Below are 144,179 nucleotides of genomic sequence, written 5' to 3'. Positions count from 1 at the left end.
ATGATTAGGCATCATCTATATCTTCATACGCTCTGCCAAGTATAGTATTAAATGTAGAATTCCCTTCCAAATCCATCCACTGCAGTTGTTAGTGTTTAATAAACTTTTACATCTAGTGTATTTGTATCTTGGGTATTTGAGGTTTACAGTAATAGAGGAAAACATTTATATATCTGTATATAAAAAGCAGAAGCTGGCTTTCCAAAGACTGAAGAGGTAAACACGCACACTCGCAAACACTTTCACACAAACACACACAAATAAAAAGGAGTAAAAGGTGTGAGCTGTGAAGGTACCACGCTGAGCCAAAAACACTTTCAATTTCCATGGAGCACACATATGAAGAGAAAAAATTACATCTCAGTCTGACGAGTGACTAATCAAGGCGAGCGAAATGGTGCTGCAATAAATTACTCCACTGTGAAATAAACCACACAAACAGACTGATGATAATAAATGTAAATTATTTCTGGGGAGAAATTTTCCTGGTACATGAGTAATATGAACCATCAGGAAGGAGTCTTCCTTAACATTAATTACAGAAAATGACAAGTGAGCTGACAAGCAGGAAGGCTCATTATCTGAAAACATATTCACAACTTCGCAATTTGCGCAAGATGGACTCCAGCTAAATTAATCTCCTTTCTTTGCATGAGCCCCTTCTAATTTTCATGTTATTAACAGGTTTGCAGTATCACTCAGTGCTTGTCACCCTAATCAGGTTTTTCGGCGTGTTCGGGAAACCGTGGTGTCATTTGAAAAGGATCAGGCCTCATAATGTGCTCTCCATCACGCGTCTGAATCTACAAGGTTGCTTTTAATAAGGTTCCTTAATCATTTCTCCTTTTTGCTCAACTTTTGGCCTGGTTGGCTTCTATTATCACTCTCTCTATGGAGAGGCACCATTAAAGGAAGAGCTGGCTAATCTAAGAACAGGAAGCATGGAAAAAGAAATTCATTGGGTCATTATGTGATAGACGACCTCCCGTTACTACATGCAAATGTGATCACGCATTGTTTTCTATTTTAAACTGTCACAAACACACGTGAATGACTCTTATTTTCCAATCAAAAACATTCATTTCTGCTTTTACCTCTGAACGAACAGCTGCAAATCTTAATGTGTCTTTGTGTCCTCACATAATGTGGCAAGAAAATGTACATCCACTATAAAAATTAAATACAAATTACCACTAAACACTCAACAAACATGGGGCAAATTTGGCTTAAACCCAGATTGCAGCAGTTGTTAGCCAAATAAAATGTCCAACAAGTATATATTATATAGTATAGTATAAGAGATATTAAAGCTTTTAAACCAGGATAAGGAGACTAACAAATCCCCAATGAAGCACTCATACTGCGTGTTTCTAACTCAGATGCATTGCAAGGACACAGCACCATCAACCCATTTCCAAAATGACATTTATATACTACTATTTTGCATTGGTGGCAGAATTACTAATCATTTAACTAGTAACATCATAGTCTAAATGCTCTATTACTTGCAGAATTGTAATTAAGTAAATGTACAGAAGTATTATTAGCTAATATGTACTTATAGTATCAAAGTAAACTTACTTATTATGAATGCATGTCCTCAGCGTTGTAGCATACTGTATCACATTCAGATGTTCTCACACATCCATGTAAGAGCTTTCTACTGTTGTAGTTTGCCAATGTGGAGTCAATATACTTGGTATACTATAAGATAGATTGATACTATTATATTTTCTTAGTACATCATATTTACAAATTTGAATATTTCCCTCTGAAATAGTGGAGTAGAAGCGAAGTAGCCAAACATTACTTTAATGTATTTAAGAACAGTATTTGAGTTTTATACCCAGCGCTTACAAAAGCAATGACATTCTTTTCATTTGACTGTAGTTGTCCTTATATAGACCTGTCAATCTAATACAAATGGAAGCTTCAGGTTAAAACATTACGTTTTAAAGAAATTCATATTTATTTTCATTGTTTCTAAATTCCCTTATGAAGCATTCTGTGTATCTTCATTACAACACTTCCACTTCTCTATCCATCTCATCTCTTACATATCAGCACGAAGAGAGCAGCAATAACAGTTGTAAATAATGTAAATATGAGATATCTGCATGTCCAAAATGTAATCTGGAAATTTGCTGTATCGCAAACCCAGTTTAATTCACAGGTAGCCTCATGATAGCTGAAGCAGAAATGCAATATGTCATGCAAAATTAGTTCAGAGAGAATAAGTTTCACGGGGAGGCAAAATGTTATGAGGGAGTCCATAATGGCAGAGGCAGCTTTATCTGTGCTGCTCTCTCACACACACTCTAATTACATTTCACAGATTGTACTACAATAGCTGCTGGTAACCTTTAGTGGATGGGCTTTTCAATAATGCAAAGTACACATTTTCATATCTATTTTTCCCACTGTGCTTCTCATTTATTAATTTGCTGAACACAATAAAACAAAGACTCGATGTAATGTGCTCCTTTGCTCAAAAGGCACCCAACAAGATAGAAACACAAAGCCATCGCTGTAATGAAGAATGTGCTGGCATGCAAACCAGCAGCGTAATGTCTGACGTTTCCACTTTAAAAGGCCAGTTGATTAGTAACTGTAAAATGGGTGAAGCGTTATTTTGTTTGTATTTGTCTCCCTGTTCAAAATAATTCATATCCTTTGCCACAATTTAACCCAATATGAAATACTGCATCATGCACAGATAACAATCCAACATACATCATAGAGATATTTTAAAATAAATCCATTGCTCACTTAGGCCACTGGACACATCTAGCTATTCAATAAAGTTCTGCAGGAATGAGTCCTTAAACACAGAAATAAGTCACCATGTTGTTGCCCTTCTGGTTCCATCATCTCAGAGTCATATGGGTATTTTAAATAGGCTTTTTGAATGCCTGAATTAAGGTCTTTGGTAAGCACAAGCTAGGATATTTCACATTTCTTTCTTCTGTATTGCTCACACACACAAATATATATTATTATATTATATGACAATTTTGGATTTCGTTTTCCTTTAAAAAAAAAATTAAATAGCAAGTACTGACCAAGTGCAGTTTGAGTCTGTGTTATAGTAGATTCAGTACATTTAGATCGTTATTTCCGTAATTGAAGCTCTCCCATATATTTTATAACCAGTACTACATTCTACAAAGTCTTTAATGCAATTATTGGCATAAATATAGAAGTACAGAACCTCCTGTAGAATGTAATCACAGTGACAAATGATGCAGTCTGCAGGTACAATTCTCCCTGCAGAAAGACCAGATTGTGGCCCTTGGTTAAACAGTTTGCCTCATACCACAAATAACATGTTCCTTTGATCCAAATCAACTATGGCAGCTGCTACACGGGATTTTTAATTGAATGATTATTGTATTAAATAGTTGCTTTTAATGGAGCGTGCACCTCTGCAATTATTTCCGCTTTAAGAAGCTGAACCCTGGGCAGGTCTTTACAGCCACGGGCATTTGGTTTGCTTCCAAATGAGTGGTCACTGTTGGTGTGAAGTCAGCCTTTCAATCTGCAACAGCCGACCAGACTAATAAGTACACATTAGTGTAAAGATGTATATATACTGTATACCACATTTAACAAACACAGTTTGTCCACAAAAGCTTGGCTGTCACTTGGGCCTGGCAACAACACCACTGAACAGATTCACAGCACAGAAGGCTTTCAAGTGTTATTTCTCATCTTATCCTTTTTACAAGTATAAAAAAAGAAGTCTGATAACTACTAATAGAACAAATCTGAGTTACTTCCTTAATTCCCCCTGATAAGATCAATATTTGCCAGAACGGTCCTCCTTATCTACGCAGCATGATGAAATATTGAATGAATGAACGAGGCGATATTGTAAGCCACAGTCTTTTCTAAAGCCAAGCACGATCCCAGATTATGGGATCATTTATGAAAGATTCTGCTGTTGTCTGAGGTGATATTTCCCTGACATCAGAAAGATGGACAGCCCACATGATCAAACAGAAAGAGAGCCTCATTCAGCAGCATGAGCCAAATCCTATCTTTCCACAAGTTCAAAAGGTATTGCTAATGAAAATACAACACATTTAACTAAATGTAAGGGCTACGTGGCTCACATCCTGTTTCGCAATAAGAGAGAACATATCTTTAGATACCTCGGATCAATGTGGACAGCTGAAAAATGTGTATGTTTGCAAAGGTCAGAAATTGTAGGCACATTTTTAGGGGAATTTCGATAAATGTTAAATATTGTTAAGATTATTCACAGCTTCTTATTTGTGGCATTTATGGCTGCCAATACCCAAATGATCTGACTAACAAAAAAACTTGGACAGGGGTGAATGACAACACTTGGGTCCAGTGCTTGGCTTGAGAATAAGCTGTCAAAAGAACAATTTAACACCTATCAAAGTGAGCATTTTTAAAATAAGGGAAATTTACAATTGTGCTGTGTAAAATAATTGTCTCAGATTCCGCTTTTTCAAACCGCTCTGAGGGGAGATTCACACCAAGGAAACACTAAGGAAACTAAGGAAATATGACAGAATTGATGATGTTTTTCCTTCTGTGTTCGGGGTGCAATGGCAGACGCAGTAGTTTTAAAAAACATGTTGTCCAAATATTAATGATGCAAAATAAACCATAATCAGCATCAAACACATCCCTCAAAGACTGAGTCATATGTTAACATTAGTCACAGTTGTAAGTGGCAGGGACCAAGCAGGAAGGCAACAGGACAAAGGAGTTGTTTAAATAAACTGGGTTTTTTTTATTTACCCAAAAATCCAAAGAAACCAAGAATCTCTAATAACTAGGCTTAACAGGTGTTAACTCAACAAACTGACCTGCTACAATGACAAACCAAGGAACCTATATAGGGGTAATTAAGATGAACAGAATACAAACAGGACACTGACAAACCCAAATCCTCCTTTTGACATGGAAGCAGGTGGTTTGTCCCAATTGGCTGCTTGCAGTATTTCTGAGTCCTCGGCACTCAGCCACGCCTTTAGCTGAACCAGGAAGTAACCTTCTCCAATGGCCACGGTAACTCAAATCAATCAATCAATCAATGTTTATTTATATAGCCCAATATCACAAATGTTACATTTGTCTCAGTGGACTTCACAGTTTGTACAGAATATCAGTATGATAATATGACACCCTCTATCCTTGGACCCTCACATCGTACAAGGAAAAACTTCCAGAGAAACCCCACAGTTTAAAGGGGAAAATGGGAGAAACCTCAGGGAGAGCAACAGAGGAGGGATCCCTCTCCCAGGACGGACAGACGTGCAATAGATGCCGTGTGTAAACTCAAAGACAAAGAAAGTAATTAATACAAACAAATACTTGTGTTAGCTGTGTTAGAATGTTTGAAAATAAACTAAATCATGTCAGATTACAAGCAAATAAAGAGTTTTCTATCTAGATCAAATGTGTGGTGTTAACAATGGGCATGTTTTACTGCAGCTGAACTGACGCAAAACTACTGAAGGTGAGTGTGCAGTGTAATTGTTTTACCCTGTGTGGCTGTGGCCATAACAGTGACTAATTATCAGTTTGCGAGTGAAAACAGGTTAAAATCCTTTGTGTTACAATTTGAATTGTGGTCCTTTTTTGTACAGTTTTTTGTTTTTTGCTTTGAAGTTAAATTATGTTAATTATCTGTTGCAACATACTGGAATTTCCTATCTAGCTCTTAAATCTGAAGATACAATATTTCCATTGAAGTCTTATTCATTTCTCTTTTATTGAATGCAGTGATATGTAATCCTTGCTCAGTAAAGGAACTGTATTTTCATTCCGGTTGATTTTTGGGCTATGCTACTGATTTTGGTTGCACAGTCTTGGACCAGACTCTGGCTGTTTGTTTGGCAAACATCTCTGTTAGGAGACATTCACTGAATAGTTTTCATATACACACAATGGCCGTCTCACAGATTACAATTTATTTAATTTAGGTATTGCCAGGAGACAGCCTGTACACTTTCAATTGGCAAACTGTTATGTTAAGCACAGCCAAAGAGGTCATATCTCACTTTTTTCAAAGAGTTTACACCAGACAACCACCAAGTGTTGCCAGTTTGAAACAAAAGAGAAACACAGGTCTACAAAGGGGAATGAATGGGCTTCACATTCCACAGATCTGCCTAGCAAAAAGCTCTCTACTGAGAGAAATACTTCCTGACTGACTTCATGTATGCGACAAAGCAAAAGGTATTTACAATGTATATGTGTCTCACACTTCTTATATATAATGTCACTATTCTTGTTCAGTAGAGTGCAGTAGAATTCATTTTTAAGAAAACAATTGATGCAATTGTTGTATCGCAAATTAAAAACCATCTATATTGGGATATTGCCAGTGTTTTTCCACATGCCTGCAGGACATTACACATCTGCAAGAAAACACAAATAATAGGAAACACATTGCCATGGCTGCAGGGCACAGGAATCTAAGGGTGGTGGGCAGAGGCTATAGGGCATCAGTTGTCAGCTTTTTAACCGTTCATATGATATGCTTTGCATGCTACACGGGACCATGAGACCACAAACAGGGCAAGATAAAGACCTTGGGGGGGTTATGATGTCAAGAAGAAATAAAGTCAACAAAACCCATTCATTACGGTCAATGGAAATAATTAATGCTCAAGATGTTAACATGGTGAAACAATTAAGTTTAAAAGATAAATGCTTCAAATATTACAATTATATTTATACAATTGAACAAAGTTTGACATTTTTACAGAAAGACAAACATTACTGATGGAGGTAATGGGAGAACATTTTGATTGTTAACATATGTAAGGAAATGGAATGCATGTGATCATGAACATTTAAAATGGTATCCAGCCTATAAAATGTCATACAAATGTGATTTAATTCTTTTTTTTTGTAGATTTTTTTTATGTGTATATTTGACTTGATACAGTATGTGTATGTGCAAGTTGAAACTAATATATAACCCATTGTTATGTTTCACTGGTTATCGCAAAGTTGTATTTTTGATACATTAAACCTTATAAGTAGTGCAACCCCTTCTAACGCAAACGTCTAAGAATACTCCTTAATGTAACATTTTGAAAAATAACTAAATAAAGGATAAGTATTCAGCGGAAGAAAACTATAATGTTCAGTTATTAAAGGGAGAGATCCATCATTATATTTAAATCTAGTGTCCAAGTGGCCATATTGGCTGACATTAGATTGAGCACAGTCAATATTATTACCTTCCTACATATCTAAGGGTCAGACAGGACACATTTCTCATTCCACTGTCTTTGATTTAATAACGCACCCATACTCTGGAAAATGAGGAACACGACTGATCGCTTTTTTACTTTTAACTGAAGTTAGCTTGTCACCGCCCTCTCCCCTCTTTAACAGCCTTACCAAACCTCAAGTCCACCCTCTTCCCCCAGCCACTCTAAAATCCATCACCACACATCTCTGTCAGTGCCGGAGAGACTCGGAGTCGGGTGCACTGAGTTGTCCACGCTCACCCAAGCACCATTGGACCTCCGATGGGGGAAATGCTTGGCTGCAGAGAAACCTGCACGAAATTAAATTCTCCACTTGGCTGACTAGGGTGACTCGTCCTGGTCTGCCGGCCTGTTCCTTCATTATTCCTGGGCTGATAACTGACTGAACGGGATGTCTTGTCTGTTTAATGCCAGCTCAGCTGCTTCATGGGAGGAACGGGCTTGTCACTCTCCACTATAACACACTGTATTACCATCTCCACTTCATTTATTTTGCTCAGATTTCGTACGCCCGTCAAGCCGCCCTCGTCCCCCTGAAGACACTTGCAATTCACCACTGCTCAACCTTCTGCATCTTTTAGGAAACTATTCAAAATAACCTGTCTAAAATTTTCATTAAAATGTCATTTAGATGTCACACCGGCGATTTCCGGATTGGAAACAATAAAGGTGAACTTAATTGTAGTTTTTCATACCCCATGAAGTGCATGTGGATAGCATTGCTTGTCTGTTTTTTTCTGCAATGTGCAACTTTAATCGCGTTAAGCACAAAAACAAAACAATGACAAATACCCACTGACCACAACAAACGCTTCCACATAGGTTGCTGGTGCTGGAGCAGACAGTAAGCCTTGCTCCCCTGCATTTATGAGCATTGTGTTAAAGGTTTCTGCATGAGGGCACTGCATGATTGAACGTTGTGATATGGAAACACAGGCAGGCAGCCACTGTCAAAGACACGGCTTGCACTTGACCCCGCAAGCACTCAGCCACTGGCCCCCACCCACTTTAGCGGCTCTAGAAATGTCTTTCTTTTCTCAGCTTGCTTTGTGGCATTTGCAGAATTAGAATGAATATATCCTTTCTAATGCACTGGTATGTAGTATACTTATCATAATTCATAGCCTTAATGCAGGCTTTTAAGTGCACTTGGTGGTGTTGAGCCTTCGGTGCTCATTAAGGCGAATCAATGGCAAATGCTATTGTCTTATTGGCACACAGTCGCTCAACATAGAGCATCTAACGTAATCGAAAGCTCACTGTAGAGCAAAACCATCTCAGAGTGAATAGTAATAAGTGTTTGAAAAAAAAGAAGAGAGGAATCAGTATTTGGAAGTCATTAAACATCCAGTGCCCACTCCTTCTGTGTAACCACAAAGCCAATAGCATCGTGGGACAAAATGCTTTCCAATGTGACAATTGATTGCTTTTTGAGGTAGTTGTTGGTTGATTTCATAATTGGTATAATTTTTCACAAGTACATGAGTGTCATGCCATGATGGACTTTGGAATCCTGGTAATGCAGTGGCCCGTAGTTCAACCTTAAGATCAATAATGTATTAAAACCAAGAGCTTATTGAAATAATAGAAAAGGGTTTTCGCCATGGTAGAAAGGCAAGGAAGAGAAAAATGCACAAAGGAGAAGCATTTGATTCTACGCCAAGCCTTGACTGTGAAGTGCATTGTTTTCATGCCAGTGCTTTTACTCTTTTACAGAAAGAGTCTCGTGACGTGAAAACTCTGGACTCCGTGTTATTGAAGTACAGAACAATGTGTGAGAAGAATAAAGCAGCACTTGATAACTCAGAGTCCAAATGAAGTGTGAAACTGTGAACACAAACTGTTCCATTTTTTTCTTATGTGGATAGCAGTCAGCGAGTTGATGAAGTAAATTATCCCGGACTGTTTTTGCCTACGCAGGTCATTATTTGCCGCGCCTGATCAGTGTACAACATTTGGCAATCTGTGGCTCCCTGCTGCTATCTCTTCCTGTTGGATCTCCCTGTTTTGACAGTGTTTGAGAGAGGAGCACTCTGTGAGGTGTCAGGTGAAGACTATATGTGACAGATTTGGAGGGGAAATCAAGAGAAGACAAACAGGCAGCTAAATGCCTGGGAAATGTCTCAGCGCTCAGACAGAAGGCGATAAGTGCTGTTGACGCGGACATGACAAGCTAGCAACAGTAAACCTCAGGACACGTAGTCCCACCGGAGGCCCGGCAGTGGACACAATTCTCCACGACTGCTGAATGTGCTTAACAGCTCTTATGAAGAGAATTAACAAGGAGTGGGAAGCCCCCCCCACCAACACCACGCACACACACACACACAACTTCAACCACCCCTGCCTTTCTACTGTAAGCTCTTTGATGTTTCCCTGTTTCTCCTCAACAGTCAGCTTTTGTTTTGATCAAGGTTTGATTTCCTGTGACATATCTGATACATATTATGAAAGCAATACAAGCCCTCATAGAGAGGCAGGGTGTCTCTTAACTTTAACTGTTGCAGAGCGGTATGCCGAACAATGACAGAAGTACATCTCCTTTTGACACTGGCTCCAAAAATAATAAAAAATAAAATCTGTGCCAAGGAAGTCATACAAGTAAAATCAATGTGTAAAGTTTCCTCACACATTTCTTTTCAAAGCGCTTATGGCTGTACACTGTCATGAGAGTCTGACAGAGGAAAGAGAATATGGTGCTTTCATTTCAAGAACATCAGAAGACCTGGCTTTTCTTTTCAAAACACGAAGGAGCACAATGCAGATAACATAAAGGATATAAAAATACGCCTTTGTTAAGTAGCCTACAGTAATGTAATATTCATAAAAAGTGAACAAGGTCATGAATATACATGTTATTAAGGAATATTTCCTTTAATATGCCTAGTGTCCAGTGGTGGAAAGTAACTACCTTTACAGTACTTGTGTATAATAATAATATGTTGATGTATTCCACATAATATTTCAAAAGTATATTTATACTGATCCATTACAGTATATTGGTCCTTTTTACTGACAGTTCTGGGACAGTTGTCAATACAAATTACTTTGCTATACTAATAGATATTTGCCTACTCCAGTCAGTAAATGCTGTCAGTGTACAGTTGGTTTTTGGAGATGTCTGTATCTGAAAATGATGCTGTGAAAGCATTGAAAGAAAAAAGAAATATTCAAGATGTTGTACAGAAAACCAAAAGAAATTCAAATAGTCATTCCAGCCATTTTAATAAAATTATGGTAATACTTTCTCCACCACGATAACTTTCTGTGATAAACCAATAATACTGTATTTGGCTGATGGTAGCCCTAGCTTCCATTATATATGGGCATACCGGTGCATCCCAATGTATACTGTAATGTCTAAAAAAACAGATGCACACCCTGGTTGTAAATGTCTCCCCAGAATTGTATGCGGTATCAAAATTGGGATAAAACATTTGAATTACAGAACACAACTGTGATGTCTGGCCCCCTGGACTGCCAGATCATGAATATATATTGCATTATGAAGATGTGATGACATTTAGAGCAATCACATTTAACCCTCTCCTCTTGTGCCTCTGTTTCTCCTCTCTCCACTAATGCATTTTGCAGCAAGGGATGCATCTTAAAAGATTCAGGGAGAAATGTCAGCCAGAGTAGACACTGCTTGATAGCTGGGGTCATTTCAGACTGGTTTCTGAATTCTGGAGAGCATACAAACACAAGGGTGCTCTATCCTTCACTCCCCCCCCCCCCCCCCCCCCCCCACCCCTTTTTTCCTATTCCATTCTGTCTCAGCCCCCTTTCCATTCAAACATTTTCTGTTGGTTTACCCTTGTCCATGTGACTGCGTTGGAGGTAGCAAAGACGCACTACAGCGCGAGAGAGAGGCCTGACCAGTTGGGCGCTGTCTCCCACCTCATTACCAGATGCAAATGAAACGGGTACACATGTTTAATATTTAGTGGCAGCAGAAATGTCAGGCTGGCACAAGATGGAATTAAACAGCACTGTCAGCACAAGTGAACTCAAGGCTTTCTCAGCTATTTCACTTCATATTGAGTTACTGTCACAATTTATTTCACAGCGGTAGGACGACTAGTGTGAAAATGTTCTGTGATGCCTTTAAGGACGGAAGGGGAATCAAGGAAGAAGTGTGAAGGGTATTGTTCAGATGAGGCTTTGTATTTATTTCTGAGCTCTGTGACAAAGCTTTATTGTCTTAACAAAGACCTACCCTTTCATCAGGAGTTTTTTTGTTTTGATTATAGCTCTGTTTTATTGGATGGTGCATACTGATAAAACAGAACACAAGCGAGAGCTGGCTCACAATGTTGTTCAGTACAGTGATGTTATGCACATTGGACTACTGAGCCACAGACCTCCCAAGAGAAGGCTTTGGTTGAACTAATCCTGATGATCCATACTCGTATCAAATGTGTCATCCAGGCCACGGCAAGAAGGCATGACGGATTTAAAGCAATGAGGCTCTGCTTCTAGCATGAAAGTTATATTTTTTAATAGCTCAAAGACATATTTTATGCTCAGAAACAGTGGAATATGTTGTTTGCAAAAATATGTCCATTTGGATTTTGCACTCTTGTCACCACACACGGATGTATATTATCAGATTCAAGACTAAAGCAAGTTAATGTTCATTCTAATCAGCATGGCAGATAGCACCGGGACCCACAGGGACCTAATTAAACATACTGTATATGAGAGGTTTATCTTCACAGCTCTGGAGAAAGAACCCGCATTAGTTTATCCTTGCAAAGGGGCAGGAAGTAGGTTTTAGTGTATGTTTTGTTGTTAGGGAAAAATGAATTGAGTGATGCGTTTTTGGGCAACTTTTCTTTCATCATGTCATATTTAAAGGGCTCGATGAGAGGTGAGCTGGAGGTAGTTACGGTCATAATCAAAAAGAAAGGGGACCTTGGAAATAGGGAAAAGAAAGTTGTATTTAAATTAATTGAAAGCATTATCATACAATATTGAATGAGTGAATAGAAAATGAAAAAGTTTTGCTGTGGACAGGCAGTTAGTGAACTCCCACTGCCTTCTGAAAAAACAGAAGTGTTTCATTATTCCAAGGTGAGGGCTTTAAAACAGCATTTTAAATGTTACCCCGCTGTTCAAGATCATGAAAACCTTTAATTTCATGCAAATGAACCGCAAGGAGCATGGAGCTTAATGTAAACGAATGCTTCTTTTGTACTGCTGTAGGAGTGAGCTGGAGAGAGAGGCCAGGATGAAAACTCCCAAGGATTCTTTAATTGCTATCTGAAATTATGTAAATCCCTCTGCTAGGCTGAGTGCAATTATCCAGCGCCTCTCGCTGCCAGCTTTACTAATGTCTAACAAAATATCGGTGGCTGACATTTAGACGTGGTAATGCAAATGAGAATTAATTTTTCTTCCAAGACAAAGGGCAGTGGAAAGATCACACCATTTTATACAATAAAGGCTGGAAAAAGTGGGGTTTGCAAGATGACAAAAAATGTTGATCAAGAAATGAGCCAAGCATTGAAGCCCATTTTCTATCAACGCAGTAGCAAATACGAATATTTTCCCCATTCTGCACTATTAATCTATTTCTATTGCCACAAAGAGGAATGCTGCAAGCAGTAGACATTCATTTAGGGTTAGAATTAATTGCAGAGTGTGTCTCATTTCTTAATAATGATATGGGAAACCCGCCCCGCTCCCCATTGTTAGAACACGTCCCTGCCATGGGGATGGTGTTGGACTGTTTGGGTCACACTTTTCCATTTATCTCCCCAGGTACAGAGATGGATGTAGGCCATGCACTGCAGCCTGGTGAGGCCGCTCCCCTGTGTGCTGCTCAGAACACCTGTCCCGCTGTGAGTCGGCACCCCCAATCTTTACCAGGCCAAGGAGGAGCGCCATCTCTCTCCAACACTTTCCCCAAGCCGTTGTCTCACGGGACACCAAAAGGAGCAAGATGAGGAGGAACCAGGGACCGACGTTCACTGGGAGATCTGCAGCCCGAAACGGCTTTTCTTAAGCCAGAATTCAAATTACCACCTGCTGACATAGGGGAAAAAATGGATATTAATATTTAAGTATGGATACTGTGTGCAAGACGCCCCCCAGCTGTTAGAGCATTCTCGGATGAAGGATAAAAACGCCAACAAGTGCATGTCTAAAGTTCTTTTACCCTACCAGCAAAATGCAACAATGCTACTAATGTCATATAGCAAACGCTGTTGAAGCAGAAACAGATAACTCCCCCCCCCCCCCATCATAAGGTACAAATAAAACTACAAAACTGCCCGACAGACATGGTTACATATTTGTTTGTCTTTTGAGTTTTATAAGAACAAGTAGATTGATCTTGTGGTTCATAGACGTTTGCAAGATGGTTACCATAGCAGCATGTTGTTCAAATCACTAAGAAAAACATGAACAACCCCATGAAAGTAAAAAACATGATCTGAGACCTATACTTAAGAAAGTGAATACCTGTAGTATTACCAAGGCATGAGTTTTTACTTACTGATCTAGCTAAGTATAATTATTTTTATAATTGGTTGTATCACTCTCACTTTGCATCGTTTGCCTCCTCTCTCAATGGGTTAGGTAGAGTTTAACAGTTGGCGTTCTCTTTTTGTTCTGCCACCTGGGAATATATTATTTTTGTCAAGTTGCTTAATCATTAAATGCTCTCTGTAGGCAGTGATCCAATGTATATGTCCAGGGCTTCTATTGTGAAAGGGAGATTATGACCCAAAAGCAGCCAAAATGTATTCTGTATAAATGGAAACAATCTACAGTAAATTCCCACGGTGTAATTATTATTATTACAGCCATGGCATTCTGCAAAAAAATATTTACTTCATGATTAAAGGGAAACAAATATATATTGCTAATGTAAAACATGTGTAGTGAATACAAACAAATATAGTAACACTATTGATATACTTTTTTCCCACTTCCTTCCCCAAAATCACCATTATCATTAAATTGTGTAATAAACATTAAATCCATGATTATAGGCAACAATTATTTTTGACTTGTTTTGCTAATCAAACATCTAAAAAAATATTGGTAAACACATACGTTGCAGGCAAACACAAGATGATGCCACGATTGGTATCTTTTATAATTCAGAACCATCTTAGCTGACAGTTGTACATAATTATGTTAGTTTCCTATGATGTCTATAATCTATATGGCATTGCATAATGTGTGAAGCCTTAATGTACAGATATGATGATTTCCATAATAATATTCAAACGGCTGTTATCATCGGTCGGTTTTATATAGAGAACAAATCATTACCGGTCACAAGGAATAGGCTTTGAAAATTCACCACACAGGGCCTTTATTTTGTATCGGAGATGGCCTGTCCAATTGAAAGCTTTATCGTGCATGCTAATGTTATCTGGGGTTCTGCACCTACTGCTAATGCGCTGCATTTGTAGGTATTTACTATTGTATATAACCCCCACAGCACCTCATATCACCCTCCTTCTTCGCCTCATCCCCAGCTTTCTAACCTCCATCTTCCCCTGCCCCTCCACCGCCTGTACATCCATCAGAGGGCTGTCATGGTAGAGGGGCTTCAATGCTCCTTCCTGATGCGGCCATCAAGGCCCTCCATCTAACACAAGCCGACACATCATAATAACAGTAAGAGGCCTTTCCTGTCCAGTGTCATGCTTGGAGAGATTAGTTCCCCTCCACAAAACCCAGGTAATTTGCTTTTGCTGAAACACATTTGTAGATCGTATTCTTTCAGGTTAACTAGTTCATGAGAGGAGATGAGACACTTGCTGCACAGTGTTTGCTTCTTTATGCCATTATTCCCCTCAGCCGTTTTCAGGCTAAACCAAACTGATTTTCTTACATGGTGTGTGTCTGTGTCTGGTTGAACTATTTTATCAAACATTGGTATTTTACTAACATGCACAGTGAACTAATATGCATCAGCTTAATAGTCGGTATAAGGCATTAGAACTCCATGATATTTGTTTTACTTATTGTATGTCAAATCATGCATTAGAGGAGATGGAGAAGTCAGTAAAGCATAGTTGTTTTGCTGTCATTTTCCACTGAATTATTGCGAGGTTGATATACCACCTCAGGTAAGAATTTGAATATATCCGTAAAGTAATTAAAATATCTATAACCCAGAGTAAAGACTATCAAATATCAATTTTTGTAAGGGTTTTTTCAAATATATTTAATAAAAATAATCTTGCATTGGATATATTTTTGTAAATAAGCTGAGAGAAAAACTAAAAGCAGGAGTTCATTTCTGTAGGTCTAATGTCTATTTCATTCTTTATTAATCACAGAGGGCTGCTCTAAATCCCCTCTGTGTATGAATGGGCTGTGCCCGGTGTCTTCTCACATTTGCTGCATGATCATATTTCATAAACACTGCATTTGAATTTTTATGTACAGAGTATGCAATATTCATGATAAACTGAATATGTAAATAGGTAACCTTTATTTATGAGTCCCTGCCAGACTCGTACTCTTAAGTATTACTTTGGATGATAAGATGGAAAGAGAAATATGTTAGTTAGGGGAATTCTTGTGTGGCTGTGGAATGATTGATAATTAACAGCTTAATCTATACAGGTAGGAAGTCATAATTCTCTCATTTTCAAGAAAAGAATAAATGATCTTACTTGTAATTCTAAACAATGGTAAAAAATATATTTTGATTCCACTGAAAGAGAGACAAAAGGATGTGCTTTTATGCTACTTGCTGACTCCTATTAGGATGTATAGTACCACTGTACAGAGCTGAGAACATCTAAGAATGTATTTGAATGAATCACCCAAGAAAGGGCCCAAAACTAGTCAAGTCTGTGTCTTTTAGTCACACATTTAATCCTAATGCTACATTCCATTCCATTTCCAGCCTGTAAGTGCCTTGGAATTACACGTCCCATCCTGAACCAGTCCTTTTTCTTATTGTTTAGAGAGTGGTTAGCATGCCGGGGATGCTCCAAATACGATTTTACATCCACTTATGGAAATCCATTGTTCCTTGAACATTTCCACATACAAACCAATATATGCTTTTCTAAGAGGTCTAAGACCTCAATTACATCAAAGGCAGTTTGTCCTGCTGCTGGGCTGCCTGCTAAAGGGCTTAAACAACTGTGTCAATGCTACCCCCTTGTGACCGCACTGCAGCAGAAGCATTTTCTAACCGCCATCTTTCATTGCAAGAAACACAAGAGAAATTGTCCACTTCAATAACATACAAATAAATAAACACACAACATTTTAAAATGTGTGAAAAAATGTGTATGTAATGCAAATAATTCCACTATTGCTGCTGTTAAAATAATGCCTTTTATTCTGCAAGTGTAACACACATTTAACACAATAGAGTCTGTGCGGTACATTGGCAATTGTCTGACGTCCTCACTGTAGTTTGAACTATGAATCGGTGAATAATAAAGATTAAAAGAAAGTCTGAGAGATACTATTTGCACAATGGATTTGAAATGTGTCATCACAGCACCTATTGCATTTGTAGCTCACAGATCTCTTTCATTAAAACCAAAGACGTCGAGAAAGTTGCCACGCTGACGTGCAGACAGATGTGCATGTCAGAGGCATGAGAGGGAATATTTTGGAGGGCACTCCTCTTGCTGTCCTAGCCTAGGCAAGAGAAAAGCATGCAGTCTTTTATTGTATAGACTTGAAAAGAAATAATTAGACACACAGATATATAATTCTGCAAAGCTGCATGGCTCACTTGTCACATGTGGCAGAAAGAAAAGAGGGCTGGATTCTCTGAAGTGCAGTTTGCCACAGGCCGTCACTTTTATTTCCCCAAGTTTGCTCTGCCTTTAAAGACAGAGGGAAGTTAAAGTGCATCCGTTTTTCTTTGTTATTGAAGTGGAGTCCTAAGATGCAGAAAAGGGAAAGATTTTCCCAAATATTGGCATTATATTTAAACATTTGAAACACTAAAAAGCAAATGGAATTTGGAAATATTGTTTTGCAGATAGCTTAATAGTATCTCTTCCTTACAATATAAGGTTATTTTGTCATCCATAAAAACACCAACAATGCTTTACCAGCATGTCTTTTTATATAATAATCATGTTAACCATAATCATCGCAATTTCCTTTACAAAAAAGGATCCTCGTCGAGCATTTCTGAGAAGCTTTGTAATGGTAATTGGGATGACAATTTCCATCAACTTCACCAAAAGTGGGAGGAAGTATCATCAATTAGAGTGGATATGCCAATACTAATAGGCATTGATGCTAGCCTGCCGAGAGATTAGTGATCTAAAAGCAGGCTGGGAAAAGTCTTGGAATATATTTCTTCACTCCCAATACATGCTCTTTTCTACCTTTTCTTTTACAATTTCACAGAATTAAGTGAATCAAAACAAACCCACACAATTTAAATGAAAGCCTATAACTTCCCTGTTTGACTATATTGTCAAAGAGATGCACTTTGGGTCACACAACCTGCAGTTTTGGCCCATAACTCACTGTGAGTCGACGTCAGCAGAGGCCATATTAAGGGGCTGCACTATGTCGACGTCTCACACAGCCCCCCAGGTTAAGCCGTGTCAATCACAGGCCATGTGATTGCAGAAGTCCCCGCCTGCCCTCTCATTGACACCTCCCATTGACTTTCCTTCTCTCAGATCAGTGAGCCTAAACCATTTCATTCAGGGTGACCCACCACCACCCACCCCCTCCACACACACCCTGGACAGGTTGATTTGTGGCTCGCTGGCAGGCTTCAACACAGCTATGACTTTTATCCACTTAAGTATGTATATTTTACCCGACTGTATGGTTCCATCTCTCATTAATAGTCTGTGCACACTGGAAAGCATGGCTCTGAGCACCATGTCTGTATGCTACCAAAACAATGTTCACTTCAAAAGAAGAGAAATAGCGTTTGAATTATTTTCTTCCCTGACCTTAGGTCCGTATATGTAAACATATGACCTAATATCATGCTAGAGGGACGTTATTTATGTCATATAATCATTTCAACTCCCTCAGGAAGCAGTCGGCACACAAACATGACCAAAATACATATTTAGATTTATTTGTCTGCAACTGTCCAATAAAACATTTCCTTTGCATTTCCATCTCTGGGTTTTAGTCCCAGTGGGAGTTGCTGGCTGAGAAATGTTGTGCTTTCAAGCTTCAGGGAACAGCGATGTGAGCAATGTTCAGGGTGGAAAAAAAAGAAGTGGTACGCTGCCTAAGTGTTGTACTATAAAGAGAGAAGAAGTAGGTTTTCACATTCGAAAAGCCTCCAAGGGTTTAAGCTCTGCAGAGGAATGTGGGTGCAATCATCATACTGATCTCAGGAGAGACTATAGCAGGCTCTCGACCACTCACTCAATCTTTGTGTCTCATTTCACTTTCATTTCTTTGTCTGTCGCATCGTTTTCTGTCTTCTTTTTGTCCGTCCATCCTCTAATGCTCCCCCTCGCTGAAACGAGCCATCTGAAAGGCATGTTTTCTATCAAGGGGAAGCATTTTGAAATACCCTAATGAGCCTTGGTTGTGTCATTGCCATTCGTGGATATAAAATGTACAACTTTGTAATGAAACAAGTCGATTGTAAAAGCGGAATGATAGATTTTATTATGTGCTCATGAAGAAAAGCAAGAATGTCTTGATGAAAGCTGTGCCCTTCAGTGCATTGTGGATTTCATCCTCATGCCATCCACACATGTTTTAGGGTGTTTGTGGCAGGAGAGGCATCTCCTCTGTAACCAGAGTAATAAATGAATTACTATAAAAAGGGTAACTGAAGGGCTATATGGCTTTTACTTAATTGTGCGGTGGTGAAAGGGGGTAAGGGTCTTTCCATAAAAGTTCAATAAATTGTGCATTTTCTCAATGACTTGTTGCCCCAGTGAACATTACAGTAACAATGCTAGGCTGGAAGATATGGAGTGCAAAAGCTGGCAGAGGCAATGTAATTTTGAAATGTGAACTGTTAAAAGGTAGCAATATGCTTTTATAGTATGTGCATATTTAGGCTTATTTAAAATGTCATTAAAGGTCGTCTACATACGTGACATCTGTGTAAAATGTGACTGCTGAGTACAGCTCATATACTCACAGAACGTTCCAGGGCTGAGGGAAATTCATGGCCAGACGGCCATTCTCCCCTGAGTAAATCAAAAGCTCTTTCTTATTTAACAAGCCTTTATAGTATTACACCAAGTTAACTGTGTTTCAATATAATACATTTGTAGCTTAAATTCACTCATTTACTAAAGAAAGTTTAACTTAAGCAAATTCAATCAAATATATGTTAAGCAGACTGGTGCTGATGCAGGGGAGCTCTTACAATATAAAACTCTTTAAAGCCTCAAAACTTAGTTTAGAGTAATGTATTCAAAACATGAAATACGTATAATTAAGAAACAATGAAATTCAAAATGATTATAAATGAACTGAGTTTTGCAGCTTTCAGCAGGTGTGATCAGATTTGATAGACATTGTAATTGGTATATGAACAAACTCCTCCGAGAAGAGCTAAAACAAAAACACAAAAACAGAAATCTCTCATCTTAAATTAATCAAATCTTCTAATTTTAGCCCAACAAATTGGGTTTATGATAAACCCAAATAATTATATCAAGGCATTGATTGAGAAAAAAGGTGTTCTGGGGTTTTTCAAAGTTATAAACATATGTAGCTTAAATCACAATGTAGGTCATTTTTCAAACTAAAGGATATCCAAACGTCCCCCTATACCTTACTGAAATGGTTGGCAGCTGCTCTCTGGGTATCTGGAATATTGGTTTCTCCCACTTTCTGTAATTAGCAATGATCAAGAAGGATTATAAGCGGCGGTTAACAACATTGGACTCCTCAATGACCCTGATAGATGGTCAATTATAGTGATCAGGTCATGGCGTTTATTGGATTTAAAGTGGCAGTGATGGGCCCTTTTGGCCTAGTGCGGGTAATTATCACATTTGTGCATGATTTAAGGAGACAGTAGAACGAGAAAGACTTGACTTACATTTAATCATTTTCTTATCTATGTATTTATGCAAGAGTTAACAAGCGATGGTCATGGGTGGAATAATGAAATGAGACTGGAATTAGTGTGATATCCACGTACTGTATAGCCACTGTACAGATATGTCATATCTGAGGGGGTGTGAACAATGTACTGGAAACTTATGACAGGACTTGGCAGGACTTTGTTCAATTCTGGCAGTTTATTGCAAGTGTGTGTGTATATATTGTTCAAATCAGTGTATCAAAGATGCATTTTTTAATCATACTTTAACTTGTCTTCAACTTTGTTTTCTCAATTTTGTATTGTGTCCTCCATGAGGAGCTACATACGGAATACAACATCTCATGGTCAACAGCTTCCAGTTAGGCTAGCAGGGGGATTACGCCGGGGAACAAATGCTATATACACCGATCACAGTTGTCAATAAATTCTTCTCTTCCTCCACATCATCCATTATTCTCTGCCTGTTCCACAGAAAAAGGCATCTCACCACTCTTTCTTAAGCGGTGGCAGACAGCTTTCTGAATCCAGACACCTGAATATGATCAACAGAAGCTGCTGCTCAGCTCCTCTGGTAACAGAGGAAATACATCAGTGCCTTGTTTATTTACTTTTCCCACATGGCAGAAAAGGTCAGAGTCAGAGGATTATACTGCACGGACCAAGTGGAACTCAATAAAAACCCAGCAATGAAAACAATATCATCCATATTTTAAACAGCTGGCACCAAACAGAGGGAGCCTTACACTAGGGTGCCAATTATTCTACTTCTCAGGGTTTCTGCAGCAAACCACAGTAGCTCAGGTGTACTTTCCAAATAAAACCATTATTTTGATATAGTTTGTGAAAAATCTGAGACAAGCAGCCATGTGTGTTAGCCATCATATAGAGTACATTTAGGTATACATTTCAATCATTAGCCACTAACTTATACTTAGCGCTGAGGGTAAAAATGCAGATTTTATTGGTCCTTAAATGCAGATGTTTTTCAGTCAGAGTGTGTGGTTGCTTTCATAGTCTGGGTTTGTTTTCCCTCCATGGACTTATTAAAGTCAGTGCAGCACAGTCTGGGCTCTATAATCCTGATGTATTATTAATCATGTCTACCCGTGAAACTCCCAAAACTTCCTTTTTTGATTTCTTTAACGCAAAAGTGTAGTGAATTTGAAAAGGAGGCAGGTCCAGGGTGACAGGATGCTTTATTTTCTTCCTGTTAAAGAATCCAAAAGCAAGTAAATACAGCATTGTTTGCTGTTGGAAATAGGTTGATGCAGAGTGTATGCCATGCCCGTGTGCAGTGTAACATGTGCACGGAGCACGGTGTTCTAGCATCCTCTATTGTAAGCTCACAAGCGCTGTCATGCTATCCAGATTGCTGTTGACAGGTCGGAAAATGTGGTGGACAAACACAAAGCTGATCTTTCTGTTTATGTCAAGAATTTCTAGCATTGCATTAAATTGTCATGTAAACAAAAGTTCCTTCTAATAAGGCCTTTACCACTCATTGATTCAGAGGACTAACGACTTGTTTCATTCATATCTTGTCACATTTTCTTCATGGTTACTTTTTTAATCCCATCAGCTCCAACGCTGAAAGCCAGTATTTTGCTTGTACAATACCCTAAAGCATATTTACCATGAAAACTGAGAGAATGTATGTTTGTTTGAAGTGTCAAACTTTATCAAAATAAAGAAAAAGAGCAATTGTTTTTGGATTTAATGACACACAAATTGATTTTAATTAGACAGTCCGTCCATTTGAGATTTGATGAGGGACAATTACTAAGACAACTACACATGTAGATGTCCAATAGTATTTTTCTTGGATTTAAGTCATATCTTGACCTCCTCTGTCATGCTTTGGTTAGCATTTCAAGAGAAGAGACTTTATTTTTGTACATAACTTTTGAGCATGGATGTACATGATGTACAACAGCATGCTGGGTGATCAATAATCAACTCAGCAACAATGTGGGAGTCATGCTCACATATACCACAATGCCACCATGGCAGGTGCTCATGGCATTTTTTCTCCCTTTTTTGCCTCGCTTGGGTAAGATGATAATCCAAGCCTAGTCCACTGACAGACTGCAACATGATTCACTTGGACAGTGACTGACTGCACATCCAATTTGTTTCAACTCCAGAGCAGCAGCTTATTATCTGAAATGCATGAGATGTCTGTGCATGAGAGGCGTGATCAGCTGGGGCATGCGCCGGGGCTGCTGGGAAAGTAATCAATAAGGGATTGTCTCTTGTAGTTTAGGCCGACACATTATGACAGAGCTGAAAATTAAACAGGCAGATATTAATAATAATGGAAATCAGAGGCTCATGGGTGAGATCAGGGGGAGGGGTGAAACTCAAAATATGTATCATGTTCAGCTGTGGGTGTATGTGTGCGTAAGGGGGGAGGCGGGGGAGTATATTTTGTATTTTTTTTTTTTTTTTCTACTCTGGAATTGTGTGAAATATGAGACATGGATGTGACAGTGTGTATGTCTTTGAATATCAGCATCAGCACATATTACAATGCTCTCTTTAAACTCACATTCCCTATCCATAATAATTACAAAGTTGAACATGTGTGCTAGTTTTATGGCATTTGAGGTCACAAAATTGAACTTTTTGGCAGATGTTTTAATCCCTTTGTAGATTTAATGTGGAAAATGGATCAATAAAAGTTGATCTAAAATTCATAGGCATCATTGTAAAAAGCTGAAATGACACAAACAAAGTCTAATTAATTCCATTTGACTGTGCATTCCTAGGTTATTATTTAATATGGACTTCATCTGAATATTTTTCATTTGTACACGTACACAAGTATTTAACCATGACTCAAAGCTATTTAAAAATGTGTCCTGCTGATATAAGAGGAGCCATGGGCCGTCAGAGTAACACAGAGAGACGGACAGCTAAAGAGAGAATCCCCTGCCTTGTCAATTAGCCCTGGCAATCCGTTCCTATTGTTTGAGCAACAAACGTGCCACTCTGGGTGGGGGAGGGTTGAAGTGGGGGAGTTAACAAACTGCATTACAGGCCATTACAGATGCAGTGTCATTGATTATTTATACCCTTATAAAATGCCTGGCTCCCTGGTGGACCAGGCTAGCTCTGATCAAATGTTCCCTCTAAATCACCGCACCGGGGCAAACAACACATTCAAATATAATAGAGCTGAGTGACAAAGTCCTGTGTGTATAATAGATGTGGAAATCTCTGTATCAAGAACAGGGAATAAACTGTTGTGATAGCTGAAGCATATCACTACATCTTATTAAACTAATAACTCTTTGCTGTCCCAGTCTTTGGATACTATATGTGTGATATGATTCATTTTAGAGAAAGCCCTTTCTTGGAAGAAACATTGAACAGTAGATCACACCCCTCCTGGAGCTTTGTCCACTGTGGATATTTTTGCATTAGTTAGCAGGGGAGCAGATGGCTGCTACTAGTCGTGCTCACGCTCAGCACTTTTTTGAACTTTCATGTTGTAGGTGTCTGATCTGGAGCAGGACCTTCTCCAAACAGTCACCTCACCATGGGAATATTCCCGCTAAGATATTAATGGTCGCCCTTGCCGAGCCCACCACCTCAGCAGAAAGCCCACCGGGACACAGAATCGCAAATGCCACACCTTTCAACGCCTTGCTTCCTAATGACACTACATTGACATTGTGGCGCCTTCAAAAAACTCCCTGAATAACATATATCAACCGCTTAGTCAACTAAAACACCAGTGTAGTAATTTGACACGCTGCCCTCTAAATATTTGTTATTAGTAAGATATATTGCTGCTCATGAAATGCATCCTTTATCATATAGGTTAAAGGTCCGGATGCCAGATGTCCCGTAACACAGCAAGTAGAAAAACATGCATGGAATACACGGTATGTCGCGATGGTGACAAACGCATGCCAACTGAATTGCAAAGAGGTAAAGTAAGTCCATATTGGACACACTTCCTAGAGCACGGAAAGTATGAAAGAGAGGACAACATCTTGTGTCATCTATCTTCCTTAAATGCTGAAGCCGTGACAAAGTGGATGGAGAAATTATGATAAATGATAAGACATATTTAGTCAATATCTGTAATTCTCTTTCTTCACTCTGCGGTGTTTTTCCCATCCTCACATTGTTTAGTTGAAAAGACACCCGTTCATTTAAATAGCACTTTGAAGGCCAGATTGAGATCAAATTGAAATGGGCATTGTAAATGTTAATATCAATATATCCACCCTGAAGATAGATTGTCAAGGGGCCTTTTTATGAATTCATATCTTATTTACAGTGAGAGTATGTGGATGCTACACACTGTTAAAACTCAAATGTAAATGTTTTACCACATCATTAACACAAGTTAGGAATGAGATAATCTCAACCAGTTCAATTGAAAGACAAATAACATTTGCATCTGTCCAACACAGAGAAATAATATCAGTATGCTAAAGAAATGGAAATAGGGTTCAAGATGTGAAAAAAATTAAAATATTTTGGAGCACTTACAAAACCGAGTTAAACACAGGTTGTATGGAAGTAAAGATACAATAGTGCATGCAAACAGTTCACAGTGTTCACATCTCTGAGACATCTCTTGATTATAACATCAACATCAAAGTTAAATGACTTTACTGAAAAGAGAATATGATTTGCACAATCCTGTTTCAATGATGCCAATGATGTGTTTACCTGTGAACACCATCATGCGAATATGTAAAAACGAAATTGCAGATGTAAATGAAGAGAAATTAAATCATGAGCGCTGGTTCACAGATATATTACGGGGAACCATTTTAAATCGAATACTTAAGGGGGGATGTACCAGTTTAAGTTTATCAATGAAAGGGGCAATAGGGTATTGTTTCCACAATCTCACAAGGATCCATTGGTGGAAAGTTTGTTATGACTCTAGGCAGAAATGTCCTTTTCATATCATTCCGCAGTGTAAACTACAATAGACTGTTTTTACTGCAGACAATTTAGGAATAGCACAGGTGTATTGAATTACATTAACGACGGCTGCATACAATTTAATTATGCCAGTTGCAGGGCTGTGCTACTGTCCTACTCGTTAGCGTTATTAGCTACACCTGTGCGTCTCCTGCTTAACGAGTCAAGATGTTTTACAGGAAAAATGTCTATCAATGCCACTGACTCAAATTGTATTTAGAGTTACTGTTAAAATCTTTGGTGACCACCGTTTTCTTTCTGACATAGGAAAGTGGCCCTCAGTGGGTAAGTGGAAGATTTTTAAGCTGGAAATGAAGTGAGTAAGATGTGTGTCAGTATGAGCCGCCCTGAGAGCCGAGAACATGACAGGAAGATGAGTGAAAAGTACCATGCAACACAATGCAACATCCCCTCCAAGGACAAAAGACATGATGGTGGCTCATCATGTGTAATGTATTTTTACCCTGCACTCACACACCAAACTCAACTATTCAGGATCCATATAGAATTTACAGCACTAGATACCTCAGAAACATCTAATCACATGACTGAGGAATGACCGAAGGGTGTAGTAATGGACCGAATGATGACGCTGTGAAACACCTTGTTACAAACTGTTTCCTGGATGCCATCAGTCACACTGCAGCAACAGGTAGCTGACCATACAGTCAATGGACTCCAACCTCTCTGTGTGCTTTAACATACGAAGTGAGGGAATCCAAAGGGAAAGGACAGGGTGGGAGCAAAAGACAAGGGGATCATACTGCCCAACATTTTTTTGCAGAGTAGATATTGAACACTGTTGTTGAGGTTACTATTTATCTCATGCCGGCCAAGTTGGCACGCACATCTGGCGCTGGGTACTTAGTGCAATTATTTATGATTTCCTCCAAGATTTAAAAGCTCTTCGCCCGGCCTTGTAATGCAGTAACTGATTGCACTGCTAATGTAATTAAGGGGAGATTATGATGTCCACGTGGCACACCAGATGGTGGCATTCACAGCGATGGGGGAAGGCACAACTGGCACACCACTGCACAAGGGCAGTGAGGCGCAGTCAGTCGGAGCAGTCCAGACTCCCCACCAGACGGAGGAAAGTATATGTGTGTATGTATGTATATGTGTGTGGTGTGCATGCACATATGAATGTGAGTGTATGGATGTTCGTGTAATGATAAGTTGAGCAATAAAGTGTAAGCAGAGATGAGTGCATGTAAAATACTATCAAGGAAATGACTTTAAGCTACAGTATAGTGACTGTATCTATATGCATGACATGGGCATGCACTCTCTCAAAATGCACCATAGGTCAAAGCATAGGTCAAAGCAAGACCTAGTGTTTGGTCTTGGAAGGCTATAGGGATGATAAGACATCTCCTCTTTTTTTAACTACAAAAGTGAAGGATTACAAACTGAATCCGACAGTTCCCACATTTTCAACTTGTGCAATTTAGTGCTTTAGCCAAGAAAACAGATGGCATAAATGGAAAATTAAATCACATTTGGCAAAGCCATTATGTTTCAGGAGATTTTTCAGCCAAGGCAACAATGAGGCTGGACAAAACTGACCTTTAATTAGAAAAAAAGCATGATATTATGGAGTCTTGCAAGGGCGTATCCTATGGGGGCACTAAGGGTATAGCTTCTTAAAGCTTGTTATTATAAGCTATTCAGGAGACACAGGGATTTCTTTATGTGTAGACAGAAAATGGAGGAGGGGGACGAGGGTCATATATGAAATGAGACCTGCAGATTTCTACACAGCCCATAATGGGTTCATACGGGTGATGGGGACATTGGGGCGCAGTAGATTTCCCAAGTTGAGATAGGGATATTATTACTCTCGGGGTGGCAACACAGAAATCTCCATCTTCGGTCCCTAGACTAGTGTCAGCAAATTACAGAACACAGTGAATGACCTTTACGCACAAAAAGAAAACCTTTGCTGTTTTTTTTATCATTTGGGTGCAAAGTCGTCACTAAGGTATCATTTTGGTCCAGGGGCTCTTCTGTCATCCACTGATTACCACTCACAACTACAACATTGTTACCAGAATAGGTGTGCGATATTTTGTATGTGATCTGATGATCCAGTGTTTATGGGGTCGACTTTAACTAAGATGTGTCATAAAGCATACATGAAACAATGCGTGAACAAAGAAATCCCAGTTTTAATGAACCTTTTCCAAATGCCAGCTGTAATGCTATGCATCCTACACTGTCTGCTCCCCCACAGAAATCTGCCACAGCCATCATTCATCTTTCCCCACAATCCTCAGCGTGCGATGTGCCGCACATTAAAACACTGTAATAGCTGATGGCTTTCACAGTTAGCATGTGTTGCTGATATCTCCAGACTCTCGACGAGTGTTTCATCACCTATTCCATAATTAGACCATTACTTTAGCAGGTGTGCACCTTCTCAGCCGGAGCATGTGTGTGTGTTTTTTTTTCTTTTTACCTTCTTCATCGGTTTTTTTCACTGACACCTGAGATTTTATCCTATCAACTTCAGCATTGCCTCAAATTCTACATAAACTGAGCATGCATGTTTTAGTAGGTTGTCAACACCTTGAGGTAGAAGCATGTGTTTGTAGAAGCGTGTGTTTGAGGTGGGTGTTAGTGATGAGGGGGTGTTACAGTATCCAACAAACTCTACTATCGTGGAAAAAATGTTAATTTCACATTTTATTGCTACAATAATTTGTATATGATATGGACACACAGTAGGCTAAACATCCATCATATGCTGCTGTCTTACAATCTGAATATCACTGTTTAGTGGCAGGTTTTGTGTCTTTATCGGTGTTCCATTAATCATATTCAATAATCCTTGGTTTCAATTATTATCTCCACTTTCTAATTGATGGACAGTGCTTTACAAGGCTAAAGAAACTTGTAAAGCTGTAAGACATCTAAAATCTGAATATAACATAAGAAGGCCGTTAAAACAAGCAGTGCCATGTTCGTCTGCTCAGACTCTACAAATTAAAATGAGAAACGAACACTTGTCTAATAACAGGCAGGTTTTGCCCTTTTAATTAACATCAACGGTAAGTGTGGAGGTGGTGAAAGTTGCCGGTCATAGAAGGTGGCGTTTACATTTGAACATCTCCTCCCTTATTAGAGAAGTGCTACAAAAATGTAAAAAAGGGAAAACTGATCACATCATGTGCAGCCATGTTAGCCCATAAATACATTTCACAGTGTGTGGCCCCAATGAAGACGCCTGCTGGCATATGGCACCATGTCACAAAAGAGAGCAACAAGTCTTTGATTAGAATAAATTAGGATAATACTTGCACAATGAAATAATTTATTTGATTGGTTTGATAGAGGTAGAAATAATAACTCGCCGATGGGAAAGCATCTGTCGCCCCATGGTGTTTTGGACGGTGTACAAAGAGGCTTTCAAGTTTTTTGCTCGGGGAGATGGACATCCTAATGTTACAGCTAAGCTAATACATTGCTCTTTATCTTACTTTTATCTGATTACAGTAATGACATGTGATGATTAGAGAGACAACCAACTGTCAGAGGCGTGACCCGTAGATACATCCACGTAATGATAGTCATTCAGTGAAGCACAACCTTAATTTAGTTACCATAGCCAAATTGGATCTCAAAAGTTATTGCAAAGAAATACACCCACGAGTCAATATGGCATTGTGGGCCCAGGCCTTTTTTTCTGGGTGTGTGCATAATTCACACTGACAAAGTAAATTGTCACATTAAGCATTCATATAGCTTTCTGATGGTGCTTTCGTAAGATGTTCTCTTCTGTTGTATTAGACGTCAAGTATCCAGTGCTGCTGTGCTGCACTCATTGAGCAGAATGTTGTGATTTTTTATCAGCAACATATTCAAGCTATAAGTGTAAATATTACAATTATATTCAAAAAGCGACTACAGTGATGATACCAAAAAGCATTTGGCATTTTGCAACAATACAGACACATAACAGGGAAATGAAGGTCAATGGTGCAAAAAGTACTAATAAATTAGTAGTTTTAAACATACTCCATTATAAATGAAAGTCCTGAGTTCAAATGTTAAAAGTTAGTATTATAAACTGAATGTACTCAAGAATCAAAAGTGCAGTTAAAGTACTAATTCGGCAGCATGGCTCTTATAAATGTGTTTTATTATTATATGATATTAATTTCTTCTTTTTTTAATCATCAGAAAATAAATGTACCTTTTTCAATTATGTAAATCATCAAAATGGAGCAAATATGAGATAGTACTGAGAAAATGTGTAGTACATAGACTATCCAACAGGTACCATTTGTCAAATAAAAGAAGTGGAGTAAAATTACAATATTTCCCTCTGAAATGTGTGGAGTATAAGTACAATTTAGCAGAAAATGGAAATACTGAAGTAAAGTAGAAGAAACCCAGAACTATACTTAATTACAGCAATTGAGCAACTTTTATTAATTACATGCAACCACTGGTAAGGGTCCACTGTAATAAGTCAACTAAGCTTACATGGATTTGTCTTTCTTTCGCTACAGAAGGTGATTGTAACCTATGGTTAATAATTTATTATCAGTAGTACCCGGATGTGTTTACTTCCGGTACATTAGCGCGGGCTGAAGAGGTCCAAAGTTCAAAAAAGTTAACAGCTAACAGCAGGACACGTTTCAACCAGGTAAACAAATGCCAAATGATTCGTATTGTGGGTTTTGGATTATCTTTTCAACAGCTCAGACAGTTTCTAGAGGTCTTACGTTGATTATTTATTTACTCAAACAAACATTTGCATGAGCGATAATACACAGTTGCACAGTTACCCATGTGGACCTCCGTGAAACATGTATAACAGCCATATACAGTAATGTCATTTCACTACCGAAGAGGTTTTCACATTTCTGACCACTTTTACAAAGCTTTGCTAACATTTGATGATGTTTGAAATAAAACACGAAGGTAAGCCATATGGTTCCTTACCATTTCAAGCTAGCGTCCAGAGATCTCTACGTTAGTTAGTTACCAAGCAGCAAATGAGAGACGTGCTGCTTATTATTGAATTAGCATTAGCATTAGCTAAGGATAACAGAGTGACAATGTGGACAAACATTGAGTTTAATATCTGTACATTTGCAGACCACTCTTGTTTGACAGCACATTATTAAATGCATATTTGTATTAATAGCTAAAGATGAATGTAATAATCACAGTACATTTTGAGTTATGCTCATAGCATGTGTATATTAGCCAAAGTATATGTTAGCTAGCTACCTAGTAAACAGATATGGTACCTAAGTGTAGCTCAAATACTCATAAATGACATGATCACTGTTTAACTTTCACCAACTTGCATTAATTCCATCTTCTCAACACGTTGGCAAGGTTAAGGTGTAGGTTGTTAAACATATATTTTGTTATATAGGCTTAGATGCCTGTACTATCTCATACATGTTTAGATAACGTGACATGTATGCTGTAGTCCTCCTTTACCCAGAGTGAAGTATAACAGATATACCATCAATGTTTGTAAACCATGTAGGAAACACAGTTTTACTTGGGAGCTGGAAATAAGTTTGGATGGATTTTTATTTGGTCTGCCTGGATGAGCCTTGATGTTGTGCTGGAAAACAAAGCTAATTTTGAACAAATTAATGTTACAAAGAGATCCTTCTTTCTATTAGCTAATTTGCTATCCTGTTTCATTTGAATAAGTACGGCTATCTAGCATTTGTTAAAGAGACAGCTGTTTCTGGAGTAAATCCCCTAATTTGATCAGCTTAATTGCAATAGATTTCGTAAACATCAAGATTGAATGCAGCAACTTTGTCAGTTAGTACAAGAATGCTTTAAACCTAATCTAATAAAATTGCATAAGGGAACCATTGCAAAGCCACTTACCCTGTAAAAGGCTTGCATACCCATTAGGGAAAAATTCCCTTGGACAGGAATAGATAGCAATTGATTGGGACTTCCTTGAAAATATGTGATCGCTCCCCCTAATTTGTGATTTGGTGAAGCCATTGGGTGGTCTCCAAATGCAGCTTTTGTCATTGGTCTCACTTGTCATTTGATCCCGGATTAAGGGGCCACTTTTTCTTCTAGATCCTAATAAGCCTCATCAAGAAGTCAATAATGTGGTCATTTTAGCCAAGAAAAACCTTGTCTGTTCTCCTTTTAATGACCCTGAAGGGTGCATCCTAATTGTGTTTCACTATCTGCATTTTGCGTATTTATTTAAAACCTTTTTACATTTAAAAAATACTCCCTGTACTGTATGTCACAAAGTGCAGTTTTTTATGTTTTATTCTACCAAATTTCTTTTGAATATTTATGAAATTAATGATGTATCTATATTTTTTTCCAAAAGGAAAAAACTATGAATCATTCTAATGTGTTTTTTCTGGTTACGGTAAATGCAAAACATGTGATAAGGCTCTTCTGTTTGCTTAACACAGCTTTGACATGTCTGAAGTGAGCAACCAGCTGCCCACAGACCCCATATCTGCAGTTGGAGTAATCACTTCCCTCAGTAAGGCCCCTGAAGGCTACTATGTTGTGAGTATTCAGTTTTATTTGTGTGGAAGTGTGTAGTTTGATTTAATATGCTTGGATTAGGCCAATAAAGTTGTTTGCATCTCCTTTTCTGTAAAAGCCAAAGGTAAAATAAAATATCTGAGCTGTATATATTATATTTATCGCCTTTTTTGCCACCATTTTTGCATCAACATCAAAAGTCTAATCTGAAATATAATCTCTATATTTCTTAAATGTTTTTGTTTAGATGTTTGGATCTCTGCTGTTTGTTGTACATGTCATTGTTGTAGCTGCTTTTAGGCTAAAGCATATCTCAGATCCAGGATGTTGGCAGCCTTCCAAGGTGTTTTTTTGTTAGAGCTGTTAGATGACTTATTCATAACATTTACTTTGATGATTAGGAAGATTCCCTTCCTGACATTGTTGCTGGTTGCCACCAGAATTACAGACACACCAGAGGCAAATATTCAATCATGGTTGGTTAATGCCAAGAAGAGTCATCTAAGTTTACCCCCATTTTTCCATTTTAACCAAGTGCAATGTGTAAGGATGTATTGCAGGATCAGCTGCTTTATTCAAACCTTTCTTGTTTGTGAAAAATTGAGTGAGGGGTTAAAATTAGAAGTTAAACAAAGCACAAAACAACCTCAAGGGCAGATCCTTCTTTCTCTCTCTTGCTTCCTGTTCAGACTTCTTCTTCTAGCTTTCACTCCTCGCCCCAAACCCCCCCTCTTCCCCCAGTTTTTATCTCTTCCTGCTCCACCCTACACACCCAGCTTGTTCTAATCTATGGCAGATGATGGTGGGTTGGCATCAGAAGGAAGCCACTGGCAGGGAAGCCGCGTACACACCACACGGTAGTGACAAACGGAGATAAACCCCATCAGACTTCCTCCGCCGCTGCTCCAGTGCGCCAATACATTTCAGCTGATGTGCAAATACTGTGCATGCTCTGCAGGGCTAAAAGCTAGTCATTGGCTGTTAATGACACTGGTTTATCTCGGGATTAGATGCTCAGCAAATGTTATTACTTTTTTTTGTTAACCCAGGATACACTAGCGGTTTGAAATTTGGAAATAATGTGTACTCAAGATAATGAATTTGAGACGTGTTACAAGTGAAGGCAATCAAATGCAAAGAATGAAAGGCCTCATTTGTGTCAGCTTGCGTCACTTCATACATCAACTTCATTAGGTCGTTTGAATCATTTGGATTATGAAAACAACCTGCTACACAAACATAGACGATTAGTGCAAAGCTTACACAGGTGTACATATATCTGATGAACCCAAAGCACTGCGAAAAATACCAATACTGTTGTTGGCTAAAATAGATAGAACATTTTTAAATGCATGGCAGCATTTCAACATGAAAGCTTTTTTTTGCATTTATTTTTAACAATGCTTGTGGTGTGGCTTTAAGGATGTTACATTTAGTTATGTCCAGGACAGCCAGTTATACCTCGGATGGAGATGATATAGAGTGATATTTCGTTTTTTCAAGTCAAGTCAATTGTGTTTCTATAGCCAAATTACCCAGATTTGGCTTAAAAGTCTTTACGATCTGTTGACAATATGATACTCTGTTTTTGGACTTGTGATTCGGATACGGAAAAAATCCCCCTCAAAAATAACAAGCATTGGATGGTTTGCCATGACAATTGATACAAATATGCTTTGGGCCCAGAAGAGGAATCTTATGTGTGAATACCTTCAGCTGCAGGCTAGTTTTTGTAAGTCCTAGACTAGCAAAGGTTCGCTAGATAGCTTGAAGCCTGTACTTGTGATACTAGGGCTGCACGATATATCGTGTCGTGACGATAATCGCGATATGCGCATGCGCGATATTCACATCGCGTGGACGTGAGATATATTTTTTTTTTAGGACTTGCGATATTAAAGGTGGGGTAGGTAAGTTTGAGAAACCGGCTCGAGATACACTTTTTGTTATATTCCATGGAATGCTCTTAACATCCCGATAGCAATGAATATCTTAAGTGCTTTGACAAAAAATCCATAAAAAAATGTCATCAGTGGAAGCCGTAATACTGTAAAAAGCACGACCAATCATTTTAGCCGGCCCGGCTAAAATAACTGGATGGCCTACCTGCCTGTCAGCCTTCCATCTGTGCACAAACTTATCTCGTGCCCTCATTGGTCATGTGCGCGTTCGTGTGTGTTGGAGGAGGGGCTCTGTAAGGAAGTGGGAGATTTTTTCCGCCTGTGTATTTTCAAATTCTAGCACACTCGAGCTGGTTTCTCCAAAATTACCTATAAGTATGCAAATTCACTCAAACACGTCATGTTACAATTATTTTGCTGCTTGCTACAAAAGGAAAACTTGCGCGGCTCTCATGTCAGGGGTACTTGAGTGAGTGACATGCAGGCTCTGCATGCACAGCAAACCACCAATCACAATCAAATCTCCAAAGCAAACGGACCCGGTGATTAAAGGTAAAAACACTGAATAAAGTAGTTTCATGTGTTTCTCCAGGGCAGTTCGGCGCTGCTAACCGAGCTAGCTCAGCTTGTTGCTCTGATAACTTAAGATCCAGACGTCCGTGACTAAAATCCTTCATCCAGTTAAATATAGTATAGCATTAGAGTTCAAGAAAGGATGGTTTGCGGGGGAAAAAACGGTCTTTTCTTCAATTCCTGTATGTTTTCATATCGTAATATATATCGCTGGGGGAAAAAAAATCGCAATGTCAGTTTTTTCCAATATCGTGCAGCCCTACTTGATACTATCACATATTGTCATATATTTCTGTCTGTTTGAGATTTCCTTTTACAAATTATAATCAAACAAAAGAACATATCCTTAAATGTTATAAAACATCTTAGTCTTATCCAGGAATGACAAGTCAAGTACAAGTTAACCTCCAAGAAAACCTTCGGTACCGCCGGCCCACCTCGGTAAAATACTAACGGGGGGGGTGCTAGTGACTTATCCGAGCGGCCCACCTCGGTGCCGCAAGTATATACCGCGAGGTAATTGGCTACGGGGGGTGGTGCTAGTGACTTATCCGAGCGGCCCACCTCGGTGCCGCAAGTATATACCGCGTATATACCACGTCCCGATGGCCAGTCCGCCCCTGCCTTTCAGACTCTGAAGCACTATTTCAAATGCATTTGTCCAATCTTCAAAAACATCTTTTGAACATCACTATGTGGTCTTTCATCTGCAGGCTCGAGATACAAACAAAAATATCAACAGTCGGCATCAGTGTGCTAATGTAGCGCTGAGCAGGGGAAGTCTCAGGATATTAAGCTCCATTGATTTTTTTTTTTTCTCCCCCGCTTTCTCACTAGACTTCTTTTAGAAACCCGCCTTAATACTGACTGCTTACCATACTTACCATACTTTTTATACAGCAGATCAAAGGGCTGATTAACTCTTTTGCTCTTACTTGAGCAGGTTGTTCCAACACAAGAGAGCACAGGCCCAGATCAAACACTGCTCCACTGGGATCAGGAGCTGTGCTGAAGCACCAGCAGCCACCCAACATCAAACACCATGAGTAGACTCACGCACTCTCACTCTCTGTGCTAGATGGTTGCCAAGGGGATGTGTGGATGTATTTCAGATTCACCTGAGAGTTTGACATGTTACCCTGAAAAAGTCATTTAATTACGCTTCATTTAAAGAAGCCTAGTACTAGCTGATGATTAGCTTGAAGGCCCAGGCATACAAACCCAGTAGCTGCTTGTCTGTTTTTGAGGGAGAATATTTACTTTTAAAGGTATAGTTTCACATAAGCTCATTCGCTTAGAGTTAGGAAAATAGATTCTACTCTCAAGTCTTTACTTATTGACCAAAGCTAGGGCAAACCTGCTCTAAGATTATCATGATGAGTGGAAGGAGGGAAAAACAGCTTGTGTAGACCTAACTCAAATCATGTAGTTGTTGTATTCATACACAAAGTGCACAGAAGTGCTAGGCAAACAGACAAACAATAACAATGTCCAAGTCCCACAAAGTGATAATAAGTGAGCTTTAGAGTTACTTTTAGCCATATTTTCGAATGTTTGGAGAGAACCAGAGTTAGCCGTATCTCTCTGCGTCCAGTGTTTAGCTAAGCTAAGCTAATAAACCCTCGACTTTAGCGTTAGCTTCTTACCTAAAGCACAGACTTTTCATCTAAATCTCAGAGATTAAGCACTTTTCTGAAAACCTCCAAACTATAAATGAAGGTCAAGGAACTTTATTTCCACAGTAACTGCTGCAGTAGTTCTTTAATATATATAGTCAGTTTATTTATTCCCAGTTTAGAGAAATTATCCATAACAGTTCCCCCCCCCCCCACTTGCCTATTTCCCTCTACCTCTCTTATGTCTTCCACACCTGCTTTCACTCCCCAGAGGTTTTTGATTGTATGCCTTTCCTATATTTTTATTCACAGCTGTGCCTCTCAGTGCATCGTAGTAACTTGCCGGCGGTGTCTGTCTCCAGAGATCCTTCATAGGATTCTTCAGCAGCCCCTAAAGACTTGTTTCATAGGTGGGCTTTTAGATCACTGCCAGCTTTATATTTGAGTAAGTGGCAGTTCAATCTGTCATTGCATTTTAAAACAAACATTTTTCAATATCAGAGCCGTGACGTTTCTTATCATATGCGTGGCATTGTTCTCATTGTAGTCTGTTTTAATGATGGAGCCATACAGTGCCAGGTGCATTTATTAAAGGAGCCATAGGAACTTTACACATGCCTTTTTTTTTTCCGTGCCGTGGCTCAGCAGTTGCCAATTCACATTCAACGTGCGTCGCATCCTTGCTGCCGGCGGCTGTGGCAGGATGATGCCTGAGGTGCCTCCGAGGAGGACCGTGCCCTCGTTACTCCTCAACTTGACTTTGGGTTTCACAAAGCGAGCCCTTTGTTTACGCTGACAGGATGCGCTGGCTACTGACCTGGAAAAAGTGGCCAAGACGGCTTGTCTTGTAAAGAAAAGAGGGAGGCTGGTGATGTATAGGCTCCTTCTGGGACCTTTCATGGAACTGCTGTTGGAGACGCCCCGCAATCCCTCTCTCCCCTCATCTTCTGCTCCTTCTCTCTGTCTCATCCCACTATCTATCTCTGTTCCCCACTCTAGTCTCCGCTCTCATCCCAGCTAGTCACTGGTGGTTTTTCATGAATCTCCCCATGCCATGTTTCCCCCACCCAGTCACCAGGGTCATCCATCATTATTGTCAGGGGGGGTAATGTGTGTGTGGGTGGGTGCAGAGATCTATGACTTCTTCATTTGAATGAACCTCATTAGATTGACTCTTCTTTGTAAAGGATCCCTTTAGAAAATAACCCTGGCAGTTATTTAGGCGATTCTCACATGATAGCCAATGGAACATGACGCTTCAGCCGAGCATATTTGCCGGAACGATGGAAGAGGTTATGTTTTGCTTTATCATTCTGCCCTGCATACCTACATTTACATAGCAATGTGCTGTTGGACCTTGAGCTTGAATTGTGGTGCCTACATGCTGTCAACATGATGCAATCCTTTTCTTTTCACTGACTCCACTGATCATTTACATCCATAAATGAGTCCATTGTACAAGGCTGAGCGGCTTAGGATTTTTACTTATTAGTCATACACATGAAATAGCTTTAAATCCTCTGTAAGGTTTTCTTAGAAGACTTTTCTCATTAAATGATAGAAAGAATCCACACAGGAAGTAGAGCAACACAACTATGTAAGGTGCATGTGCAGTGTTCTTAGTTTACCTCTTTGTTGCTTAAGGTTGGCTTTAACAAAAATACATTAATAATAATCCGGCTGTTTCCCACAAAAGAACATTGAAGTTTGGTTTCCTTATTAGAGCAGATCCTTCTCCGGGTATCTTTAATCAGCCTGGTCCCGAGGGATGATATTTTTAGCCGTCTTTTTGGAGGCTAAGACTTCTTTACCCACGCAGAGCACTAATGAGATGGAGCGCTGGAGTGTAGGCAAGCGTTAATTAAGGCTAGTATGCAAGGGAAGAGGCAAAAGCAACACGCTCATGGCACACATACATTAACTTTATCCCACCTCCTGCATGTTTTCTTCTCTCCTTGTTTTTTTTTTTTTTTGTTCTTTTTTTTCACATAGGTTGCACAAACAACAGATGGCTCTGACGCCGACCTGTGGAAGGACGGCTTATTCAAATCCAAGGTCACTCGCTACCTTTGTTTCACCAGAAAGACTGTAAGTGTAAATATAAACTTCTCCCTTTCGCTGTGCATTCAGCACCAACACATCGTCTGCAGCAGCTTTTCTGTTTGCCAGCAGTTATCAGCCCTGCTTTCTACCGCCTGCATATCTAAATACACTTTGCACTTTGATCAGTGAAAGTCCCCTTTTTAAAAAGGCCAGCGTTGGCAGTGCCGTTTTGAACTTTTAAATATAATGGATTTGCATGCATATTCCAGATGAATAATATCTCTGTGAGATATTTTTCATGTTGTGTGTTCCTCCTGAGGATATTATTTATGTTTATTCATGAAATAACAATGAGCTGTTTTTTTTTTAACTATTCCAATTTATTCTATCAACATTGTTCCTGTAGAGAAAATGCTAACCACCAATCAGCGATTCCTGAAAGCTGAGGCACATATAATTGTGAATATAAAAACAGTCTTTATTTACGTAAGACATTCCACCACAAAAAGCACTTATAGCAGTGCTTTATATAGAGCATCCTTTACTTTCTCTGTGTCTGATTTGATCTTTGAATGTTACTCATAATACTGTTGGGTCAATTGTGTTGGACTGCCTACAGCTGATGTGTTGTTGCCTGGCTGTCAGCTGCTCCTTGCCATAAATACACCTTCCTGTCTCGCTCATACAGCTCACTATTGGCTGTCTATTATTTTCCATGGGCTGCAGGAAGATAATGCAGACAGTGTAAACAAAACCTGCCTTTTTGTTATCATTTTGCATCAGCTCAATTTTAGGACTTAATCAAGTCTTTTTTTCTTCTTATAGGATGTCCTCTAAATGCCAGGTATCTTGGCAGCGGCTGCCTCGTCCCTGAGTTCAATCTGGTCTTCAGTTTAGTATACAGCATACAAATAGCCTTCCCCTAGTTCCTGTGTATTATCTTAAAATGTGTGTCCACATTGTTTTAGGGACTTTGACACAAATAAAACATGACAGAGCCATCAACAAAGGCTATTTTGTCTGCCACTCACTGGAGCTCCCACTGTAATTGTCTATGACAAAAACAGATTCTGTAAAATTAGCCCCTGAATTATGTGGGGGGGAAGTAAATAGTTTGTGATTTATCATACTCTAGGTTGGAGGTGGAAATCCTCTTTTGTCAGGCCCTGATGGAAGAAATCTCTCCAGTAAAAGAGGAAAACACAAGAAAAAAAAAAACTTCCATGCATAGTAATAACATTCATCCATATTCCTCCTTAAGTCAGTATAAAAACTATGAATACAAAATGTCTAATGGTAATGACTGTCGGGCAACAGTAGCAGTGAAATCCAGCCTTTTCGGACGCATCAAGTCACGCCTGGCTCGCCCCACTCTCTACTGCCGCTGTGTATTATTGCAATTTATTATGGCAAAAAATGAAAATGTAATGGGAGGCAGGGAAGAGTCATGCTTGAAAATGTCAACTACACAGTCCCTGATTGTTTTTAACCAGTCCCATTCTGTTGATTAGACTGCCTCCTCTGTCTCCCATCATCCCACTGCTTCTCGCCAAAAGGTTGAGAATGATTACAAGTTCACAGATGCATTCTCTCATTGCAAAACAAAATAGCTATTAGAGAGTAATTACTTCAGCTATTTTGTCATCCCTTCTCTTTAGAGACTTCTCGAGCTTTTAGTAAATCATTGACTCTGTTATCTCTACATTTTCTCCCCCCCCAAAAAAATGACTAACCTTTTCTTCTTCAAGCTCTCTGTCCTTTTAGGAGTTGGATTTGCATACATGACTTTAAATGTCCTGCCTGCGCTCTGTGTTTTAGGGGGCTGACATTGTTGTGGACATGAAGCTGATTGACATTAAGGACGCGTTGCCAGAGGGCTTCACACCTGTGGAAGAAACATTGGACACAAGTAAGTAAACAGTCAATACCGGCCGCAGACCCGCTCCCCTCCTCTTGTTTTTTCACTCTCCGACCAGCTTATGCGGAGGTCCTCGGGGGCAGCTTTGCTTGAGATAGTGAATGTTTTATGGGTGCAGGTTAGCTTAATTTATGGCAGACTGTGGGAATAAAATAAACATTTTGCCCTGGAGGTACAAGAGAAGAGAATCATGAGTCATTGTTTATCTCAGCTGGAGCTGTGCTTTTCTTTATGAGGGGCTTATTTATTTATGTATTTATTTGGGGAAAGGACGAGTGGATGGGGGTTATCTAATATTAATGAAATGCATTCCCCAATGCTTTAGTGCTTTTTGAGTGCTATGTATTTCCCCCTCACTATCCATGCCTTGGAAATGTAATAATATTTTGGTGTGGGGAGTGAGGACAGCTTGTTTATTATTTTTATTATCATTGCATTTACACTGCACTTTCTATTGTTGCAGGGGAAATAAATGAGCCAGGCACGGATGCAATATAGGAAAGCATGGCAATGTTTTTTAGTTTTTTTGCCAGAATGAAGAAAAGAGATTATGTTTTGTTTGGCTGCGGTGTAATTTAATGTTTTATTACTTTATGTGAATCCATGTTTAATGTATACATGTGACATTATGTATGAGGTTCTATCTAGAATATCCTGTTTAAATCCCTGTTGTGCACTAAAGCTGATGGAGGATTCACTTGCCTCTGTCATTTTACCTACTAAAATGATACAAATTATAATAACACATGTGGATATTGTGGCTTTCTGCTGTCCAGTTATTTCCCTTTAAGCACAGCAAGTCACCCAGGAGCTGATATTAGCTCATCTCTTATTCTAAGACTGATAATGACTAAATAGCAAAGCACAAGTGGGGGATGTGAATATATCTATATTTCTCCTTAAGGTTAAAAATGTGTACAGATTTCTTTCTTTTAGCATGAAACTAACACATGATTACGCAACCGGCAATTCCGGTCTGACACCCTCATGTGTACCTGACTCATCAGAGGAAACTGCCATGAGGAAGAGGAGGCTCTGCGTGAAAATCATCCCTTGTGCGGATGCTGTGACGGCTGTGTATGACATCCAGATCGTTGCCAAGTCCAAGTACCATCTTGTTAACTACACCAGTATAGGGTGAGGGTGGATATAAATACATTCATGATGTTTTGTATCTTCTTGAAGGATTACCAGCTGTTTAAAAGTCAAACACTATCAGCATGTCTCTTTACACAGTGAGATCAACAGTATGTTGATATGGTACCGAATGGGTGACGCTCCTCAGCATCAGTCGTCCCAGGAAACGTCCAGTGAAGTTGACAGTGCCGCTCCAGCCAACACAGTAAGGTAACATCAGGCCACTTTATTCTACACTGCCTCTTGAAGTTCAACTTTCCTCCTTCGTTCCTCTCTTTTTTATTTCACGCCCGGTGTTGTTACGCTTCTGTACCACGTGTACGGCAATGGAGACACAAGTCATTGATCACTGCCGGGCAATCTGCCGTAAAAGGTTGTGGCTGGACAATGAGGTAGCGAGGGTGAACAGGAGAGACAGGCTAACTAGACAGGAACCCCTGAACAAGAACACGAGTTCAATGAGGGCTAAACTCCTGCTATTTGCGGGTCGTCCCGGGAGGCGGAGGCAGGTCGCTCCTCTGACTGCGGTGACAGGAGTGTTGCTGTGTGCAGAGAGGAGGAGATGTAGCCCGGAGAGCGAGCGACAGCTGCGGAGGAAGGGAGGAGAGCTCCAAGATCTCCGCCATGCTGGAGCGCGTGCGTCCCCTTCCCCTGCTTATGCTGCTCAGGCTTCCTCCGCCTCAGGCCTCACAGTGAACGCAGCAACCTCTTTGTACTGTGTCCAGATCAAACAGCTCAATTATTCATCGCAATGAAGAGCTGGGGATTTCCACAGCAAATTGTAAATAAACAATCGAGACTCCTTCGGCGTGGCGGCGCTGCGGAGAGCGGGGCTTTGGCACGGGGCGCTGATGGGTTTGCCAGCTTGAAGTGCGATGCTTTGCCATCCTGTGCTGGGCTGAGTAAAAGCCACTTAAAAGCCACAACAGGCCGGAGCGGTGCTTGCCAGCAGGCGTATTCAACACAGAGCTTCTGTTCACACGGCCACTCAGCGGGATGAGAACATTCAAATGGACAGCCGTGAATTCAGAACCAAAAGTTCAAACTGAGCAGAGTAATGTGAATCGTCCATATTTGGGAAATTGATGGTCAATAATCTTTCATGTGTCGAAGCGATGGTGAGCCCTCAGGCCCATGTGTACGCCTTAGCGACTCTTACCGGTAATCCTCCGTTCTTTTGAAGCCCACTTTCAAGTTGGCGAGGCTCAGAGGTTGGAATAAATTGCACCTCGAAGCGACTCACACCCCCTCCTGATGCCTGCTGAGATCACAGGCGGCTGTTTTTGTATTAACATTAAAATTCATTCCACAGTCAGAGAGTCTTCTTTTGAGAGTATTTCCATCACATAAGGACGGGACTGAGGGCAATTTAGACAGCGGCAGTTCTTTGACTATTTATCTGGCATGCTCTCTGTGTAGTTACATGCACTTTAGACAACCATACACACAGATATAAATATTTCTGTAGTTTCTTTGAAGTCACAGATTAGATAGTTTGACACAGTGATTTATAAGCAGCTCCGTAACACTCCCTGATTGCTCAAGTAAGTACAGTAGTGTAACTGTGTGTATTATCACGCCACTATACTTTATTCATATTCAGCAAGAGAAAACTCTCTCCTCCATGCCTCCTTCAGGCTATCTATAACAACTTTATGGCCTTTGGAGAATAGCACCTCTTAAATTTAACTGCTCTTTACAGTCAGTGGAAAATATGTTTTAAATACAGTCAATAATGTGTAAGTTTTTAATGACCCTTATAATTTTGAAAGCTGCAGTGATCCCTCTCAAATGTTTCACCGCCTCAGGCAGCGAGAGCTTGTTAGAGTTGTGTACAAACGTTCACCGCAAATCAGCTTTTTTCAGGAGTGCAGAGCTGCAGAACACAGCACACTGTAGGCTGTTGCATCATTATGGGATGCACGGAGTCATTGCATCAAGGCTAAGGTGTTGTATTTTAATTGTTTTTGTATTGTTTTGTCAGCTGGAAACAGGATCCCTGTAGCTCTTGGAAAGTTTAAAAAAATAAATATGAACTTTTTTCCCAAAAAGGCCTTAGTTAGTTAGATAAAGAGTCAGGGATTTGATTTACAAAAGTCAGAAATATATTCTTGTTCTGTATCACCTATAAAGTAATAAGTAGGATTGTGGCAACAACCTAAAGCGACTATTATCACTACAGCTAGCTACAGAACGTAAGAAGGTCTAATGTTGATTTTAGCAAACATTTAAATGTACTTAAAGAACTATGCCTGCAACTAATAATCAATTTCCCTTTAGATTATTTCTATTATTTGTAAGTAAAACACGCCCATGTGAAAAGACACAGCTCAAGGTGATATCATCAATTTGCCTTTTTGGTCCATCCAACAGTGAAATACTCAAAGGATACAGCAGAACATTTTATAACTAGCAATGTTTTGCATGTTTTCTTTTATAGAGACGAAAGTGACACATTTAAAAAAAAAAAAAAAAAAATCTGTAAACTGATTGATTAATTATTTTTAATTGGCTATCCATCCGTCCATTCATCTATCCATTGCCAGCTTTTTTTTCTTGATCCCATTAATTGAATTGACTCAATCATAAAGTGATTACTGTTATATACTGCTGGGAAGTACTAAAAAAATAATATTGATATAATAATAAAGAATTCTTGACCCTATCGGCCCCACTGGTTTTCCATCATACTTTTATGCTTTGGCTGGTATCAATGTGAAAAGGGTTATAGACCTAATGCTGTGTGTTATTAGAGGAGTCTGAGGATGTTCTAATTCTAATTGGTAGACCCTGCAACCTTGCAAAAAGAATCAGAGGAATTAAAAAAGGAATTGTTTTATCAAGTAGGATCGAGGATAAAAACCAGAATACTTATTTCTTATTGGCTCTGGCTGTCTCACCATATTGAACCACTAAAGCTGGTACAGGCCTGTTATACAAGCTGCTGCTGCTGCTGCATTTGAACCTTGTGTGTTTAATGTCCCTTTATCAAGTTTGTCTAAAGCGCCTCACCCAGCGAGTGCGTTCTGTTTTTGATTCATAGCTGCAGCTTGATGTCAACCACTTTGGCTTGTTCTCTGTCAAGACGGAGCGTATCAGCCGACTTTATAATGTGGGAAACCTGCGCCATCCGGTCAGCCTTTTAATGTGTCCAGTAAAGTATCCCCCTCCTTCCTTCTCCTGGCCAACGCTGCCATTTGTTCTCCTGATAAAACTGTCATTGCTGAGGCTGATATCTGACCTCTACAGTGACTGCTAGCATAAATTAGCCTCGTCCTAATATTGCAATTCCTTTCGCTTCACTCAGAATCAAGGTTTTTGACATTTCTCTTAGAATAATAGGCTATTGTACACACGGACACTTTTTAAATCAAACTGTACAGCGATAAAAATGTCAAGGCTGAGTATCTCTTTTTTTTTTTTTATCATTGCATACTAGAGTTGGCTTTTCCTTGAAGCCTAGAGAGTCATCAGTGTCAGAATTGGCATGCATATCAATATGTTTCAGATAGCGCTGTCTTTTACCTGTGACACTCTGCAGGAGTATTGTATCAGCTTTCATTGCTTGCTGGTTAACCAAGACTTCCCACCGCACGCGACTGTTGCCGAGACAGAGACACCGCGACTGTCAGTGTGCGCCTGACACATCTCAGAAGTGTTGAAGAACAATCACTCCCCCTTCAATCTTACTCATTACTTTCTTGTGTTTGGAAAAAGTTGCAGAAAAAGTAGCGTAGATCAAGCAAGCGGACGTGGCGCGGTGCCAAGAATGATCGAATGATCAGCTGAGATCTGATGGGCGATGTGCAGTGATTTGCCACCAAATTCAGAGAGATCCACTTTTCAACACCTGACACAGAGCTTAAAGGAGGATAATGATGGGTGAGAAAGCAGCTCCCACAAAGCAGCACTGTCGGCACATAGAGGAAGGTGTGGAGATGTTGTCACGGGAAACGCTGGATGTGTGTCAAAACAAGAGCTCCCAGCTTTCTGTATCGCTGCGCCGATATTACTCTCATCCTCATCTTACCTCTCCACTGACTACCGCTCGTCTGTCCCCACTGACTCTCCCACTTTTTTTCCCATAACGGAGACAACTCTTTTCCTTATCCCGCACGGAACAACTTAAAGAACAAAAAAATCTGTTGAACTGTAATTCGTGTTGTCAAGTAATCCTTAGTGTCGTGGTTTGCTTCGAAGAGCTAATATGATTTTAACTGCGGCAGATTTCATGGGAACATAAGACTCTTGATCTGCTTCGTAATTGTGTAAATCTTTCAGGCCGTGTTCCCAGTTTTACTCTAATTTGATGAGGAACTACTCTATAATTGAATATTCAAATTAGGAATATGTGTCAATATGGCTCTCCTTGCCTGAAATGAGGATTAATTGTTGTCAAAACTCCAGTGGCTGACATAATAGGAGCCCCGACACTGCTGTTGATTAGCAAATGCACTTGCCATGTTTTTGTTTTAAGAATTAGATGTCTAATTGATTTGCCATATGTTACCCTCTCCAATGCACCTAAAATTGTATTTAGAAATCACCAATTTGGATTGAGACAGTTTTGTGTTTCAAACAGATGGGAAAAGAAACCCTAGAGGTTGCCTGTAGACAATCATTTCATGAGCACAATTCCCTGGTTTTACATCAAGTCTTTGGGGCTTTAAGTACCACTTTCAGGTTTTCAGATGCATAGATCAATCGCCAGACTTATTCTTTCTCTGTTCTCTTTGTTTATTCTGCGTACTAATTTAACAAAACAGACCAAAAGGACATTTAAACCCCCCCCCCCCCACACACACACACACACACACACTGTATCAGTCCTTGGGATGTCTTTGTGCTTCGAAAGATGCGTACCTTTCTTCCTGAGCAGTGGAATCAACCTTTTGAAAGGTAAAAGAAGTCTGCGTTGAATATGGCAATCGTTCCCACAAGATTGATGCCAACCTTTTAAAAATTCACCATTGGCCTGGATTTAACATGGCCAAATGCTGATGTAAATGAGGAGGGGGAAAAGTCGACCCTTTCATTGCAAATAAATCTGAGTTGCAGGCTTCAGCTCATAAATACCACTGCCTGTCAGAAGTCTTGTTTTATTGCTCTTGATGGAAATGATTGCATTTATTTATCTCATGCGAAGAGATAAGACCACACAACTCATGCACAACACTCGGAGAATATGCAGATCTGTCTTTAGTCCTAAATTTCAAGGATTTGACACCCCCCCTGTAAGACTTATTATGTTTTCCATAAACAGACCAAATACAGAACATGATACAGTACACAAAACACGGCTCATTATTCCTAACTCCACACCTGCTCACTCCCAAAATCTGTTGTGTCTTCTCATAATTCAACATCGTTTTATTCTTCTTGTCTAGCTTGTTCTTTTTCTTCACCAACAATCCTGTACGCCTGCGTGTCCTCCAATCAAAGCAATTCCCATTTTAATGATATTGCCAACTACTTTGCATTATCATTATAAGATAATTTGTTTTATAATGCCATCCCGGAGCTCATTTTTACCTCCAGAGCATGTCATGTTATGCAGCTCCCTCCAAGCTGTGAATAATTTTTTTTTTTTTTTCCTGCTTGCTGTGGATTTATCGATCCGTAGGGGTGAGTCACAGGGTGTAATTCATGATAGCTTGATTGATGAGGATTTCAATCTTATATGGTTTGTTAACTTCAACTGCCCACAAAGTGCATTCTGTGCTGTTTTCTGTAATACAAGGCCATGAAACGTGAAAAAAAGAAAAGCAGACTTCCCTTGAATAATGGAATCTCTCAGTTCCTCCAGAATTTACAAGATCCTGCTCCAATCCCCCCCCCGCTAACGGTCTGTTCAAGCCCCTAGGCAGCTGAGGCACGCTTTAACTTTTACCATATTTCTCCTCTTTAGATTCATCCTGGTATTTCAGTGCTCTGTTTTGATTTGAGATCAAAAAAGCCTTAGTGTAAGGAGGCAGTTCAAGGCTTCCATACTAAATACATTCTGTTCTAATGTATGGGCAATATGTCTGGGAACATAATAATACTCATTGAATAGAAACTTGACATGGCGCCTTACATGTTTTACCATAATGTCTGGGAAAATAATGTTGATCTGTTTATTGAAACAGTGTTGTTTTCTTTCTGGGCACAGGAAGACCAAGACCCGGAAGGACTCTGAGCCCCAGAGCAGTGCGAACTACACCATGACTGGTAAATACTTCACACTCAAAATATCTATTTTAGTCTTGTATTTAGAATTGTATATTTAGGTTTATTTTTCATGAAGTTTAAAAATGACATCACGTTCCAGGGTAACAAAAGCCCTTTGTGACAGCAATGCTATATTTAATAGCATTAAAAAGAAAGTCAAAATTAAAATGATTGCTTAAAAACTGCCAAATAAAAACTAGCAGACGTCACTTTTTATCTACAAGTTGACCACAAATAGGTTGAGATGATATTTAGACTTTTATGACTAGTCCACCAGCTTTAAGAAAAAGTACTTTGTTAAAAGCTGACGGCAGGGTCAACTTGTTCAGCCTATAAAAACATGGGTCGTTAGGATGCTTACTTTTGGCCATTGTACCGCAAGAAAATGCTTTGTTTTTTATAAAAAAAACAACTCGTGGGTTTTCTATCTCCACTGAATGGCATCACCATGTGGACATAAAGGCGGCTCCTCTGGTGCTTTATCTACAAACGCTTTATGTCTAGATCTCCTCACTGATGGATACTGTACAGAGCTTTGCTTATCTGAGCGAACGTGACTTCCCAAAGGAGCTCGGCATTACACTCGAGAACATTTAACAGATGTCAAAGATGATCCATCACATGCCATACTTACATATGTACCGTGCATTGCACTGGACGAATTTCCTTCTCTTTGTCAAGGAGAGAAACTCTACTAAAGCACAATGCTGCAGGACTAAGACAGAAGAGAGGCTAATTCGTTAGGAAGCAGAGATTTAACCACGGCCGCCTCAGAGCCACAGAGTCAGAGTCGGCTGAGACGCTCTCGCCCTAAAAGAGCGTGTGATTCACATGAGGAGAACGAGGCAGGCAGCTTTTTATCCAGCTGGAGAGAGACACCATGTGGTGAAGATTCCTCCTGCTGCTCAGGCACAGGCACACCCAGGCTATGGCCATGTTACACCCTGCCTTATTAACACAAGCCTAGGTATTAAACAATAGCTGAAGTGCACATGATTAAAATGCTAAATAAACGGTCATTTTTTAAATATAAAAATATATAAGAATTAAAAATTACTTATTAAAATCGAATATTTTTTTTCTCTTCTTTTTTAGTTTTGTATGCCCCCATCCCAAAAGATGTGTTAAAAAAATGATTAATACATCATTTTGTTGCTGTGACAGTCATATTATAAGTTAGTCAAGACAAGTGTGCAAAGTGTGGCCCTGAAGGAGCACACATTAACACACAGCTGAGTGCTTCGTGGCATCGGGTGTGCGATACATCCACAGGGACGGTGTTTGAGTGACAGTGAAGAACATGCACATACTGTACAGTGCGTTGCCAGCAGTCATCATTTACCTCCGGAAAACTGTCCTTTGCAGCTGCCTCCTTCTACCTTCATGTGTCCCTGCGTGATTTGAAAGAAGAGTGGATAATGGAGTTAGCCTGAGATGGTTCTTGGCTTTCATTTCTTCAGACTGTGTACTCGTCAGCCTCACAGCATCACACTGTGCATGTGAGAGAACACAACTTCCCTTCATTAACAATGTGATAGCCTGCGGACCAAGTGTGAGGTCGTAGCCGACAGCCTATGTGTGTTAATTGTTAGCGCTGGTAGCTGTCGTGTGTGTGTGGTTGGGGGGGGGGGTGCGTGGGTGTCTGCGTGTGCACGCGTGTGTGTGGGCTGACAGCTGGCCAGGTTCGAGTTGGTCTAAAACCATGTGCGCTCTGTCAGGGCTGTACAGGCGCCTTCTTTAGGATTGATGAATTGCCTGCTTTCTTGATTAAACCCTCCGTCACTTCCCAACAAAACAAAAACCCAATAGAAAAAAAAAAAGAGAGAGTTGAGGGGAGGAGAGGTAACATGTCTGGGAAATCTGTCATCCGCAGTCACATCATGTACAGATGTGATGTGCAGGCGCTTTGACATTTATTACCAGAATATTAAAAACTAATTCACATTTATTTTGCAGCCGTCTTTCACTTGACAGTTCAAGCTCATTTGAAAAGTTATCAAGTTTGCAGAGCCGCTCCAACCTTTTGCTTTTCTCCACCACGTTGCTTTGATCCATGCCAAGTCCCTCCGCCAATTAGGTCTGTTATTTATACATTGACAGAAAAACAGGATAGCTTAAAGGTCATTAAACGTGCATCATGGAATGTGTCTAAAAGGCATATGTTGGATATAAATAAATGTGATAGTGTTGAAAAAAATTCAGAAACTCTCAAATAAACCTGTGTGACGCGTTGCATTGCAGTCTCTCGTCATTACCTGCAGAACAACATATATAGTATTCAGCAGACATCCACCTGATAAGAAGGTAAACGTAATAAAAAGTAATACATTTACATATCTATTGCATTAATCAAAAAGAAATCCTGACATTGGCCCTGATCTAACGTAATATGGAGAGCAATTATTTCCATATCCATTAGAGGAACTTCAATTAACAGACACTAGACAGTTCATCCTTCAGAGGGAAGGAGGCGGAGGGAAAAAATAGGAGGCTCAAAATTAACTTGGGTTTGCAAAATATCTTGGCAGGATGACAGTGATTTTTTGATTTTCAGGAAACAATATTAGAATTCTTATTAAACTATGTGCATCTGCTTTTAATTTGCTGCAAATAATTGGAAAATGCAATGGAGCTTTCCAATTAAAGCTCCACTTTATGCTGTTTAATAATACCCTCATAATATTATAGCTTATGAAATGACAGGTGAGTTGGTGTATGAATAAAACATAAAGCCCTGTAATAAGAGACAGGGAAAAAAAAAACGGGACAGTTGTTGGGGGGCTTTTAAATGCTCGACATAATTTGCATATATTAATCTCCTCTTTTCAGCCTTATCAAGTATTCCACTGTATTTGAAGTTAAAATAGTCGTGACAGGCAGGGGTACGCTTCGTTTTTCCAAGGATTTATTACTTGTATAATTCTGGATCTTTAATAAGCCAATATGACTGATCCTCTGAGTTCTGTGGAATTTGGTTAATTGTTCCAGATGGTGCTCACTGATTATGCAAAATTACTTTCTTTCTCCTCTTTTTCCCCCCAACTACACCATTTCTTGATTGACTAACATGGAGAAAAAAGATTATTTTTGGCGGCGCACTTTCATTAAGAGGGTTCTCATCAGGTTTCAAACAAAAGTTCCATCTTATCTCTCTGTGTAGTTCTGGGCGAGGCTGTGCAGAGGGAGGCGATCCGCCGGCTCTTATCTCACACCGTGATGGATCTCAACCGCTTCTGCACCGCTGGGGTTATATTTTAGAATAACACAATTCTTTAGGCTGAGGGATTAAAAAACACGACCTCTGAATAGTGACACAAAAGTTATTATTAGTGTGCGCCGTTCTCTTCTTTCTCCTTTCTCCTCTCTTTTTCTCCCAGAGATTGATGAAATTACTAAGCAGCGGGGTTGGTCCTACTCTCGCAGCTCAGGCTCCATCCACAACTCACTAACATTCTGTTTTGCATCAGCTAAACCGAGCTGAATGAATCATTTATGGAAGTGTTATGGGGGAGTATCGGCAGATTTACTGCCGAGCTTTTACTTTAGATGGAATGGGATTTCTATGAAACCGATCTTGATGTCTGAAGTAATGCCAAAGCTTACATCAAGACATGAAAGGAACGCTCTTAAAACCCACGTTTTGCTTCTTAATTCCCCTGGTCAGCAAAAGGCGAAACACAGAGAGGGGGGGGGGGGGGATCTGCAGGAGAATAGTATTTACACCTAATGTAAACTCGTATACACACACCAACACAAACACGTCCTCACACTGTTTACTACTCGACTCAGCTAATGCTGTGAAGGAGGAGTGCTGAATTTCTTTTTGATAATTTGATGGCTTCTAAATTTAGATTTAGGTCTGAGCTGCTAATGCATTATCCACATTTAAATAGCAGCTTATTTGCCTTCTTTTTTGGCATGAATACTGCAAAACTGAATCAAACAATTGACAAAAAATCACACCAGATGTGATTGGTCGAAAGAAAGCAAAAAAATACAAAAACAAAAAAGTGAGGAAGGCATTATGGGAGTTTTAGCAGTGTCATAAAGTGACATTTTGTCAGAAATGTCTTATATTTCAAAAACATTAATGTACATTTCTCGACTGAGAAGTTTTTGTCGGATCAAAAACAGAATCAAAACAAGTCTTTTTTTTATTGTTAATTTGGAAAAATGTTTTTCTAAATTCTAAATTGTCCAGATAACTTAAGAAGTTGAATGTAGAAACTCTGTTCTGAAGGCAAAACCTAGGAAAACTTCTGAAACATTATTGTCTAATTTATAACTAAAATACCAACCTGTTGTGTGTTATTCATCTTTGTCTCCTCAGTCAAAAAGCACTTTCAGACTTTAACACATTTAACACCCTTACAAGAAAATCCTGTTGGCATTCGCCCCGCCGATATGTCAAAAACCCGATTAGACTATCCAGGTTATTTTGGAAACATGATCGATCCTAGTGTGACGGTGCCATTAAGTATTTGGGGATCAATCCTGAATGAATCGTAATGGAATTTTTGACTGGAGCCTTGAGGCCTTTAGGCATTTTTGAACCTTTATTACAGTCAAATAAGAGACTTTAAATGAGTGCATTTGCAGGCCGGACTGGACTCTGGAGTCTCATCCCTCATTGCTTTCTATCCATCCCTGAGATAGAAGCAGTGCTCCATTAGTTTCAGTGTCCAGACGTGGACAGCTCCAATGGATGGGCCTGTCACGGCTCCCTCATTTGCCCCATGTACAGCAGGGTTTGTTATCACACATCTAATTAGAACTTGATAAAAAATATTTCACAAAAATCCAGTCATTAAATATAGTTTAAGGAGATTTATGGTCAAATATGCCTTAAAGATCTTTTAATGGCTCTGCTGACTTGTTAAGTTTGTAATTAATGATCTTCTAATACATACTGTGGTGTGATTTAGAAAGCACAATGAGATTCTGGGAATGAAGTCGTTTTGGAAAAGGGCATCTGGGGCTTTCAGAAGCTATATTAAATAGTTCTGCTCAGACTGGTTTGCTTAGAGCCATGAAGTCTGCTGTGAAAAAGTTCACACACATCAGTGTCTACATATTGTTGGGGCATTTTTTATGTTAGGGTGCATGGTTATTAAATAGTGTCTATGTCATTTTAATATACTTAATTAGTGTGTTCAGGAAAGTCCGGGCTCCTCTGTAGTTGTGCTTGCATTTTTTTAACTTAAGCAATCCAAAATGTCTTTCTTCCACTAATCCACACACAATAGGCAAATGCATATGTATCAAACTGTAAATGCATTATACTAATAACAATGGCCTGTTTCATCAGGAGAGTAATGGTCTCCTTATTAGCATAATTAATGACAAATGGCAGCGCAGCATTGGTGGATTGGTTCTAGGGGATGATAAATTGGTGGATGCCCAGGTTAGTGGCTGCCAAGGAGGCCTCTTTGGCTGTCATCCCTCCTGCTTCCACTCTGGCACAGTTCATTACTCACCGTGTGAGATGCCACTTTACATTGCCTGGTACTGTGAGCATGGAGAACTTAATAATGCCACCACAACCACACAGGACCTGCTGCTTTACCCACAGTCCAGAGGGCAAGCAGCTCAGCGAGGGCTAGGGGTGGAGGGGAGCGGGCCGACGTGGGAATCCTCTCCTGCAGCTGCGCTGATCAAAACAGATCACGAGTCAGTCGCAACTTGAGGGGAACCGGGGCCATATGACCTGGTCTCCAGTGCTGGTGAGTGTTTCTTGTTAGGATTTCTGGGGCTCGCCACATCCCTCGCATCATTACGGGTTAGTTTGCCCACAGAACCGCTAATTAAGAGGGGATTTGTGTAATTGTGCCTTCTGCTGTGTCCCATCCGGCACATGCAATTTACTGTCAGCCCTCTGCCAGCTTTTACACTTGTCCAGAGAGGCGTACCCCATTTATACACACATTCTGCTGCACATTTACCAGCAGCCACAGCTGGGGATCAATGCCAGTGCCATGGCAATGTCTTAAAAGACACTGTGCCGCTGATTAAAGTCTGATTGTCCATTTAATTCCACCAGAGCTCTCAATAGCTAGTGAGAAGCCCTATTTAGCACTGGCCGCTTTTAAAAACAGTGAATACAGTTTTAGTAATTATACCAGATCACTGAAGACTTTTGGTACCTAACATTTGGTGTTTCACAATTAACAGCTTGCATATCTTGTATATTTGCATGACAGTGCTTGTTTCAGAGAAGATAGCACACACCTCCTCGGAGCACTCTGTGTTTTGCAGCAGTGTTTGTGGCCGGCTCACCATAGGTGCTGCTGGCTCTGCCCACTTTCTGGAAGACTGATGGAGCAGCGCCCGACTGGGGCTGCCTCCTGGCTCCCTACCCACTACCACATTTCAAGGACTGCTTGTCACAGATGGAAAAGTAAGTGGGTCATTCTACATAAGCTTGCCATTTTGCATCCCTCTGTGAAGACATTTATTTTTAAATATTGGATTTTTACTTTATATGCCATTGCCTATTGTTTGTTTTTTTAGAGTTTATGTTGAGATTATGTTTCATTGTGTTACTGGTAATATAAAACGTAACTTTTTATTTCATTTTAATTTGTTCTGCGGATGGTAGTGCACAATAAAGTGAAAACACAGATTCACAGTAAACCATTTACACACCACTGAAATTGAGCAAGACGCAGACAAAATCTTATGTTGGCTGACACTTACGCAAAACCTAAATAAACAATATAAATAGATGGTTTGTCAATAACGGTTACTTAACATGTAACATAAGAAAGAATAAAATAAATCAAGAGCTGTGCACAACTACAATTCTAGCTCAACTAAGGTTACAGATTACTGCAGCTTCATACATTGAAATGAATTCAAACCTATGAAATGATCATTTTAACTTGTATTGTCATTTGTACATAGCTACAGTGTAGTTATGACAATGAACATCTTAGGTCACAGGCTCCTCCAACAGTGCAACACAATAAAACAAATAATAGTGCAAGTAAATAAAATAAAGTAGAGAAATCCTCAGTTAACGCCAACCACTGAAACACACATCTGCTTTTAAAGTAGTCTCTGAACACCACTGCTTAAAATCTAATTCCCTTCTATGGTGGTCATCCTCTGATCTAAAAACAAACAGTGTTTGTTCACTTTGTGGTAATACTCTGCTCTTGCCCTGCAGTTCAAAGTAGACTGTAGAGAACATTTGATATGGTTATTGTTTTGTCACAATGTTTGATGATGCATCTATAACATTTCACAAACATTTCAAAGTGAGTTAATATGTCATAAGAACATACAGCACCTTTTCTTTTGAAAAATATTCAATGTGGACGGCAAGCTTGTGTAAAATGATTCAACCTCTTTTCAGTCCCTTGGTGCCGCTTTTCTGTTTTCTCTCCTCAGTTTCTCTCTGTAAACATGAGTGTGTTGAAGCCCCAGCATGCAGTGTGCAAACATACCCACATCCATCCGTTAGATGTGTTGCATACTACTCTTGGCATTAGAAACATTTAGATTTGTTTACATTTGGATGAGATGAAATTAATATTTAAGTATGAACCAACTGACTCGCTGTCAGGAGAATTTCAACAGAAGCTTGCACACACACACACACCACAGAGTCAGTCTGGGAAAACAAGCTGCGCACAGCCGGCAGAAACAAATACAAATAGATGCTCAGAAACCCTCAACATCATTTCAGTGCGGGATTTATTTTAGTATCAACCTATTGCGCTTTTTAGAATGTTAATTGACTCTCCAGTAAACATTTAAATAATTCAAAAGTTACACTTCCACTTTTGCAAGCGAGAGTTTGAATGCATTGAAAAGTTTTTTTTTTCATTCCCCACTCCTCGTCTGTCGAGAGGGCTTGAAAAAGCAGGGAAAAAGATAAAAGAAAAAGAATGGGTTTCATAGAGCCATAGTCATTAAAATAATCTGAAAATAGCAACTCGCTATCATCTGTTCTCATAGCACGGGTCAGGAGCTCTGACACCTCCAAAATTCCTCCTGTCAGGGTAGGGGGCCATTTGTATTCTCTCTCATTAGGCAATTTGACTAATGACCTGCCGTGGCTGCAGAGCTACTGAGGGACCCGGAGCCTCGCACCCTCTCTCTTGCAGCAGCCTGAACACACACCCTCTATTGGAATGGCACAGATGGCATGCCCGGGCGACAAAATAAACTACAATATGTCTCCGAGATGCTGTCAGGCCTGGGCACTATTTCTCATGTCAGAGAGGGGCTAAGGGCTGTGAGTGGGCAGAGGGGGTCCTCCTCCAGCTCTCTGTTCATCTACTCACCATTATCTGCTGAGGTGACAGAGAGCAGGGTCTGCAACTAGAATAGCATTTCCATGGTCTGCATAAAGAATCCGCCTCAAATTGAGAGTCACGCCGACAGGAAAGGTATGGCAATGTCTAGCCTGGCTACACAAAGAGACAACATCCAATTGTTTGGAATATAAAATGCAACCGGGTTCCAGATAGAGCTTAAACCGGCGGCTTTACTTATTATTTCTTATTATTTTATCTTACTGGACAATAGGAATCAGCAAAACGCAATAGAGGCTCATTCCCCTGGCCGTGGCTTTCTCACTTATTTCAGGTGCGAGTCAGATTCAGCCTGGTAATCAAAGTAGACAGAGATCAATGCTATTCTGCTGGATTAGTGAAGTGTAAAATAAAAGTTCATCAACATTCCTAAAGTGTTACTCTTGAGTTCAGGTAAAATGGGGTACGCTTGATCACCCGTGCATATTTTCAATCAGTCGTCAGTGTCTGGATCGCAGCTCAGTGTAGTTCGTGTGTGTGTGTGTGTGTTTTGTATGTAAGCCTGTGTGCGCGGCCATGTCTGGTAGAAACCCTGGAAATGCAATGTATGGCGCTGCTGAAGTCCTGGGTGACAGTGTATCCAACAATGGAAGAGTGAGGGATTAGTGCTCAGCCCAGCGTACGAGGGAGCCCTTCCCGCCCTGAAACAGCCATTCATCTGTGCCCAGGGGCTGGAGATGACAATGCAGCCATTGCTCATCGCACCTGACGGAGCCATTAATAAGGCGATGATCCACACGGGGCCCGTGCTGACTCCGTTCTTTACACTACAATCACTCAAGCCACAGGGTCCTCCTTACTTAACGCCACCTCTGCGCTCGCCGCCGCCGCCACCATCATCATCATCATCATGATAGTCATCGTACCAAAATTCCTGCCAGATGTTTTCATATTCTCTGCGCTCACATACTCCAAACCACCCAATTCCCTACACTGCATTACAGTCATGAGTTAATGGACTGTAGCCTGGCCATTTGAGCGGCTCGAACATGCTTCATAGTGGGATTCCTGGTCAGAAGATTGGATTTACATTATTTTTGCCCTTTGCACCTCCGGATTTCACCGTGGTATCCATTTCTTACCACCAAGTCATCACCTGCGCCTCTCCATTTATCTGGATGTAAGATAGCCTCTCTAGTATAGATGGTGGTGGAATACAAAGTGAGATCTGGTTTTAAATGTAATCCTTGAGCAATAAAGAAACTCTGTGGCCTTCAGCTCTGCATTCATCTGTCCGCGCCACGCAGATCCATCAGCAGCTACAATCTCGGCTTCCCGTTGCTGGCTATTGATTTAAATGTATTCTCCCTGCCTGCCTCTGCCTGGCTGTGGTGCTCACAGCGACACGGTAGTGCGTGTTTGTTCACTTGTTTTTATGACCTTAAACAAGTCATTGGACCCACCTTGGTTTGCTTTCTGCTTTAGATGGCCATGTATCCAAAGGCTTTACAGGGATGTAGTTGTCAAGGCTGGGGCATTGAACAGCCTTTCGTGGGTGGAAAAGGAAGCTAAACATTTCACTACTAGCATTTTTTAGCCATGCTAGTAGCTATAGGGATGGCAATGTCGGTCGGGCGGTTGGTCCACCTCTTCGACCCAGACTGAATTTTTTCAACAGCCTTTTATGGATTGCCATTTAACTGTCTTACAGACATCAATTGTTCCAAGTCGATTAATAGTAATGATTTTGGTCATTCCCTTCGCCTCGGGTTCCACCATGATGTTGATATTTCTGTTTTTATGTGAAACATCTTATTTACTATTTGATGGATTGCCTTTAAATTTGGTACAAGCTCTCTTTCCCCCCTCTGGATGAATTGCGATAACTTTGATGATCCCTTGTTTGTCATGTAGCGCCATCATCAGGTCAACATTTACATTGGTACAATACTTGGTATTAGGCATGAGCTGTCCTTTCTTGGGGCAAATGATCAAATACTGCCAACCTAAAGTGACATGGTAAACATGGCTATATAATTTAACATGTTAGCATTGTTTTTATTGACATTTTCATTAGCTCAAAGCACTGCTTTGTCCAAGTATAGCCTGATAGAGCGTGCCTGTAGACTCCTGTTATGACTACATCTGTGGGAGATGAGTGGAAGCCAAGAAACTAGACAAGCGTTCCTGTGGTCATGAGGGTGGGGGTCATGCTTTGATTACAAAGATCACATTGTACTACACTTGTGTGGAAAGTGCCAAACCATGGATCTGTGTAATAACCAAGAAAGGAAAGCAAGTCACATAAGTGTCAAAGTGAGGGATATTTTAGAATGTCCTACTTTGGAATATTGCTGTGAACAGGAAAGGCCAAGAGGAGTGTCGGCTCCAAAACGATGACTCATGAACAGCTTCGGCTTACATTTATGAGTTCCTTTCCCCGTGCCAGCGGCCTGATGGACTGTGGGTAAAAGAACACTAGTTGGAAGCTTGGCCTCTTGATATTTGGGGCTCGTGTCGAAGCCAACGGCAGGAAGTTTTGTGCCTCCAGATTTGGGAGTTTTATAATGAAGCCAAGCAGCTGCAGTTTTCCCTTCAGTCTGGAAACGGGAGGCTTTGTGTCCCTTGTCACCCTGTGTTAATTTGGGCCCTAATGTATTTTATAAACAAAGGGCTGCTCTCTAGCCTGACAGTCGTGACACCTTGATTCCAGTGCAGGATGCATGCAGTATGGGGTTACACCATTAATAATCTACTGGCAGCCATCACACCATTTTAACCACGATCATTATGATAAAGGGCATACACTTAATTACAGGCCTGCTTAATTATAGCTCTGTTGAAGCTCGTTTGTTTGGTCAAATGCTAATTATACCACCACGCTCTTGGCAAGTCCTCATTTCAATCCACTTTTTGCCGGCTGAACAGTGTGGCTTATTTTCATGCAAATTTGATATCTGGTGAATGTTTTGTCTCTCTTCTTTCCACTTTTCTGCGCCTTGTGTGAGTGTGTCTTTGTTTCCACGGTGAATATCTCTCAGACAAGATGGAATCAGGAATAATCAAGAGTAATTAAAGTGGAGGATGGTTGGGAAAGGGCTGGGTTGGAGGAGAGAGTGGAGGTGCTCAAATACAGCACAGAATAAAAAAAAAAAAGCCTTTCATCTTGTCTCTGTAGACGGAGGGAGGGGAGGTGTTGGGGGGGGGGGCTGGGGATGTTGATAGCTTTGCCTTTTTATAAACCTGTGCTTAGTTTTGTGGAATTACTAAGGAATAAGAATAGGGAGTAATACATATATATTTTATGTCAACCTTAAACTTTGTTTTCTTACTTTTTTGCAGCTCTGGACGACGTGCCCTTTGTCATCACTGAAAAGTTTTGTGACAATCCCAAAGAGGTAACAATTCTTTGAGGAACAAAATGGCAAATGATTGCATTATTCAAATACTATGAGAGGGGTCATGAAAGTCACTCTGCAACTACTTGTTCTGCAACCTGTTGTGTATTATGGTCGTGATATGTGCTCCTTGCTTCCAGTATACAGCCCTTAATCCTTTCCTTTCCTGTTCCTGGTCCTTTCCTCTCCTTCCCTTTTGCTTCCTTTCCACTCCTTCGCTTCAAATTCCTCTCTTTCCCTTTACTTTCCCTTGCTCTTCTTCTTTTTCCTCTCCTTTTCTTTCCTCTCCATCCTTTCCTCTCCTTTGCTCTCCTTCCTTTCCTCGCTGTTCCTCCAGACTGAGTGATGAATGTGTGCAGTCAGGCAGAGCTGGCTCAATGCAGTCCATTTGGCTGGCTGGCGGCGGTTGTCACTATAGCCCCGTTTGTATTGACACCGAGAGGGAGAGGATTAAAGATTTTAAGCATGCTTACTTAGCCATGAGCCTAACCGCCATGTTTCTTGTGTGTGTTTTTTTTTCTTCTTCTTCTTCTTCTTCTTCCTCTCCCTCCTCCTCTCCCTGCTTTTTCAGATGCAGCAAGTCAATTTAATGGGCATTACGATCAAATCCCTGGCAGAGATCGAGGAGGAAGTGAGTAGAGGCTGCAACGCTCGGCTGCCACTGACGCCGCTGGCCCAGAATGCAAAGCAAACGGTCTTGGGGTTGTAATTAAGTGTCTGAGACAGCGAGGCCCTGTTGGCTCCACTAAGCCCCAATTGAATAAAAGCATGGCCAGGCGAGGCAGCCATTCTCTCCTAAAAGCTTCGTCTCCTGTTCCAAAAACACTTGACTTTTATTCCCCAATTCTTCTCTCAAACAGCTCAATCTAGCACCTCGCACAGTGCTGTAGGTCTTAGGGAGCTTTTTTCCGGTCAGATTTTTGCATGTTTCACTTTTCAAGTTTCCAATCGGCTTCATTTTCAGTAGCGAAAAAGTTCATGCAGAGCAAAGAAAAGCTCCACAAAGTACTCCCCATTTCTGATGAAACACTGTAGCCTGCAGGCATCCGTAGGAAGAAAATCTGTGTGCAGCCTGTGTGTTCGTGAGAGCAGGAGAAAGAAAGGGAGTGTGTGCGTGCGTGCATGTGTGTGTGTGCTTTAAAGAGAGTGACAACCCCCCCTTCTCTCTCATTAGCACGGTATCTTGGTATCAGAACTGCCAGGAAGTGACAGACCACTGTAAAAGAACAGGTGCTGTTGGGTTTGAGATGTGTTACAGAGCAAACACTCCCTCATCAAACCGGGTGTCTGTTCTGCACTCTGCCTCTGTCTTCTGTCACATACTATCCAAATCACACAGAGTCGCCATCTTGTCATATGGTCATCTGAATGAAGCTCATTGTCAGCGAAGGTATTAATGGCGTGTACGTGTTTGAGTGTGTTTTCCAGGGTGGGAGACAGGCTGGCTGCTCATATATGCTCTTGTCTTTTTTTTTTTTTTTTTTTCTCCTTCTTCCTCTCCTCTCCTTCTCAGGGAGTGTGATTAGCAGGAGGACACATGGTGAGCTGAGCTGGGGAAGGGAAAGGAAGGGGCATGAGAAATCATTAATTACAGCCGCGCTGGAGCTGATGAAGTAAATGTGAGATAGTGTAACACACAGGATTTAGTGAAGTGGACGACAGCACAAGATTAATGGTGGGGCCAGGCTGATGAGGATGAAGTCACAGCTTAGCTTGATAATTAGTTTCCAAGTGGAAGCATCCCTCACCATTGTGTTATTTTTACTTCTCTCCCCTTGTTATTATCCCTCGATGATATCTGCAGAACAAGAGGGGGAATATAGTCGGTGAGATTGTTGCAAACACGTTGGACAGCAGAGGTGTTTCTTTTAGAAAGTGATGCATGTCTGCATTATTTTATTTCTTTCTGTTCTTTGTCTAGTTTTGCTTGTTTTTCTACATCAGTTGTACACTGTAAAAAATAGTATCCACGCTTCTCTCCATTATCAAGGCTTCTGCAGAAGTAGAGACACATTTTTTAACATAAAAAGCACAATATAGAATATCAGTTCAATCTGATCAATCAGTCAGTACCCTCATTTCTAAATATTGTGGAGCGTTTTCTTCTTCTGTTGTCCAGAAGAGGTCACTGTCCGTGCTTAAACTGTGGAGCTCTTTTTCCCCCTCTTTAGAAACCGGAGGCATTTTCAGCAAAGACCCTAATTGCCTCTTTCTAAACCCATTAAAAAATATATAGATTCATGAAAGAGATGTACTTTCAAGAATTATACATATGCACATGTAATTGAGGAAAACTGTTGTAATCACAGCCCCAGTTGCAGATAAGACCATTTCCTAACAGGCATCACTTAAGCCATGTCTCGGATGATGTTGGTTCCAGCAATTAGGCATTCTTTTCATTTCCCAAATGACTCACAAAACTTGCGGATATTATAATTGCTTTTAGCCACGCATATCTAATTTGTGTCTTTTTAAGTGTTAATTAGTACGCGATTTAAAGTGACATCTTTATGTAGTTTGCTCTGCTGAAAAATGTTGTTGGCGGCTGGCTAATGGTTTTCCGAGGGAGCATGCTAGGGTGGAAAGGAAGTGTGTGTGCACACATGACAAGATTTTCATTAGCACCTATGTATGATGGGCCTTCAGTGTTTGTAGGGAGTGTGTACAGTATGTGTGTTTCTGTGCATGCTTGTGTGAATGTATGGAGGGGCAGTGGTGTACAGGGCTGTGTGAGAGGTGTGAGTGGGAGAGCTCCAAATAGAGGTGGAATTAATGAAGACAACATGTCACATATTTTTGGCAGTGGAGCAGGGACAGGAAATGAAGCTGGGCTCGTCTGGGTGACTGCCGCCCATGTTCTTGTGTGTCACTGTCCTGTCAGCCTCTGTATAAAACTGGCAGACATTGATACATGCTCTCCCTGATAACACCCCATTCCCCCATCCATCATCAGCACACACACATACACGTGCAGATTATTTATTTACCGTGCCAGATGTTGAGACAGAATTTTTGTGTTGTGGGGGGCAACATTTCTGCTCAACTAAAGGTCTTGTGATACGTGACATGCTGCTGCGTAACTTGCAGCTTCCGCTAAAGTATATGAGGATCAGGACAATGGTATTGTGATAGTGAGAGCCCGGTCCGAGCCTCTGTGGCTCCATGGCTTCTGGTCGAGATTTGGAAACTTATTTCAGTGATCATACAGCATCACCTAGTGCTATGCTGCAGTAATACAACTGTCTAACTTGGTGAAGTGCGCCCTACTTTGTTTCACAAAACCTCACTGTTCAGAAAGTGGAACTACACCCACATCAAAATCATTAATGTGACATTTTATAAAGAGTTTGATAAATATGTAATCAAACATTAGACTGTTAGTTATTGTAGATCATTACATATTCCCAGTCACTTGCATAATAAATTGGTATTTCTTTCAATCATTTTAATTCATAAAATAGATTTCGATAATGTATAATATATAAGATAAAAGTCTAAGTACTTTTTGGAACTGCTAATAATGTTGGGCAATCACCAATACTGCTTTCTCTTTGATACTGATTCTAATACCTTAACTCAGGTTATCTCACAATATTTGATACCAATCCAATACCATTGCTCTCATTTTCCCAAATGTAACATCTCTGTTGTCGTCACTTTGTAAAACTCAAGAATATTTCCAATGTGATGTCATTTGAGGCCAGCAATTGCTTTGGTTCCAAAGTGAATTCAGCTGAAGGCAAAGCACTGCATTTTGTAATAGCAATGAACAGATTCTAATTATTATTGCAGATCTGTCACACTATGGCCTCTTTCCTATAGGTCTTTTTCAGGGATAAAAGCAATTGTGCAATATCTTTGAATAATATCAACACCATTTTTTATATTTGGGTTTATGACAAAATATACTTTTGGCAACAAAGTTTAAAATATCTACTCAGTAAATTATCATTTTAATAAATATAAGTTAAATAATGATGTATAGAAACAGTGGAAAGAAAAACATTATACCCTTTTCTGCTTTTAATGCCACATACAGTAAGTTGAGCATTATAGTTTGAAGCCCTCTTGCTTATCAAAGAGTAATGCCCATGCTTCGCCAGAGGGGGGCAGTGTTTGTTAGTTTTTTTCTCATTGTAAATTCTGGACGACCCTCTCACGATCACGGTAATGTTTGGCCTATAAGAGATTCGTATTTAATCAATACATGTTTAAGCTATAGTTCAACTTAATATCAGTGTAGAACATTCAGAGAGTTTTTTAAATGTTTGTGCTCAGTTTACTTTTGTAAACATATATATACTTCATTTATTTGGTATTAAGATGGTGCAGGTAAATTGTGTTTTATGCTGTTTTTACCACATGTTGTATTAATCGTTTTGTTTTTTTCTTCTCCTGCAGTTTTACTACAACTTCAGCACAGAGCGGAGCATCGCTGTGTGACCCTCCACGCTGCGGTCTCACCCTGCCAGACTGACACACAACGACTGAAACACTACTGACTGAAAGGATCATGTGAATACTTGTAAAATAATTTAGAAAAAAAACAACTATATTTTGTAATTTAAGAGAAAAAGGTATTTTTACCTTAATGGATTTTATTTAAATGATTTAGTACTAAATGTATTTGTTATAATGTACAACTGTGCACAATACATTTGAGAAGATTTTGTTATTTATCTTGAAATAGATTTTTTTTTAAATGTATGTTTTGTTGCTCAAATACATAAGTGTCTGGCCTAAAATAAACCAAGCTAATAAATGTCCTTGAGATGAATTCATAAAAGTCTGTTAGCTGTGACTCTCATTTTGTTTATCAGTAAAACAGGTGAGTCGCAGTCATGCAGGAAAGAAAGAGCAGCCTCATCCCACGCAAACAGGTCTCTGATGTTCATTTCCAGCAGAGGCATCTCTCCATCACAAAGTTCTTCATGAGCAGCGTGCGGCACCAACGAGCAGAGCTTTGAGACGCAGGAGCCTTTCCCCCCCGACGCACGCCCACATCAGAAGTGACTGCTCTCCTGAGTCAGGTCTTTAAGGGTAGAACAGATCAGCTCTGTGAACACGTTATTAGTGACTATTATATTTGTTATTTCTATTTACACCTGTATAGAGAATTGTTTTGAAGGAACAGAAGAAAAAGGGACCCTTTCTTGGAAGTTGTTTTTCACTACTTTAAAATGTGCAACCCTTAACTTACTAATTATCCAACATTTCATGCATATATTTCTTTAATTAGGTGGTTTTTTTCCTTCTTCTTAACAAACTAAACCACACTTTTCTGCCAGATCCAGAAGCAGAGTTTACACTTGGATACCAAAACATCACTTTCTTCTCACTCCAGTTCACATGTGTCATTTGCAACTAATTAAATTGTCAGAATCCATTTGCACATTTCTGCAGGTGTAATTAGTATTAGAAACTCATTAATGGATTAATGTCCCCGTTGTTAATTACGCTCTCCTCCTGCTAAGTTTGTGAACTTATGGATTCTGCTAACAATGCAGGTATTTGTTTTCCTCCTGACCAACATTCCTAATGACTTTTGGTATTCACAGGTGTTTAATGAAGCGTAGAGCAGATGACAAGCCTCCAGGAGCGCTCGCGTTAACTCCTCTGTTCTGCCGCTGAAATCAGAGCGACGGTCTGAGGAATCCTCTGCAGAGGGAACAGCTTTCACGCTCCTTCATGAAGGTGACACTCATGTCAGTGATGCCCTAGAGCACAGTGACAGCCTCCGACAGCCCTCCCCCCGCTGCGCATAAAGTGCATATATACAGTACGCCATATGTATCCAGATACACACACACAGGCTGCACAAGCAAAATTGCATTTTTCACCTTTGCTCCAGAAATACTTTGCAAAAACTAAAAATATCACTATTTTACTAGCTCTTAAATCCCTTTTACAATTCTTTAGATTATAGTTTCACATCTTCAAGTGTTAAGACTGGGTGAATTCATAGCATATAGTATATCATTTCATTTCAGGGGATGTGTTAAGTCGAAGCAATATTTAGAAAAGCTGCAAAACTGTATCATGAAGGATGAGACAATATACTATTGTTTTTTTATTATTAGAAAATCCCATGAAAAGTCCAAAACTAACAATGGAGGAATCCTAACACCAAATATTGTCTAGCCATAGCCTGATAGACTGTAGCTTATTTCTCTGTGTGAGCTCCGAAAAGCTCACCATCAAGAGGCCCCGTTGCACTGAGTGAAATGTCCTCTGAAATGTCTTTAAAGTCCATTTCCCAAACGTTGTCGTGCTGCTGTAAATGCTCACCAGCACATCAAATCAAAAGTTTATAAAAGGTCCCCACAAATAAACTACTTATTCGTGTTTGAGTAATGTTTCAAAATAACCAAAAGAAAGAATATATTCTTGGCCCTTTTTAAAAGATGTACTTATTCAGTAGGAAAAAGTGGTGTTGGGGCTGAGTGCTACTGACAAGTGTGGGTTGAAACTTATTTAGATACGGACAACCACATTGTTGATTTTGGTCTTTTCATGAGAAGTGTTGACAACTACAAAAATATAGAATATCTCCTGCTTTAACCTGAACATTTCTCTGCAGAACCTACTCGGTAACTTCTTAGTATTGTGTTAGCAGCGTTGTATTTCTGCTCTCAGCAGGTAGAGTCTGATGTTAGTGCTGCAGGTCAGATGTTTACATAAAGCTAATCACCGGCTCTGCGTTCATGCTAAGAGAGGCAGTGCAGCCAAAGTCTCCAGATGGGCACGGAGCTTTGTGAACCACAACTCCCTCATGAGCCCTGCCCAGCATCACCCATCAAAAAGCTGCCTCACATGGTTTCACTTTCCCTCCACTTTACGATATGGAAAATAATAATGATTTTCAGAGACTACATTTTAAAATTAAAATGGAAACGACCTCTTTTTAAGTCTGTAAACTATGCCGCAGTTTGGAGGCCAGAGGAGTAGTTGAATGCGGTTCTGTGTCTCTCAGCGTGACCCATGTTGACTGTTTAAAGCATCTTTTAAACTCCCTTGCTATCTCTAGCCTATCAGGCTCTTTAGGATCTCCAGTACTGCGTTGCTCAACAAAGTCGAGCTGAACTGCAGAGCAACACATCAAAGCCCCACCCTCTGTGAGTCGGCCAGATGTCCCGTGGTCATTTTTAAACTCACACCCCGGCACATGACATGGAGCAGTGTGTAAGCATGTAGACAGAGGTGGATGGGCCGCTTGGAAATTGGAAAAGGAAGCCTGTATTTATGAGGTGGTTTGAGGTGCTGTGTTAAGACAGGCTTAGCCTGCCACTCTCCCTCTGACAGCCCCGTTTCCCCCTGAGCAGGGGTGACCAGAGAGAGAGAGAGGTGAAGGAGTGAAGGCAGGAAACCTGTCAAACAGACCAGACCTGGACCCGTGGTGAACAGACTCTCAGGCAGGTGATGCAGCAAATCACATTGACAGAAGATGTAAAGGCTAATGTTCACATTATTCCTATTTTCATAACAAGAAAAAACAGGAAACACAATGTGATTCCTTCAGCCAAGTGCATGCTGGGACAGGGTAAACCTTCCATGACCTTAAACAGGAAAGGTTTTGTAAGAAAAATCAATATTGAAAGAAACCGAGACACAGGCAGCGAAACACTTACTCTGCCATTCACCAGTTACCTCCTACAGTCTGTTGTGTCTTGCTCTACGCTGACATCATCAAATGTCGGAGTGAGAGGTTGGACGTGTGGTCTTCTCCGAACCCGCCACCTTGACAACCCCCTGGGCAGCGCTCCAAGGAGAGCCTCACATCAAATCTGTCTTTCTGTACCACAGCTCGAGGTAAGATGAGTGATCTCCCCGAGCTGGGATCCCCTCTCCTCCCCCACACAGCGGCTCTCCTCCCCTCTCTCTCTCTCTCTCCGCCATGGCGGCCTGCCCATGTGAGTCAAATTATTGTAATTGAGCAAGGATGGAGTCGGGTGTGAGGTGATCTCTCTCTTCATCCCCTCCCTCCCTTCCCCTCTCTTTCTCTCTCAGATATTCCTGCACATGTTGTGAAATGACCAGCAAGCATCTCTTTTTTTTTTTCTTCCCCTGTAACACAGAAATCAATTAACTCCTTTCAAGTCAGATCAAAGGCCCAATACACCGTCCAGGTCTCTCCACAACCTGCGGGACAATTAACTCTCCCTTTGGACAGGCTGGGCAGATGAAGGGAGGCTGCTGCCACTGTTCACATACGTGTGAAGTAGTCGTAAACAAACGGGAAGTGATTGGGCATAATTACATCTAGCATCCCCCTAATTTAGCAGTTAGCTGTGCATTTATTCAACAGGATGAAAGGGTTGGAATTCACCTGATGGGGACCTCGTGACAACTGGGAAATGCTCTTTCGCTTCTGAGTATGTTTTAGAAGATAGTTTCGCTAACAGCCATGGACAGATTTTGAGACAATGGGCCCCCGCCCGCCTACATAGGAGCAAGACATCCCGACGGATAAAGTCGCAAAACAACCACAAACATGGCTAACGCATGCTTGTCGTTTTTTGTGTCTCTTAAGTAGTTTTTTTTCTGTTTCTGCAGTCACTTTGTGTATTTTTGTGGTAGGTGTTGTTGTCGCTTTGCAGCTTTTCTCTGGCTTTGCAACCATTTGCATATTTATTGTGTTTTTGCATCTTTTGTGGTCATTTTGTGACTTTTGGTGGTGGTTTTGCATCAGTTCTGGTTCAGTTTTTGTCTCCTTACGGTTGTTTTGCATGTCATTGTTGTACTTTTGTCTCGCTTAGTATATAATTCAAGTTTTGGTTCTCTTTGCAGTAGTTGTGTGTCTCTTCGTGCCTGTTTTGAATCTGTTTTTGGTTGTTTTATATATTCTTTTAGTCAGTTTGCATCTATGTGACTGCTTTGGCTCTGGCTTAGTCCCTCATTGGCCCCTGTGCCGGCGTCTGTTAGGCCCGCTCAGAAATGCTACCTTGGGCATGATTGTGGCACAACACAGTGCAGAGTGTGACATCAAACTGATTGGACAAGAGGGAGCGAGGGCAGCTTTCGTCCACAGACAGGTGCACTGACCCTGTCCACCCCCGAAGGTGCCACTTGCATTTTATTGGACATTTAGGACCGGCTAGCATTTTTTAACAGCCACCTGGATGCAATAAAGGGCCAGCTCCTGAGCTCTGGCTGCCCAGAGGATTTCCCAGCAGCTCCCGTGGGACCTCTGGCTAGTTAAGATGTTTATTAAGCTGAAAGTGGTCCAGTGGGAAAACACAGCACTTCTGAGAGATTCGGGCCAGCAGTTTTCTTGTTAGTCGGAGCGCTCCCCGGAGGATTGGGTTTCTTTTTCTTTCAAACCTCGCAGGGAGGACAGGGTCAGTTCACAGGGCACGAGGTTGACCAACTGGTAACTAGGCACATGAACCCAGGAAGGGGGATATCTAGAGACCATCAAGGTCAGCTAGGAGTGATTCCCACAGTTCCCTAACTGAGAATGTTAGCTTAACACATCCAAGGTAGCTCTGAAACGCTGGAGTATGGCAACGTTAGAAAAGTAAACTTCCAAAAGTTCAAGAAGTATCTTGTGGTAGCAGCAACAGCTATAACTAAATATAGAGTGAGTTTATAGGGTTGCATCTTGTGTAAACGGGTTTGATTTGTTCAAAGTCTGTAGTCTGTCATTACATGTTGAATTGCTATGATATAAATATGAGTGCGGACGGTAGCTCCAATACATAATGTTACTTTCTATTTAATGCACAGCTGAAGTTCTTTGAAGAAAACGCGGGTCCAGAGCGGTGCGATGTTAGTTCTGCTAGCTGTGTGACAGATCTTGACCTCACTAAGCTCTGCTGGACCTCCAGTTCAAAGCGCTGGTCTTTAGCCTCAGGCACTCCAGTTAGCCCTCGCTTAGCTTTCTTAAAGTTTGGCAGCCGCACTCAGGAGAAGAGTTCAGAAGCAGTACAGAGGAATAGTTCAAAATGCTTCTTCACTTCATAGTTTTTATAAATATTTGTAGTTTTTCTTGTTTCATTTTCTACTTTCTTGAGGCCAAACTTTCGAGCCGGCGGGCAGCACATTGTGAACTGAGCGGCACATGCGGCCGGTGATGTTTTTTTAGTGCTCACTGCCTAATGTTCAGGACAGATTAGAAATGTTGGCCTGTGACAGATGCTGTCTAGATCTTCACTACCAGATCCACCCAGCTGCAGAACATCTGGATGGATTTCTACCTTTTTCTCTGAAGTGCAGCCGATTAATGACACACACAAGCATACTCTCGCGTTCAGTACACACAAAACACATCCAGCGTGTTTGACTGAGGACAAAACTCACACATATACAGATGTTTGATTATATTGAGTTTTTTTATTGCTTCATATTTTTTGTCCGTGTCATTATTCAGACAGCACATATAACACATGTATTGATGCTGGAACCAGGTTTTATTGATTCCCCACATTTTGTTTGCGATGAAAACCATTCAATGTGAGCTCAAAATCAGCCAGCATATGCATAGATGTATTTAGAATATCTTTCACTACTTCATCTGCAAAAGTCTGCGAGCACATGCGATTTATTCAGCGGCCACAGAACTTATACATTCCACATGAGGAGCGGCGGGCGAAGGCCTACGCTTGTTGTTAATGGCACACTTCCTAAAATCATGCTCCTGGCCTCCTGAAGCCTCCACTTTCTTTTACGTCAGAGGAAACATTATTTTTGCGGAGACAAATCCACTGAATAACATGATCGTCTGATGAAAGGAGCTGCAAATCTTTCAAGTCACTTTTCCTAACGATGGAAACGGACATGTTACAACAAATGCCACGTATCCCGCTGTGACATGACGCTATTATGTCTCTTTTACACACAAACCAAAATTGTTTTAAATCCTTTTTTCAGAGGCTAAACTTTTGTTGTGTTTCCGTGTCGCTCCTCCGCCCAGCACCTCTGTGATTGATGTTAAATGGTGCTTGTTGGGAAAGATTTAATATTCTTTAGCCGCTCATTGAAGAGTTAGAGAAAGTTCAAATTCATGTGGGTGTGTGACATTTGAAGAGCACGGTTTAATTTACTTTAAATTCCCATGCAATAAGTTGTTCCTCATGTGTCTAAAGAACTTAGGCTCTCATGCAGACTTGTTGGGCCATCGTCTGTGTGTGAAGTGCAACAGAAGGGAAGGGGAGATCCCCACATCACAGGATCAACAGATTGTGTTATTGCTGGCTTTCATAAAGTATCATCTGGTGCCATCTGCAATCCAACTTTGAACCACTTTCTTTTAAATGTTTTGAAGATAATCCCTTGGAAAAAATAAAAGTCTTCATTGGGTTTTAACAAAACATTTTATATTTGTTTGGGTTTTTTAATTGCATGACACAATTCAGAAAATACGCTAATTTACATTTTAGTGTTCTTTACTTAACCACAAGAAGCTGCGGTGGAAAAAAATGTAATTAACTGCAAATCCTAGCAAATAAAATATGATAAGGAGAAAGTTCATTTTGACATTGTCTAATAATATGGAAATGGTGAATAAACACAAACAGTTCTTACGATAATTTTAAATATAATGAAAATATCAAAATAGATTTGTTGTAGTAATTATTTTTTAATAACTAAAATAAAGTTTGTTTAACTATTAACATATACTTTTTTTTATTGCAAATGTAGGTATATTTTTTTTCTAAAGATGGTTGTCATTACAGATTAAGAATACTGAACCAAAAGTGAAAAGGCATTGTTATCGGAGACAAATTATACTGAAAGTACTGAATACATATTTTCATCTACAAATTGATATGAGAAAAATATACATGTATATTTAATCTATGATGTAAAACAATTTTTATTTTTTATTTTATCACAAAACAAAAAGTGCACAGTGCAACTCAAGATTAACGAGATGAATAGCCAAAAAGGACAAAAAATGGCAAATAAAAAACACTATCACACTCACACAACATAAGGAGAGGAAAATTACATCTAAATGCAAATACTATAAGCAACATATTAAAAACATAGTTATACATCTATTATTACACTTTGCTGTAAAAAAATGTTTTGCATTTCAATGTAAGAGATGTCCAATTAAAAGATTAAGGCAAGGCAAGTTTATTTATATAGCACTTTTCTGTACGCGACAATTCAAAGTGCTTTAAAAGAAGGTTTTAGAAAAAAACATGCACTAATAATTAGTAGGCAAATGTCCTGACTGATACACATGTTTTAAGAAAACGTTGGATAACTTATATCTTAAGAATTGTTTTAATAACAGCAAATACAAAGTCAGGAGTGGAAATTCAGGACATGGTGTTTAATTTATTATCATTATAACAAATAGTTCCATAAGAATTAAGTGGGGAAGTTAATTTGTGTAATACAAATGATCTGAATTCCTGCATGTATGTTATAGTGTCTGAGATAAATAAAGAAAAAAATACTGAATTTTTTTTTTTCTGATCATATTGGATTATTACTTTATAAGAGAGCATATTTTGACAAACATTTACCTCCTCTAACATAATCTACATTATTAAAAACAAATCCAGTATTGAGTTGAAAGTTTTACAAACACTAGCAACATGGTAATAATTGAAAGAATCGAGTAATGCTAATTTTTTTAATAATATATGTACATAATTTAGTAGTACATCTCTCCCTTCTTTACACAATTATATTTCTTTATTTTGTGGTATTTTAAAGTTATAATAGAAGTTATTGGAGTGATTTGTACTGCCTGGGTTTGTCCAGCAGGGGGTGATATTGTAATTCAGATAGTGGGTTTTCGCTGTTCTGGGTAACATCCGCAAACAACTGAAGTTACTGTGTTTAGACTAGTCAGGGAAGCAGGAGCATTAATCTGACTGACTCCCGTATCACTGTCACAGTGTTTCTGAGGAGAGAGTGTGTTAAGAGTATGTGAATGATGAGACTTTCTAAAATGACTTTTAACCAGTTTACTTTTGACCAGATTTTCATGAAATGGTTATGATTATTATTCCTTTTTTCTTTTATTATTTTCAAAGCACTTTATACAATTGAGGGATTCTTTTTAAATATATTTCACAAACAGGAGATGGAGGGCTTTAAACATGTGCTCTCCTTTGTGATACTTAGGGATTATTAAGGTATTTTCTTGAGATACAATAGAAAGAAAACCACTTAGAAGTCAATCTATCAGATTACATTTATTATTTACCCTATTTCAAAGATAGCAACTCAACTTTCAATAAATAACATTCAATTGATTAAATCTATAACAGTTTTGTTGTTGTACATTTAGATGATTTCCAATTTATAATTATTGATTCGTCATATGTATTTAAATAACATTAGCAGTGATCATATAGGCTACTACAGTTTGAGGCTGAATTTAAATGTTTTAAGTGTTTATCGTCTGGGCTCTATTATTAAATCTCTTGTAAATTAAATTACAGTTCAGTTTTGCTTTGTGTCTTTAAAAAAACTCCACAAATAAAGGTAAACAGAGTTCTCAGACTCACATTTCAAACTTGTATGTCAGCTCGCTGTCACACAGGACTCTGTCAGGCTATCTGTCAGGAACTCAATAAATTTGTCAGTGGGGGGCAAAAAGGGAGCTGAATCCAATAAATCATAACATAAACAAATCTAGCCATGGGTTGACAGTGCTGTATTATACTTTGGCCTAATCCTGGGGGAGTTGGGATTATCCTGCAGTATCATTTTTTTTGGCTGTTTCAGTAAAATGGGCCGTGTGGTCCAAGCTAATAAAAGCAGAAATATGTGAGTGAGAGCAAAGAAGGGGATGAGATGTCCAAACAAATGTTTATCTTGTGTGCATCTGTGCATTCAAGATCATTCAAATATATAAATAACGCTTAAAAATGTACATAATTAGATGGACCAAATTTGTGATTTAAATTAAAAATCCAAACCAGTTGTTGTAGGCTACTTTGGTATTCAGGGGCCCTTAGGCCTGTGGGGCCCTGCATCTCATCCCATATTTGTTATTACAGCAGTGCACCGCCTGTTTGCTTCCTGTGTGAAATCACAGTTTGTATAACAATATTCCGTTTTAAAGATAGGAAAGCAACTGTGCAGAAAACATTAACACTTAGAAAAAAGAAAAAAAAAGATAACATTACAGTTAATTTCTCGCAAATAGCCAACGTTCAAACCTTCAATAAGCGTCACTGCTGATCCCGGATCGGTTAGCGGCTCCGATGACTTCATGCGGAAAGCTCTTTTTACACAAACGTCCATATGTGCAGGATAAGAGCAGAATAATAAACAACACTTCCTCTCCATTCGTTAAATGTAGCATGAGAAACTGGTCTCTTGTTTTTTAAGATGCTCAAGTGCAACTCGGCAAACAAATGAAAGTAGCCTGGATTTTTCCTTTCTTTCATTCGAGCTTTAAAACAAGCATCATGGAGAGCTTAGAAACACTCATTAAAAGATCAAAGTCAGTTAACTATCAAAGTCCTCCTGCCATGCAATTTAGGGAGCCAGTATGTCTTTGCTCAGTTTCTCCTTTGAGGATGTTAAGAGTTCTTCCCATTTTCACTAAGGTGTATTTTAAAAATGCTTATATTTTCGCTCATTTCAAAGAAAACGCTTATTTCAGTTCAAGCAACAACAAAGAAATAAATGGCATACATTCAGTGATAATTAAATTCCACATATTTCATTTGAAATATTTTGGATTTATGTTGAGAATAATTATTTTCTTTGATTTTTATTTATTTATTTTTGCAATGCATTGATTATAGCCTGCGGGCGTGTTTGAGGCCTGACAGTGTGAGTTGTTCTCTGGGTTGGAGAATGAATGGATCCTGCGTGGCTTATAAACAGCGTGATGTTAATGTAATTAAAGTTGAAAGATTGTCTATGTTTATACACATCATTCAATTTGATTGATGCGTTTGTTCGGTTGAGATTTAAAAGTAACGAATCCATTTAATAATTGGATGTATTTATCGTTGTAATATATTTAGTTTCAGTTGTATAATTATTTATTTTTTCACAACAGGCCTACATTTATTAATAATGGCGAATTACTTGTGTTAAAACATGAATAGCTATAGGCATTACTGATAGTAGATGCCTTCGTTTTCTTTTTGCAATTTAACATACACTGCTTTAGTCAAATCCGATTTTGTTGCAGGTAAAACTGTGCGTAAAAAGTTCGCAATTATAATTTACGCTCAAATGCAGCATCATATTCTCGCTTTTCCGAAATAATTTCCTTTTTTTTGCATTTAAAACCTCATATTTCTGTCCTAATATCGAGAGTAAACACACTCACTATGGAAACTAATCTAAATCACAGCCTGTTGCAGGAATGTGCATTGCCATAATGGCGCATTATAATGGTCTCTCTTACCTTTCCGATGGATGCAACAGTTCTGGTTACTTTAAAGTAAATTGGTTAACTTTTGCAGACCATTGCTTTCGGTACTGCACACCTGCTGCAACGTTTGTCAGGCGAGGGAGGGTCTGTCATGTAGAGGCTCATTAAAACACCGCCGGCTAAAAGTTGGCGGATTGATTTATTGAATGAATGTTTGATGTCCTCATTCACATCAGTGATCCGGCCGAAAACTGCACAATGAACGGGGGAAGGGAGGAGAACAGGGGGGGAAACGAGCTTCATAATATGTTTATAAAAGTGTATTGATTATTTTGTATTGATAGTGTTCAGCTCATAATGCTTCTTAGTGGGAAGATAATCCAATATAGTGCGAGGCGGAGGTAATTGACCCCATGCTGATAGAAGTGCTGGAAATAGAAGAAAAACAGCTAAGCCGGGGTTGGATGACTTCATGACTGGCAGGTATGGACTGATTTTAACAGAACAGTGTTTCTTTTAATGAAAACAAATATATATGTATTCTCTATTTATGTAGGCTTTGAGCGTTTATGTGATAGTAATATAATTCTAAAAAGGTGAGGTGAAAATTTGACTTTTTATCTATATACCCTCAGCTATTCTCTGAGTGAACGGCAGAGGGCAACGCCAACAGTCTGCTGTGTGTTTTCCAAACTGGGCTACAGGTCATCGCCTGGATGCTCCACAGAGGACATCAAGAACAACAGAAAGGCCTTTGGCTTGGAGGTAAACGCTGCGCAGACACTTTGGACAATTCTGAAGAAAATGATATACATTTATTGTTGTATTCCTTTCAAAAGTCTGTCTTACAATAACTATAAACTAAGAATGTTCTTGATATCGTTTCCAGCATCTTGTTATAATATTTAATATTGATAATATGTGTTTTTATTATTAGGATAATTACTGTTGCTGTCGTTTGTCTTTGACTGGGCAGCAGGTTATTGTATTCGAATTAAAATAAAGGTTATGAGGTGATCTGATCATACTGCTTTCTGTGTTCATATGTCCCGTCTTCTACAGTAGGTGTCCATCCCTCGGTCTATAGCTATTTATATATATTTTAATAACAATGTGTCTCTCATGCAGCAGCGCACATATGTGATATCACACAGGCCTCAGTGCACCCCTCCTCCGCACCTTTAAAAACGTCTAGAAAATGCATATATTAAACCTCCAAGGCCGATAAATTATATTTATACATTTTAAATGTTTGTTTATAAATATTAATATCTTACATAAATTATTCTTGTGTTTTTATTGTATTTGCATTGGGTTTATTTGAAATTCCCAACATAATAAAATCTATAGCCTTGTTGCCGGGTATCCTGCGAAAATAAATACAGCAAAAGCCTGTTGATATTATAATTAATTTTTGTATCACTATAATAGTTTGTAATACTATTATGAATGCTTGTTCCTGCCCTAAAGATGGATGGCCCTGGCTCGTGCTGTTATCACCGCTGATCGCCAGGTGCACCGTCTGAAAGGGACAGCAGCCTTCACAGGAAACAATACACAAAAGAGCAAGCAGGGCATGTGATGCCGATCTGTGTTTGTCACAATGTGGCGGAAATATAACCATTCATTCATGATGAATATACAAGGTAAATCCTCTAAATTCAATATTTGTTTTAAGTGAATTGTTGGCTAAATAATCACATCCCATTACAGAATGTATTACAATTGAACATTTCGCTTAATAAATCATTCTGTGTTATTATAGTTGTTGCTTTTTTGTTATTTGTATTACCATGTTTAATTGCTTTGTGGCTTTGATGTGGAGCCAAAACCTGTGTACAATATCACTTTTCTCTCTCTGCTCTTTCTTTTACGCTTCTCTCCATGTGTGTGTTGTTATTGGACTGTGTGCAGCGCACTGTACTCTTCTCCAATAGCATCCCAATGGCAGTGAATGGGGGAATGAAAAAAGTGTAGCCATGCATGCAGGAGTGGGAGGATCCACTCGCTTCAATCTCGATCTCAGACTTTTGCAGCGACAGGGCACAACCAGCCAACCGCCTCTGTTGCTTCCAAAGAGTTACAGCCGGGACATCTACATACACACACTCTCCTATTTTTGGATTTGTTGTCAAGTTTGGTTGCTTCTTCTTTTCGCCTTGAACTAAACTGTTATTCCGTGAAGACATTGTGCAGCTTCCTTTCTCCCGTCGGCTTGAGGGCGAGCAGATCAAGCTTCCTCAGTCCTCTGATCATAACAGGTGACTGTCGAGAGTTTTTATCCACGTTAAGTGTGTCCTTTCTGTCTCTCCACGCTTCTTTTGACACATCGGGGATTTCTGTGCGCTTCCTCCACCTTTTTAACTAATGCGAGCATCTCAGTCGAGTTTTTGCATTTCATATAAGCTCCTTTTCTAGTTTTTCCTCCACCGAGCTGAGTGTCACACGGAAACTCAGGCGGTTTCAACAAGTTTCAGCCCTCACCGTCTTCTCTGTGCCTGCAGACAGCTTTGTGTCCCCGGGATTTCTCTTGTCAGGTCTGACCGTATTCTTATGGATCATATTGCAACAGGTCTGGTGTCACTGGAGCGCCTCTCCGCGCGACAACCGCCCGAGACGTGCATCATGCTGGACGGCATAAAAATTGAAGATCATCCCCTGCGATCGGGACAAGCCACGCTCGGAGTCATGCTCGGTGAGTCTTATTTCCTCTGATTAAACTTCAGCAAATCACTCTGAATTATGCAGAGTGAAACGCAACACTGTTATTACTGTCTGGATGCCATTACGATGAATGCCCACTGCTGTTTTGTTTCCCGACATCATGAAAAGTTCATTTGTACGCATGCAAAAGGGTAAAACTACAGATAATGATGAACAAGTTGTAGTTTTATTTTAATTGAATTATAAAAGACATCTAGAGGCTGGAGTAGTGTTTTGATCTGCACCCTTATTGGTAAGACAATTCAAATGCATCCAATAAATCCTGCTTTTTAATATGATACGACACCATACATCCTAGTTTATTTCTTTATACGCAGTCTTTATGGAGTTTTATCGCGAAATGACGGTCCTTGACTCAGGCCTTCTCTGTTTTCTGACGGGCCCCAAACTCCTCTTCCGTTTTTCCAGGGACTGACTGTCACCATCCCTCCGTGTGTGAAGGGTGCCAGCGTCCCATCTCCGACCGCTTCCTGATGAGAGTCAACGATTCCTCATGGCACGAGGAGTGTTTGCAGTGCACTGTGTGTCAACAGCCCCTCACCACCAGCTGTTACTTCAGAGAAAGGAAACTTTACTGCAAACACGACTACCAACAGTAAGCACAATCTCATGCTGTTCCTGTCTGCATTTCTTCAGATTGCTTTGGTTGTTGTGCAGTGATGTAAAACAAAACAAAAATCACCCCATAACAACGTGATTTATTTGGTTAACCTGGAGGACTTGTGGGTCATTCACATTGCAAAAATGCAATGTGAAGTCATATTATTATTTTACAAGATGTAATGGTGTAAAACAAAACAAAAGATCTACCAATATGGAGGTATGATATAAATAACCTGTTGACATTGCTTCTCATGCCGGAGTTAAATATGAGTTTCCTGTAAAATCCTAAAAATAAGAGCCATTTAATAAGTGAAATTTAATCTGAGCCTTTTTTTAATTTTTACATTGTTCTACCCTTTGAATAATAAGTGTGACATATGGAAATGTCTGCAGCACACTGCATGGCTGGAGGACGCTCGGCATTACCGGTCATGAACTAACGTCCTACAGTATGCTTTCTTATTGTCACATTGGCCCACGATATTTCCACATTTGTGTCTGCGCAACGAGCATATTTCTAACAAAACGATGTGATCCCACTCAGGCCCGAGAATGTGCAGGCGTTCATTCTCGGGTTTGTATTTTCTTATTCCGCCCTCTGTCCGGTATTTCCTGGTTGCATTATGTGGCCTTCCCCCACCACCATCATCCGCTTTCGATTCTTTCAATATATGGAAATTTAATTTCTGTTATTTTTTTCATGGTGCTTACAGCGTATTTTAGATTTATTTTCCCCATCAACCCAAATTATAAAAATCCGATGCCTTTATTTGCCTTGAATGCTAATTGTTTTGAGTTTGCTTAACTTTTTTTACCGTTGTCATTTTATCGTTTTCATTTGGTTTTGGGCTTTTTTTTAATTTCCTTTCATGCTGTGTTTTATTTGTGTTTCAGGCTTATTTATTTTATTGGTTAAGAGATGGTTTTACGTGCGGCATAAAATACATGGCAACAATTGAATGGCTTAATGAAAAACATTTTTTACTGCATTTGAGTTAAATGTACCTGCGAGCAAAATACGCAAACGGGGATTTATTTAGAATAAAAAACAAAAAAAACAATTGGAAGTTTAGGAATTTGGACGCGCGACTGACCTCAACACACACACACACTCCAACAAGTTCAAAGGCATTCATAATTCAATTTTAAATTTAAGTTTCACAGTTTGAGAACATTTAAAGAAAATTAAACTTATTTTGTGTTAAATTGCTGGAGTGTGATAATTGCAATGTGTTTAGGTGAATATTGTCAGTTTGATCCTTTCTTCTATTTCAACACAATAAATAAAACATTATTATTAATACAGTCACTAAAATAATAATTCCATAAATTATAGATAAATAACAATAAAGTAGAAATTGTACCCTTGTGATTTTTGTTTAATAGTAAATCACAACAATGAATTAAATATGGAGAAGCATTGCAGGCATTAGCCATGTAACATAAATTAGTAAATTGAATTAGTAAATTATCACATAAAACCTGCAGAGATGGCAGATATAGTGAGGCAAATAATGAGGCTAACAACAATGCTGAGGGTTGCTGTTTGGGCCCTGGAGGGGCCCTGGGGTTCCTTGTGTTTCTCATTGCATGAGCGCTTTTCATGCTTGTCACTACATTTTCAGCTTTTTGTGTCCGGCCTTTTTAACAATTCTACTTCGATTACCGGGACATTATGGCTCTCTGCTAGATACCTTGCACGCAACAAAGAGTTACATCTATTGCCATGCGTCCCATTCATCCAGCTTTGTGACAGGAGTGTAGTCGGCTGATAACAATGGAAAATTCATAGCAGTAACTATGGGATACCAGAGCCTCGGCGTCACGGCTCAGAGGTGGCTGGAAGCTGAGACAGTCCGGCAGAGGGAAGGATCTCTTCCTCATGCCTGTTACTGCTCTCTCCATTTGTAGTTTTCTTTTTTAATTAGTTTGGAGTTTGAAAAGAGAGGACATAAACACACAGAGAACTTTTTTTCTTCCACTCTTTCCTGCTATTTCTGATGTGCTTTTACAGTGCCATATTTGGCATATAAATGACAATTTTCTCTGCTTTATTTTAAATGCTGTGAGCTTGTGTGTGGCAAGTGCAACCAGGCCAGCCAAACACAACAACCTGCTGGGCGACGTCCTGCTTCACACACTGTTATTCATCACATCTTTTAATTCTTCACTCTCCTTCCCCCTACTTCTTTTTTTTCTTCTACCCCTCCCAGGTTAAATGCTAGCTGCAGGATCTCTCCATCACACAGACACAAGTATCCCCTTTTTTCTTGTTTATTCCATTTGCATTGATGGGATACTTAAAGATGTAATTGGCACCTTTTTGACTTTTATGACACCCATTTAAGATGCATTTGTCAGCCCACAAACTGCTCTGGGCTGTGAGGAGAGCTCCTACCCTTACAGAGGTCTCCGTGCCTAATTACATTCCTACAGCAACTGATTCATGCCCCGTAATCAGCTCTCACTAGCTATAATAAATCAAGGAATTGGCAAGCAGTGTTTTTTTCTCACCTTTGGAACAGGTTTAAGTGCAGACAGGGGAAACAATTGTGTACTGTGTTATTAAAACTCCCACCAACACAGTTTAACACATCTCGCTCCATACAGTGCAATTATATAGTAACAAGATTGGATTATAGTGCCTTCTGCTTTTTTCCCCCATGCAGCTGACCTTTGTTTATCATCTCTGTCGTTATGTGAATTTGCAAAAAGGAATAATTTAGATGGCTGAAGATTAAGGGATAAAAAAAATTGAATGTTTTCTTTTTTTTTTTAGGGGGAAATAGAATTCAATATATTTTAGAAGAGGAGAAATATACAAATATTATGCTACATTTGCATGAGTATTTGAGAACAAGTCATATAGATTTGAAGGCAAATAGGCAGAGCTGTCAGTTGGACGGGAGCCATAGCCGTAGAGGAGGAACAAGCTCCAACGAGACGGGCGGTATGTAAAAGGTAGAGTGGAATTACACCACCCTGAGAGAGTTTGTTGTGCCCTGGTGTTGGGAGGTCAATTATACATCATTAGGAGGAGGGAGATCCTTTCCCCAGGGAGACCTTTCCTCTAACCAAGCAGATGCTTTGAAAGGAGCCATGTAATAAGGCCTATCGTTGGACCGAAGTGTTCGACAACACCCCTGTAATGGACTGCTTGTTAGAAAATGCCATGGGCTCCATCTACAAAACATAACATTAACTAAACTACATTATGCATAAAAACCTCACATTCCACACCTGTTTTATTTTTATTTGTTTTCCCTCAATGCTGTACAAAGCTTTACTGTCTTGTAAAATGTTATTTTAGAATCCAAACAAGTCAGCATGGAGATTGTTCTAAATTTCTTAATTCACATGCCGTAAGCAACATTAAAATTCAGGTCACGGTAGTGTGAGTAGTAGAAAAAAGCCAGTGTGATGAAGCCATAAAAAGCTGAGCTCCCAGAACCTGTCTCACCTCCCGTGTATGCGGGACGATCCCCCGGTGTGCTGAGAGGTGCTTTTTAGAACTGTTTGGAGTGCCCTCCTGTGAAATTGTTGTTTTTTAATTAGCTGTGCTTGGGACTCTGCAGCAGTGTGTGCCGGATAGATGCTGACGGCTGGGTTTCTGTGTTAGCTCACCGAATGTGTGTTTTACTCTCTCTAGGGCACTCCCGTGTGGCCTGGTACTTTGTGAACGCTCATACGCACACCGAAGTCAAATATAAATAAAAAAAGGATGTACTTTGTGTTGTCAATGCACCCGGGTAGTTTTGCAGTTAATTAAAGAGTGTCCTCAGTCCTGCTAAAGTATTCAGAAGCAGCTCTGGACTCGGGGAGTACGTTCCTTTGTGCTATACTTTCAGCTATCCTTTCTTTCTTTCTTCTTTTTATTCTCCCTAAAAAGGATAAAAATGTGTCTTTAGCAACTTCTCTTGGGTAAATAAAAGAAGGACCTGTACAGAGAGACAAATCTAATGTTAGAAACACTAAGCCGGATAATATTGCTTCAGCTTGCTGGGATTTTTAGTGCGAGGCAAGGAGCTAGCTGAAGCTGGCCCCGTTCCTCGGTAAGGAAGTATTGGGTTTTATGTCAACATGGCTCGGCCTGTCCCAGCAGCGTACTAGGATGCATCATCTGTCATCTCATGGTTTGCTAACTGTCCCCCCTCCCCAGCATATTTAGACCCTTAACGGACCTGTTGGAGTGCTATTTATTTGCATCACTAGCCACATCTTGGATTCTCAGTTTTTTGTCATTTCCGGTTCCTACAAATAGCTCTTTGAGTAATAAATATTTGATCTAAACATATCGTTTTACACCAATGCTTGTGTGTATGAATGGTGCCGTTATAAATTGTACACCAGCTACATCTATACCCGCTTCAAAAGACTTTTTTGCATTGACTTAATGATTTTTATTCAAGTGAAATATCATGTTATGAAATCAGGTGATATCATCAAGTTTTATGTTGTATTATTTTCTGCCGTATGTTTTAGTAGATATGAGTCGGAGCAGAGTGTGTTTGTGTGTGTGGGGGGGCTATAAGTATGCTAGTGTGTCTTCGATGTAGCTGCAGTTGGAACAGAAAGCACTTTGCAGGATGCTCTGGGAAGCCACAGAGGCTCAGCCACGGTAATGCCCATCACCACTTTAGAGGCCGGACTGGTGGCGAGGGATGTGGAAAGAGGTCTCTGTGGCTTTGTGCGGGGGGGCTGTAGTGCAGGGGAGGAGAAGGATCTGCTCAGGGATCTGCCTGGTGTGCTCACATTACACTGGATGATAGCAGAGGGGTGCAGAGGAACTCAAGCATGCAATTTGTTGGTAGCCACAATTTAACCTCATCTCCTAAAGCCGGCTGTTAGGCAGCCAGTGGGACATGTCAGTCAATCGGGAATGCTAATCAGTGACGGTGGAGAGAAAGCCCTCGGCTCGGCAATGTAGTGATTTTCATTACTGGCACCAAGTCCACGAGCCTTCAGGTTTATTTTCACAGCATGACAACTCTTCATAACAAAAAAGGGAAGGCAACCACAAACCATTAAATGCAATTTACAAATTAGATTTTGGCTAAATCTGTGAAATACTGTAAAAGCTGTCTTAAAGTAGCCAGCTGAGGAATACACACACTCAGCAAATGTTTTCAATTTCAATTTGCCAGATTACATGTTTAAATCAAATTTCTTTTTTTACTGGTTGGATTTCTGCTGCGATGAAATGATTCATTCCGAATATCATTTACGGTGTGTCCAATAAAACATTTGAATAATAATTGCGCACATTCCCAGGATTTTGATCACATTTCATATCTGTTCTTCTCATTCTACTTCTATGGTTTGGAAACAGCCCACACTTGTTCCTCCAGGCAGCCTGGTCGAACGTGCATGAGAAATTGAGACATGGCCTCTGCTGCTGGCTCGCAGTATCGCTGCTGGCCCCCACTGTGTATATGTGATCCCACTCTGGAATGTTTTTCCAACACGTAGGCTTTTCACAGATACACTAGAGAGGACTGGCATCATAGTGGCAAGTGCTGCATTCAGACTGTTGTGTGCCCAAGGCTTACTCTCACACTCACGTCACACATTCTAGCTGTACTTGGGAATGGGCAGAGCTGTGCTGTTTGTCTACATACACCCCAGCTTTCTGTGAGGGTGTGGGCGCATGTGTATGTGCGTGTGTGTGCACTTGCTTCCTCTCTCTGCTCCTTTCTTTCTTTGTCTCTAATATAAGCCTTTTTCCAATGCCTCATTTTAATGATACATTTCAGCACCTCATCTTAGTTGCTGCATGTCTGCATTTCAGCAGTATAGATTCTTGTACAGATAAGTCAAACCACAATTCTTTGTCTTTTTTTCACCCCTTTTAATCTTCATCAAATGAGATTAGCCCCCAGATACCGGTATTCCTGCCCAAAGTGACTGACAGAGATTTGCACTTTTATCATTAAGTGTGACACTAAGCTGGTCAGAGCTTTGTCTTCAATGGAGGGTCTGACGGAAACGGGGGCTCCTAATCCTTTTATTTGTGTCAGGCCCAGAAAAAGGGAAGAATGGGGCCGGGGTGGGATGGGGCTGCAGAATGCCACGGCCCTTAGTCCCCTCCAGACCCGGCCTCCACAGCCAAGTGAGCATGAGACTCATCCTATGTGGTCTTTGCACTCGAGCGGACGCATACACACTCATGCGCACACAGACCCACATTTGTGCATCTACAGTATGTTGAAATGTTTGTTCAAGCAAATGCACACAATCATGACTACACCATCTCATGTACAAATACATATGTTCTGCCACTTACGCGCCCAACCACACACACACACATGTATTTCAGAGTGTGTACCTGCCCACGGCAGAGCAGGTCTGCGAGTGCATGGGACTGCAATAGCAGGAGGTTCAGTCTAGGATGAGATTAATAAAGTTTGCCGGTTCCCTGGTCGAGGTCCAACGCTAGGCTTTTGTCCGCGGCTCCCATCGGGTTGTGGGGCTTCAGCTCCTTTTGTGTGTGCACCCTTGTGGTAATCCATCTCCAGCGGGAGTCCCCTGGGGCACTTTATTTACTCATTCAACTGTTTGGAAGTCTGTTAGACTGCAGATCAGATGCAGTGAAACCAATGTGATTACTTTAACCAGCACTTGCAGATTCCTGCCCAGCATTCTCCTCTCACCCTGAGCTGGTGTGCTCTGCAGGTGGGAGGGAGGGAGGGAAGGTCTTCACTGGCTCATCCCACTCTGTCTGTCCTGTTTACCGGCCTGGTTGGAGGGCTTACGAACATTCTGCATTAGTTATTGAACCTCCTGTGCCCACACACTGTAGAGCTGACTTGAGTCTTTTATTATCCTCGTGTATTTGAGTTTGTTATTATTCATCTGAAATATACAAGCTCCAAAACTGGTGGCTGGCTGATTTTTGTCCCTGATCGTAATTCCGCACCATGGCAAGTGTGGTTGCACAGTGTAAAAACTAACATCTATGTTTTATTGCAAACAATGAGATGGATTTGGTTATCCATCCATCAACATAAACCCAGAGCTATGTATTTGGGGCTAACCCCCATGTTAAACCGTTGCAGGCTGTCAGGCTCTCTGAATTTACTCTCCGTCTCTTCCCCCTGGCGTGGCTGGGGAATATGGTTGAAATCAGCTGCCAGGACCAGCATCCACAGCGAGAGCTCCCTAAACTCGCTGTTAGAAACCCGCCGCTGATTGGTGATGGCTGTCTTGGCAAGAAAAATAACCCCCGAATGAAAACAGTACGGATTGGGTTTCTATGCGTTGGACTCACTCTCCTCCTCTCTGACCGGCCCCCCCACGGCCAGCCAGCGTGATTTGTGCATGAGGTCCCGTGACCTATGGAAGCTTCAAAAAGCAGCGAGGGGAAATATTTGGATGATCCTGATGGGGGAGTGGAGACGTGGGAGGGAAGCAGATATGATGGGGGCTTGGTAAGTGCAGGGCTGAGAGGTGTAAGGCAAGGCAGATGTGGAGAATGTGCAGTGCAGTCGTGATGACAGGGGAGTGTGTGCAGAGAAGATGACTGTCCATCCCAGGGTCTTATCCCGACACCCACCACTAAAGTCCCACAGGACAGCTGTAACACACACGTCATGTTCTGCATAAACCGGTGGCAAAGGGGGGTTGGAAAGTGTTGCAATAGAAGAGGCATTTTATCATCAGGTACCGTGCGCTGATACTGATCGTCTGTACCTCACCCCCCTGCTGTACCCCCCCCTGATCCCTTCTCCTCTCCCTTTGCCTTTCCTCTGCCGGTTGGATATTAATGTTTCCCAGAAAGTTGCTTCGATACGTCTTCTTGGGAAATTCCACGACTCAAAATGATCAGGTGTCTATGAAAGGGATGAATAAGGGAATAAAACATAACGATTTTTCTCAGTGGTTTTGGTGCATTTCACAGAATGGAGATTTCTATTCGGTTGCTTTGATAAGAAAAATGTGTTGCTGCAGTTGAAGGCTCAGTTGTTTACTCCATTCATCTAAATGTTCTCCTCGAGTGCAGTATTGTTTGATTCCACCTCATGGCCTCATAGCACATCATTCATGCACAGAATCTGCCTCTTGGGCCAGTTGGCTGGAAACCCCATTGAACAGAAATAGCTGCAGCATGACTGAGGCTTCATGCAAACCCAAACTCAGCAGTTAAAACAGCAAAGCTTTGGTCAATCAGTCTTTGCTCGCCTCTGTGCTTGTCGCTGCCTTCCTCCTGAGAGTGGGTGGGTGGACTGACCCCTAGCGTGTCTGTCTGCCTGAACGTTGGCCCTGCATGCCCGGCCTCACAGGGGAGCGCCAGCCCCAGGCCGGAGTCGTGCTCTGAAACCAGAGCTCCAACGTTGTGTTGTGATCCCAGCTGGAGAGACAGCCCTGGCTCTGAGCGGACCCTCTCGCAGCGTGCAGCCGGGGTCACCGGTGGCCTCTCAACCTTCATCACTCCTCTGTGCTCCTGCGCAGCACGGCCTAGGACTACATTATTTATTGACCTGCAGTCTTCGGTTCTTCTAAGACTCGCAACAAATATCAGAGAGCTGAAGTTTTGATGGGGTCATGTTATCAATTACATCTCGGGAGGCTAAACTACACAGTATCTTAGGACTGCCTGCGCAATTTTAAGTAGATGAATGTTTTAGATGACTCGTACTGTCAGTAATAGCAGTCTTTGAAATGCGAAGTCATATGTTATGTCTAAGCTGGATCGTCTCACTTTTAAGTAACCAGAAAATCTGGTTTTAGGAACAATGTCACTTTGAGTGTTTGTGGTGTGAATGTGTCTTCGTGTCTTATTTTCTTTTTTGCAGTTTCTGAATACAATTTATCCAATGGTATCTTATAGCACCGCTAAGCATTTAATCATGTTTTTTAGCATTCCTGTGTGAATGTGCCTGCATGTGTGCAGCCATATGTGTGTGTAGCGTGCCCGCTTGCGTGTGTGTAGTGGGTCTGACACTCGGCCAAGCATTGGACATGCTTTTGGCAGGCGACGCAGTCTGTGGATTCTCCTCTTGGTCGTGCTGCTCCGGAGGCAGAAAGCAGTGCGTGCCACCTAAACCACCGGCCGCCCCCTCTTTCTATCATCAGCAGACCGGCCTTCTCCCTGCTCTCCGTGCTCTCCTTTTCCTGGGCCCCAGAGCTTGGGCTGTGGCCTGTGGATGAGTGCTACATCCTGGCTGTCAGCACAGGGGTTAGCTGGGGATTGGCCTGTGGTGGAAGTGCAGTATCAGGACCTGTCTGTCAGCTCCTCGTTCTACTTCCACCCGCCCCTCCGCGCAGGCTGCAGTCAGTGGCACAACCATACGCCGAGCTGTGACTGACTCAGATCCCTTGTCTGAAAATGAAAGGATCACTCTCAGAATAGGCATATTCATAACCATGCCAATGAAAAGGGGCTGTTTAAAACCCTTAAGTGCTCGGGTGTTGTGTTTTTAAACAGACCGCGAAAGCTTTGACAGATGGTTTACTATTACACCCAGTATTTCATTTCAGGTACTTTTAACTGTCGCTTTCCGACTTCCGAGGAGCGGCTACTCAGCCACAGCGCGTCTTTGCATTCAGTTACAGCTCCCTTGCAACCGTTTCTTACTGGAAAGCCCAATTCCCATTTATCATATTGATGAATGTTTGAAAATGTCACTCAAATCATTTTTTAAAATCTTGTGGGTGATATATATTTTCTGCCAACATTCTGATATTGTGCATATACAGTACATGGCGCCATACCTTGACTCACCATGTGTGGATCACATTATCTGATACACACACAGGTACAAACATGCCAACACATACATGGACACACATCTGTACGGCACATGGTTGCAGACAAGCAGACAATGTCGGAGGATTTGTGACTATAATCAGATTAATTGGTCCATCTCTCCATGGAAACTTCACATACACACATGAAGGCCTCTGGTAGCTTTCAGATGGATGCTGCTTACACTAACCAGAGGCCAGGCAGCAGGCGCAAGGTCGGCAGGGTCAAAGCACGTTCTCTGGCATCACCCTCTTCTTTATGGCATACATGTTCGAAAATTATTACAGCACTTTCAGCCTCATTCTGTCTGACAGGGAAGGAATTTCTATCTGTGCCTCTTAGAGGTTTCCGAGTTTTTAAGCAGCACTTTCTTTGAGTTTTAAATTTGACACAGAGAATCTTTTTTTCCACAACATAAACATGAACGTTGGTGTTGCTTGGCAGAAGCCTTGGCCTCTTCAAAGACAGTGGTAAAATACCCTTGGCCTTTGAGAAGAATATTATAAGTACATTAGCCATAATCCTTATTAACATTCTCCACACTGCATGCAGGTTTTACGCCTCATACGCACTGTATGTTTTTCTTATTACCCACAAGTATGTCTATGTGAGGGACTATCTACACACACGCTGCCATTCATGATTTTATTATAGGTTTTAGCTTAACCACAACTCATACATAGGAAAGAGTTATGCTTTCTGTCTTTCTTTTCAAATTGTGTAATCTCTATTTAACTACATATACTTCGTTTTGCTTGTATAATAGTGATTATAAGGTGTATAGGGCTTCTAAAGAGTCATCATTACTGGCAGTAAACAGTGTTAAGTGTTATGTCTTGGTGCTTTAAGATCAGTGATTCCCAACACAGGGGATACTTCAACAGTTACCAAAGGGTTTGTGGAAAGATTGTTGAGTAGCTCATTCAATTTAAAAAAATAAATACAGAAATTACAATTTCTATATCCATATATTTAGAAGATACAACATTCTAACACCACATTTTGTGAATAAGAGTATGTGAAAACTAGTTGCAGAGAAGCTGAAACGGTTTGCTGAAAGTAATGGTTAAGCAGTTAAAGTTATTATCTATAAGCATTACAAAAACTGTGGGAAAAGTTAGCTTAAAGTAGTTCAAATAGCTAGCCTAGCGTCAACAGTTGAAGTACTTAGCTAAAAATAATGTTTAAACTGTTAAATAAATAGCTAAAAGTACTGTATAAACCAGTCAAATAGTTAGCTAAAAGCAATGCACTAAGATGAATAACTGAACCTAATGGAAAAACTCTAGAATGTGTTAGCTAAAAGTTATATAACAATTATTGAATGATGTTTATGGGCCTACTTAACAAAATCAACCAAATCACAAACAGCTCAATAATGTGAAAAAATAAAGGTTTCAGCCAATAGTATATCCACTTCTGTATCATTAATAGTTGAATATTATAACATTTTAAATGTATTCATAAGAACACATTTGAAGCATGATGGGTAATGTGACTGAGGGGGTACAGGAGTTCATCTGAAGGTGCTGTGCGAGTTTTAAGAACCACTGATTTAGGGGTTGGTAATATGATAGCCTTACACACAAGCACCAACTTCTTCCCCAGAATAATGGTTGTATCAAGTTTGTTTAGTGTCTTTTATTTTATCCAATCCAAATAGTGGTGGGATGTGGTTCACCAGAACAGAAAAATTAAGATTAGGTAACCCGTCGATCACAAAAAAAACCCTTCACATACTTACTTGTCATTGTCCAAAATGTTCTGCCTCGTGTGGTAAACCCTGCGCTGCTGGCACTTAAGACCAACGAAACAACCCCATAAAAACCTATTTCAAATTGTTCGCAAATAGTGTTTCGCCCAGCTCTGGTTTTTTCACACATTGTGGCGCTAATAAGCTTTGACACACCCTAAACAACCCGCCTCTCAGAGACTACATCCAGTGTGGAGCGGCGGTTTGGTGTCCAGGGGAAGCCTGTGGTTCTGGAGCCAGAGAAGGAGTCGTGCCCTGCCGTCCCACAGAGATGACAGGAAGATAAGAAAGAGAAGTGGCCTCTCCTCACAAAAACATCCCACCAGGAACTAACCTAACCTGGGGGAGAATTGAGGGCTTCAGTACTCTTGTCAAACTCTATCCTTACTGGAGGAAAATACAGAGAGAAAAAAAAAGTTTCCTCATCAGAATGAAGATTCCTTGATCAACATTGACTAGGAGCATTAGTCATGCAGTAGCCATCACAACCCACTGTAAGCTGTTCTTGCGGTATCACAAATATCCATATCAAGTTTATACTACAACAGCATGCCTCTGTATGTCACAACTTTGGCTTTGTGACATGGCTTCTCTTCACCAGCAGCCACAGAAATAAAGAAGGGTGGATGGGGGGCGACAGACTCTTGGCAGACGCAGCCCCTGCAGTTATAACTTCGAAAACCGCTTATACTTTGCAATATTTGAGAAGCATAAGACAAAAGGTAGCCATTTCTCCTAGACGATGCGTAATGAGGGAACCGTAGGGAAAGAGAAACAGCGAGCGGTTTCTGGAAGCGGCACTAACACTGGGATCAGCAGCATAAAAAAAGATTTACACCCCCAGCTCTTAAACAGTTTTCTTTTGCTCAATGGTTCCTCTTTTACAGATATTTCAAGGAAGTAATAAACTGCACTGACAAGCCTTCGAGTGGCTTTGAAACATCCCTCATGGGTAACAGAGGTCCATCACTTCTATCACTTTGGCTCTGTATCGTTATTTCTGTGGGAGTCAGTATGTTTCTCTCTGTTAACAGCACTTAGTCTCGTCTGGAGATTATGATTAGCTTGTTGTTATACGCCCAGATATGTTGTTGTATCAAAGAAATGTGGCAGACAAACTTTAATACATCAACGTTCTCCCCGAGGCTAAGTCAGTTTACCTTTATGTTGTTGTGAGTTGTGCTTTTTGCCGTGTGGTTATGGCCTACTGGCTGTTTTTCCTGACGGTGAAGTTCTTTTGAAGCTGTCTGCATGGTCCAGAATGAGGCCCTGCACAGTGTAAGATGTCATACTCCCACTGTGCTGACCAACATGCTCTGTGAGCCTTCATGAGCCCATAACATTTAATGGTACAGTACTTTGGCAAAAGCTAATGGAAACTCTTACTGTACTTTGCCTAGCAATCACATTGCGTTCCCTTAGCTCATTTTTTTATTCCCCCCTAATTATTCGTTTGTGTCTTTGATATACCTAAGTTTGAACTCAGGATTAATAAACCAGAACGAAAGGGAAACATTTGTCTCGAGTAAGCCACGGTTCCCTGCGTTCTACTACCCCACAGCAGGGATGTTTGTAGTCTTGCTGGGATAGCAGAACATCACAGAGTGTCCCTTTGGATGTGAGGCTTGGTTTGGAGACGTTCTCAGGAGGAGGAGGAGGAGGAGGAGGAGGAGGAGGAGGAGGAGGAGGAGAGGGGTAGGTCATGCCGTGGCACGTACGTCTCTCAGTGTGAGATGAGGAAACATCTCGACCTCGCACAGGTTCAAGAAGAAAAGCCTGCTTCTGATTAGTCACTCTGATCCACAGTGATAAACAATTCCTGTGGTCTCCAGCTCAAAGAAACATCACTGGCAGCGATCTAGTGTTCACGGGTGGTTCATGTGTTTGTATGCTCAGACATGCAGGGTTTGTATGCTTTTCTGTTTACATATTAGATCTTGATAATCAGTATCTTACCGAAAATAGCATGCATTTTGATTCATCTGGTTGGACATCAGCTCCATTTGAAGCTTGAAATGGAATAATGTGATGTTCTTATGGTCTAGGATGACATCAGAGTGGTCATTTGCAATCCAAAACATGGGGGTTTGTGGTGATTTTATTTGACTATGGTAAGATAGTCACATGTTTAAATAGCAGAATAGATAAAAAGCCATGCATTAGGTCTCTTCATGCTAAAGCTACAGACCACAACAGTCCAAAGCCATAACCAGAGGGTGATGGAGGAGTTTAAAAACATTCCTCCAAAGAGTATCTTGTACTCTTTGCCCTTGCTGGTAACTGGCAAGTTTTATCTGTTGCTGAACTTCCGCGCAGATGCCGGGCATCGAGCTTTGGAGGTGATAAAAATGTCTTCGGAAGGTAAGTGTTTATGGTGAGGATCCTTAAGGTTAGCAGGATCAAAGCTCTGTTGAAAGGACGTTAGGCAAAGAAGCAGGAATAATAAACACAAGAGCCAGTTAGTCATACAATTAGATTTATGAGATGCAGAAATCATGTCAGGGAGAGGTAGGTTTCTGTTGGGCTGCTCTTTATCACTGGGAAAAACAGAACATTTAAGTTATGAGAACAATACCTGCGATAAAGATAGAGAAGCATTTCACATTACAAATGTTAAGTATACATTTTTTTGTGCACTCTATGTTGACCTTTTATTATCTTCCAACCGGTTAGATAAAAATTGTGTTTTTCATTCTCAGTAAAATGTCTTGGTTTGTTGGTAAAAATGCTTATCTGTGTTTCCTAAGAAAAAAGCATTTTGTCGAGAGCTTTGTGTATGGCTCAGTTCGGCTTCTCTCTGGTGCTTCTCCACTGTTTTAGCGAGGTTAAAAAAACAACCCTGAATCCCCGACTTCAGAGCCAGATTACATAATTAGTAATCCCTTTTTACTCTCAGACCTTAGGGAAGATAATTCATGTTTGATTTTGGTTTATTTTCTTATGTGGTCACATTCAAATCAGGTTAGGCCATTTCATGAGCACCTTGTGGTCAGACATGTTGTATTTCCAGTGTGTGTAGGAGTGGGAGTGGTGTACCACCCGGGCCCGTCCTATCCAGTCATTTGCTGGAGGCTACAGCTTTAAATTGGAATTATTACTTTGAAGATAAGTATGGAGATAAGCTGGTCCTTGCCTGCTAAGATGAATGAGGTGTGTGGTGCACCTGACCTGGAAATGAATGGCGTGAGGGTACAAGTGCAGCACAAGAGCCTCCTTTTTCATCCGGCCCCTGTCATGTAACACAACGCCCCAGATCAGGACTGTTTTTTACAAAGTGCAGACAGATGTGTTTTTGATTTTAAGATGTTATCTGCTTAAGGTTAAAACCTCAGCATGTGCCCATTGGAGCACAACAAACGGATTGTATAAAAGTAATTGGTTTGGAGATGAAGGTGGAGCCTTAAGTTTCACTCTTTAAATAAGAAAGGTAGGCGTTTTTATTTTTATTTGGACCCTAATATTGATGTGAAATGGCAATAATGTCCCTGTAAAATCTTGAAATATTATTAAAGTATGTGTACATCTGGATAACAAATCATGAAGATTCAGTGCCATTGCCATATCCCTAACATTTTAAATAAGAGTAATAAAGGAATATAACATGTGGGTGGAATAACATTGCAGTCTCCAAAAAAGTGAAACTGTAATCATATCAACAAAAAGAAGAAAAAAAAGTCCATTCTAGCTATTAGTTTACTTTTTCTTTCAAGTGAAATCATTCAGTAAATTCAGCTTCGCTTAATGCACATGGAATTCTGTGCTAATGTCTCAAAACTTGATTTTATTCAGGTGAATTGCAAACAAATACGCAATAAAGGAAATTGAGACAGTCTTTTTGGAAAACAAAAGTGATTAGGTTGCTCTTCACTAAGGTGTGTGGGAGACACATTCCTCCTGCTTGGTATGTTAATTCTCAGCTCCAGGGCCTGTACCAGCCGTCATGCTTTGAAGTTCCTCTTTGCGCTGCCTTCTCCCCGTCAGGTGAACTTGTGGCCTCTTAGCATTTTTATTTATTAGACAATCCCTCACATGTAAAAGAGGATAAAGTTGACATGTTACAGGCAGTTGACACTTTCACATGTTGAGGGGAGTGCTTTGTCTAACACCCCAACAAATTTGAGCTTTAAAATCAATGACACCTACCTGCCGGAGGAGTTTTTTCATTGGACGGCTGCCAAGACACTTAAAAGAAGGCAGACCAGATCATTATGACTCACAGTGAAAGCAAAGTGCATACATGATCATTCTGTATTTACCTCTATCAATTCCTTTCATTTACAAATCCCTTCAATCCATTTGATTTGGTATTAAACTTGTTGTGTGTCAGCGAGCACATTTCTGCTGGTTAGCTAACTAGAACATTTTCTCATCTGCCAATATTGCTTTTTTTTTTCTCCTCTCTATTAAGAATCATTGTCAGGCAGCCAGCTAATGTCCAAAAAGGTCACCTGCTGTTATGATTGAAGCGAGCGCTGGTGGTTTGACCCAACCCATGAAGAGTTATAGGTGGCCGGTCAGCTTGTCAGTCAGGTTGGGTGGTTTTTTAATCATTTCATCTTTGCTGGGGGGCTCTCCTGAGACCCCTGCAACGTTTAGCAGTCTGCGGCTCAGGACCCCGGGGCTCGTCTAAGCTCTGCCTGTATCCGTGCTGCCATTATTAGCTCTGCTCTCCAGAGCACGCCGCTCATCTCTCCCCTGAGAAAGCGGCTGAGAGATGAAGCGAGCTGGCTGGGCGCGGCAGCGGAGGGCCAATAGCCCGACATGGAACAGTAATTACTCCATTGATATTCCTCACACAATAACACTGTCATCTCTCATTTGCATAACCTCGGCTCGGCTCGCCAGATGAATGCATATGATCTTGTCGGGGGGGCTGCAGGAGGTTAGATGGCATGTGAGTGGAGGGGATTTTCACCTCCTTCTAGGTGCCACTTTTGTTTCAAACATGCGGGATAAACTGTGATTAAGTTAGCAGAATGAAAGAGGAAACCACCTTCGTACTGTTCTATGTATACAGCTTTACGGCTTTCTGGCTCAGCTGTCTTCGTGGTATTAGAACATAAACAACAAAATGGAGAGAGCAGGCTGTGGTGTATCAGGTTTGTAGCAGAGTGTGTGAGAGAATGAGAGTGTGTGGAGGGGGTGGGGTGTCAGCGGATGTCATAGGGCCCTGTCTCAGTCCTTGCTTAATGGCCATTGGTCATAGGCTGTCTACCCTTTATTTCTTTTGCTCTCCTGCTCTATCCTTCCAGGTCTCCCACTGGAGCAGCGCCCTCAGGCACCGCATCATTTATTGCTGTCAGGAGTCACAGGGGAGAGGAGGGGGAAGAGGAGAGTGGGGGGTGGAGGAGGAGGAGGAGGGGAGACGGGGAGAAGATGTGCTGCAGAGAGAAGCCAATGGAGGCGATGGGGAGAGGCAGGCACGCTAGACTGTCAAATCTCAGCCGTTGAATATTTAATGGAGCCTGGAGTGTTTATTTAGTTAGCCTGTCGATTTTTACCGCTCTGTCAATAGCGGCTCCCGTGTAGCCTGCTGATGATCTTTAGTGTCTCTTCCCCCAGGAGAGGCCAGGCACTAAATGCAATTATGGATTTTCCTGCACCGCAATGTGTTTGATATTTTTACTGATCTAATTTGCAATCTGGTAGTTTATTGTTTGGCATTTTAGTGGCGCTCAAGTGGCGAGGCAAATTTGATTTCCCCTCATAATTCTTTATAACTTCATTAATGCTGTTAGCACATTGGCACAGATCTTAAATAAAGCTAGAGAATCATTGCATGGATGAATGCATTCTTCATTTTATTGTCTCCATGCCCCATTCTTTTTACTGATTCTGGTTCTAATTAAAAATCATCCTAGTGGTACTGTCTTGGTGAAATATGAAATCATAATCGGATTTGAATGGCTCCCTTCACAGAGGCATGCGTATTCTCACCATACGCCCAGATATGTTGTGGGCAGGATGAAACCCGAATCAAAACAACTTTCTTTCAGTGGCATTCAGCGTCTTCAGAGACAAATGAGCGTATTAGCAGCAGAGCAAGAGAAGTAACAGAGGGAAAATAATGCGGGCGATTGTCTCGGAGAGAGGCTCCACGTGTTTCTGTAGAGCCGTAGGATTTCTAGCCCTATGACGGATGTGTTAGTTAGAGGGCCAGCATTAGCCGTAATGCTGTTAGCATGTAGCCGTGTGAGTGATGTGCTAGTTAGATGCCCAGCAGTAGAGCTAATGGTGTTAGCGTGTTGAGCCTTCAGAGGGATGCAATCGGTTAGGCTGTGATGGATGAGTGTCGTGCCGCCGAGGCCTGCAAGCCTCCTCATTCGCCAAGCTGTCAGCTTCTTAAGTGGACGTGCACAATTAGTACTGAAATCAGAGACTGCTTAATCTGATGGTAGGCTTAACATTCACTAGGAATAATGGCTCATCTAGCCGGTGATGAGTGAATGATGGCCGCTATAAAATAAGAGTCAAAGCAGTGTGAGAGAGAAGATACACATCTCTCTCATTCAGTGTACAGTAGGTAGTACATTATGCTGAAACCTGGTCATGGTAGAGAAAGCACCGATAGAGGAGAGCTTTATTTGAGGAACTTTATCCCACAACTTCCTATCCATTTCAGATTAAATGATCTTGAAAAGGATTAAATGATCCGTCGTCACTACAGTTCTCTGTGGCTGAGAGGCTGAATGACAGACAGATGCTGTCATGTGTCACAGAAAGTAGAACGCACATTCCGCTCCAGAGGTAAAGCACAGGGCACGTCTCACACTCAAACACCTGCAAACACGGGACACATTCACGCATAATTGAGTTTCCAAAACAAACAATGACACACTTCAAAGACAGCGGTAGTGTGGCGTACTCTCCGATCACATTTGGCCCTGTGCTCTCAGACACATACCTGGCATTACTGGCCAGATTATCAGCTTTACTTGTCTGTTGCTGTGACGAGAGCATAACATTATTGTGCGTTTGTGATACCCCAATATTTGTGGGGATTATTGGTTTATCTTACTCTTTGTCAATTGAACAATCTATTTGGTGTGTCTCCAAACGATGAATGATACGTTTTTGGAATTTAGGTGATGATTTGTTTGTTGGGGCAGACTTGAATGAGTATTCTGCACAGATATTTGAAAGTTATAGTATCGGTTACATTTATGATAACCTTTATAGAAGGATTTATTTCAAGCCATGCAAAGATGCTCCATACATAAACGCTGCATTTATTCTGTCTGTACTTGCTATAAATGATGAGCGTTGTAATGCAGACACAGTTACGATTTCTGATTCAGGACAAATCTTTATGAAGTTCTCATTTATTGTATTGCTATATGTACTTGACAGCAAAAAACATATTGCTTTTATTTCCACTAATCCCAATAATTGCTACTGTGAGTGCCCATTTCAACACAAGCTTTTATTTTGGATTTTGGATTTGGATTTTTCCTGACAGCTAACATCCCCTCTCAAATTGACTGTCCGAATGAATGATATGAGCAGAGCTGAGAGATGTTTGCACTCCAGCCGTGTTTGAAATTCATTGTCCTTATCAGCTGGGATGAGAGGGGGAGTGAGGTTGAGGAGGATTTCTCTCGGAGCAGGAAATGTCATTTCTCTGTAATAGTTTATGATTCATCCCTCCACCTTTGACTAAATAATGAGGGATGACAATTAGAGCGGGCCATGGGAGTAGGAATCAAAGGGTTGAGATTCCCCTTGGCAGAGTCAGGCCTGTGTGAGTGTGCTCCCTGCAAACTGGATCCAGATGTGGAGCTCTGTGCTGCCATAGGCTGCTGCTGCTGCTGCTGCTGCTGCTGCCACACAACAGGCTCTTTCTGCCAGCCAGCAGCGAGCCAACCGATCTCTCAACCTCCATGCTTGCAAACATGACAGGAGACTCTCCTGGTGAGAGCCCGGGACAGAGGCCCCCGCTCCAAATAAAGGAATTCCAGCTCTCGCAAAGCCAAGGGCTGCAAAGTATCATTTCTCTGCATGCTGTGATTTATCTAACCCTCGCTCTGTGTCTCTATCCTCTCTTTGTCTTCCCTCATTCTTTTATGTTGTGTCTCTCACTGCTTACTGTGCATTTGGGCTGGGAACATGTGATGTAAATAGGCTTTTAGTAGGTAGTATCTCTGCCGATTGGCAAGCGTGCCAATGGATATTAAATTGATTTATTTATCTGTGCTTTGATTATCATCCAACTTTTTTTCTCTTGCCCAAAAAGAAAGATTCCAGTTTATAGAGCGCTAGTGGTTTGATGTGTGTGTAGGCGGAGAGGATGAGGCGGTGAAGTCAAAGGGGAGTCGGGTGTTGTCACTCAGTGCGGCGGCTGAATCAATGGTCCGGTGTGGCAGATAAAAGACCAGCAGAGCGCTATTGATATGTTTAACAAATTAGCCCTGACGACGGCAGGTGTGATTGTGCAGCGCGGCTCCGGGGTCAGCTCGTCATATGGTGGCTAACAGACACGATATTGCTGCGTGTCCTGATCTCTCCATTCCCTCACAATGGCATTAGGGGCACCCCAGGGAAATAAAGAGTCCCACTCCCCTATCCCCAGTGCTCTTCAAATTAACTCCCCAGAAGGTTAAGCTCCCTGATTCATAATTATTCAAGCCCACCACCACCACCACCACCATCTCCACAGCCACTTCCCAAAAGCCCTCTCTCTCTCTCCCTGCCACTTCTCCTGAGTGGCACTTGGCTTTTTGTGGGAAAAGCCCAGGAATTAGATTATCTAAGCCTGACCTGTGAGCGTACAGCCAGATGACGGGAGCGGGATTGGACTTGATCTCTGCCTGTCTAGCTGTCTCTCTATTCAATCTAGCTGTCTGTCTCTCATATGGTGTGTTATTGCTTGTGAGCGTCCCTATGGATGAGACATTTTCTAGCCGCAGCTTTTCGGCAATTGCATATATCGCTCTCCGAGGAGCGGACAGTGTCAGGAGTACATCTCACTTGCATGGACGTGATTTGAATGATGCGAGGTGCGATCGGCCTTCGGTTCTCTCTTGGTGGGCTTGTGACAGTCTCAGCACCATGGTCTGCTCATTAAATAAATGCCAACATGGAACAAAAGATAGTGACTGGTAAACAAAGAGAGAAGGAAAGTATTTTCTACTAACTCTTGATGTAACCAACACATGATGGCAGTTTGAGGTTCTTTCCTCTTGGAGTATTATTTGTTCTTAATATCTATAATCTGAAGAGGAATGTTGGCGGTTAAAAGCAATGCAATCTGCTGCTTTTAAAATAAATTCCATTTGATATATAATGCTCCAGGATTATTTATGGTTTCAAAGGAATTTAGCTTTTTTACTTTTGCCCACGTTGATCTCATGAAGGTTATAATTAAGAGAATAAGGATTACAAGTGTCAATCAAATTCAATTCAGAGTGTTCAGAGTGACTGCCAAATGAGCACAAAATAAGGGCTTTTAACCTCAAGGGTTTGGTTCTCACCTGCACGTATTACGCTAGAGTTGCACAATTATAAGGGCATGCAAAAACCAACCTTTAATAGTTGTCACACTCCTCAATCAGTGTAGGTCTTACATGGAGGAGCTGTGTGCCTCCGAAGTCAATTGGGTGCCTCTGGAGGCCCGCAGTAATGTAATGAGGGACTACTCCAACTGAGGGCCCGGCTCCTTTCTACACAATCACATAATTAATCTCCTGATTCCACCACTCACCATGTCATGACAGATACGTTTGTGTTTGGTGCATAATGGTGAAGTGTTCTGTGCTTCCCGCATGCCTTTGTTTGGGAAAAACAGTTATAAAGCCTATTTCTTTATAGCCTGCTGAGGGTTACATTCAAAACAACCCTCCCTTTGGGCCCTATTAGGAGACAAAGAGAAACACACACACTTCTCAAGCAGGTACCCTAATAATATGTCGGCAATTTAGATAATGACTGGGACTGAGATAAACTGAAGTGTGTATTACAGGTAATTGGATCTGCAGTGTTGTTGGCTACCTAAGCATCTATGGGGTAGTGTGTTGTGGTTCTTCAGCCTACAAGGGGCATTAGGGGATGGACTGTCAATGATAAGTATTGTAAGGGTTTCCAGTATACGCAAACAGTTTATAATAGGGATATTATCCTCCCACCCACCCGTTGACATCATCTGAGCCGGAAGCGAATCAGAGCTGGCTTCGGATATTTGAACTTTTCCATCATTTCTCCTCAGAATCCCCGGCTCTCGCGAGCACGTCCAGTTAGTCGAAGGATGACAAATACAACACCCGGGGCTGTCAGAATGATCAAGTTGAGAGAGTTTGTGTTTTTTCTCCAAGGTGAAGCCTAGAAAAGTTGGAGTCATAATGAGAGTTGTCAAGCCTGTGAGGTGAAACGCAGAGTATAGCAGGCGGTGGGAGCAACTGGAGAGAGCCTTTGGGGTCCGGGTGGGCGGGGTCTCCTTGGCCTTTAAAGAGATTACCTTGGCAGTGTAAGGAGCAGGTCTACCCAGAGGGTTTAGGCGGAAGATAGGCCAAGCAGCCCATTACCAATACTGCGGAGGACCCTCACCAGCTTCATTAATAATCTGATGATGAATCACTACTTTAATTGGACCTTTATAGCTGTTGCCTAATCCCTAGTACCATCTTCTCAACTCCATTCTTAATTGGCTGGTAGTTTGTTTTTATTTCACACAATAATCATATTCTTTTATTTATTATGTTGTGATACTTATTTCATAATGGATGGGTTGGATAAATAGTTATGTGCTAATGTGATGAATCTTTAACAAAGCTTTTTTTTTTTTCAAAATGCTGAATTTGCACCGTTATGTCCATATGGTTGGAAGAATTGCCCGTTTTAAGACTACACACAGGGTCAGATTTCTCCCACTTTTAATTAGATGAGGGATGGTCTAATTAAATCAAATTCATTATCCACAGCTCTAGAAATCAAGAGGCTCTATTGGAAATAAGGTTAGGCTCCCCCTCATCCATCATGCCTTAACTAACCAATTTACAGGCCAGCCTTTTGCATGAGGCATTATTACCTTGTCATAAACACTTACCTTTAAAATCCTCGAATCAAGCCGTGATATGCTAAGCTTTTATCACATTAGTTTGTGCTACTGTGTCAGCCTCTTTCTGCCTAAGATAAAGTAGGCTCCCAATAATTATATTAGCCACATAAGGCGGAGACAGTGCAAACGACTGCTATTTAAAGCTGCCTGATAATTCTGTATAATTAAGACATAGTGCAGGTTCTCACACTGAAGTGGGATCGAGGGCTTTTCTGTGGTGAAACAATGGAAAACAAACAAACAGGGGTTTTTTTCAAAGCAAAAGAGGTGCTACAGACTGAAAAATTACACCAAGGTCACATTTATCTGTAAAGAATTTCCCTCTAAGTATAATTCACTATACACTTGGCCACCATGTCTCATTCCTGCAGCTGTGAGTCACTCCATGTCCATTGTCTTCGAAACACAAAAAGCTACCATCATGATTATTCATCTGATCATTCATCAAACGGCTCGTCTTTGATATTACCGATGCCGACTGTGATTAAAATGCTGTGTTTTAATAAACTCTCACAGCACTGAATCCCAGTTTGGATCCTTGCATATTTGTATCTGAATAGGTTTAGCATGTGAATAGTCTAGTAAAGATGGGAGAATGCTGTTTTTTAGAATTTATAACAGCCCACCATAGGGTCACAAGCCCCTTTAAATGCCACGCGGTGGTGGAGCCATATTCTGCAACACATGAGGCCTGTCCTCTGGTCTGTGTTGGAAAGTGAATTAGTAAGCTCCATTCTAAAGCCAGTGATAGCAATGGGCAGAGAGCAGTGATTTGTTGGCAGTGTATATTACAGCCCACGGTCAGGGAGGGAGGGATCAGAGAAGCGTGTGTGTGTGTGTGTGTGAGGGATAGGACAGGGGGCCTTATCGCTCAGTGTTTACTCACAGTAAATTGAGTTGAAATAATAGTCTTTCTCTGAGGCCAAACAATGGAGCAGGCTGCAGGCCGAGGGCCCAGGCTGGTGCAGAGCTGGCCTGCGCCACTTCAAAATGAAAGGCTGAGCCCGGGGCTATGGGGAGGAGGCACGGCGGGAGGAGGAGGTGGAGGAGGGGGGGGGGCTTTATGTGAACGGCTACACCAGTCACGGAGCAGACACCCCTCTGACAGGCACCTGGGTAGGACAACGGGGCGAGAGGAGCGTGGAGCAGGGGGTGGAGTGATGAGGCCTGCAGGCTCTGTCATTAGGTCGGTGGCGGAGAGGAAGATGACTGCCCCGAGGCCAGAGGAGCGACAGGTCCCGGTGGGACGGGGACCACAACCTCTCTGTCCCCTGGGTCTGACTGGGACTGGTGGGACGTGTCAGTCGGTTAGCCCCCCCTGTTTCAACACGCTCTCATAACCTCTAGCTAAGTGTGTGTGTGTGTGTGTGTGTGTGTGTGTGTGTGTGTGTGTGTGTGTGTGTGTGTGTGTGTGTGTGTGTGTGTGTGTGTGTGTGTGTGTGTGTGTGTGTGTGTGTGTGTGTGTGTGTGTGTGTGTGTGTGTGTGTGTGTGTGTGTGTGTGTGTGTGTGTGTGTGTGTGTGTGTGTGTGTGTGTGTGTGTGTGTGTGTGTGTGTGTGTGTTGTGTGTGTGTGTGTGTGTGTGTGTGTGTGTGTGTGTGTGTGTGTGTGTGCTGAAAGAGAGAGGCGGTAGAGAGCATATCCATGTAGTGCACAGGCCCTCCTATGCCATTGTTTCTGCGTGTGTGCGCTTCAGCTGCACCTCAGATCTGCCTCTTCCCCTTCATTTATCATTCTGCAACATAAAGTGCTGCCACAGCATTATAGAAACAGCTGCTTTTTCAGACAGCCACAGAGAATGGGGCTGCTCCCCGCCACACAAAGACACTCCGTGGGCTAAAGAGAGTGTAAAATCGGAGGGTGAATACAAACCTTTTTCCTTTTTCTGAGGGGGCTGGCCACGGGTGTCACTGCAGCGGGGGACATTGTCATCACATCTAAAGACAAATACGCATCCATATCGGCCCGATCATGTGCACAATGAGTGGCAGGGGCACCAGTGAGATAGGCGAAATATGCATAACTACAGCTGCATCACGCTCTCTGGAGAATTCATATCATGCCGGTTAACCAGGCTTTATATGTTTGAATCATCCGAGTCGAGGCACCTGTATCTCTGCGGGCTTCACGACAATGTCAATGAATTGAGTCCCGTCCTCTATAAAGCAAAGGGAACACAAACCCTGTCAGTGCTCTGTTAGGGGTCATAATGCAGTCACTAAAGGGTGTGAGTTGTCTGGAAGTTAGCGCCGCAGGGCCATGCAGATACTGTCGGTTGGGTTTGTGGAGAGACCAGACGTGCCGTGCCATGCTCTTCCATTCTAGGCTCTACGGAGAGAAAAGGGAATTTTGCCGAACCTGTTCTTTTCCAGTTGGAGAGATAAGATTTTACACTCCACCAACCACATGACAGAGACATGCGGTGTGAACGGCTGTGTGGAAAGCAGAGAGAAAGAGCAAAAGAGCTTACAGACGACTGTGCCAGACCTCCTCGGGCAAAAGACATGAACAAAATAGTTCCATTGTAACATTAGCTGCTGCGATGGTGAGAGAATTTCCCTTTCAAGATTTAACACACAAACACCCACGTACACAATGCAGGTTGCAGCAAGTCCACACAATTATTTGATTGTTCTTATAGGGCTCTTTGCACCGAGGGTGGAATGCATATTATAGATAACAATGTTGAAATCCTCAACAGATTCATTGCTGCAGGTGGTTCTTCAAAGATAACACAAGGGGAACAAACTAAACAAGTTTATGATTTTAATCTGTGAGTATGCATAACCATACAAATAATCAAAATAAATGACAAGTAGCAACAGAAATATAAATGAAGGAATCATATGAGTCTGCAGTTAATGTTCAAGTATACCTTTATTTAATTTGTCTGCTTTAGCCAGTGATAAAGATATTTAGATACAATACTTAAGTAAAAATAGCAATAGTGAAAATTAAATAGATATATTTTTCTGCACTAACTATTCCACTTAAGTGCAATTGAACACGTTTTATGTATTTAAAAACACATACAAGTACTCATATTCCTAGATTATATTATTTTATTATATGATTGTTATAATAAAATAATACTATTGTATTTTTATATATATTATATTTTCTAATAATTAGAAGCATTTTACTCTACTTAGTCAAGGGAGAGTTTAAATAATATATTTTTTTTTTATATATATGTATTTCAGATATCACAAATATAGTTTGTATCTGTTAGTCTTTGTAAATAAAATAAATAAAATAATCCTTAATAAGCCATAATCCTTTAATATAAAAGTGTCAACTTTTAATTAAAAAGACATGTAAATAAATGAATATACCATACATTAAACAGGATATCAGATACATGTAATTGGATTTATTTTTAACAACATGTTTACAGAATGTGGTAGATTTTTCTCTTGTTTCCAGTATATTTTAAAACATTTCTACTTTAATTGAAGTAACTAAGAGAGATAGGGTAGATACAATGAGGAGCATTTGGCATTTTGTTGAACACAATGAGATTCTTTTAGCAGAGCTTTATCATTTTGTATTCATCTAATAGACATTCATCACTTTTATGTTTGACTCCCTCAGCCAGGCACTCTTAAATCATACCAAGTGGGAAAGCCTATATTAAAAAAGAAATAATAATACTGATGCAATATGACCTTTCTCTCCCGGCCGACCCAAAGATCCCTGGAATGTGTAGGTGGTCTCCGTAATGTAGCGGATGGTCTTTAGTGAAACAGCAGGTTTTTGGTTTGCTCTGCGGCGTCTGTGCGCCCCTCTGTCTGTTTGACACATTCCAACACTGCACCCTCTCCAAGGCTCCTAACTACCAGTCCGTCGCCATGGTTACAGCCATACATCCATGCCAGCCCCCTCTCACTGAAAGACATATTTGTTTGGCTAGTGTAGCTACGTTCCTGACAAAAAAACACAGCTTTTTAGCATAACACCTGCTAATCTTGGGATTTAGCTCTTTGAAGAGGACTGCTGATCACAAATTCAAATATATTATTTGAATGCTAATCTGAATGTTAATCCCTGGCCCCCGGGTCTTAAAGCATCCTGTCTTTCAATAACAATGTTTATTTTTCATTTGCTTTCCCTTTTTCATTTTCTCTCACCCCCGCCCTCCCCATCCCTTATTCAGCTCTGTAGTCTATTCCCTCAGGGGTATCAAAGATGGACTCATCTTTTAAAGTATGTGGCAATTCAAGAGCTTTCATTATTTGGATGCTCCTATAGAGATTATTATCATTTGTTTTGATGAGGATTTAAGTTTGCAGTTAAGATTGGCCTAGGTGAAATGATCGGTATTGATCCTGCTCAATTGACGCAGTCTTTCAAATGCCAACATTATCTTATTTTGAGATGTGATGTCTTATTTTTAAACTTTTTCTCATTATTTCCCTTAAAATGCGACACTGTCATCAAAAAGGCATTTTATTTGCACCATTTTCATTATAAATCTTGTGTATTTTCCTCTAAATTTCTTTGCTATTTTCTTAGATGTTATCTGCATGACTATGTGTCTGTGTGGCTGCAACTAAAGGAGAAGAGTTGGAGTTCATTAAATTGTGTTTTAATGCGGATAAATAAATGCAAAGAACAAAAGGAACAGATAATGAAAGACATACCAGACCAAAACATATACATCCTTATAAAAACGACCACTGTTTATTGACCTGTGTGAGTAGTTAACATGGTGTACATTACTCTATAATTGCTCACTGTATATCCTCATCCAGTCGGCAGACTTCAGCCGGGTCTTCTTTCTTTTGTCTCGGTTAAGACGCAGAGACAGAGAATCAAGGGGAGTGGGATCACAGACACATGAATCCGGATCTTGTGAACATCCTCTAATTCCCGGTCGCCTCTCATTCTGTTCCCCCTGCAAACTAATTTTGGGCTTAGACTGAATCTCTGTTAAATAAATAGAGCCCTCTCATACAACCAGCCTCCATCACAATGATCTCCAGATCATCTCTCGCCCATTAAAACCTGGGCAAACACTTTACTTCACACCAATATACTAAAGATTGGAGGAAGAGAAGAAGGGGGAAACACACAAGGGTTCTTTTTTCAGTCTTTCCCAGATTGTCTCTCTTTCTCCTTTGCTACCTATTAATCCAGTATCTTTCAGCCCTGGTAAACTCCTCAAGATGGACATTGCTTGGTTCAGGGTGGAAAGGGGTCAAGCTCCATTGGCCTCTGCACAGAGCTGTGGAATTTTTCATTAGTGCACAGCTGGGTCACAAGTGGCTCCAAAGCCGTCTTAATATTGTGTAGGCCCACAGATTAGGAGCGGAGAAAAGAAGCCAAAGCGTGATGCTCTCCACCAGACCCTGTCTTTGCATATTTGCAGACTTGTGCTTTAGAACACCTCATATTACTGTTTGTTTTATTTCTTAGACCCAGAACCTCTAGGTCAATAGTAATTATAAAGCCCTCCAATCCAAATGTTGTTTTTTAACCGTTCCAGCTCTGAATCTAGTAAGATGAGTCCATTTATTTTCTTACAATAAAGAAAGTAAAGTATCTTAGCGTTACTTATTTCACAATTAACCCTTTAAGAACTAGTTATTTAGACATGAGATCATAATTGTTTTTATATCCTCAAGAGAATTTGTAGTCCTGAGTCCCATTAGGAAAAATAAAGAAATAAGGATAAATGTTGTGTATCTGTGGGCAGTTACAGTCAGCCGTAGCTCTGTAACATGTGATAGCCATTACACTTATTGTAGCCATCACTCTCTCAGCTCTCCCAGCTCTTTCTGAAGCGGCAATCACTCGCAGTGGTTTGTCGATGTTGGGCTCTGCTTCACCTCACGCAGATTAGCTAGGAAAGGGCAAAGCAAAGGGAGGCCCAGCGGTAGAATTGTAAAGAAATATATAAAATGGGTGCAGATGATTTTACAGAAGAGTTTACGGGTGCTTAACGGGGGATTTTTTTTAGCTCTGTTCTTGGCGTCTTGCTTTTTAGAGGCACCGCATTGTAAACATGTCACGTCTCCAGCGGTGATGGCCCTTACAAACTTCACTTACTGGAGTGACAAAAGGCAGAGCTGAGCACTTTATAACAGCCTTGTAATTCACAGTCCTGTCATTTATTTGTTTAGGGATCAACTCCACTTTGGGAACAGGTAAAAAAAAAATAAGCAGAATGCAAAAAAACATACATCTTTCCAGTCACTGCTCGGAGTATTGTTTGTTGTGAGCTCTAAAAGCTGAGCCTAAATGCGATGTTGCACTCATTTTACATACTCAGGAACAGCAGCTGTCCAAACAGCATCATGTGTGCCTGCCTGCTTACTCTTGTATTTAGCTGTGTACTTAGCCTCCTCTGCTGCCCAATACACTGTCCTTTTCACTCCATGAGCTTTGTTCTACCTGTGTGGCTGGGGAGGATTATTTCCACGCTGTTTTCCTAGTGGCTCATTAGCAGATACATGTAAAGGAGAAGCGCTTGGGTCGCTTGAAGCTGCAAGACAATTCTCGGCATACCTCTGTCACTCCTGGAGCTTTGCAAGAACATGCCGTTTGGACTGTGTTGTTATGGGTAGCATTATCATACACAGTATATTCCCCATATTTCATTTAGTTTGACAGCAGTGTAATTTACACCTTCACACATTTGCTTTAAAATCATGAGATATCTGCACACTATTTGCATGTGTTTTAGGCTCTTGAGTCAGTTAGGATACTCATGAGCACCTCATCCTCTCCAAACTGTATTTCAACTGTTGAGTAATCTGGGAAACACAGCCTCCTGGAATGAGATCATTTGAATAACGACTTAAGGGTTAGGATTTCTTTGTGCAGCTGTGCGGTATGGCGTTATGTACAGATATGCCTGGGATGTCTGTCTGGCCGGGGACTCGTCTGAGGAGCCGCACATTCCAGCGCATAGGAGCTCATGCTGCCATAGAAATAAAGTGGCCATATTTATTTTCACAATAGCGGACGTGTGGGATAGACGATCCTGGAAACACCTCACTCCAGACTAACTGTAACCCAGTGTTCACTATAACTCTGCTCAGCAGCTTGTACTAACTGCGCTCCCTCTGAGATGTAGGGCAGGTGCGTATGCATACACTAACACATCGAACACGTCTCCGCTATTATCTTTGCTATGCCAAGTGCAATCTGCTCGTCTCATTCCTCCCCTGTGAGCTCGCAGGCAGCCCGTTGCTGCGCTTCAGTGCGGGGAACAAGCAGAACCCTGTGGCCAGAGCCGTGTGATGAAGAAGGCACCTTTGGGCCATTAGTGGTGTACACATCTCCCGTTAATGTGTTTTACTTTTACCTGCTGGGAGTTTAATTAAAAAACAAAGAGCCTCAATTTAAAGGCCATTATTATGTTAATGTAGTAAGCACGGGATGGTGATTAAGCAGCTTTTAGAGCTGACTGGAGCTGGCCCTTGGGAGCAGAAGGATGGCACTTTTTATTTGGCTTCATTACTCTCCATGAATCTTTGCTCCAAAGAGAAATGCTGATACTATGAAACAAGGTCAGCTACTGAGATCATTTACAGAGACAGCATTATCTGCCCCACTTTTCCGTACTGGGCTTTTCACCTGGACTGAAAGTTCATTGCGAAAAACGAATGAAAGCTTTTTCACTGTGATGAAGTAAAACCTTTGGAGAGTCCTGTTATCATCTGTCCCTCTGCAAGCAATCAAACACTTGTATTAGCTACATTCAGGTTGCTATTTTTAGACCAGTGTGGTCAGCGTCTATACAGTGTCGGCTGCTTCTAGAGGACAACAGGACCATACATAACAAAGTAATTTTCATGATGTTAGAGTTTAAAAGGTTTGCCTCCAACATCTGGGCATCAAATGTTTTCCTCTAAAGCTGAAGCTTTTGATGCTGATTCTAAGAACCATTTCACACACAAGGCGTGTCTCACGAGGAGCTGAGAAGTGGCTGTTTAACAATCCAGAGACCTTTTTCTGCCTCTTTGAGATGGATTTGTTTGTTGTCTTTCCAGAGAACAAGATCCCACCTGAAATGTTGGAACGAAAAATAAGCTATTCATTCAAATGTAGTTGAAAGCTCATTGAGGTATCAGAATATTTGGGATCTTAAGAAATAGGCTTTGTTGCCTTAAAATAGAGGAGAAGATCAATACCACTCTTACATCTCTTTGGAATATATAAAGCTACAGACAGCAGACAGTTAGCTTAGCTTAGCATAAAGACGGGAAACTGGGAAACAGCCCTACAAAGATTTCTTTTAAAGTGCTTTATCTCATTTGTTTAATCCGTAGAAAAGTCTAAGTGTAAAAAGGGCCAATGGTGGTAATGTGCCATGCTGGTTATTTAGTTAGCTCGAGCTATCTTCCAGTCTTTATGCTAAGCTAAGCTAACTGACTATCGAATACATATGAGTGTTTACAAACGTTTAATTATAAATCCCGGCAAAAAAGCGCATTCACCACTACTTTAAGGTTTTTACACACAATATAAATGCAAGGATTGTGATCAACTATTTTCCTCCAACTTCCAACTACTCTGTAAAGACTTCAAAATCACCTATGCTCAGATGCTAGGAAAGGCCTGATTCGAAATGTAGTCGGGAAGTATCAGGCGTGCGCGGTTGACCGAGTGTTCCACATGCCCTTCGTCCTGCCCGGAGGCCCTCGTCTGACCTGCCTCCCAGCCCTCATCTCTCACCTCGGCCGTGATTGGCATGGCCACAGGTTTCCTGCTCAAACACGAGAGCCTATCTTCAAAGTAATAGCTTACAGCTGCTGCCGGGATAATCCTCATCCCCTCTGTCTTTGAAGGGATGCGGTGACATAATAGCCCGAGCTATTCTTCCCTTAATTGTTATAGTGTTTCTCCGAGTGTTGTTCAATAGCAAAAGGGGAGTAGGTGAGACTGTTGCATGTGTTGCTAAATGTAGCATGATTATCGAGAGCCATAAGCAGCTCCATACTCTCCCCACTCCTCCCCCCCCCCTTCTTCTTCTCTCCTTATTCTTCTGGGTTTCTTTTATCCCGCCCAGTCCTCCTGATGCTTATCACTGCGGCAGAAGCATTAAATGTAATGTCTGTAGAAGGGAAATCATTGGCAACATGTGGTGAGCTTAAGATGTTGTCACACTTTAAATTGCCCATAATCTGTTCAAAGGGAGAGTGCATAGTTCTCAAAAGTGCCTGAAAAAGAGAGGAAAGAAGAAGAGCAGAGAGGTTGAAGTCTCTCAGCTGCACTTGGCCTGGGTGAAGTGTTCATCAGACAAAATAACCGTCGGTCTCTGTTGGCTTTTGTCTTCTTCATAATGCGTTTTTATTCCTTTTTGTCTGTGTTTTTTGTATGCATTTGCTAAAAACACAGCTTGTAGCTTTACGAGCCTCAACAGTGTGATAATCTGTCACTGAGAGGAAGAGAGAACCATAGATAACGCGAGAAAGAACAGCAAGGGATTACAGGTATGTGGACACAGGATTAAAAAGAGGGACGTAATGATTCCTCTGGGAGGGAGGTATGTGCTGAGATTGACTTTTTTTCTACGTTTATGAGTCCAGTTGTGGGGAGGCCCAGGGTAAATATTGACACTTCTCTCTGCTTGAGATGCGGCCATTGATCCACACAGGAGAAGTCTCATCACTTGATTTGTGCGCTCAGGTGTGGGAGGAGGAAAAAGCGAGAGCTGGGGGACGTGGGTTGTCCCGCTGGTGGTCTTCTTTGTGGTGTCTTTGAGCCTGCCTCTGCGACACCGGGAGTCATGTTACCCAAACAGCTGAATGTCCAGAAAGTGGATTTGAGGTGAATACAGGTCTTAGTGTGATGGGTCACTGGGATCAAGTAGAGTCAGAACGTGGTAAAGGCTCACCTAAATCACTTTAAGTCTTATTCCACTCACACCTACAGCACTTTGATATTTTTAATATCCCAGTGGAGCTTTACAGAGAGCTGTGAAGTCTCCTTTTCTACTAACGTTATGTTTTTCTATATATAAAATAATCATTTACATCTTACGCACAGGCCCAGTGCTCAAACCACTAATCAGGTAATGTTCGGGAGGCTGAATGGCTTGCCTCCCCCTGGTCAACCTTCACTGCTCACACAGTGGTGTTGTTTTAAAGAGCATTCTTTAGCAGCTGAACTTGGAAAGGTATTAAAGTGGGATTAGGCTCCTCCACAATCCACTGCTTGTGTCATTCAGGGAGTTTGTGTTCTCCTCTCCCCACTGCCACCTCCCCACTCCTCCTCTGTTTGATTGTGGCTAGCCGCAGGAGTGGGACTGACTGTGCCTTTCAAAGGAGAGGGGTAGGGTTAAATCCCTAGTCCACTGCTCCCTGCTAATTCTCCTTGTTCCTTAGAGAAGGATTTACTTCTGCTGCCAGCTTCTCAAAGGCCTTCTCTGCCCATCCGAAAAGTCGCCGTTGCCTTCCTGTGGAGGTGTGGTTGCCATAGAAGGGGCGTCATGCATGGCTATTCCATCTGAACCCCGCGGAGAATGGGGACCGGGGACTGAAAACAGGCAGAAAGTCCGGATTAGACCCGAGGACAAAGCAGGACAGGAAGATTCCAGAAGGGACGAATAGGAATTACAGCACCAAAAATAATGCAAAGTGACAGAGAGGGGAAATAGAAAAATAATGGCTTACAAGATTAGACGCGGCGAGGAGAAAGAAGAAAGGAAAGAGGGCTGAATGAGAATGTTTTCATCTAGATGAGAAGATTTGAGAGAGCGGTCGTAGGTGAATGCGGAGCCCTGGACGTATCAAACCCGCGCTAACAAGTCATTTCCTCAACTTTTGCTCTCTTTCTTAGTCCTAAGCCGGCAATCATGAGCTAAACATAAGAGTTAGAGCTGGGAACTCGTCTTGACAGATTCATCACCTCTTTCCCCTGATCCCAGCATGTAGCACACTAATCCCTCTAAAAACTAGGAAACAAGTCCCTGAATATTATCTTTACATGAGTGTGTCCATGTATGATTTCCTTTTTTAAATTTGGGTCGGATACATTTTATGAGTAAGTGTTGTTCTTGACTTTAGTTTTTTGGCGTCCAAACTTGGAAGTTTGTTTAGAAGACAGATCCAGGTTGGCAGGTCACTTAAACTAGAACGCTGCTTGTTTGAGAAACATGCCAAATGTTCTGTTTTCAAGGGATTATCCTTGAGGTTTTTCCATAGTTAGTAATAATAATCGTCTTAACTTATTGTAATAAATGAAAGATTAAAGGATTGTGTGAACCCTGAGGGGTGCTAGCTTTTGATATCTCTGTTATTATGCCGCTTTGTGATGGTTAAAAAAGAAAATCGGAGGCTATAACTGCCGTTTATTCTGCAGCAGATACAGGTGGTGATCATAAAATATGAAACTAGTTAATAACCTATCAATTGATGTGACGTAATTCAGATAACATGACATTATTTACTGATCGGATGAGTCATCATTTTAGAAAGCATAGACAACAACAAAAGCCACACTGTCTTGTCTCCAGCTTGCATACAGCTGCTCATACACACATGTGTGAACACACACGCACACACCGTATCAGTACTCAATCAGCACCTATAACAACATTACCATAACAAAACCAACCTTTGGTTTCCCTCCATTCATATTTACACATTATATTCATCACTATCGCTCATCCCTGTCCCGAACCAGCACATGATGTCAATTGCTCCTCTCGCTGCCTCCCTGCCTTGCACAATGAAATAGATGTTCACCACAAATAGATAGGCGGTTGCCAGCTGTCTTCCAGACCAGGGCAAACAAAGAGGCCGCTAATAAATCCAGCTTTACGGCTGGACAAGATCAACCACACTCCCTGCCTTCTTGCTCCACTTAATGTGGCTTCTTCTGAACAACACGGAACAAATTAAATGCCTCTCAGTCGCCAATAAAACAATGCAAACATCTTCCTGAAAGGATATAAAAGAAGATGGAGGTGTTGTCTAGGAAATGGTGATAAAGGCAGTCTTGCGCCATGGGGGCACGATTTTAGACAGTAAGATGAAATATGAACAGAGCCCAGGGCAGCCCAGTAGTCAGCAATGAATCACAGTCTCCGATATGATATCTGATGCATTTAGAGTGTTGTGGATATGAAAGAAACGTGTACATTGTCAGCAAAAGCTTGATTGGGATCATCAGGTTTCAGTGATTACTGCACTGAAACACGATCCAGACTCTTTTTTATACTAGTGAGGGGGTTTGGGTGCCTATGACTGGGCTCTTTTGGAATGACGTGGTGTCAGGCCCACCCTAGAACATTTTAACAGATGAGCTGCTGCCAAAAGGAGTCACCTCCCTGGCTGCCCACAGGCTGGGCGAGCCAATTTGACTCTTTGTCAAAAACCCTCGATGGGTAACTCAAAATAAAGCCACAGGAATGATGCCCAATGCCCCTTATAATTATATTTCTCACTTTTGTTATAGATATTGAAAAAGTCTAGTCATCGTGAATTATTTTGGCCATAATAATTATTTAGTGAAAATCTTAAATTGTGAAATAACCAATCAAAGCAATTATCAGTTACTTTAGGTGAACAGCAGCCAATGTGGCCACATTAAGCAATTGTAGGGTAGTGAAAAATGCTAGACTATGATAGAAGCACATGAAGAGTAGAGTTTCAGTAGCTGCACGGTATTATCTATCTAGAAACCATTAGCTAGTGGTCAAAACACACCAAGGAAAGCTTAAGCAACAAAACCCTTAGTGTACTGAACTGAACGATGCATTTTATTTCTTTAACCTAACTTTACAATTACAAAATGATGAAAGCTCTAATCATCTTTTTCTCTTGTTCAATAGGTTGTTTGCGACCAAGTGCAGCGGCTGCCTGGAGAAAATCGCCCCTACAGAGTTTGTGATGCGTGCCCTGGAGTGCGTGTACCACCTGAACTGCTTCTGCTGCTGCGTGTGCGACCGGCAGCTGAGGAAGGGCGATGAGTTTGTCCTGAAGGAGGGCCAGCTGCTGTGCAAGATCGACTACGAGAGGGAGAAGGACTTACTCAGCTCGGTTAGCCCCGATGACTCAGACTCAGGTGAGCGCTCTGCACCCTCTCACACAAGAGTGAGAACAACACCGGGGTGCCACCATCATATGGCACCCGCGTGTTGTATTCTGTATGCTCTGCTCCATCTCAGTGGGGGCCAACATAGACATGCACCATCATGTGTCTAAACTGTGACTGATTTTAGTTAGTAATACTTAAAGAGGTGAGACATTTGTATTTCCCTAAGCTAGTTGTTCAATTGCTTAATATTTAAGATTATTCATAGATCTCACATTTATTGTATCTGTTTATTTTTTTTAATTAAAATAGTATCCATCCCTTTTTGATGTGACTAATATTTAAATGAGTTTTACATTATTTTTGATAATGATTTGGACTTGTTATTTTGTCCATTTTTTATTTATCTTGTATTTAAAAATAAATTGAAAACAGATTTTAGATTGAATTAAGGCATGTTTCTTAGTTTTATATTATTTAAACTGTATATTAAAAGAACTTTGTTTGTTAATAGTTATTTTGAGCAAAGTCCATATGTTGACAAAAGAGGTCAATAAATAATAAGTTAAAAAGAGATCTCCCGTGCAGACCAGGCAGTCAAAACTTCTAAAACATGGCTCCATCTGCAGCTTTTCAATGGCAGATTTTGTAGGGGGAGCGTGGGTTTATGATACAGTAGGAAGTGGAAACAGGACAGAGCCGAGCCACCCTGTATTAATGGCTCTCCATGCGTGGGCAGGATCTGGTGCTGGAAAGAATTAAATCACTGTATCACGGTGAGTGACAGAGGGATTTGGGGCCTTTCTGCAGAAAGCCTGCGCCTCGGCTCTTATCAGCTCTAGTGTTCCTCGCCTATAGCCTCCACACACAATGAGGCATCTCGCCAAGCCTCACTGTTCACTACCATCTGGCTCACATTTAAACATGCACAAAAGCGGGGGGAATTTGTCAAATACATCTGTGCCTGTGTCAACTTTTGTCAACTTGTGGGAATATTTGCTCTGCGTCTTCTTCGTTATGTTGTGTCCCGGTGCATCGCAGGGCATCTCTTTTGTGCATGTCTCCAGATTTCAAAATGTTGACATGAACAGTGGTTAACCCCCGGCATGCCGCAGACGAAATGTAGGTTTTGGACGAGAAATACAGATACTTATCAGAACCAGATAACCGGAGACACTGAGCCATCATGTGTGCCTCTCCTTACAGCCCCCAGACCCCAAAGGATCATTAGGATTCATCAACAACACTACTGGGTTAGATCTTGAGACCCTTTTTTATGGATATTTGAATAGTTTTGATGTTATGTTTACATAACTTTGTGGCTTTTGTGGCAACTGACACGGTGATGCATTTGCCCACTACTAATGCGGAACTAAGTGATGTATTTCAAACTATGTCACAAACAATTTAATTGGAAGCAAAGATATTTAAGAATACTCCCCTTTCTCAAGCTGCAGTGTGTAACAAGTAACATATTGTTTTCGTACTCTTTCGTTCTCCTAATCAAAACACAGAATCAGTGTATTCACTTAAGAATAACTCTTAAATTAATGAGTTGTTCTGGGAGAGCATTATATTTATTAGATGTAATAGCTTCAGTGAGGCAAGCTGACTTTAATGTATAAAAATAAACTAACAGTAATTGTTTTAATAACAGAAATCCAACAACACCAAGTTATTATTATGTTTTAATGGCACGTTGTAGGATAGCTGCATAAAAATGACAAAGATTTAAGATTACTATTCTTTACTACCCAAAACTGTAATATCCTGCTGCTGACAGTAAAAATCTAGCCATTGAAAGTTGTCATTATTTTAACGTCTGAAATATAATTTAAAAAATGGGTTTTCTTGCTGTTTCATGGGAAATACATTTCCCACATGTACTAGCATTGCCTTTTTCATGTTGCACTTGATGTAGTATTCTTATCAGAGATTGATTTAGTGTAAATCAGACAAAGCTGAGGGCAATAAATTACACGTGGCGCACAGTCCGCCTCAGTGACAAATGTGCATATTTCATTTTGCTCTCCAAGACTTCTGTAAGGTTAATCGTACATACAGCCTTTTCCCTTTTGTAATAAATTGATAACAAAGTATCAAAAACACATGTGTCTCCTTTGATTATGCACTTGTGGTGTGTGAATCTCCCGAAATAGCATAAAGCAAAAATATATTTATCAGCAGACTGTCACTGACTGAAAGGGTGTAGTCGGTTCCATCTTGTACTCATGACATGGAAAAATGACTCTTTCTGCAGAGAAAAGTGACGATGAGGAGTTGGACATCAAGCAGGAGAAAGGCATAGGAAGCCAGAGCAAGTCGGATGATGGGAAGGATCCCAGGAGGCCCAAAAGACCACGAACCATCCTGACCACTCAACAGAGACGGGCCTTCAAGGCTTCCTTCGAGGTGTCCTCAAAACCCTGCAGAAAGGTAAGAAAAAGCTCAAATAATCCCATCAAGAAGATATAAAAAAGGTCTGCATGGTCTGAATTTAGGGTAATGGAGGTTTAGATGCCGACCACGAGCCCTACAGTAGTTTCACAAATAAAATTCTCAAATTAAAAAAATCTCCCCCACCTCAGAGCTGCGCTTTGAAGTGGCGAGCAGCATTCTGTTCTGTGTTAGCCGAGGCAGGCTGGTGTAACGCAGACCGCCTGCACCAAATGTCATACTGAGATAGGAGAGCTGCCTCCAAAGCCCGGGCCCTGAAACAGGCGCTGCACCCGGTCCAAGGCTTTGAAGAGGCAATAACCAAGAGGTCCATAAGACCACTGCATTCATTCAACCTTCAATGAAATCAAAGCAAATCAAAGAGGCTGATCGGGGAAATGTGGAATAGATGTTAAGGAGGCAAAGTATTTCAGTGTGTTGTGGAGGGGTTTGTTTTCTCGTGTGATGCTGGAAATCTTTTCTCTTGATGCTTTCAGGTGAGGGAGACGCTGGCTGCAGAGACAGGACTCAGCGTTCGGGTGGTGCAGGTGTGGTTTCAGAACCAGAGAGCTAAGGTGAGAGCTGCTAACACGGGAGGAATTAGATACAACAGCCTTGTTCCATCTCAGAGCCCGGCTAATAAATCACCACAACTATGTATGTTAAACTTATCACTGCATTCCTTTTCAAATGTAAAAAAAGGAGTTGCAAACCTCGCTCACTCGCATTAAATGTCTACGCCCTCCTCTTTTCTGATTATTATCTTGTGAAAACCTTTGATACTTGACAATGAAGTGCACTCAGATACAGATTTGGTACGGTTCATTCGAGGGTGAACAGAGAGGAGCATCCTTTTTAAATTAAAGAGCGCATGTTAGTTTTGGGGGTTCCTTACAATTCTAACTCCTCCGTTTCAGATGAAGAAGTTGGCCAGAAGACAGCAGCAACAACAAGAACAACAGAATTCGCAGAGACTTGGCCAAGGTACAACACTGTACTTACCCTGCACACACAACGGAGGCTCATTGTCTCAAATCTCCTTCTCTGGGAAACTTTTTTATCTTTTCACAATTGTAAAGTCCCCCTTTTCTCAGTTTGTTTGATTATTGTAAGGAAGAAAGTGTATCTGTGCTCATTTTAAATCTGAGTTTGAGCACATTTTGGGATGTCACAAGTGGAAGCCAATGTCAAGTATGCAATGTGATGTGGAGACATTCATGGATTATGGCATTAATTATTTTTGCCCAGAATGCTTAACTTTTTTGTAAGAAATAAACGTTTTAGATTCAGATTGAATGTAAAGCATAGCATTTTAATATTTCATAAACATGTCTTAAGGTACACTTTTAATTGTATCAATGCAATATATCGTTTTAAATATTGACAGTTACAGTGCTTTTTCTGGTGACTGCTAAACAGCATTAACATGGAAAACACTGATAGCAACAATAAGAGCTTCTTCTATTCCTTGTGTTCTGTTGCAGTGTCGTCAAATGTGTTGTGGGAAAAGAGCGCTCCGAAATTGAATAATTACACTGAATGACACATTACAAATATGTCACTGTGTAAACAAGAACACTTTATATCAAAAACAAGTCATAAATTCTGTCCAGAAGCCAAAATAAATAAATGGCGGACGTCATTTTGCAAAGCCACTGCAAAGGAAAGCGCAGGGCGGGGGATGGGCTCCAGTGATGAAGCCACAAGAGTTTTGTGTCCTTCTCACAAGTCAGTTAGCCAAGAGCTGTGTTTGTTAAAGGAATTATGGGAGAAGCCACAGGAAAGACTACTGTAGGTTTCCATGGAAATACTAACAGACACAGGCAAGCAAGCCAGGTATTTGGAGGGAGTTATGGCTATCTCAGACCAGAAAAGAGCAAAACAGAAACTCAGATTTAGGTGAATTTGAAGATATTTAATTCCCAGGCATGAAGAAAAACATGTCCAGGCTGAAAATGCTGTCATCAAGTTTTCCCCCTTGTTTTTTTGCCCATTGTGCGTAGCTGCATTTTATATTTACAGACTCATCCGAGGTTTCTTTTCTAATATTTCCCCCATCTTTGCCTTGCAGAGGTAATGTCCAATCGGATGGAGGGGATGATGAACTCCTTCACACCGCTGGCTCCGCAGCAGCAGCTGGTCGCCATGGATCAGAACGGTTACAGCACAGACCCGTTCCAACAGGGGCTCACCCCCCCCCAGATGCCCGGGGACCACATGAACCCATATGGTGAGCATCCAACCAACTCTAACCCCCCTCTACCAACAAAAAAAGAACGAAACACCCACTCCTGCTCTAAAAATCACACACATGCCTGTCCCTTGATCAACCTCATAGCTCCCCAGTGTGGGACATGTGTTCAGGCCGCAGCTCCCCTGATTTAAGCCGCTCACAGAGCCGTACGAGCAGCTTCTCCTCCCACATGAGATAACACAAGCATACTCATAAGCTAGTGGGTTTTGAAGTTCATTTTCCAATATGTTTAATATGGTTTTAACTCCCCGCCTCCACTTCTGAGACATGCCCTGTTACTGCTGATGTTTTCCAATGGTGGTAAAAACATGTGGTCAGTGTGGACAGCTTGAGATAAAGTGCAATCCAAATGATGATTAAGGGTTGTGTGAGCTAATGGGACAACAACAAGTCTCTGATTTCCGTGTAATAATTAAAATGCAAAAGAGGCGAGGGAGAATCAGTCAATCGAAGTGTTAGTCCACAGGATGTAACTGGAATAACACATTTCCGAGCGATGTCCTCAACAAGCCCCAGAGGGACCATTTCCTGAAGTTCATAACTTCCTTATAATTTGCCTCCATTTAGTTCATCTCGGTAGTAAGAGCCCAAATCCCCAGTCTCATCACTCCTTTGGTTTGGGGAAAAGAACAATATTGGCAAGGCATTAAAAGATATGTCTCAAAACACTGTCCCCATTTTGTGCACACTATCATTAAGATCCAGAGTGTAATAAAGTTAACTATTCCCTCCAGAGAAATAACATGTTGAGGTTTTATGAAAGGCGGAAGCAGTTGCTATTAACCAGATCTTTTAGGAGGATGCCCCTTTTTTACATGCTCCCTCATAGACCGCAATTGTCCCATCGAGGGCAGCAAAAAGTGAGCTTTGATATCGAACAAAACCGCACTCCAAATTGTGATGACACACAACAGCCATTTCTCAAAGTGACTATTAGTAATTATAATTTCCCAACGCTGCTATAAATCTGAAATACGAGATTGCATTGATTTTCCAGTGAGAGCGGGGTGTTGTTGTGTTTCTTTGAATGACGCCTCTGCCACCAGCCTGACAGCTATCTGTGTGTGTCCGCAGGTAACGATTCTGCATTCCATGACATAGACAGCGACACGTCTTTAACCAGCCTCAGTGACTGCTTCATGGCCTCGTCGGACGTCAACTCCATGCAGGCCCGCGCGGGGAACCCCATCGACCGCCTCTACTCCATGCAGAACTCTTACTTTGCGTCATGAAATAGAAGAGTGAAACCCATCAGCACAGAATAAACTGCCCATCTCAACCCTGAAGCGCGATGGCCAGGAGTTTCTACACCAACACGGACACGACAGAAAAAACCCTGCAGTAGCTCCTGGTTATGTGCTGAAGCTTACTCAAAGATAGTAAAACCACTTGTTGTAGGACGGTGACGATTCCTGGGGGAAAAAGACTAAAAATATTGTTAGATTATTCGGTAGGAGTGCTTATTTTTCACAGGAGGTCTTTTCTTTGTTCACTTAAAGAAAACAAGTAGATATTGAAGCCACTGATTACACACTCTCAAAACCAAATAACACAGTGAATTTATACAGTGCATGATCAGTTGTAAACTAAATCTTTTTGTAAGCCCCCGGTAAAGATGTGGTATTTGGACTGTTTCTTCTTTACACTACATGGATTCCCATGTTCACTGTTAGCATTTTGATCACTTTCCATAGGCTTAGATATTGTGTTAATAGTAAATAGGTGCAGCATGTCTGCAAGAGTGACTGTAAATTTGTGTATGTATGAGAGTTTGTGGAGAGGCAGAATTGTTTAGGAGAAAAAAGGTGGAGAATTGGTTGGACATGTAGGATCAGTGAAGTGTAAATACTTTCCCCAGGCAAATTGGATGTGCATGTTACAAAATGGAAAGCATTCTATTTATTTAACTATAACAGGCTCTTGAAGGTGCATATTAAAACTGAAAAGCTTTATTTAAAAAGGAGAGCATTTTTTTGTTGAGCAATTAGTGAGATCATGAGTGTTACAACTCATCTGTATGCCTTTTTAATATGAAGATTAACCCTTTTGTTTTGTTTTGTTTTTTCTTCAGCCAAGCTGTAAATGAGCAATGTTGCTATTTATTTCGTACAGACCATAAACCTTTTGTTGTCACTGTCATATGTGCATTCTCAAAATGTTAAAGTTGCTAATTGACCAAAGTTGACTGGTTTGATGAATAAACAATGTCTTTCTCCTGATAACATTAAATATGGCATTGAGTGGTTCATTCATCATTCATATGGGAACATTTGGAACTCATAAATATCACCTGCTTACATGTATTCTCAAATCAATGCTTATGGATTTGTTTGCCATTCTTACAACATGGCTTTAGGGATTACAATGTCAGTCTGTGGGTCAGTATACTATTGGATGGATTACTATGAAATGAAGGAACAGACATTCATGGTGCCAATGGGCAACAGCACAACACTAAACGCTGTGCCATGTGTTTAGCGCTATAGAGTGGCGAAGTCCCTCCCCTTCCGGTGGACCTCCATGGGACCTTATTTCGGAAAAATTATGTATTGAAGTCAATGGAGAGAGAAAGATTATCTTTCGATCCCGTTTGAATTGTGCCACGAATTACACATATGATGTTTGTCAATTTAAAAGATAATTTTGCAAGTAAAAAAAAAAAAAATGTGTCGTAAAACTGTGAAGTAACACATTTGTTTGTGTGAAACGCTCAATGAACTACATCTCTGGTCAACAACACACGTCACCAAGATGGCCGTCACTACTGTCTTGTCAACAAAACGATTGACTATCCTCACTATCACCACAATGAAACACGTCCTGAAGAATGTCATGCAAAGCTGCCTGCCTGCCTTCCTTTGATTCTCTCTGAACTGCCTGGTCGTTTTAATGTTTAATGTCAACCATTTGTGCAGATAGCATGAAGTAGAGAAGATCGCCGATGCTAACGTTAGCGTTAGCATTTCTCCCCCGGGCTTAAATGGTGTATTATAGAATGATCACACCGGTGACAGTACTATTCAAAGGGTTCACGAAATATGACTACTACTCTTACTGTTTAACATTTTGGGTTACTTAATGTTACTTCATGTTAAGGCTAATAAAAATGACAAGGCTGTAATGCTAACTAACGTGCTAGCTACTAGCTAGGTAGCTAACTTGATCAAGCCACTCCTGGTCCTTTCATCAGACGGGAAGCAAAAGAACGAGCAAGACCCATTGCTGGTATAATAACAACCTGGTACTAAGCACACAGGCATCTTGTTAAAGTTATCTTATCTTAGCCAGCGCCATATAGATAGATGATATCTATATTGCGCTGATCTTAGGTATCTGAATGGTGGAGGAAAACAATTGTGACATCACTTACGCGACTCTGGGATTTGTAGTCTTTCTAGTTACGTATTTTTCATAGTCTTATATTTCAACAGTTTTACGACAAACTGTGACTTTTTTGACATGGAAATTATTTTTTAAGATTGACAAACATAATATGTGTAATTCATGGCACAATTCAAACGGGATCGAAAGATAAGTTTTCTCTCCCCATTGACTTCAATGCATAATTTTTCCGAAATAAGGTCCCATTACCCGGAAGTAGGTGGGCGTGACTTCGCCACTCTATTGTAGGCCTACCTCAATTGATTGATTGAATATTTATGTTTCTCAAAAGAGTTTTAAATATGAAACTGATCTAAATAGCTATGAGAGGTATCATGACCAATAAACATTATATTCGGAGCAACAAACCTTTTTTTTCAAAGTCAAAAGTACAAGACTGAGTACATAATTATTTTAAGAGTCAATTTATCTATCTCATAAACCATTTTAAATGGCACTCACCGCCTCTGGGAAGTCCAAGAAAAAGGTTTAAATTAACATAGTCAATCGGAAATGAAGACAGATTCAGCAATTGCATGGCTAAATGTTTTACAAACACATTTGTGAAATATAAGACAACGTTTCCAACTGGCTGCCGTGTTTGTTTGGTTTACATTTCCCGGGGCAGATAAGACACATACCTTTAGTAACCTTTAACAGTGCAGCAAACACTTCCATATCAAGCACCACCAACTACAGACTATGCTCGTAGGGTAGGTAAGAATGGAGAAAGTTTAACCAGCTGAGTGCGCTAGAATTTGAAAGTACGCAGCCGAAGAAAATCTGCCCCTTCCTTCAGACTTCCTTACAGAGCCCCTCCTCCAACACACACGAACGTGCACATCAGTGGCGGCGCTAGGGGGTGGCTACTTGGGCTCAAAGCCCCGGATGTTTTCTGAAAAGCCCGAGATGTTTCACTTAAAAAAATAATAATTAAAAAAAAGAAAAAATGTTTTTGTTGAAAACGTCTCGGGAGTGATGTGCAGTACCGGAGTCCACCAGAGAGGCAGCCGCTGCGGGACAGTAGCCTGCGTACTGCTTAGCCTTCCCTGCCCTGAAGAAGAAGTGATCCTTCCTAGTGCCTGACAAGTTTTAAGCTAATAGCCTATAAAGTTATGGATATTAGTACGTTATTTTCATCGAAGCAGGTGCCACAAGCTGCAGCAGCAGCAGTATCAGCAGCTGACAACAATGTCATCACCAGCAGTGAAGAAATGGATGATGTTTCAGGTTTGTGAATCTAATGGTGATATCTGCACTCTGGCTGACTGAGTAACAAGTGAAAAAGAGTGATGTAACGTTAATGTTATAGCTAGTAAACATGGAATAACCACACTAAGTATACCCGGCCTTACAGTATATGTTAGTATGTATACAGAACATGACTAAAAATTATCCTAAGATGTAACGTTAACCCTTCATACCTCAATCTACTTTTAAGACACTAAAATAATGTATTCCAATTTTTATTTTGTTTTCGCACGTGGAATTATACCGGCTCTCGTTTCAGTACACATAACAACGGAACCATAGCAACGGAACTGACAGGCAACGGAACTGACAGGCAACCCTCTGAATCAGACTCCGATTGGCTGTGATCCACTCAGAGTGTCCGATTCAGAAACGTGACTCTTAACACTCTTTACGTCACAAACAAAGATGGTGGATGAGAATAGATCTATAAAACGATAAGCAATGCGCCAGAATCAAGGTGAGACTATCCGCATCCTTTAAAACTCCACGCACATTCGTTTCACCAAAATAAGTAAACGACTGTATTTGAGTGAGTTAAGGCATTAGTTTGCTTCATTAAAGGGTGTTAATGAATAAGTGTTCTCCAGTGCCTTTTGTCCGCTTTAAGGTAATATTAAGGTAGGGTTAATGTTGCTCTCAAAGTGCACCAGATTGATGCTTTTAACTCAAGCATGCCCCCGGACCCCCCTAGAGGAGGCGACGACCCCCCTAAAGGATATTCGGTCCACCCCCCACTTGTAAAAAATAGCACTTTACCCCTGCATCGCCCCCCCCCCCCCCCCCCCCCCAACAACTCCCGGGCTAAGCCCCGGATCTCCTACAATCATAAATCCGCCACTGGTGCACATGAACAATGAGGGCACGAGATAATTTTGTGCACAAGATGGAAGGTAGGCCATCCAGTTATTTTAGCCGGGCTAAAATAATTGGTCGTGCTTTTTACAGCGCCACGGCTTCCACAGATTACATTTTTTTATGTATTTATTGTCAAAGCATTTAATGTATTCATTGCTATCGGGATGTTAAGAGCATTCCATGGAATATAACAAAAAGTGTTTCTGAAGTGAATTACCTACCCCACCTTTAAGGAGTGTGGGTAATTTAAAAATTATTTCTCCATGACAATGAAACGTGTTTTCCATCAGTTTGACATCATATGTAGCCTACAGTACTTTTGGCTTGGAGCATATCCCATAATTTCACAATCTTATGTTTATGGTGGTTATGACACAATGGCCTTAATCAAAATCTTTTATTCAGTATAAGTGTGTTTTTCATTGCTGGAATCTCATTGTTGAGCTATTAGCAAGTATTGTCATGCTTACAAAATAGATTGTAACAATATTCCAATAAATCTTAGCACTGCCCAGGGGCGTTTCCTGGACCTGGAAACATTCGGGGCTTAGCCCACAGTTCATTAAGGTACATTAATGGCGCGTTTCCACTACAGCCCGCAACCCGGTTTAAGAGGGCTGTGACGTCAGCGGCCCGTCTTTGGTTGCGTTTCCACTTGGCCTAGTACCGGCCGGCGGGTCCTAATTCACAGTTTTTCTGGCCTCATAAAATCGTGGGTCCAGGGCCAGAGACAAAGAGGCTGAGTCGGGCTGAGTATGCTAAACTAGAGAGAGCGTCGCTGGCAAGGGGGCAACAACTACAACAAGATGGACATATTTGACCGTGATTTAATTGTAATACACGTTTCAAAATGATGCCGAAGTAACAACATACTGATACCGGTTAGTAAAAACCATGAATTAATGCTTTGTCAAGTCTGCAGACAGACGGCAGGGGAAAAACCTTTTAAAATGCTTGTTTTCTAAATGGAGATTGGCTAAGCTAACGCAGTATATGCTCCGACCGTCCACACTCACAACAACGGCCTATACAGACATAAATAAAGCAGCGACTGTATTCACCATGACACAGGCAGTCTGTGGTGTGTACTTGTTTAACTTTTGTCTAGTTTCTGAACATATATGAGGAGCTGTGAGCTCTGAGTGCTAACAGCTAACGGCTGTGTTGTTTTTCTGGGGTCCTCTGAAGATCACGTCACGGCTCCGCCTACACTGCGTTACTATAGATACTGCCCCAGTTCCTAAACTGTAATGGAAATGCGCCATAAAGTGAGCCAGTCCTAACGAGGCCCAGCCATACCGAGCGGGGCCGAGCGAGGCCGTGTAGTGGAAACGCGCCATAAGGTACCGGGCTACAGTGGAATTTTCTACTGCAACACTCCCCACACGCACATACACAGTGCACCTGCGACTGTTACAATGAAGGCTCGATAATCAGCTCACGGCATATAGGTGTAAGCAGGGGTAAAGTGTTATTTTTTATAAGTCGGGGGCGGACCCAACCTCCTCTAGGGGGGTCCTCACCTCCTCTAGCGGGGTCCGGGGGCATGCTCCCCCGGGAAGATGTTTTTTTAAATATTGAAGTTAAAAGCATCAATCTGGTGCACTTTGAGAGCAAAATTAAGAGATATGGATACATCTTTCAACACCCATATGAAACAGAACTGTAAACACATTTGATTTTTCTTTATGGATATTTTTACAAATCACTCCCCTGTGACTGTGTAAAGGCCCGGACACACCAAGCCGATTTTGGCCGTCGGTGGGCGTCAGGCCGACGATGAGCGTTGACACGCCCTACTCAGATTAGTGTGTCCCGCACCGTCGTGTCTTTTCAGCCGTGCCGACGCCTTTTCGGCCAAAAACCCGCAGATTAAGAAATCACTCTGATTGGCTGTTCAGCTAGCGAATCAGTGCATGAGAAGCGAAACGGAAGTGAGGGACCCAAACAAACTATTAAGAAGGCAAATCTGAGATTTCATTTAACTCCAGCTCTCGACAAGCGGGAAAGCCCCATGAGCTTCTCGCTGTAGAGTGAAAATGGAACGCACACGCTATTTGTTGTTTGTTTATATCACGCAGTCTGTTCTTCTTCTCTCGGTTATCACGCAGTCTGTCTTCCGCCTGCTGGTAAGGAGAGTTATTGCCACTCACGCATGCGCAGTTCGTACGTGCTTCTTGGCCATCGGCTGAAGTCTTTGCGGTGTGTTCCAGTGCGACACATGGCCAAGTCAATGTGTGACAGTAACGGCCCGTCCACACAGCAGCGTTAAAAAATCTTGGAACGCTTCTGCCCATTCACTTTGAATGACGTCACTTTGCCTCACTTTTCGCCGAACTGCATTGTGGGCAGCAGAGCGGAGATTTTCAGGATTCAAAGTTGAGCAATGCTCAACTTTTGAAGCTGAGGTGGAAGCGTCAGCCAATCAAATCCCGTGTATGCAAATCTGACAGTTCAAGCGCTAGCCAATCAAACCGCGTGTATGCTGGGAGAGACATACCGCAGGTCATTTCCTCATATTCCAAAAAATGGAGGAGAAATTAGCGGTAGGGAATCACCCGGTGCTTTATGACCAGTCCCTATTTACCTACCGGGATATAAACCGGAGGAGCCAGGCATGGAGGGAGGTGGCAGAGACAGTGGTAGGTTTTCGCCTGTTTGGGGAGTTTATATCCAGTTTACTTCGGGCTTTTTTGCTTCGTATGTCGGGGGCGGGAGATTCATGTGATTGGTTGTTGGTGCCTTGCTCGCAAAAAATCCCCAAGCTTCAGATACGCCCACCTCCAAGATTTTTTTAACGCTGCTGTGTGGACGCTCCGTTAGTCAACATTTTCCAGAGGATTTTTTTAAATCACCAGGTAACGCTAAAAAACATAACATTTATATTGTATGACGACAAAGTGTTAATTTAATATCTCTGGCTAGCTATAGCTACTTGCTAATGGTTTAGCTTACCCGCGCGATTCAAAGTAACGTCAACAACGTAGCTGTAATTTATGCTTTACTTACATGTTCGCATAACTTGGAAGTTTACTGACATTTACATACCTTGTTTACATGCAAGTGGTGGCCCTGGGGTTGTTGTGTGAGCCACCACTTGAGAATTGTCGTCTTTTTTAAGAAAAATGTTTCTTATGTCCATCTTCAAAAACTCAGAGTCCGACTGACAGTTTAAACATTGTCACTCACAGGATAGGTACCTGTCAGCCAATAAGACACGTTTATTTCCATGCAACTCTCTGGTGATTGGTCTGGTGTCTTGCCTCTGTTGCATTCACTGAACATGGGAAATTACAATCCTGCCGTCCTCTCTATTGTCATGATGAGGTTCAGGTAAAGCACGGTTAATGTATTATATTATTGAGGGAGAATTGTCCGGGTCTAAAGAAAAAACATCCGGGGCCGACGCGCCTGGCACTGTCATTGTTAGCGTACAGCAGTACCAAAGTTTTTGCTTAAATGTTGAAAATGTTTGCATGTCAGCACTGTCATTGTTAGCATTCAGCTGTACCAAAGTTCATGCTTAAATGGTGAATATTATCAACCCAGTCTCACGGCATTTCGTGTTATAGTCACGACATTTAATCTATTGATTAGTGTTCACCAACACGATTTTCCCCTTTTTTTCGTGTCACACAGAACGATTTTAAAAGCAATGTATTTCTATTGGTAGTATGTATCGTGCCTGCAACACCTCTTTCGTCCGGTCGGGTCTTGGAAGACCGGAAGCTGTGGGGTTCATAAAAACATGTTCTTACTCAATATCAAGCCACGATTATGGTTTTTATTTTAAATCGTATAATGTCTGACTTTTTTTGCCGTCTGTGAGGAAAATAAATGGGGCTCAGAGCCTCAGAATACTGAAATCTGTATTTTTTAAATCTTTTTTTCCTTATAATTTGTTATTCTTTTCTAAATAACACACTGTTATTTACTTAACAATAACACACAATTATCCTTGTTTTTATTTATTTGTTTAATTCCATAATCTCTTATGACGCTTTTTTGGCGTCCGTCAGGAACTGAATTTCAAAATAAAAATAACCGGAAACAGACGTAGGCCTATATGGGACATTTAGGCCTACGTCCCCAGAACTACACATGCTGGCTATTGTGTTTCGCAAAATGTTCTATGGGACGTCTCCACTGGGAACGTTTTCGTTTTTCCCACAATTAGAAGTTGCCCGTATTAAACACATTGGTGTTATCAAATGTAAAACATATAATTAATAAATGGGTGAAAATTGCTTGTGTCCATAATGGGCAACATTAATATATACCCACATGACAGCTCATTGTTACTTTGTAATTCTACTCCACTACAATTCAGAGGTTAACCTATATTTATTTTAGTAACTTTGCAGATTCTGATTAATGATGTGAAATATAAACAACCCTTAAATCAGACTTTAATTACACCTGAGTCAAATTCAGGGAAGGTGATTGTCAAGTGCCAACAATCAGGAGAGATATTTGATAGTTGGTGCTTGAGAAGACTAAACATTTATCTGCAGATCCCTATAAAGTATGTTCATTACTCGTTATTCTCTACTAATAGTTCATTAAAGATTGTATATAATAGCTATTTTGCACATCCCTTTCAAGATTTCAAGATTTTCTAAGGTTTATTGACATTATCATATACACAACTACGGTGTAGTTATGCAATGAATGAAAAACTTGGGTCGCAGGTTCCTCAACAGTGCATTACAAGACATCTATCAATATGTGTGTATACCTCCACCATTAAACTGTCATATTCTGCACATTTCTTATACTATCTACATACATAAGAGTATAATTAATATGTATAATATCAGTTAAAATAAGTGCTTCAACATAGTTAACATTGCAGGAAAGCAATATATTAGACATTAAGTACTTTGTCAGGCTTAATATTTAACTGTAAATACCCCCAAAGCTTTTTTCTTATTTAAAAGAAGACCTTAATCTAAAGTATTATTTAATGTTTAAATAAAGGTTAATTAGTTTTTCTGTTTTGCACATCCTCTTATTAATATCTTTGTACATCCTGCACTAAACTGTTTTATTGTAGAGATCACTTATAGTATCTTCTTGATTTTTTATATTCTATATTTCTATCATTGACCTTCTACTTTCCCCCTATGAAAGTATGTACTCCATTTTTTTCATCAAATATAACACATAAAAACAATAATTCAATAACGTGCTTTAACCACTAGGCGGTGCACACAAGGTACACACGGCCATAATAACTTTTTATTATTAGTGTAGGACACTTATGTATGTATAACATCTGAAGATGTGTAGTTCTATTAATGTTTTCACATAATTTTACAGCATATTGCTATATTATTTCAGACTCAGTATTTACATTCTTATATTCAAAGAAAATCAGTAATATCTTTAAAAACTACAAGTCCTTTTATATCAGCTGTGCACCGTTATGGTGTAAATATAACCTATCTACGAATTGGATCAAATATAAAAGTCAGCCGAATTCATGTTGATACTGCAAGGAGACGTATTGTGTGAAGAGAAATTGAAGATGTTGTTTAATTGCTGATACATTTATGATCCACGTCACGTATTCAGTTTCGGCGGCATTTCTTCAAGTTTGTCCAAAGGTCTTCTAATAAGGGCTCTATAAATAGAGAACTACTGCAGATGTGCAATATTTAATGCAGCCAAACCGTGTATTACAATGCCGTTATGTGATGACTTTCAAAGAGAAAAGCAAGCACACTCGGAATAAAGTATTATTTTCTTCTTTTAAAAAAAATGTTTTTCGGATTTCATATCGCATAAACACCATATCCCAACGTGCATTGCGGCTAAACAATCCAATCACCGAGCTTAAACCATAGCTGAGGATCTTGGGTAATCAGTTCAGTGGTTGTGTATCTGTTTCCGGTTATTTTATTTTGAAATTCAGTTCCTGACAGTCTGCAAAAAAGCCAGAGATTATGGAATTAAACAAATAAATAAAAACAAGGATAATTGTGTGTAAATAACAGTGTGTTATTTAGAAAAGAATAACAAATTAGAAGGAAAAAAAGATTAAAAAAAATACATATTTTAGTATTCTGAGACTTTGAGCCCCATTTATTTTTCTCACTGACGGCAAAAAAAGTCAGACATTATACAATTTAAAATTAACAATCGTGGCTTGATATTGAGTAAGAACCATAGACTGTATATATAAAGAACATGTTTTTATGAACCACACAGCTTCCGTTCTTCCAAGACCCGACCGGACAAAAAGACGTGTTGCAGGCATGAAACACACTACCAATAGAAATACATTGCTTTTCAAATCGTTCTGTGTGACACGAAAAAAAGGGGGAAATCGTGTTGGTGAACACGAATCAATAGATTAAATGTCGTGACTATAACACGAAATGCCGTGAGACTAGGTTGACATTATAGCATGTTAGCACTGTTGTTTTTAGCCTTGCATAACCATTAGCATGCAGCACATTTTGTAACTACAACAGTTGAACTCATAATAATTCAAAACTTGTAACCATTCCAAGGAATGACTAGTGTGTAAGAGAACACCAAGGCAGAAACATGTACATGTAGTGAGGGTGAAGTCGGGGAGAAGTTCAGGTGACATACCAATACAGCTGCACGACTACAGAGCAAACCCCACCTACAACCCGAGGGCCTGTCGGGCGGCTGCTTGGAAGTACCATCTGGGTGCTCCTTCATCTCTCTGACAGCTCCTAAATGTGGCCAGGCAAGCTTCCACCCACTGTCTGCGTAGTCACATGACCATGCAGATAAACAGTGCATTTATGAAGTTATGTTCCTATGACTCACTATAGTCCTAATGTCAGTCTCATCGAAGGGTTTAATAACCTTGGCTGCGCAGAAGGAGCGCAGTAAATTGTCATATCTGTGAGCGCAGTCTGGGACATATATCTCTGCTATCAAGTCTCCAATCTGACAGCCAGGTGTTGGACTTGTTGGCAAGGTTACACTGCCATTTATCTTAACTTGTCACACCAGTAGGCGAATATCCCCTGAAGCACTGTGCAGTGACATAATTTTAGTCTGGAAGACGATTGGATACGATTTTTTTGAGTGTGCAAAATAATAAAAAAATTGATCAAACCCAACAATAATTAAAAAGTGCTTGCGACTGTTATTACCTTACCCTCATTATCTCATGTCACCTCGTAAGAGGTGTAAGAAGAGCATTTCATGGTGAACACTCACTATCTGTCTGCCTGTCTGTGTGCATATGTGTGTAACTTTAATTCAGACTTATGTGGACAATGAATGGTTTTGTGCCAGGTTTCTAGTATACATGTGGATTAAAGTTTGAAAGACAGAGTAAACAGACATGACAAAGGCTCCCATTTACAGTAAACATGGATGGGGCTGCTCCACACACATTGTGTTTGCACGGAATAGACAGTACAATTGGTTTGAACCCCTCCCTTTTCAGTGCAGGCCAGGTGAGCTTACAGAGAGGTGTTCAGGTTTATACGAGGACAGAACCCATGATTGCCAGAGTTGTATATAAATATGGTGTTGTTTGTAATACAATAGGTAAAGTAAATATAAGTGTGTAGTCACCCAGTTGAGATAACATGAAATTGTCCAGGATAAAAAATCAAGATGATCTTCATTAGTGAAAGGAGAAACAGGGAAGATGGTATATCATCAAGTCTGACAACACAGTTATTTTTATAATAATGTTTTGATCACCACCATAGAAACCTAACTCTAAAAGGAATAAGAGTGGCACTGAGAGGGCACAGACCTCAGCAAAGGCCTTCCCATAAATGAAAAATGTGTCACATAAGTTTCATGAAAACTGTATCGGTAGTTTTAGAGTTGTTAACAAAGTAGTAACAAAGAGAAAAACAAACCAAGGTTATAACTTATAAGTTAAACTAGTTATGTAAAACACTTACCTTCCCCACCAGAGGTGCCGTCAACATAACATTTGTTCCAAACATGGAGCTATTGAATTATCTATAATATATATTTGATTTCTCTGTACATGTTCCCAACATATCCAGGCTTTGACTCGACTCAGGCTCTTACACAGCATCACATGGAGTAGACATTGTAAAAGATAATTTTCCTGGATGCATTTTACTCACCATTTATACCACACTCTACGCCCGTGTGCCCTCCCTGACTTTTTCTCACCTCCTGTCCACTTTTTCTGATTAAAACCTTAAATTTGCCAAACTAAAAGCAGCCAATAAGTGAATATGTCACTGCTTGTTCTCTGGCACTTGGATGTGGATCGGCCAAAGACGACACTTAGAGGTTGAGGTAAGTGTGGCCTCGGTAGGAAAACAGTCGTGCCGAAACCCGAGCTGCAGACACACACACACACAAACTCACAGCGAGTTAAGAGTTGACCTTCAGTAAACTGTTCACACATTTACTCTTCTGCCGTTCTGGCACCGCATAGGAAATGAGTCTAGTGACAATATTTTCATTAGATAACCAAAATCCTGAAATGTTCCACCTGAGACACAATTGGAGGTTTGTGATTCATTTTCTCTCTTAACTGTTCGCTTCTTCTGCCCTGCCCATGAAAAACATAGGGAGCCTGATTTGTTATTTGGGGTAATTTAAAGCAAAATTCTCACCAGACGCCCCATAAAAGCACAGCATGACCTAAAAGAATAATCTTAGACAGTAGCAGAGGAGAAAGCAACATCACTCCACACTAAATCAATCAGGGAGTGACTCATTAAGAGACACGCTTTTATTTTGAAATACCCATTGTTTTGAATTTACTGTTCATGTAATTGCCTTTCCCAATTGTCATTTCTCAACATCACATTTACAACAGACCAATATTACATTTTTGAACAAACCAAGCCCAATTAATTGCTGCTTTGGAAGGGCCAAAGACACTCAGACGTTTGTGGGTTCAGTACAGTCTAGATTTCTTCTCATGATTTCACAGAGTTCACAGGAGTTCACAGCTAGTCCCCAGTGGCAGCGGGGGGAGCGTTTTGGGTGTTTTCGTTGGGCATTTTCCATGGTGTGTGGTTAATTGTTAAGGGAGACTTTTAACCAACGTCTGACACATATTCTTTGAGCCTTGAGGGCTTGTGCATAATCAAATGACAGACTATGCTGCGGTTTCGACCATAGAGAGGGTTCGCGGCCAAATATCCAAGCATGTCCTCACAGCAGTGTGCTGCTTTATTGTGTCAGTCAGCAGTACAAAACACGGCTGCTATGGTGAGGCATTGTTTGTCAGATGTAGTAACAGTGGTTTACTGTTACATTATTGATCCCACAGAAGGAAACTATTTTCATGAAATACCACAATTGATACAGACTTTTGGACACTGCTTATAGAGTGGAATAGTAACAAACAAAATCTTGTAATTCATAAAAATGCAAAGAAAAGCCAAAATCAAGGAATTTTTCAGATTCAATATATGTATTCCAGTGACCATTTGAACCTCTCCGTATCATTTTTTTTGGTACATGTAAACATATTGCAACAGTTTTTTCCACCTCTTACCTCTGTTCCCGTGCTGAGACAAAGATGGTATGGGATTCACCTCTCAGTGCCCAGGGGGTGCAGATAGAGCCCTGGATAGGGCTCAGTAATCCCAACCACTATTGGAACCCATCTGTTTTGGTTTTCATTTTTCTGCATTATTAGTGCTTATTGGTACATGGTCTAGGAATGCAGCCAGGGTGTTTGAAGTCAAGAAGGAAGGTGATGCCAGGGGCATTAGTCGAAGGAATGATGACCTTAAGGTCTAACACAAGCCAGCACTCCTAACCTCCAGGAGCCTCTCCCTTGATGTTGGAATCCAAGTCCTGCACTCTCTTCAACCTAAGACGCCGTGGACTTTGAATTTGCCATTTCATCTGGCAATTGAGCAATGTCATGATATGTTATCATATGTAGGTATAACAGTGTGCTACAAACTAAACATTTCAAGTCTAATAATCAAATCAAAAATGAAATTACACACAGATAATATCTTTCCAAGAAAAACTGGGAAAATTCCCTTTTTTCTGCTATAAATTCCTAAAATAAAACAACGTTATGTTTCGTTGGTTTGATATGTTTTAGCAAACACTACTTGCTTCCTCCCATTTCCACTAAAATACGACGTGGTAAAATTGTATGTAGCATTGAATTCAATAAAATATCCAAGCAGCTCTGTTCGGCTTTATTTTTCAGCACAGCAATCATTTAGCTAAATGCTAATATTAGCATGCTAACATGCTGATGTTTAGCTATACTGTTCCCCATGATGACCATCTTAGTTAAGCTTGTTAGCATGCTAATGTTTGTAAATTAGCATCCAACATAATGCACAACTGAAGCTAATGGGAGAGTTTTACATGGGTAAATTCTGATCGGAGGATTGCGCTATTAATGTTGATTTAATTTTGCATCACTCAGTCTGAGGGGGGCAAGAGGGTTGGTGCTAATGACAAGCCATCCCATATTTATGGAGAAATTACATTCAAAACCACAAATGTGAACTTTATGGCAGCGGTGGAGGAAAAGTCAGGGGATAAATTATCTGGGAACTATTAATGTCTGCAGGAAGCTTTATGGAAATCCATCCCATATTTCTTAAGATATTTCAGTGTGGACTAAAGTTGTGGTCTGACATAGCCTACTGACATGTCATCCAAGTATGGCTTAAAAAACATGGAAAACAAAAACGTAAATAGGGTGTTTATTTGATCAGTCCCTGGTTCAGTATTTTAGCAAATAGCAAAGTGATATTAGGTCCCATAAATCTCTCAAAGAATTGAGTTCAAGCGCACATCCTGCCGTTATAACCAGTATATCAGCTCCAGGTTGGCAATGGTGTAATACTGCGTAGTTAAATTAATCATGTATGCTCACATGTAATTCCTCTTGGAAAAGGGACTCAATGACAGCATAGAGCAATCAAAACATATAAAGGGTGATTTGTAATTAGTACTGACATGTGTACACTTCATGACATGCACAGTAACCTGATACCTGCTGGCTTAAAACTACTCCTTGACTTAAGTTACCTTCTGGCAAATGAACAACACCAACTTTTATTCATCAGTGTGTAGCATGGGTGTACAAATGTCAAACCAGAGGAAATAATTAAATCTGTCACTGAGGCAGATAAAAGCAGCAATCATATTAACCACAAGAGCTGGACGAGAGTGCGCAATGCAGTTCAGGTTACTCAGCAATTTAATCGTGTCAATAAAGATCCCCATTTATGTTACACTCCTCTCTCCCCAAAACATTTTTGCATGTAAAAGAGAATTTTATCAGTATAATCTGAAAGCTTGTTTGAATTCACAGTAACTCCTTCTTTCTGTTTCTGGATGAACTTGAAGAGGAGAGGAGGCAGTCTGTTCTGGCTCACACATGGCTTAAAAACATTAGCTCTGGATGTGGGACACGGTGCAGGACAAGGTGAGCCCTGAGCTGTACATTTAAGCCCTGGATGTTTCGACAGAACTCACCTGTGAGGCTATAAATCACCGGCAGTGTACGCTGAGGGTTCAGTGTGGACAGTAAATCTGAAAGTCAACAGCCAGTGAGGGCTTAACCAAACTGCTAGGAATTCTGTGTTTGGCACATTTCCTGTCATGTATGCCCTATTTATTATATACTCTAATGACTCAAATGAGAGACTTTCTGGAGGCCATTAACGACTTATAAGACATTTGCTTTGAAAATAAAGCTTGACCTTCAGGTTGCAATTTATAAATGAAGTCTATACTTTTTCTTTGTTTATATAAATTAGATCCAATCTAGTGATTCCCAATCCCAGCGATCTTTATAAAACTGTAAATCAGTATCTAGTGCTATTGCACAGAGATCATCTAATGACCGCTGGGCCACATTTGACCTCCTGCATGACCCGTTCTAACTTGATAATCAGTGTTTTCAGAAGACAGCGGTCTGTGCTACTCTGCCCTATTGTGACCTTTTTTATTGTAGCAAGAACCAACATCATTACCAGTTCATCACGACAATTATAATCCATAATGTTACATATGAATATCATTTGTCAGTTGTGTCGTTCTGTCCAATCCCCCCCAAGAGACATGGAGCTCCCTTAATAGAGCTTTGATTTGGAGTGCATTGATTAGCCTCGTGCTCTCCTCCAGTTAACAGCAGACAATCATCCTTTGTCCAACAGACCAGCCTTTTGGTGTGGTTTTGACAGTTTTATTATAAGGACTAAAACGACCCAAATAAACCTGCAGATGAACAGCCTCCTCTGGCTAGCTTTTCAAAAGGTTAGTAAATTTCACCATATGGATTTTTTGGTGTCTCTCCCAAATGTCACGGCTTAATTATTAACTGTGGGGCCATTTTGGAGAGAGATTTGCACTTTTACAATATTGTTGTGCATGGTGAGGTTAAGTGTTGAAAGTGCAAGGAAGGCCATTGTCCCTGCTCTGTGTTTAATGAAGATGGATTTAGAGATGAATTGTAGGGTGTAATAAAGACAGCGTGACCTTTAAGGCCTTGCCACCAGTAGAAGAACTCACTGACGGTTTGAACAGATAAATAAAATGCAAACAGGTTTTCACTGATTGTGAATTTAAGTGGAGTGGAGCTACGATATATCTTACAAGCAATAGATATTTTGTTATTGTTGTCATTAAACGCTCTATTGTAATTGTACAGAGAGAGTAATGTTTTTCTTCTCTTTGATAGATCTATGAGCTCTAACTCAAGATTACAACCAGTCACGAACACCAAAGGTCGTGACCTCCCAGTGTGGCCGTTATGAGTAAATATTGATTACACTACAGTCAGTCAGCTAAGTGGAGCCACCAGAGCTGAACACAGCCGTGTACTGTGGAGTTTTTTGAAAGGAGTAATATCTGGCCTAATCCCAGCTTCAGCCCTGCCCTCGCCACAGCCGGTGCACTCCTCTCTGCTGTGCGTATCAGCATGTGCGTCTCTGCGCTGGGCTCGGGTTTCTCAGAGCTCCTGCTTGGTGCAGCCAGACGTTGGCTGTGGCGCGTCTGAATAGGCTTCTGAATCTCCGGGTCCTCGTGTTTTGGGCTTCCTCGGGGCTTCCTCTGGGCTTCCTCCGGGCACCGACTGGCTGACTCCCATGATGGTACGGCAGTATCTGACTTCACATGTTCCTCGCCCCCACCTTCATACATGTCATCAGACCAACGGTGCCCGCCTCAACGAAGCCTCTCTGTTGACTTCCTCTGCTGACAAGCGAGACGTGACCAGCTCTATGGCGTTGAGCGCTAACCACTGAGCAGGGCATTAGAATAGAATAAGTACAACTCTGTTATGAAATACTTTCATTGCCAAATTCATAGCTTAATACTGTGGCTTTCTGTATAAAAAAAAGCCCTTTTTGAAAGCGAGTAGTGTTGTTTGATTTATATGCGTATGAGCATGAATCATTTGTTGAGCATGTTTAAAATAATATTTCAACATATTTAGAAATAGCCTTGTTTTGGTACATGTCAAGAGTTAAACAACAAGATTACAACGTTTCTTAAAGGTAAATAAAAGGTAACCGCCAACAACCAGTTAGCATAGCTTAGCATAAAGACTGAAAACAAAGGCCTTGTTTTTTCCAAAGGTACTAAAATCCTCTTTCCAGTGCATCTAAATATTACGTTTTAAAGCAATATTTCTAGTTTAATCTGCAGTGTAATCTTTGCAGTGGCCTTAAAGTTAACGAAAACACGTGAATAGTATCAATCTACGGCAACTAACTCTCTGCAAGAAAGTGAATAAGCTTTACCTCAAAATGACAGAATATTGCTTTAAGTTGTTGTTCTGTATGTCTATAAATGTTGATAAAATGGTTTCATTATTTCATAACTCCAAACTCAAAAAGAGCACTTTGAGCCATGCAGCAGTGGTGTCAGGCGTCAGATTGAAGGATTGACCCTGATTTTCTTCTTCGGCTGTTTTGGAACTGGAGGCTCAGGAGGAGGCAGCAAGCCCTGACAGAGAGCTGCCATTGTACACAGCAGAAACCTACCCACAAACCCTTGCCTGTGGCTTGCCTTTTGAAGCTGTACGTGTCTCTTCTTGACGTTTTCTCGTCAACTTGCCTTGGGTTCATTGGATTCCATCCTCTTGGTCCACACTTTGTGTTCAAACTGTCTGGGATGATGCAGGAGATACTAGATATACACCACTTCAATGTCATTCAAGGGAGGTGCAAAGTGATTCATCTTCAAAGTCAATATTAACCATTCCAAAAAGAAACGTATGAGTCTGGCTTCCCCTCATTCTGGTTTGACGTCTTGAGGTGAGCCTATGATTTACAATTCACACGGATATTATTTATTTTAACGCTGCAAGGCACTTGTGAGTTTTATTTATTCCAATTTGCAGAATAGCACAACAGCCTTTTACATTCTCTTTTCTATGCTGCATGTTTGAGCAAACAGAAACAAACCAGAGCTGACGGGAAACATGGCATATTTGTGTCACTCCAGCAATTGGAACAGAACAACATTAATAGACCATGCGGGTTGTAATACAATTAAAACATAAATATGCAAAGTACACATGGGGTGCCGCTGCAGTGGCTGCATCTGCAGAGACAGGTGCCAGCCATCTTTAGTGTGCACGACAAAGATCCTCCAGCAAATGGCATCACAGTGATCAAACCAGATTAATACATGATGCCTGGGAGCTTGAATTTCAGCATGACTCCTGCAGAAAATAATCCAAAACAGTAAATGATCTCAGCAGGAGGAGCCCCGGTCTATAACAATAAAGTAATCTGAGCGGATTTGTAGGAGTGCTTACGTGTCTAGATCAGTAAGAATGTTGAAAACTGTCAAAACTAAGCCACGTTTTTATGAGGGGTTCCTAATTTGTATCGTAGAATTGGACACCGAAAACATTGTCCTTAATTGTCTTCTTACAAATCTAATCAGTTAATGATTATTGTCTGTTATATTTGTTATGAAAGGAGGTTGCAAAAACATTCTGCATGTCTGAACAGAAAGCTTTGTGTTTGCTCCGAGGCAACTGAAAGCTAGCCTGTTCCAGATCGTGATAGCTGACAGAGTCCTGTCTGTTGAACTGATTCTGGCCTTCTGACATGTCTTCTTGCGAGGCTTTTACTCTCTCTTTCATCAGTCTCATTCTTGGCGGTTCCTGTGTTCAATTTGGCTGATTGAGCGGACAGTTCCAGTTGCCGCTTTGCAATTTCGTCAGCTGTACACAAATTGTCAGTCAAGAAGTGACTGTTCAATAATGTAGCTTTAAAGCCAATGCCCAAGGACCTGTAGGCCATTACAGGGCCATTACCAGTGAAATCCTTGTCTGGACAAGTGGAGGGAAACTAATGTGTTACTGTGACGAAGGGTTCTCATTGTGAGGGTTGCAGCAAGAGGTGAACAGGGGAGATAGGATCAATTGCAAATTAAGATAGCGGCTATGAGGTTAGCGCATGTGTAGCTACGGCCTGTATTCTCATCATTAAAACATTTGAAAATTGTTTTTTAGGTGTGATGCAATTGGTTAATACATGTAATCTGAAATGCTGCAGTAGTTTAACCGGTATTGTGTCAACAGCTGTATTCTTGCTCAAGTCTTACATAAATATGGAGCTGCAGAAACATCTACAATGCTAATGAACATGATGCATAGATTTGATTTAAATTCTTTCAATTTCTTGATGAAAGTGTTTGAGAATAAAGATTTAAACAGTAGCAACAATCAGCCTTGTGTTGACAGCTTCTAGCTTTGAGTTTAATTAGGAATTACATGTTAATCAAAACGAAAGGTTAAATTAATGCAGGATTCTTGCCATACAGTATACGTATGACAAATTGGGGTAAACTTGGTAGGATTCACTGTGTTGCGTATTGTACAGTGGACCGTTTTTCATCATAAAAATTAGCCGTCTAGACAACTTCATTGTAGGCACTGTTTCTTACAAACCTAATTCTTAACTTCCACATCTGTCTTTATTTTTCAATGGGGTTTTTAACTGTCTATCACAATGTGGTTTCCCAAAATGTGCTGGGTGTTTCTCAATATACCCACACAAATCTTTGCAACTCCAATGATACCTTTTTTTTGTTTCTGTGGTTAACCATATGTACTTTAGTCTTTCTTCGAGATATTTTTTCATTCAATATTTATACACACATATGTTTCCTTTCTTTTAGTGAAACCAGTGATGATCAGCTAATAATGTGATTACTTTAAAGCTTATTTGCTGTTTTCTATCTGGCACAATCAAAGTTGATCAAAATGAACAGCATGGGCTAAGAAATGTCTTCAAGTTAAGTGACCATGACATTAAAGTGTGTAAGCATTCACTCCTCTGTTGAGTAAAGCAAAAATATTTTTTCGGTTGTTGTGGGGGGTGGGGGTTGTGTCTTGGATTAATTAAGCTGAGGAACTCCCAGTTTGGGGAGCTTAGCATGTGCAGGGTGATGTTTTCTTCTGAGTCTTTTCCACAGGGATAGGTTTGCACTCATCTTTGATAGTTAACCCCGTGTGACCCTCCCTTAGAGCCAGTCCCACTCCCACCTCACTGCTCCTGCTTCTCATTAGAGCCTGTCCACTAGTCTGACTTGGGTCTAAATAGGCCGCCACCCAGGCCACTGACGCACTGCCCCTCCAAAAAAAAAGAAAAACGTATAAAATACTTGTGTGCTGTCTGCCTGTGGGAGTATCCGAGCAAGTTTATCAGTGAAGAAGATGTCAGCGTTTTACTGACAGATTAATATGCTTGCTTGCATATTTTACTGAAATTACAATTCCACTAATTAAACAGTTTGGCATGTGGCAACATTACAGTGAGGAAATATTTGACTGGTTTCTTAAAAAAATATCCATTTGTTAATTCAATTGACCAAGCAGAGCAGCAATGAATTGCTTCGAAAGGCTGAAATTGTCTACATTATATTAAATATCACATGTAACACACATTGTCTTTATATTAAAATATATGCTTTTGGTGACGACATACAAAGATGTTGCTGGTGATTTCAACTCATATTAAAAACATGCAAATAAGGTCATCTAAAATACATAAGAATATTTATTTAAGAAACAATCTATAAGCTGTTCACACATCAGATAAGCTGTTTTGATGAATATTTTCTACTGCCGAGGCGACAGGGTTGAAATTGCAGCTGAGTCATTACCCTGTATCATTGCTATCTCAGTGTATGATGAGACGTGAATTTGTCTGACCTCCCCGGGGCAGCACAAAGGACTGAATTCAAAGCGGGGCACCCAGGGGCCAAGCTGGCGGCAGGCCCAGCTGAGGAGCACCAGCCAGCCACCACCTGCATACTGCTGCTCGCCCAGTCTCCCTGGATATGAACCCCCACCCCCCATCTCCACTTCAACCACCACCCCCGCTCTGACAAGCCTCATCTGCATCCCAGTCATATCCTACTCCCACTCCTAATATCTGCCCAGTCCATCTGATCTGTCCATCAGGCAGCCTAAAGTCTGTGTGACGGCAACACTATGGCCTCAGCTGTGGACTCTCCTTTCATCGTGTCACCGAGCTGCTGCCGAGCTGATTTTCAGATGCAGCAATCTTTTATCTCTCCTCAGATTGTGATTTAAACAGGGTTTTCCAGCAAGGCCCATTTGAATGTCCCCTAGACAAAAACTAATATTTGCTGTCTAATTTTGTTGTTGGGTTTTTAATTTTCTTTCATATAATTTATTATAAAAGCTCCATCACATCAACCCCCCCCCTGCCCTTTTCTCTTAACCCATTACAACTTCAAAGAGTAGAGATGTCAAATCATTTATAGCTCTTCCAAAAATTAATCTTTTAAGAGACTTGTCATGCTTGTCAAATGAGCAATTATGTTCCTTAAGCTAAGCAACAATTTGGCGTGACTTTATTGCATTATGAGTGTGCTGGATCTGATCAGTGCTCCCAGATACATACAGTCGCACCCAAGCGTTTTACTTATCAAACTTCTTCACTCTGCTCTATGGAAGCAAGCCAAGCTAATATCTCAGCCAAGTTGTTTTAGTGAAATGATGAAGGCTATGATGTGAATAAGCGGATTCTGATACTAATTTCAGCTGCTGAAATAGTATAAATGTTTAAAATATATATACAAGCTGAAAATTATCAATAGGGTTTTGATTATTTACGTTTAACCTCCATGTTCAGCCTTCTTAAGTGTTTCTCTCTGGCTCATGTGTGTCTCTCTCTTAGCTCAATAGTGCCCCCTGGAAAATATTCAGTGTAGTGCCTGGAACAAAACTGGAACAGGATGTAAAAGATGGTAGCCCCCTGGACTGATCACTTAGTTCTCCCAAAGCCTCCAGAGAAGTTCTGGCCATGCAATGTAGATTAAGTACATTTTAGGAAACAGTGATGCTAGGACAGCTGCTAAACCACACTATAAAAGCTAAACTAATGATGTGGTTATATCTTTAATAAGAGTGTGGTGATATCATTATGATTAGCACACTTGCTAATAACAGAGGTCCCTTTCATCCCTTTGTTTGTCAGACAGTTTTCAGATTGAACTTTTATGATGATCGCTGTTTGCATTTTCTGTCGAACTCAGATGTCACACATGACCGCTGCCCTTGAGCAAAAACAATATCAAAACACTGCTCTGGGAGGACAACAAAGCCAGACAGGGAACACCGGGATGCCAGTGCCAGACAATAAGAGGGCCAAAACAGAGGATGGTAGAAATTCTCCTCCCAGCTGTAGACCTTGTTGGATCCCTCTCCTTGAATTCCTGAGCTGTCTGGAGGAGCCCTCGGGCTGGCAGAATGGCAGGGTGCGTTGTGGGAGTCTGTCCTGTTTCTGTAAGCCCAGGCAGGGGGTCAGAGGAAAGTGGGGGTTGTTTGATAACGCTGCATTTTTGACCCCCTAACGCTCCCGCTGTCTCATGCCGCAGCGTCTGATTCACGTGGAGGCCCAGGCGGCCCTTTGGAGATGTCTCTTAGATTCATGCCAAGACTAATTCAGCGTCTTGTTGTGGGCGACAGTGTTTGACACCGTGCATCGGCTTCCAAGGTGGACTAATGGGAGAGTTCACAGAAGGTTAAAGGGTTAGTGTGCTCTACCACTGCTCTAACCTTGATCACCAAAGTAATTATGAGGGAGGGAGGGACTGAGAACATGCCTGAGGCTATGGACGTGGCAGAATAGAGGAACACAATTTGTTTGTGTAAATATTTATATATGAGAATGGGTGTGTGCCTATATTTGCTGTCTTAACAAACAAAACACCCAAGCACACCACTTACATATTTCACACTTAAACTGATGACTAATTTATTCAAGTACAACTAGTTAGGTTACATACGTCATAATGACACAAAGTGACACCACATTTGGCATTTGGAACAATTTGCTGACTAACTAAATGAAGAAAAAAAAATGTTAAACAACTGAGCGGTCACAGATGAGTGGGTTTCTTTTGTAGCAAGTGGAAGAAATAGCTCGGACAGAAGCCAAATCCTGTGCATTGCTGCTGTAGCATAAATATCAAAAACTTGGCAATTGTTCTTTGTCTTTGAAGTGTTAAAATAACTACAGAGTTGTAGCAAAAGCGTGTTTAGAAATGAATCATGATGGAAGGAGTCTGATTCACACACGTTGAGATCTAAGAGTCACATTCTTTTAGAGGGATGCCGAAGAGAAAGAAAAACTCCACTTTGCTCCCAGTCTGTTTGAGGCTGTCATAGTGCATGAAAGTTGACAAGTCATATCATGTGTGTTCATCAATGTGCTCTCCTCGGAGCGCCGACCGCAGCTCCGTGTGCTGGACCAGTTCGGCCTCCGAGGGGGAGGTTCTGGAGGCGATCCATTATCAGTAATGGGTCAGGGTCACACAATGGGGGCACTTTGTCAGATCTGTTGGGGATGCACTGCGGTAGGCAAAGAGGTTGCTTTGATCTCAGTGCGTATGTTCACCGGAGTGTGCCGTGTCTGTAAACTGATCCGCTCTCTGACATTTCTCTCGCATAACCATCTCAGGATCTCTTCTCAAAAGAAATGTTATAAAAAATATAAGATGAATATAGCCGAAAACTGACTTCCACTTCAGGGCAAACATACAAACCCATGCTGCTAACAACCGATGCAGATAATATCTTTGTCTTTGCTATTGTCTCTCCATTGTATCTAAGATAAATAGGCTGTTAACAGTTGGTGTGTGTGTGTGTGTGTGTGTGTGTGTGTGTGTGTGTGTGTGTGTGTGTGTGTGTGTGTGTGTGTGTGTGTGTGTGTGTGTGTGTGTGTGTGTGTGTGTGTGTGTGTGTGTGTGTGTGTGTGTGTGTGTGTGTGTGTGTGTGTGTGTGTGTGTGTGTGTGTGCTTGCGTGCGTGCGTGTGTGCATGTGTGCATGCAAGTGTGCATCTGTGTGCCTTAGATAGGAGCCTGGACAGCCCAGTGTTTGTAGTTTTTGTAGTCCTGAGGGCCCCTGGTGGGTGTGCTCACTTTAAAGGGCCCAGTGAACTGTGAGGACTTGAGACATGAGACTGTGCCGCCCAACTGGCCCCGGGACACGGGTTCACCCGGAGAATGTGAGCTGAGCAGGGGAACTGGGCCGAGACGGGCTCCCACAAACCTCCACTCCATTCTTCAAGACATCTCCGCTCTCGCTTGTCAGGGGGAAACTCTACCTCGCTGTGGTTTCTTACTGGGACCTGATTTACATCTAAATCTACTATCTTGTCACAATTGGTGCACATTTAAAATCAGCTGAATATGTCCTGACTTAGTAGTGTTTGTATATTTTAGGTAAAGAAAAAAAAAAAGAAGAAATATGTACGGTGGCAAGAATTCAGCTGGTCCTAGATTAAAGCTGGCCAGAGTTGTTGTTTGGTATTTGCAGTATAAGTATTGTGACAAAACCAAAATGACCAAAACCAAAATGACCAAAACCAACAATAAACGTATCCTAGGTATCTTTAGTAAAAGGCTGCAACTTGTACATTTCTGCCATACACTCTATTGTGTTGACATACTAGTATGCACTTTAGGTGACATGGTTCTTCATTTACAAAGAACACGGCCAATGTAATGCATCGGCCTCATTAGAGGCCTCAGATTGTGTGTTTTAATCCGCAGCGGCCAATAGTGCCCAACA

At 40.8% G+C, this 144,179-nt stretch overlaps 2 protein-coding genes across 4 annotated transcripts; both read left to right on the top strand.

The window, feature by feature from the left end:
* Positions 1-29,803: 29,803 nt before the first annotated feature.
* mvb12bb (multivesicular body subunit 12Bb) lies at positions 29,804-63,571 on the top strand. Of its 2 annotated transcripts, XM_034117702.1 has the most exons (10): positions 29,804-29,872; positions 31,647-31,746; positions 37,808-37,903; positions 39,677-39,767; positions 40,784-40,913; positions 41,013-41,123; positions 47,065-47,123; positions 58,727-58,782; positions 59,354-59,413; positions 63,184-63,571. In XM_034117702.1, the coding sequence occupies exons 2-10, from the start codon at positions 31,654-31,656 to the stop codon at positions 63,223-63,225; spliced, it is 738 nt and encodes a 245-aa protein (XP_033973593.1). In that variant the 5' UTR covers positions 29,804-29,872; positions 31,647-31,653; the 3' UTR covers positions 63,226-63,571. The 2 variants fall into 2 exon arrangements, with proteins under 2 accessions (XP_033973593.1, XP_033973594.1); XM_034117703.1 differs by lacking the exons at positions 59,354-59,413; positions 63,184-63,571 and adding an exon at positions 59,120-59,221.
* A 12,567-nt stretch (positions 63,572-76,138) lies between these two features.
* lmx1bb (LIM homeobox transcription factor 1, beta b) lies at positions 76,139-119,848 on the top strand. Of its 2 annotated transcripts, XM_034118377.1 has the most exons (9): positions 76,139-76,347; positions 76,659-76,781; positions 77,219-77,405; positions 112,747-112,979; positions 115,210-115,385; positions 115,883-115,960; positions 116,303-116,369; positions 117,457-117,615; positions 118,714-118,990. In XM_034118377.1, exons 2-9 carry the CDS (start codon positions 76,712-76,714, stop codon positions 118,869-118,871), a joined length of 1,128 nt encoding a protein of 375 aa, XP_033974268.1. In that variant the 5' UTR covers positions 76,139-76,347; positions 76,659-76,711; the 3' UTR covers positions 118,872-118,990. The 2 variants fall into 2 exon arrangements, with proteins under 2 accessions (XP_033974268.1, XP_033974267.1); XM_034118376.1 differs by having other exon boundaries at positions 76,158-76,781; positions 118,714-119,848.
* Positions 119,849-144,179: the final 24,331 nt, after the last annotated feature.

Source organism: Trematomus bernacchii, unplaced genomic scaffold (genome assembly GCF_902827165.1).
Source record: "Trematomus bernacchii unplaced genomic scaffold, fTreBer1.1, whole genome shotgun sequence".
NCBI lineage: Eukaryota > Metazoa > Chordata > Actinopteri > Perciformes > Nototheniidae > Trematomus > Trematomus bernacchii.
This window is presented reverse-complemented; position numbering and strand designations above follow the sequence as displayed.

Coding starts and splice junctions, on each gene's coding strand:
- lmx1bb (XM_034118376.1), top strand. CDS start 76,640: ATGGATCATATTGCAACAGGTCTGGTGTCACTGGAGCGCCTCTCCGCG. Junction 76,782..77,218: donor CACGCTCGGAGTCATGCTCG/GTGAGTCTTATT, acceptor CCGTTTTTCCAG/GGACTGACTGTCACCATCCC. Junction 115,386..115,882: donor CCTCAAAACCCTGCAGAAAG/GTAAGAAAAAGC, acceptor TGATGCTTTCAG/GTGAGGGAGACGCTGGCTGC.
- mvb12bb (XM_034117702.1), top strand. CDS start 31,654: ATGTCTGAAGTGAGCAACCAGCTGCCCACAGACCCCATATCTGCAGTT. Junction 31,747..37,807: donor CCCCTGAAGGCTACTATGTT/GTGAGTATTCAG, acceptor TTTTTCACATAG/GTTGCACAAACAACAGATGG. Junction 47,124..58,726: donor TGCGAACTACACCATGACTG/GTAAATACTTCA, acceptor ACTTTTTTGCAG/CTCTGGACGACGTGCCCTTT.